The sequence below is a fragment of the Mustela nigripes genome, chromosome 2 (assembly GCF_022355385.1).
Source record: "Mustela nigripes isolate SB6536 chromosome 2, MUSNIG.SB6536, whole genome shotgun sequence".
Taxonomy (NCBI): domain Eukaryota; kingdom Metazoa; phylum Chordata; class Mammalia; order Carnivora; family Mustelidae; genus Mustela; species Mustela nigripes.
The window spans coordinates 20,681,999-20,814,875 of NC_081558.1; the positions used below are offsets into that span (position 1 = coordinate 20,681,999).

Consider the following 132,877-nt stretch of genomic DNA (forward strand, 5'->3'; position numbering starts at 1 on the left):
CCTGCTCTCACTGTCTCTCTCTCTCTGTCACATAAATAAATAAAATCTTTTTTTAAAAAGAGTTTTTATAGCTTTAGGTTTTACATTTAGGTATTTGATCATTTTGAGTTAACTTTTTCGTATGGTGTAAGGTAAGGGTCCAATTTCCCTCTTGCATGTAGATATCCAGTTTTCCCAGCACCGTTTGTTGAAAAGACTCTCCTTTCCCCCACTAAATGGTTTTGGCATCCTTTTAGAAAATCATTTGACCATGTAATGTAAGGGTTTATTTCTGGATTCTATGCTATTCCATTGGTCTACATGCCTGTCTTTATGCCAGTACCATACTGTTTTGGTTCCTGTAGCTTTGCAGTAAGTCTTCAGGATGATCTTCAGCTTTGCTCTTTTTCAAGATTGTTTTGGCCCTTTGGGGTCCTGTGAGACTCCACATGAATTTTAGGATGGATTTTTCTATTTCTGCGAAAAACAAAAACAGAAACAAAACCATTGCAATTTGATAGGGATTGCATGAAATGTGTAGATTGCTTTAGGTGACATTCACATTTTAACATTATTAGGTCTTTAGTTCACAAACACGGAATGTCTCTCCATTTCTTTTCTTTTCTTTTCTTTTTTTAAGATTTTTTATTTATTTGACAGGCAGAGATCACAATTAGGCAGAGAGGAAGGGAAGCAGGCTCCCTGCTCAGCAGGGAGCCTGAGGCGGGGCTTGATCCCAGGACCCTGGGAACTGAAGGCAGAGGCTTTAACCCACTGAGACACTCAGGCGCCTCTCTCCATTTATTTGTATCTTCTTTAATTTTTTTTTTAAGATTTTATTTATTTATTTAATTGAGAGAGAGAGAGAGAGTGAGAGACAGCATGAGAGGGAAGAAGTTCAGAGAGAGAAGCAGACTCCCTGCAGAATAGGGAGCCCGATTTGGGATTCCATCCCAGGACTCCAGGATCATGACCCGAGCCTAAGGCAGTCACTTAACCAACTGAGCCACCCAGGCACCCCTTTTCTTTAATTTCATATACCAATGTTTTATAGTTTTCAGAGTGCAAATGTTTTGTCTTCAGTTTATTACTTAGTATTTTATTCTTTTTGATGCTAATGTAAATGGAATTGTGTTCTTAGTTTCCTTTCCAGGTTGTTCAGTGTTCATGTACAGAAATGTTACTGATTTTCATATGCTGGTTCTGTATCCTGCAACTTTGCTGAATATTTATTAAGTCCTTTTCTGGGGGTGTAGAATCTTTAGCATTTTCTACGTATAAGATCATAGCATGTGTGAATAGAGAATTTTACTTCTTCTTTTCTAATTTGGATTCCTTTTATTTCCATTTCTTGCCCACTTAGGGCCTGGTTAGGGCCGCCAGTACTGTGTTGAAAAGAAGTGGTGAGAGTGGACAGCCTTGTCTTGTTCCTGATCTTAGAAGGAAAGGTTTTAGTTTTTCCAACATTGACTATATGATGTTAGCTGTGGGCTTTCCAAATAAGGCCTTTACTATGTTGAGGTTTTGGTTTTTCGGTGTGTGTGTGTGTGTGGTTGTTTTTTTTGTTTTGTTTTGTTTTTAAATCATGAAAGGGCCAATTTGGATGCTTTTCATCTTTTTCTCTCCTAATTGCTCTGGTTAGAACTTCCTGTACAATAGCAGTGGTGAAAGAGACATCCTGATCTTGTTCCTGGTCTGGAGGAGAAAGCATTCAGAGTTTTCAGTACTTCACCTTTGAGTATGACATTAGCTGTAGTTTTTTGTTGTTGTTGTTGTTGTTTTTTTTTTTTTTTTTAAGATTTTACTTAGAGAGACACAGCTAGAGAGGGAACACAACAGGGGGAGTGGGAGTGGGAGAAGCAGGCTTCCCAATGAATGGTGGGGGAGGGTGGAGCTTGGGTCTCCATCCCAGGAGCCTGCCAAGGAGACCTGAGCAGAACGCAGATGCTTAAGGAATGCACCACCCAGGTGCCCCTAGCTGTGGTTTTCTTGTAAGTGCCCTTTCTCATGTTAAGGAAGTTCCTTTCTTTCCTAGTTTTCTGAGTGTTTTTATTGTGAAAAGGAACCCTGCCTCTGGGAGTATCCAGAGATAGTGAAGTTACTGAAGTCCAGAGTCCCTCACATTTTCCACTCAGTCCTGACCCAGGACAGTTTACATGGAACCTCAGCCACCAAGGCTTTGGCTCTAAAGTGATCTGGGAGTGGCCACTGACAGAACTATTGGGAGTTATACTGAGAGGCCAGGAAAGACCCATTGCAACCTATAGAGCAAACTCTGAAGTCCAGCTAGAATGACTTCTTTTATTTTTATTTTCTTAAAATCATTATTTATTTATTTTAGAGAGAGGGGGAGAGCGCAAGGGGGAGGGGCAGAGGGAGGGCGAGAGAGAAAACCTCAAGCAGATTCTCTGGTGACCCTTTAGCCTGATGCAGGGTTCAACCCCATGGCCCCGAGATCATGACCTGAGCCCAAATCAAGAGTCGGATACTCAACTGACTGACCCACACAGGCGCCCTTCTTAGTTTTACTTTTTAAAGTTTCTATTTTTTAAAAGATTTTATTTATTTATTTGACAGAAAGAGATCACAAGTAGGCAGAGAGGCAGGCAGAGAGAAAGAGGAGGAAGCAGGCTCCCTGCTGAGCAGAGAGCCCGATGCGGGGCTCGATTCCAGAACTCTGAGATCATGACCTGAGCCGAAGGCAGAGGCTTAACCTACTGAGCCACCCAGGCACTCCTAAAGTTTCTGTTTTAATCACCTGGTGCTAATCCTGATGAGTACACTCCTTAATCTCTACCACTGCTTTCACCCGTCCACCAACCAACCTCCCCTCTGGTACCCATCAGTTCGTTCTCTAGAGTTAACAAGGTAGGATGACTTCTTTCTTATCTTTCTATAGCTCTGATTTTCCCCACGCTATTCTGCTATCCAAGGCCTTACCCTTAAAGTTCTTCTTTGGCAAGTCTTCCATTGCATTACACCCCCACCTGGTGCAAGGGAGGTCTTTCCTTCCCCTTTATTTTCCTATGGCCCATAATATGGAGAAATGACCTTATTCTGTAGAGTATCATAATTCAGGTAAGCTCTACCCAGAAGTTCCAAGGGACCCTCCATCCCTCCCCTTTCATCTCCAGGGCCTCACAGACCTGCTTCAAGGATGGGTCCAACACATACTCGTATTTGGTAAGCATATTTATTGAGCTTTCCTGTACCTCTTCTAGGTCTTGGGGATCTTGGTAAGATTGACGAAGTTCCTCATTTCATGGACCTCACAGTCTAATTAGGGGAGAGAGATGATAAACCAATGAAGAAAAATATCTGCACTAAATTCTCTGCAGATTGAGGGGTGCCTGGGCGGCCCGGTGGGTTGAGCCTCTGCCTTTGGCTCAGGTCATGATCTCGTGGTCCTGGGATCAAGCCCCGCATCAGGCTCTCTGCTCGGCGGGGAGCCTGCTTCCCCCTCTCTCTCTGTCTGCCTCTCTGCCCACTTGTGATCTCTCTCTCTCTCTCTGTCAAATGGATAAATAAAATATTTTAAATAGATAAATAAATAAATAAGTAAATTCTCTGCAGATTGAGAAAATAGGGTGGTGTAATGGTGACAGGGCAACTACTTAGACTGGGTATGTAGTCGTGGAGGGCTTCTCTGAGGAAGCTGATGAAGACAATGGAACTGAATGGGATTCTTCTTTTTTTTTAAGATTTTATTTATTTATTTGACAGACAGAGATCACAAGTAGGCAGAGAGGCAGGGAGAGTTGTGGGGGGCCGACTTCCTGCTGAGCAGAGAGCCCGATGTGGGGCGCGATCCCAGGACCCTGGGATCATGACCTGAGCCAAAGGCAGAGGCTTAACCCACTGAACCACCCAGGTGCTCCAGGATTATTCTTTTTTAAAAGCAACTGTTCATGACAGCAAATGTACATGGTCGTTTGTCAGGTTCAGTAATCTGGGCAGCTTCCCTAGGACAGTTGATCAACAGCATCTTTCACGCCCTTTCCAGGGCCAGCCCTTAAAGTGATCCCTCAACACCATGCAATCTGGGAGCAGAGTTACAGGCCACTCTTCTACTCTCCAACCAACCAACCAACCTCCCCTCCAGAATCTGGAGTTCTCACTACACAGCATGCTGACCCTGAGTTCTGGTCCTTCTGCCTAGAATTCTCCTTCCCTGAACCTTCACATGCCTGTTGGCATTCAGGTGTCAGCTTACCTCATTAGGTTCTTATCCAATTCCTCCCCATTCCTGACTGCCTTTTTGATACAGGTGTCTCTTTTATGTTCTTTTCAGCACTCTTAGAATTTGAAATCCTCTTGTACTGCTTGTCTCTCCTGTTTAGAAGGTAAGCTACTTCAAGGTAGAGACGTGATTTCTCTTGTTCAGTACTGTGCTCCCCAGGGCCTAGATCAGCCTCTGAAATACAGTTTGGGGACAATAAATATCTGCTGAATGAACATCCACATGGAACAGTATTATATTAGTTAACACTTGACTAATGAGAACCCTCCAAGTTCAATTTTAAGCACAGTTCTTCATTCATTTTAGTGTGTGGTTCTAAGAGGGGACTCTGGACCTGGATGTTCTGTACTCAAAGCCACGCCTTCTTCTTACTTCTCAGTTTCAGTTTTTCCAACTTTGAAGGGATGCTAATTCTTGATATCTCACAATGTCAATATAAGGATTAAATGAGTTAATACCTGTAAAATGCTTACCGTTCTGCTTGGCATATCTTATTACTATTCCTCAGCACCCAGCACAGTGCCTTGTACTCAATAAAGAACTGCCAAACATGGAATTTTATAGTATAGCAATTTTGCCTGGCTTTCAGTAGCCACTGGGGTGGATTTCTTTAGATGGGGCAAGTTGGCTTCTATGGAATGTGGAGGTGGTGAAACAGTGGAAAGTAAGAGGGTGTGGCTCAGTCAGTTAAGTGTCTGCTTCCAGCTCAGGTCATGATCATGGGGGCCTAGGAATGAGCCCCTGCTTCTTCCTCTCCCTCTGCTCCTCTGCTCCTGTTCTCTTGCTGGTTCTCTATCTCAAATAAATAAAATCTTTTACAAAATAGAAAAAATTATAATCTAGTATGAAGGAAGAGATTATAATCTAGTATGAAGGAAGTGGTGTGTGAGTAGAAAGTTTAAAAAAAATCCCAAGAATAAGATGGCTACTGAAGAAAGAAATACAATTATCTGCCACTTTGGAACCTGGTTAAGAGTGATCATGGCTTCTGGGATCTTTGGCATCCAGAAGTGAGGATGGGATGGAAGTTTGGTTGGTGGAGGAAGGATTAAGTTGGCTTCTATGGAATGTGGAGGTGGTGAAACAGTGGAAAGTAAGAGGGTGTTTTTCCCAGGTGTGAGTCCAAGCGATGGAGAAGGCTTAGTTCTATCTTCTGATTAATTAGCAAGTTGCTGGTGAATTTTGTCTAATTCTAGGAAGATTCCAGATTTTTTTAAAAAAGATTTTATTTATTTATTTGACAGACAGAGATCACAAGTAGGCAGAGAGGCAGGCAGAGAGAGAGAGGAGGAAGCAGGCTCCCCGCTGAGCAGAGAGCCTGATGTGGGGCTCGATCCCAGGACCCTGAGATCATGACCTGAGCCGAAGGCAGAGGCTTTAACCCACTGAGCCACTCAGGCACCCCAAGGTTTCAGATTTTTAAACCTCACTTGAACGTAGGGCCATCAATAGGCAGGTATGCATGTAACTCACTCTAGGGACTCCATGTAACAGAACCCATTTTCCTACAGGTGAATTGAGGATAATTCTACAAAGGTGGTTGTGAGGGCATAGCTAGTCAGGGAAGCTCCTGGAAGGCAAGGAAACAGTGATGTCATAGAAGGGCAATGGCATCTTGGGAAGAGGGAATAGAAGGGGCTTCCATCACCAAGGGAGCAAGACCTGGCCCTTGTTGCTCCAACATCATTAACAAAGGAGGAAGGTAAGCATGGGTGTCTTTTTTTATTTTTTAACTGAAAGAATCTTTTTTTTTTTTTTTTAAGATTTTATTTATTTATTTGATAGATCACAAGTAGGCAAAGAGGCAGGCAAAGAGAGAAAGGAGGAAGCAGGCTGAGCAGAGAGCCCAATGCAGGGCTTGATCCCAGGACCCTGGGATCATGACCTGAACTGAAGGCAGAGGCTTTAACCCACTGAGCCACCCAGGCGCCCCAGCATGGGTGTTTTTGATGGTTGTGTTTTTGGTCCTTTAAGGGGAGATAAACAATGAAATTTCTTTTTCAAGCCTCTGCCCAACTTCACTGGTCTCTTTCTTCTTTCTCTGGTCATCTTTAGGGTTCTTAACTAAACCTGTTTCCATCCTTGAGACCAAATCTTCTTTTTTTATTATTAAGATTTTATTTATTTACTTGAGAGAGAGGTAGCTAGAGAGAGAGAGAGCCTGAGCAGAGAAAGAGGCAGCTATAGAGGGAAAGACAGACTTCCTGCTGAGCAGGAAGCTGGGTATGGGGCTTGATCCCAGGACACTGGTATCATGACCTGAGCCCAAGGCAGATGCTTAACCAATTGAGCCACCTAGTATGCCCCACCTTGAGGCCAAATATGCTTTATATGTCACAGTGGGAGTCCAAACTAAGAAGCCAATTGGGAAAACTTAAGACCCAGAGCAAGGTGACAGCAGAGTGTTGAATTGACCTCAGGATGCTGAGAGAAGTGAATGAACTTTTGAGGGATCCTTTGTTCTATACGAATATAGGATGGAGTCCTCTCACTTGAGAGAGCAGAGGCTTTGAGTGAGCTGCTTTCTCACCCACAGACCTGCTGTTTCCAGATGGTTATCAGAATGCCTTTTAGACAGGCAGAGCCCTTTTCCTTATTCCCAGAGGATAATCTAAAAGGAAATATATATGTATATGTGTGTGACACAATGACACAATGACAAAATTTCACTCAGGTGCAAGAGACTGATATCAGAGCCATCCTGAAAAGTCCCTTCAGACAAGAGAGAGGGGCATAGAGGCAAAGTTTCTTCAGTTTTAGTAGCCACAGGATGGGGCATTTGAGAAGATTTGAAAGCCATAATACTTTTTGGAGCACCTCTGCAGATCTAAATTGCCATCAATAGGTTGGAACACACACACTTGCATTTTTTTTTTTTTAAAGATTTTATTTATTTATTTGAGAGAGAGACAGTGAGAGAGAGCATGAGCGAGTCAGAGAGCGAAGCAGACTCCCCATGGAGCTGGGAGCCCGATGTGGGACTCGATCCCGGGACTCCGGGACCATGACCTGAGCAAAGGCAGTCGTCCAACCAACTGAGCCACCCAGGCGTCCCACACACTTGCATTTTTATAACCTAATTTGTTCCGTAAATAACTATGTCTGATATCTAGAGGTGTGAAGGCCCAGAAGAAAAGGGAAGTGGGGAAAAGATTTTTTTATCCTCTTGATTTTATGAAGAAAAGAAAACAAACCTTACAAAAAAAAATCCGTTTTTAGAATTTTTTTCATCATCTTGCCAATGTTCACTTCCTTGGAGGAGGAAGAGGAGGTGGAGGAGAACCTGTGGCTGGGGAGGTGGAAGTGGTGGTCCAGGAGGAGGAGAAGGAGGAGGAGGAAGGGGAGAGGGGAGGAGCGGAGATGGGGGGGCGGGGGAGAAGGGGAGGAGAACCTGTGGCTTGAGAGGTGGAGGTGGTGGAGGAAGAGGAGGAGGAGGAGATGGAAGGGGAGAAGGGGGGGAGGGGGCAAGGGGAGAAGGGAGGGGGAGGAGGAAAACCTGTCTGTAGTACAGAGAGCTGACACAAAACACTCTTCTCATCAACTAGAGCCCACGTGGTAGCAATTCCCAACTCGGGGGAGAAGAATCTGCCTCCTTAAGGCCCCACCCCCCGTGTCAGTGATTAAGAAAGCCCTTTCTCGTCCCTGCTTTTCTTTCAGGGAATTCTGAAGATTCAGTCAACAGGAAACGGGACAGGAGGTGGGGGTGGAGAGGGGAAGCCCGAGAGTTACGCGGTGCGCATCGATTTCAAGGGTCCTTGAGGGCTGTGCACACCATCTCTGTATGAGACGGTAGTAATAGCAGCAATCATCGATGATCGGCCCCCAATATTGAACCCGATATCTCCGTGCCAGGCACTTGCATCATCTCATTCAATCCTAACAAGCCTCCCCTAAGTGAGGAATGAGGAGGGACCCAGGTTCAGTTGAAGCACTTAGGGGCCAGCATGCGTCTCTGGTGGCGGGGTCCAAACCCATTCTGTCGAACCCACCCCGGAACCGTTCCCAGGTGGATCCAGGCCTGGGATTTTGGTGCCGCCTTCACTTCTGAGACGGTCATCCGTAGCATACATAGCAGGCTCTATGCATGGTACACCCGGCACTGGGGAAGGACGGCCTCCGGGTGGCTCTCAGCGGAACTTTACTGTCGGCGGCGCGTGTTCCCGTCCGGGCGGCCGGGCGCGCGGGCCGGGCGGGGGACGCATTCTGGCGCGGACCGCGAGCGGAGCCTGCGAGCGCCGCCGCCGGAGAAGACCGACGCTTGCCCGGAGCCAGCCCGCGGCGCCCGGGCCTGGCCGGCCGCTTCCCGCCTCAGCCGCCACCCCCGCCCCCGCCGCCGCAGACGCCGCCGAGGCAGGAGCCGCGGGACGCTCAGCCGCTTGGCCCTGCCCGGCCCCGCTTGGCCCTGAGCCGCGGCGCCGGAGGTGAGTGCCGGTGCCGGCCCCCGGCTCCCGACTCGGGCCGCCGGGACCCGCAACAATGGGGGCCGAATGGGGACGCGGCCCGGGCCCATGGCGCTCAGCGGCCTGGGGCAGCCAGCCTGTCCCAGCGGCCCGGGCCTTGGGGCGCTGGATCCCCATTGGGGAACTCCAGTGGCCGGAGCCTTGGAGAGGGTCTTGGCTTCGACCCTGGGCCTCGGTGGCTGATATTTTGTATCTTGGTATCCAGGAAAGGGAATCATAGGGGCACGGAGTCTTAACTCCTTTGGCGTGCGCTCTTGACGCTTGATGCGGTCGCCCTGGAGGCAGACCACAGTGGGGTGAATGTGTGGGGGGGTGCGTTTGGAATTCTAGGGGCCTCAGTGTGCCTGGTTCCTCAGGCGCATCGGGATGTGTCTTCTCCCTACCCCCAGTCTTCCGAGGTCTGTGAACTTGGCGGACTGGGGTCTAGCTGGGGAGAAGAGGCACGAGGAGTTTGGCTTCTTGGGGGAAACCAGTGATTAGTTCCTGGAAAGGCAGAAGCTCAGCTGGGCACAGAGGAGTTGAGCAAAGAGCTGGATTCTCCAGGGCCCAGATGCATCCTGGCGTTGAGGGGTTCTTGGGCAGGGAACTGAGTGTCACAAGAGTGCCACGGTGAGTAATGTGAGTAATGTTGGCTACCTTGGCGGTAGGGTGAGGCCGGAGTTGTGATTTGGGGAGTGTAGAGGAGTGTTGGTAGGCTGCCGAGTTTGGTAGGCTGCTGTATGTGGGCCATGGTGGTGGCAGCCTGGGAGATGAACAAGAGAACTTCGCAGAGTGGGCTTCCCGATAGAGAATGACCTCTTCCTGCGGGGGAGTGGGTGACTCAGATCTGTTAGAATTCCTGTGCTTGCTAGTGGATGTGACTGACTATATTAGTGCCTGGGCACCAAGGTAAATGGGGCTGGAAAGGGCTTTGGGGGATTGAAGGAATTCGTTCCTGAGTAGAAGATAGTGTGAAATCATTCCTTCTCACTCCGAGTCAGAATGGTAGCTGTCATTGACAATATTTTAGGCAAAGAATTTTGTTTGTGGTATTTGGATCCAAAGCTTTTCTTCTGTTCATTTTTTTTTTTTTCCTCCTGTTTTTGAGTTGTGACTCATACTTTCTTTTCAGCACTGTGGCTATTGTTTGTAATGCTAGACAAACTTAGATACTGTAATATATGTAAATTCTAGATGAGGGGCGCCTGGGTTGGCGGCGCCAATTCTTACAATTCTTACAAATCTAAATTAATTTAAGAGCCTGTTTTCACTAATTTGTGTGTTATTGTTAAATGTGTGCAACTCTAGAGGGGGATGTGAAGACCCTAACAGTTGATGTTGTTAAATACTCTTCATATCCCCAAATCCAAGAAACATCCATTTTCTCCTACTGCCATGAAGTCATTATGTTGAATCTTTTAAATCTTAGTGACTGCCATTTGAGCCCTCACAGGACATTTTCTTCACTGGAAGTGTTATCTACCTTCAGTGAGTTTGGTCTGTACACTGTGTCTCATCTGTATTATTATTATTTTTTAAAGATTTTATTTATTTATTTGATAGAGATCACAAGTAGGCAGAGAGGCAGGCAGAGAAAGAGGGGAAAGCAGGCTCCCCGCTGAGCAGAGAGCCCGATGTGGGGCTCAATCCCAGGACCCTGAGATCATGACCTGAGCCGAAGGCAGAGGCTTAACCCACTGGGCAACCCAGGCGCCCCTCATCTGTATTATTTAAAGGCAGGATGCAAACTCCAACTCTGAGGCCTGCAACTGTTCACCAGAGGTCTGTATGTAGCGTTCAGACAAAAGTTGAATGAGGTATTAAATTCTAGATGGAAAGAACAAAGTATCAGAATCGTTGCACCTTTTGAGTTTATTTAGAGTGTTAAGAGGCACTGGAGTCTACTATAAATTTTCATGTGAAATGTGAGGTAATTCTGTCTGTAGTTGTGCTAATAGTTATGGGGATTGGTTCCCCCCCCCCCCCGCCCCTTAGCCTTATAAAAAAAAATCATGTATTTCCCTTCAGTTCTTTCTCTTTCTTTTAAATTTTTCTATTTTAAAACCTTAATTCTTCCATAAGCTGGTTATGGCTCATACTTTCTTTTCAGCACTGTGGCTATTGTTTGTAATGCTAGACAAACTTATCTGTTTGATAAGTTATCAAACAGATTTGTTATCTGTTTGTATCTGTTGAATTATTCCAGATACTATGTTGGGCATTTCCACAGTGGTGATATTTTTGACATTTTGATAGTAGTTCTTAGTTCAGAAGTGGCTGTAGGTCTGTGAAGAAAGAAGTGATTCAGGTATATCAAGCTTTTAATCAGTAAAGCTGTTGAATGAAGTTTTTATACAGTATTAATTTTGGTGATAATTGATTATCTTAATATATTTCCATGAAAAAGTTTAGCTATAATGTGGTCACATTAGTGTGGGATTGTTTTAGCATCATTTTATTTAAATATACCTGTTAACTTTAAGTATTTCTGTAGACAAACCACAGGTAACATTTTGTTTCTGTGTGTGTCTGGATGAACAGTGATTTATAAATACTGTATATGTGCTTGGGTTCCCCAGGAAGCCGTCACACTTTCCTTTCCACTGTGGTTTGGGAGCATGAAGGCGTTGCTTACCCCCTTTGTCTGGTTCACTGTATGTAGGCTGGGAGTGTCTGCTGATCACTTGGAGTGCTGTCCCCTAGAACAGGAGGAATAAGATTGAGGTAAGGCTCAGTCTATTTGAAATTGCTTGCCTCTTGATAATCACTGCATAAAATATCATGTAAATTGTATTTGAATTTTTTTTAATTGTTAATCTCCATTCTGATCTAGTAGAATGAAATTCTGTCCTTTCCTCTCTTATCTATCGGTATTTATGTTTTTGGCTAAAAATAAATGAAATTTAAAATCAAGGCACTCACATAATAAATTCTTTGAAATACCTTTCATTTTCTATCTAAAATATGCACTTGATCAAGGAAAATAAAAACAGTTTACATATGTTGTTTTGAAAACAAAGTGATTGTTGAAAAATATTTTTGACTACCTGTTAGACAAATGGATAGAGTTCAGAAACTCTTGGAAAGAAGGCTTAGAGTTTTTGCTCTCTTTAGGAAAATTCTGAAGTGCCTATTACAATAGGAAGGGCATGTCTTTAGAGTCATCCCACTTCTACCTCTTGCTTGCTTTTTGACCTGGGCAAGCTGTTAACCTTTCTGAGCCTTGTTTTTTATTTTATTTATTTTTTTCATCTGTAAAATGGGGTTAATATAATCTCTGCAGATTGTATTGAGGACTGGAGAAGAGGCACAGTGCTTTGTGGGGGGCGGGTGGTTAGTGCTTGCTGTTAGTAGTAGTGTATTGATGTTAGTAGCTGTTAGTGTAGTTAGAAGTAGTAATGGGGACACTACTCTCAGTAGTATTAGTAGTAGGAATATAGCTGGGTGCTCTGAATAGATGAAGGGCTCAGTTTCTTTGGTGAAGAAAGTAGCCTGCTATCTCCACCTGCTTGCACTCTGGACAGGTGAGAATTGTCGAGATAGTCTTTATCTGGTAATGGTGGGCAGGAGTCCACACTATAAAGTCCAAGGTCATTTCTGGCACTGGTAGGTTTTTTCCTGGCAGTTTCTGTGGAGAAGCCAGGAGGTAACTGTTCGGCATGTCCTTGTTTTGAGAACGGTAAGTATTCCCATTGACAGAGTGCTAGGGTATGCCAGGCAGCATGATGTTCTTGTAGGCCATGGTCAGGATGTTTCCCTAGCTTTCGTCTTATCAGAGACCTGATTTTGTCTTTTTGCTAGGAAGACTCCAGATGCTGGAGAAATTTGTCATCTTTCTCTAATTTGGGCTATTTTGATAGAATATAGCACTCTGTTCAGAAATGTTTTTGATGAACAGAAGGTTCACAGCCTTTGTTACAGAATTGTTCAGTTTTATTTTTTCCCTATGAGAGGAAAAAAAGTCAAGAGAAAAATAAGTATGAGCCAGATAGAAGTGATTAGAAATAACTGGCCCTAAATCTCTTCCAGCTCTAGTCAGATCTCCTGTCCATTCCAGCAGGTCTCTAACTCCAGTTAAAAGTAAATAATATTCTTTTACCTTAAAATACAGTGAACATCTAGATTCTGGTATATCTCTATTTCAACATCTCACAAGGACCTTTATGACCCAGCCTCTTCTGTATCTGCCTTTCTAGTCCCTCCTCTGCAACAATTCCTTCAGCACTTGAGGCTCTAGTTATAGTGAACTCCTTGAGGGTCCCCAGCATGCTCAGGATATACTTCCTGCTAATTTTCCTCTCCATTCTAGTGATTTTCCTGACTCCTAGGCTTGCATTTATCAGAAATCAAGGCACTACCATCTCTTAAGAGACTCTTCAATTCTTTCTAGATTAAGCTGAATGCCTGTCTTTTGTGTGGCCATTGAAATTTGTCCAAGTATCTTTCATAATTACACTGTACTCCTAACTTTTGGTATATTTGTGTGTATTCCATGCTAGGTTGTGACCTACTTGAGAGCAGACCCTTGTCTTGTTTATCCTTATATTCTAATACCTAACCATCTCTAGCACAGAGTGGCTACTCAGTGAATGTTTGTTGAATGAATAAATGAATGACCTCTGATATGAAATGACAGGAAATCATTCCTTGTGGAGTTGGTGGTGATGAGAGTTCTGATTTTATGGCTGCATCTGGTCCTGGCTGAAACAGCGTTTCTGCCTTTGTACTTCCAGGTTGCTAAAAGCAGTATTCTGTTTGAAAATGTGTTGCTTAATTCCATACGTTCATGGTTTCAGGCTGGGGGGCTATTACTTGCTTTCTGTAGGTCTTGCAAAAGTTTGCTTTGGAAGAAATAAAAGTTTTTCATTGGTATTATCTAGCTCTTCCTTTGGCCATTTACTACTGTGAGCACTTTGTCTTCATGTGTGAAGAAGAATGGCTAGTCAGTTTGGGTCACAAGGTCTCCAGACAACTAGTGGGAGTGGGTAATGGATTTAACACCAGGTGTGTGACTTACTGGCTGATGGACTTTTGGGAGTTGAGCTTATATCACCATTTTCAGGATCCAAGATTATTTGCCCAAACTTTATTCAGGAATTTGAACTCAGTGACTATGAAATTATCTGTACTTGTTCTTTGCTCAGCCTAATACTGTACTAACACTGAAACTGATGAATTAATTCTTTGTTAGGAAGCTATGTGTTCTGAGTTACTAAACCAGTAATTTAGGAATTGTGCTGATTCATTAAGTCACCCTTTTGGTTCTTCATGGTAAAATAACTTGAGAGTGTACTATCTAAATTATTTGATTTAATTCTCATGATTGATCCGATCACATAGGAATCCCACTGAAGACCAGGTGTGAGGAACCTTACTAAAACCTGCATAATGCTGTTCTTCTTTCCTGCAGCTGACAAACATAGCAGACTGCAGAAAAGAAAAGCGTGAGAAGTAACTGTAGTTAGATTAAAGATAAAAACTGATATGAGAGGAGTGCCTGGGTGGCTCAGTGGATTAAAGCCTCTGCCTTCAGCTGAGGTCATGATCCCAGGGTCCAGGGATCTATCCCAGGGTCTTGGGTTCGAGCCCAGCATCAGGCTCTCTGCTTAGCAGGGAGCCTGCTTCCTCCTCTCTTTCTGCCTGCCTCTCTGCCTACTTGTGATCTGTCAAATAAACAAACAAAATATAAAAAAACAAAACAAAAAAACCTGATATGAGATAAGGAAAATTGAGACAAAGTATAAGACATTAAATATGGCAAGCAACTGTGAAATTGAAGATAGTTTGTGAGTAATGTTGAGATTTTGATCATAATGCAGGTTAGAAGCAGTAAAAACAAGGATCATTTCAGCCAACATAGATATATTGGCAGTACTAGTGCCCACTTACGGTCTTGTAACACCATTAATGAAAGTTGTATATAGGCAGAAATGAAAACGTTTGCTTTATGATAAGTATACCTTGCACACGTATCATACTATAGTTCATAAAACACTTTCGTGTACATTTCCTTTACTTTACCCTCCCAACAACCCTGTGATGCAGGTAGCTCCATTTTACAGATGAGGAAGAAAACACAAAGAGGTGAAGTGGCTTGCTTTCAAGTGCACAAAGCCAGTAAGAATAAGTTGGGACTTGATTCCAGGTTTTCTTTTTTTTTTTTTTTTAATTTTATTTATTTATTTGACAGAGAGAAATCACAAGTAGATGGAGAGGCAGGCAGAGAGAGAGAGAGAGAGAGAGAGGGAAGCAGCCTCCCTGCTAAGCAGAGAGCCCGATGCGGGACTCGATCCCAGGACCCTGAGATCATGACCTGAGCCGAAGGCAGCGGCTTAACCCACTGAGCCACCCAGGCGCCCCGATTGCAGGTTTTCTGATCCTGTTTAGGACCCCTTTTATGTCCTCATAGGATGCTATTAGGTCTTCAGTTTGGGCGGATGGTTACTCCTAATTCCAGGCTTCTGGCCAGTAAAAGGTACACCCGAAGAAGGTAGTGCTCTCTTAACAGTAACCCAGAAACTCTAAAGGGCTGGATAGGGAGGAGCCTAAAGGGAGCCCGCCCCCCTCTGCAATAGATCACTTAGTGCTCAAGACAAAAACCCAGAACCAGGTGATGTTTTTGCAATACTTGACACTAGCAGTCATCTTTCTCCTAATGTGATGATGTATAGAAATTGGATTAAGGGCGCCTGGGTGGCTCAGTGGGTTAAGCCCCTACCTTCAGCTCAGGTCATGATCCAAGGGTACTGGGATCGAGTCCTGCATCAGGCTTTCTGCTCAGCAGGGGGCCTGCATCCTTCTCTCTCTCTGTCTGCCTCTCTGCCTACTTGTGATCTCTCTCTCTCTGTCAAATAAATAAATAAAATCTAAAAAAAAAAAGTTTGGGAAGAATTATTTTAGGTGTGATTCTAACTTGAGCTCAGGCTCTTTGCCTTCATTGTGCTTTCTTTTTTTTTTTTTAATTTTTTTTAAAGATTTTTATTTATTTATTTGACAGACAGAGACCACAAGTAGACAGAGAGGCAGGCAGAGAGAGAGAGAGGAGGAAGCAGGCTCCCTGCTGAGCAGAGAGCCCGACATGGGGCTAGATCCCAGGACCCTGAGATCATGACCTGAGATGAAGGCAGAGGCTTTAACCCACTGAGCCACCCAGGCGCCCCTTCATTGTGCTTTCTAGTCCACTGTCTCCTCCACACCAGGTTTCACTATTTTACCCATCTGCACTGAGCTTGGATGCCAGTTTAGCACGGCCCATAGTTTCAGTGCTGCCTTTCCTGGGTCTGAGAACCCTTTACTTGTACTCTTGCCATCCCTAAACTTTGTCCTCTGGGTTCTTTTGCTAACCCTAGGCTGCTCAGTGTTTCTGGGAATCAGGAAAATCGGATGTCTTGTTGACAGCAGTTCCTGCTGCCCCACTTGAGTTGAGCTCTGAGTGCTACTCATGGTCCTCCTGTGCTGCCTTCTCAGGGTCCCATTTCCTTCAGCAACTGCTTGCATGTTTCCCAAGGCTAATTTAAAAAAATTTTTTTTCTTCTTTTTAAATTTTTAAAATTTTTTAAGTAATCTCTGTACCCAGCGTGGGGCTCGAACCCACAGTCCTGGGATCAAGAGTCTTAGTTCTACCAGCTGAGCCGGCCAGGCACCCCAAGGCTTAGTTTTTCCATAGGCCCTAGATCTGCCTTCTGTCTCCTGCATTCCTTTTTTTAAAGATTTTATTTATTTATTTGACAGAGAACACAAGTAGGCAGAAAGGTAAGCAGAGAGAGAGGGAGAAGCAGGCTCCCTGCTGAGCAGAGAACCCAGTGAGGGGCTTGATCCTAGGACCCTGAGATCATGACCTGAGCCGACGGCAGAGGCTCAACCCACTGAGCCACTCAGGTACCCCTATCTCCCTCATTCTTTTTTTCTTTTTTAAAGATTTTATTTGTTTATTTGACAGAGAGATCACAAGTAGGCAGAGCAGCAGGCACCTGAGCCACCCAGGTGCCCCTATCTCCCTCATTCTTGACCATGAGTTCACTTTAATTTAAGGCTCCTGCTCCCTGTTTTTTCCCCTTACCTTTCTGTCATGACATTTCCTTTTTTCTTTTTCTTTTTCTCTCTCTACTTTTAAAGATTTGTTTATTTATTTTAGAGAGAGAGAGCATGAGGAGGAAGAGCGGAGGGAGAGGGAATCCCAGGCAGACTCTGTGTTGAGTGTGGAGCCTGACACAGGACTTGATCCCACAACCCTGAGATCATGACCTGAGCTGAATGAAACCAAGAATCAGAGGTGTAACTGACTGTGCCACCTAGGCACCCCTCTCTCATGACAGTTTCATAGGTCAGAATCTCTTGCTTGTAGAAAGTCCTTGACTTTTTAACTTTTTCCCCCATGATTATATCAGTAATACCAGTAATATATTAGCACAGTAAAATTCAGACATTTTTTTTTTTTTTAAAGATTTTATTTATTTATTTGACAGAGAGAAATTACAAGTAAGCAGAGAGGCAGGCAGAGAGAGGAGGAAGCAGGCTCCCTGCTGAGCAGAGAGCCCGATGCGGGACTCGATCCCAGGACCCTGAGATCATGACCTGAGCCGAAGGCAGCGGCTTAACCCACTGAGCCACCCAGGCGCCCAAGACATTTTTAAATAAGGAAAGAAACCCATAATCCATGTCTCTGTGTTAATTACCATTGAGAATTCAGTCTGTTTCTGCTGGGGTTGTGATCTTGGGTGGTAAGATAGACCCCTGTGTAGGACAGAATCTGTTTGAGACTCCCTCTTCCACTCCCTCTGTCTGTCCCCTGAGTGGGTGTGCAAGTGTACTCTCTTTCTTTCAAATAAATAAATCTTAAAAAAAAAAAAAAAAGAATTTGGTCTGTATTCACATTTTCTTCTACTGGGTTTGCTAATGTGTATGAATGCATGTGTATGTGAGAGAAAGAGATAGGTAAAGTAATTCTTTTTTTTTTTAAAGATTTTATTTATTTATTTGACAGAGATCACAAGTAGGCAGAGAGGCAGGCAGAGAGAGAGGGGGATGCAGGCTCCCTGCTGAGCAGAGAGCCCGATGGGGGGCTTGATCCCAGGACCCTGGGATCATGACCTGAGCTGAAGCCAGAGGCTTCAACCCACTGAGCCACCCAGGTGCCCCAAAGTAATTCCTTTTTGCATAAATGGGATTGCAGTATATCTACTCTTCTATAACTTTTTCATTTAATGCTTTTATCTTGGGCATTTTTTCATGTTTAATACTCAGATCTATCATATATTATAATAGTTACATAGTGTTACATTGTATATTTGTATCAATTTTTCTAGTCCCCTGGTGATAGACATTGTTTCTGTCTTTGCAGCTACAAGCATCCTTGTATGTGTGTATCTTTGTATACTTCTTTGTATACATTGTATACATCTTTCTGTACTTTGTATACTTATTATAAAATCCTACAAGTGGATTTTCTGTGTCAGAGGATATGCATGTTTAAAATTTTTCTAGGTAATACCAAATAACTGAAAATATTGTATTTATAGTTCTCCTTTAACACTGAACATTATCAAATTCTTTTTAAAAGATTTTATTTTTCTATTTTTTTAAAAGATTTTATTTATTTATTTGACAGAGAGATCACAAGTAGACAGAGAGGCAGGCAGAGGAAGATGGGGAAACAGGCTCCCCACCAAGCAGAGAGCCCGGTGTGGGGCTCAATCCCAGGACCCCGAGACTGTGACGCAAGCCGAAGGCAGAGGCTCAACCCACGGAGCCACCCAGGTGCCCCTAAAATATTTTATTTATTTACTTGACAGAGATCACAAGTAGGCTGAGAGGCAGGCAGGGAGGGGGGGGGGGGGAAGCAGGCTCCCTGCTGAGCAGAGAGCCAGATGTGGGGCTCCCAGGACCCTGGGACCATGACCTGAGCCAAAGGCAGAGGCTTTAACCCACTGAGCCACCCAGGTGCCCCAATTATCAAATATATATATATATATATATATTTTAAAGATTTTATTTATTTATTTGAGAGAGAGACAGTGAGAGAGAGCATGAGAGGTGAGAAGGTCAGAGGGAGAAGCAGACTCCCCATGGAGCTGGGAGCCTGATGAGGGACTTGATCCCGGGACTCTGGGACCGTGACCTGAGCCGAAGGCAGTTGCTTAACCAACTGAGCCACCCAGGCGCCCCTCAAATATTTTTAATGTTTACCAGTTTGAAGCTAATTTTGAACACATTTTTTTTTTAAAGATTTATTTATTTATTTATTTGACACAGAGAGAGAGAGATCACAAGTAGGCAGAGAGGCAGGCAGAGAGAGAGGTGGGTAGGAGGCTCTCTGCTGAGCAGAGTGCCTGATGCGGGGCTTGATCCCAGGACCCTGAGATGATGACCTGAGCTGAAGGCAGAGGCTTAACCTACTGAGCCACCCAGGTGCCCCTATTTTATTTTTTTAAAAGATTTTATTTATTAGAGAGAGAAAGCACGGGGGTGGGGGTGGGGCAGAGAGAGGGAGAAACAGACTCTCTGCTGAGCCCAAAGCGGCCTCAGTCCCAGGGCTCCTGAGACTAACTCAGACATTTAACCATCTGAGCCACCCAGCTGCCCCAGGACTTGATTTTTTTTTTTTTTAAGATTTTATTTATTTGGGGCACCTGGGTGGCTCAGTGGGTTAAGCCTCTGCCTTCTGCTCAGGTCATGATCCCAGTGTCCTGGGATCGAGCCCCGAATCGGGCTGTCTGCTCAGTGGGGGGCCTGTTTCCTCCTCTCTCTCTGCCTGCCTCTCTGCCTACTTGTGATCTCTCTCTGTCAAATAAAATCTTAAAATAAAAAACAAAAAAACCAAAACTTTAAAGATTTTATTATTTGACAGACAGAGATCACAAGCAGGCAGAGAAAGGAGGAAGCAGGCTACCCACTGAGCAGAGAGCCCAATGCGGGGCTCCATCCCAGGACCCTGGGATCATGACCTTTGCCGAAGGCAGAGGCTTTAATCCACTGAGCCACCAAGGCGCCACAGGACTTGATTTTTTTTCCTTCCTTCCTTCCTCCCTTCCTTCCTCCTCTCAGTCCTTCCTTTTTTTCTTCCCAGGATTTGATTTTTAATCCTGGCTCTATGATACCTGCTGTTTAAGTTGGGTGGTTTGTGAGCTTGTTTTCTTCTCTTGAATGGTAGTGAGAATAATTATGATAATTCCATCTCATAGGATTGTTGTGAGATTGAGATTATCTCATACTTCCACATTAAGTGCTTAGCTGTGTGGGGCACAAACGTTTTTCGTCTCACCCTGTCTTTATTTATCCATTCATTGATTCAGCAGATTATTTTTTGAGCATGTATGTTTTAGCTGAAGAGGAAACTCTGACCTTGGCTTCTAGGATTCTACATTGTCTTGATGCTCTGCCTAGTTCTCAGATGTGCTTTTGTAAAAACCCTTCCTTTTGTCCCTCTAGATATGGATGTAACCCAGGTTTGTTGTTTTCCTCTTTGCCTGGCCCTCAGGGACCTAGCTCTTTCACTTCTATTGCTTCTGGGTGTCCAAGTGACTCAGTTCTATACCTGTGGTTTCTTTACAAAGCAGCAAACCCACATTTCCTCCTGACTTTTGGACATCTCTGTCTGACAAGGGGATGAGTATAAAGTGCACTGAATTGAGTCTGCAAACCAGGGCTGCAACTCCATCTCAGCCACTAACTTCATGGCTTGGGCAGTCAGAGTCACTTCTCTCTCTTGGTAAAAGGATGGAAGGGCTGAATTAAGAGTCCGAAACGAAGTTCTAGCCACCTTTAAAGGTCTATCAGCTAGGAAAAGGTGATTTTAGAAATGTCCTCAGCATAGGTGGAACCCTAGCCACCATTCTGCTCCCCAGACAAGTTTCGGGCTCCCCCCACCTGCCCACTCCAGGGAAATCCAGGCTTTACCCTGTGGCTTTTCCTTTTTATTTGTCCTTAACATAGGACTGGTTACCTCATGGCTACATCTTTAGGTGATTTTGATTCCTGGCTTTTCCTGGAACACACTGGTGGCTGCTTTCAGCTTTACATCTGTATTCACATTGTGTCCTTTGGTTATATTCATGTTTCCCCTGAACCTGTGTTATGGCCATTGAAATTATGACCATCTTTGTGAGCTTAGTTCAGATGACAGATTCATCCCCATTGGAAGTGAGTTCTCCCTCTTCTGACTCTTATGACTGGCAGTATATCAGTGACATTTCACCATATGCCTGGTTTCATATATTTGCACAAGTTTTAGTTTATTATTATTTTTCACCTTCTAGTTTGTAATCCCCTTTAGTACAGGTACCATATTTACATTGTGTGTAATTTTGCATCATTTGCTATCTAGCACAAGTCATTGTGCTGATAGTTTTGCAATAAATACTGATTGAATAAGTGAATTAAAGTGGACTTTGCTTCAAGGTAAGAACATTTACAGAATTTTTTTTAAAAGGTTTTATTTATTTATTTGACAGAGAGATCACAAGTAGGAAGAGAGAGAGGGGGAAGCAGAGTCCCTGCTGAGCAGAGAGCCTGATGTGGGGCTCGATCCCAGGACCCTGAGATCATGACCTTAGCCAAAGGCAGAGGCTTAACCCACTGAGTCACCCAGGTGCCCCCAGAAATGTTTTTAAACCTGGGTGTTCAAAGGATGTGGTAATTAGTGAAGAAGGCCCAGCCTGTGAAATGGTACCAATGGTATTAATTTAGGTACTAATTCCTTGATTCCAATTCGAAGAATCCTCCGCTTTCCTGTCCTCTCTCAGAGTTGCGAGGATTGTTCTCTTGGATAATATGACTTAGTTTCTTCAAAACATCTCCAGTAACATTGTTGTCATTATGGAGTAGCTAAAGGTAATCAACAATTATTGAAAGTTAACTTATTAGATACAAAGGAATGCACTAATTTTTTTTCACTTAATTTAAAAAATCTTATATGAAATATGCGCTTTTTAATTCTCATTTTATAAATGAAACCTAGGTTTAGAGAAATTAAGTAACTTCTTCAGTGTCATTTTAGATACAAAATGGCAATGCTGGGACTGTGACCTAGGCCATCTCATCTCAGAGTCTATATTTTGTATTTTATTTTTTCAAGAGCCCATATTCTTAATTGATTTACTGCTTTCCTCTCCAAAACACATTTATTGCCAGTTAGCTCTTTGATGTTTATTTTTCACTTCCCTTATCAAATACCTTGCATGAATTCCTTTATTTTTTCCTTTCTAATCCAGTTCTCCTGTTCTTCCTGATTTTGGTAAAGGGATGCCTTACCTCTGCTCCATTCTTCTGGTTTCTTTGCTTTTCCCTTAACCCAAGCCCTTCAGGTCTAGTCCTGGATTGTGACAGCTGCTTTTCCTTCCTCCATTCTCTCATCTTTGCAGTTCTGGAAGGACTCCCTTTTGCCCATCTTTCTCCACTTAAGAATCCTTCTGTGGTTCCTGAAGCTGGGATATCTAAAAGCCAGTTTTCAAGTAGTGTCATAATCAGCTGTGGGACTTCTTCAAAGTGTGTAAAGTCTTCAGAGTAAAACTATGAGATCAGTGCTATTACTTGCAGTTTAGAAATGACAAAATGGAGACTTAACCAGACTGAGTCACTTAGATAAGATCACTATTGGTGGGAACTGGGAAACTGTGTATTTTTAATAAGTTCTTCAGATTCTGATGCCCTGAGAAACACCAGGTTTAAAATGGAAACACCAGGCAGCCTTCAACTCCTTTTAGAATTCCTTCCCTAAATGTCTTTTTGGTTCCTGTGACCCCTCCATAAGTGAAATTTCTGTAGCATTTGACTCTTGATTAAGCCCGTCTTGCTAATGTCTTTCCTGAATAACATGCTCCCCTGGCTTGTTCTTCTCTGCTGTCCACTATTTTTTTTTTTTTAAGATTTTTTTTTTTTAAAGATTTTATTTATTTATTTGAGAGAGAGACAGTAAGAGACAGCATGAGCGAGGAGAAGGTCAGAGGGAGAAGCAGACTCCCCGTGGAGCTGGGAGCCTGATGCGGGACTCGATCCCAGGACTCCGGGATCATGACCTGAGCCGAAGGCAGTTGTCCAACCAACTGAGCCACCCAGGCGTCCCTGCCGTCTACTATTCTTTACTCCCTTGTGGTTTGGCTTTTTCTTGGCTACCCTTTCCCCTCTACACATATTCCCTGAGGCTCTTGCATATTTGAGGCTTCAGCTACCTAAGTTTGGCAGGAACACCTAAGTCTGTATCTATAATCCCAATTCATTTTCCAGCTGTTTCTGGCATTTTACTATTTAACAACACTTACCTACACCATTGTTTAAGCTGGAAACCCGGGCCACGGGTAAGAGTTTGGAGTTAGAAGTCTAAGTTGAAATCAAATTCTACTACTCTTCTAGCTGGGTATAATTGGGATGGGTCACTTAATGTCTCTAAACCTTAGATTTCCTCTTTGTGGAATGGGGATAACATTACTTAACACATGGTATTATTGTTACGATATAATGAGAGAATGTCAATAAAACATTTAACAATTTCGTTAATATTTATGGAGCCCTTCCTATGTACCAAGGACTGTGTTGGCTGCTGGGGAGATAGGATGACCAAGGCTCTCTTTTTGGGGCTCCTGTTGGCTACTGAAGCCTTACCAGTTTTGTCTTCTCAGTCTCTAATGTTTCTACTTTTCTCCTTTCTCACTGTCCCTTCTGTGGTTCAGAGTCTCCCCACCTTTTGCCCAGCGTTATAGCAGCTTTCTGCCTAATCTCCTTGCCTCCACGCAGCCACCAGAGTGTTCTTTTTATTTGTTTTGTTTTTTTTTAAAGATTTTATTTATTTATTTATAGACAGAGATCGCAAGTAGGCAGAGAGGCAGGCAGAGAGAGAGGAGGGAAGCAGGCTCCCCACTGAGCAGAGAGCCCGATATGGGGCTCGATCCCAGGACCCTGGATCATGACCTGAGCCGAAGGCAGAGGCTTTAACCCACTGAGCCACCCAGGCGCCCCTTTATTTGTATTTTTACTTATTTATTTTTTTTAGGGAGACAGAACAGGTGTGTGCAAGCATGGGGAGGGAGGCTAGTGGCAAAGAGAGAGAGAGAGAGAATGAATCTTAAGTAGGCTCTACGGGTAGCCTGACTTGGGGCTTGATCACATAACCCTGACATCATGACCTGATATGAAATCAAGAGTTGGACACCTAACTGAATGAACCGTCTGTCCAGGCGCCCCCACAGTGCTCTTTTTGGGAATTTAGTTGATGCCACTTATCCTTCAGTGGCTCTCTATAGGGGCATATAGACTATGGGGAGGACTGCATGGAGTTAGCTATTGAGTCCATTTCTGAGCTCAGCAGAGAAGCACTCAACAGTATAATGGTTATGTCTGCCAGAAATAGAGACAGGAAAGTGTTGCCAAGTGCCACATATTTGCCAGTCCTTGTATAGGAAAAAGTTCAGACTCCTTTGCAAGGTCTTCAGGACACTGTTGGGTCAGGATCTGGCCCGTCTACTTCTCATCTCTTTCAGTCTCTTTCTTTACTCCCAACCTGTGCACAAGCAGGGGGAGTGGAGGCAGAGGGAGAAGCAGACCCCACTGAGCAAGGACACTGAAGAGGGAGTTAATCCCAGGGCCCTGGGATCATGACCCAAGCCAAAGGCAGGCACTTAACTGCCTGGGCTGCCCAGACACTGTCCTTTAACATTCAAATCTGTTGCCTGCTCTGGAAAGCCTTGCCCAGTCTTTCCAGGTAAAATTATTTCCTTCTGTGTCCTATAGAGGCTTAGTTTGTCAGTCTGTCCTTCCTTCCTTCCTTCTCCTTCCCTTTTTTTTTTTTTTTTTTTTTTTGAGAAAGAGGGATAGAATATGTGTGCACAGTGTGGGGGGAAAGAGCACAGGGAAAGAGGAAGAGAGAGAATCTTAAGCAGGCTCCATATCCAGTGCAAAGCCTGATGAGGTGCTCGATCTCATGACCCTGAGGTCACGACCTGAGCTGAAAGAAACCAAGGGGCAGATGTTTAACTGACTGACCCATCCAGCCTTACCCCCCCACTTCGTTTTTAATTCACCTATCATAAATTTAACCATTAAAAAAAAAAGATTTTATTTATTTATTTATTTGATGGAGATCACAAGTTGGCAGAGAGAGAGGAAGGGAAGCAGGCTCCCCACTGAGCAGAGAGCCCAACTCGGGTCTTGATCCCAGGACCCTGAGATCATGACCTGAGCTGAAGGCAGAGGCTTTAACCCACTGAGCCACCCAGGCTCCCCTACCATTTTTTTAAAAAGATTTATTTATTTGACAGAGATCACAAGTAGGCAGAGAGGCAGGCAGAGAGAGAGGAGGAAGCAGGCTCCCCATTGAGCAGAGAGTGCAATATGGGGCTCGATCCCAGGACCATGAGATCATGACTTGAGCCGAAGGCAGAGGCTTTAACCCACCCAGGCGCCGCAATTTCACCATTTTTAAGTCTTTAATTCTGAGGCTTTTAGTACATTTACAAGGTTATACAACCATTAGCACTATCTAATTCCAGGGCATTTCATTGCTATGAAAAGGAACCCTTATTTATTAATTTATTAATTAAAGATTTTATTTATTTATTTGACAGACAGAGATCACAAGTAGGCAGAGAGGCAGGCAGAGAGGGGGGAAGCAGGCTCCCTGCTGGGCAGAGAGCCCGATGCGAGGCTTGATCCCAGGACCCTGTGATCATGACCTGAGCCAAAGGCAGAGGCTTTAACCCACTGAGCCACAGGCACCCCAGAAACCCTTACTTATTTATTTCTTTGTTTGTTTAAATATTTATTTATTTGACACAGGGAGACACAGCGAGATAGGGAACACAAACAAGAGGGTGTGGGAGAGGGAGAAGCAGGCTCCTCGCTGAGTAGGAGCCCGATTCAGGGCTTGATCCCAGGACCCTGAGATTATGACCTGAACTGAAGGCAGCTGCTTAATGACTGAGCCACCCAGGCACCAGAAACCCATATATATTAAGTTATCATTTTCTGTTCTCCCTTTCCCCTATCTCCTGGTGACCACTAATCTACTTTTTGTTCCTATGGATTTGCCTCTTCTGGGAATATCCGATAAATGAATCAGACAGTATGTGGCCGTATGTGACTGGCATGTTTAACTTAGCGTGATGTTTTCAAGGTTAATCCATGTCGTAGCGTGTGTCACTACTTTATTCTCTTTTATTGCTGAAAAATATTTCATTCTATGGATATGTTAATCTGTTCATCAGTGGAACCTTAGTTGTATGTTGTACTTGCCAGATTGCTCACAGTGTATGCTTACATATCTATGTCAGTTGATGGGATGATCCTGGAGGGTTCTAGTCATCACTCTGTGACGAGGATTCCCTCTGTGTGTCTTCAGTGCCTACCAGTACTGGTCAGTAGTACATGTTTAATCAGTATTCAGTGATGATTTGTTTTATCTTCCTTTCCAGAAAACCTGACACTTTCTGCCGTTTCAGCATTACTTAGATCCAACTGTGATTCCTGTGCAGAGAATGTCCTTTCCTTCCCTCCTCACTTGTCTAATTCTGCTGTGCTTCAGGGTTGTTTCAAGGTCTGCCTCCTCCAGAAAGCCTTCCAACAGCATTTAAACCTCAGATGTTGTTGCTTCCTTTTCTGAACTCTGGTGCATTTGGGGTCTCTATTATTCATTAGCTCTTAATAAATATAATCTCAACACTGTCCTTAACTAGATTGACAGTAGGCCCACCAACACTGAATCCTTTTTTGCACTCCAAGTAAAAAAGTACTCTAATTATGTAATGGAATTACAACTAACATTTTACCTTAAATCGAACTATTCTTTGCAAAAGGAAAAAAAAAAGAGCAAGAAATAATGACTTAAATAGTGAGGTAATTTCTTCTCACCATTTTACTCAGGGAATGAGTACCCACAGGCAGTGTATGCAGGTAGTGTCATTACAGTTAATATGACAAAATCTGTACATTTCAAGAATTTTTGACCATTGGCAGAAGAGAAATTTTTTAGGTGGTGTGGTGATGAGTTAAGTATTCTACCAAAAGAGAAGGAGAAGGAAGAGAAGGAGAAGGAAAGAAAAGGAGAAGAAGGAGAATAATAGTAATGGGGAGCCATAGAGAATTGTTGATGTAAAAAGATGTGTTGGAAATGATAAGCAAGAGGATGAATAGGGAAGGCCTGCAAGCTGGAATCTTCATAAAATTACTGGACTGGTCCAAGCAGCAAAACACATGAGGGTTTAATTTCTGAATACCACAACCTTTTGGAATTTGTTTCAGGGTATATGTCTACAGTAATATATACATGAAACTATAGTGTATTTACGTGGGCAGTTGAAAAGCCTTTTCAAGGGTGACTTTATTGATGATCTTTCGCTTTAGGCTTTCATGGGAGCCCTAGCTAAGATAAGGCACTTCAGTAGGTACCCAGAGAATTTTTGGAGGCAATATGAGAGCGTGGTCAGTCACTGGATGTGGATATGAATAGGGGCAATCAACAGCCTGAAGAATATGGTGCTACAAAGGATGGAGATGAGGCCAGGGAGGGTCTGTTTGCTGATTGCTTGGCTTTACAGAGAAAGAAAACACATATAAAGATGAAATGCTGATTTTACAGTTATAAAGTCATATCTATTATAAAACAAAAGAATAAAAAAGAAAAATTTTTTGGGAAAACTACCACCCAGAGATGAAAATGGTTAACCTTTTGGTGCATTTCCTTCATGTGTATATCTGTGTGTTTCCCGTGTTATATAAATACTTGCATGATTGTTATTTTTTTAAATGGGGGTTTAAATATTAATAAGGTTTTGTTTGTTTGTTTTTAGACAAAATTTATTGTAAAAATGGTCTTGAAATTCTTTCCCTGAAATTTGCTCTGTATGTTCTCAGAGAGACTCTTCCTCTAAAGGTTAGAAGCCTCTTTGACAGAACCATCTGTTTCATACATTGGTAGATTTATTTGCTCATGAACCTTACCAGGTCTGTCTTTGAGCTCTGGTTAGGGCAAGTTGAAATTTACCTGATTGACCCAACCAGTGTTCTTAGCCCAAATTCCTCCATTAGAGAGACCTGTGACCTGGTCTCATCTGTCAGATGGCCCCTGCTAGGCTTGTTTTTCATCTATTGACACCAGAGTGGATATTTCAGATTAAATGTTTTTTGAAACATTTTAGATGCTTAGAGGAAGACTTAATTTTTTTCTTAAATTAAAATTAAATCAGAATCATGTGCTAAGACAGCATCTTAAAGAACAATTCCACATCAAGGGCATTTGGGCTCATTTTTCTCCCTTGAAGACTCACTTCCCATACTGTTATTCCATAAGTGAAAGTGGCAAAGAGTGCCTTTGTGAGGTATAAAATCAGTGCATTACTTATGAGAAATCAAATCTGTGAAACAGTAGTAGCACCAATAAAACAGCCAATTGAAGTGGAAACTGTTACTCTTTCACATTTAATATTTTAAAATTTTGTATCCACTGATATTCTTCCTTTCCCAGGTTATGGCTCTCAAGCTATTTATCTTCTCATGAGGAATCTTGAATCTTCATGTAGGTAGAACATTTGGTTCTTACCGCTTACATAAATCTTATTTCTAGCTTAAAAGGAGAATGTCTCTGTCCTGGATATTTTTCATTTAGTAACTTCACTGTCTTACACTTGGCAACTTTTGCCTCACCTGATGGCTGCAGATCTGAACTGATATATTCCAGAGCCCATTTGGTTGCCTTCTTCTATGAGTGGGACATTTGGTGTGGGTTATTCTCACTGTCTGTGTGTTCTTCTTTCCCCTACTGTTTTATTCAGTCATTGTTTGTAGACTTGGTTTATCCAGTTTTATCTGGATGAAATGCCTATTTTCTGGGTTTGGGGCCAATTTTTTACTTAAATTTTGGGTAAAACTGTGCAGTATCCCAGCTGCTGTCTGAAGAGATGAGCTCTCCAACTGCAGTTTTATTTGTTTAGAAACCAGATAGCACATACTGTGGTGGAAGATGTTATACACTTAACAGAAAGAAAAACAGGCTCTCCCTAAGTGGAACATGGTTGTCTATATGAGAACCAACATACTGCTGTATATTGGACAGCCTCACCTCCTGGGGTTTTCAGATGGGCTGGAGCTGCAGTAAGACTTGTGTTTTTATGAGAGACACTGTAAAATAAGTTTCACATCTATGTAGGATTTGTTTGCATTGTGCTAGGTTATTAGGTAGTTACTGTGTTGCTGGGTCATATGCTGTATGAACCCTTATTGCACCTGATGTGTAGATGTCATTACCCCAGATGAGGAGAAGGTAAATAATTTGTTTAACTGATACCTTTAACCTGGGTCTCTCGACACTGCCCTGTGATATACCTACTGCCTCTTCAACATTGCTGATAATAAAAGCTGGGATATACATGACATCTGGTCTCTAGCCTGGGCTGGTGTCTAAGGAGGAGGTGACAGTAGCACCCTAGGCACTGGTTAGGGAAACCTAGAAGAGAAGCCTCCTGTGTCTTTTACTCTTTCTTTGAGACTTGAAGAACAGTACTTCATTAGCGGTTCATTTTACCTCCTGAATGGTTCTCAAGTCTGGCCTTTCTTTTTTAACTGGTTCTGTTTCCTGTCTTTTACTCCATCTTCACATTTCTTCCAGCACATTTTCTTTGCAGGCCATGTTTTGAACTGAGCTTAGTGGACCTCTACTGCTACACAGTGTTCTTTGTTACTAGTACCCCAGGAGGCTGTATCCTTAAGTAATGGCTTTGGTTTCTTAGGGTGTTTGAGCTTTCCAAGTACTGGTTCTCAGTCATGACTTCTGTTCATTCTCTGAAGGTTTATAGAACAGCCTCATCCAAGATCTGAGAGCTTCTTTATGTCAGGGTCCAGAAAATGTGCATTTTATTTTATTCTATTCTTTTTTTTTTTATTTTAAGATTTTATTTATTTGACAGACAGAGACCACAAGTAGGCAGAGAGGCAGGCAGAGAGAGAGGAGGAAGCAGGCTCCCCGCAGAGCAGAGAGCCCAATGTGGGGCTCGATCCCAGGACCCTGGGATCATGAACCGAGCCGAAGGCATAGGCCTTAACCCACTGAGCCACCCAGGTGCCCCTATTTTATTCTATTCTTATTTTTAAAAATATTTTATTTATTTGAGAGAGAGGGTACATGTGTGCGTGCATGCACATGCATATGTGGGAGGAGCAGAGGGTGAGGGAGGGACGAGTGCAGAGCCTGTGGGGAGGGTCTTGACCTCGTGACCCCAAGATCATGACCTGAACCAAAATCAGGGGTCAGATGTTTAACCTACTAAACCACCAGGCACCCCCAGAGAATGTGCATGTGCATTTTTGTGAAAAAGCAACAACAAAAAAACCCCAAAAACCTCTTGGCTTATAAAGTCACGGTCTTCACCGCACCACCCCGCCCTGGCTCGTGTGTTTATCAAAAACCACAAGGGTCAGCAGTTAGAATGTAGTAGTAGCGTCGTATTCACTTTATCATTTTGCTGAGAAGGGGTTATTCCTTTTTAACTCTTTTCTGTGTATAAGCATGTGGTAGTACATTTGGTGAGTTTTAACTGATTAAGTCTGCAGATAATGAAAGTATTGACTTTCCTTGGCACTGGAAAAGGCTCAGGTGTGGAAGGTTTAGTTACTAGGTGGTAGAGTATCGGCTTGTCCTCTACAGATCATAATCCCTTTCCTTTCTCTCCTGTTCCTCTCAGTTCCCTAAATATGCTGTGCTTATTTTCAAATCTTCCTTAAAAATTGATTACAGTAGCCCCTCTTTACCTGTGGGGTGTATGTTCCAAGAGCCCCAGTGGATGTCTGAAGCTGCAGATAGTATCAAACCCTATATGTACTGTGTTTTTCTTACACATACATATGTACGATGAAGTTTAAATTTATAAATTAGGCACAGTAAGAGATTAACAATAAAAATGATAGAACAATTATAACAGTATACTGTAATAAAAATTATGTGAATGTGGTCTCTTTCTCTCAAAATGTTTTATTGTATTGTGTGATGATGTGAGATGATAAAATGCCCATGTGATGAGATGCAGTGTGGTGAATGATGTAGGCATTGTGACGTATCGTTAGGCTACTACTGACCTGATGATATGTCAGAAGGAAGACCATGTGCAGATAAGGGGAGGATCACTGTACTTCCTGTCAAGTTTAGAGGCAGCCTAGAGGAGACATCTTTTGGAAAGCAAAATTAAATAATTGATTCATCTATTGATGTGTTTTTCAGGATTTCGAGTCAGCTGGCTCTAGAGTCTTTATCCTGGTGTTAATGTATTGTATAGATAGGTCTTTTGAAGTGTCTGAAGCTGCTGCCAGGCCTTGGTAAGGACTCAGAAAATCTACAGGCCAGGAGTATCTTTTCCAAAGCATTGAAGGAATTTGTCTCTGCCTTGTGCAGGAAAACAAATGCCTACTGTGGGCCACAGTTAGCAGATTACAGTAGACTTGGAGTCCTCCATAGATGTTACTGAAGATAAGAGATTTATTATCTAGGATGCCTAACCAAATGTAAACAGAGCAAGGAGTTAGAAATGGCCTCTATGCGGTATAAGAGGTGCTCTTGGAGTTTTCCTTTCCTGGTTCCCTGGCTGGCTCAGTGGGTAGAGCATGAGCATTTTGTTTTTAGATCTCAGGGTCTTGAGTTCAGGCCTCACATTGGGCATGGAGCCTACTTAAAATAAAAATAAATAAAAAGGGGCACTTGGGTGGCTCAGTTGGTTAAGCGTCTGTTCAGTTTAGGGTTATGATCCCTGTGTCCTGGGATGGAGTCCTGCATCTGGCCCCCTGCTCAGCAGAAATTCTCCCCACCATCCCCTTGTGTGCACACATGCGTGGGCTCTGTCTCTCTCCCTCTCAAATAAATAAACTCTTACAAATAAACACAGTGTCTTCCTTTCCTTTAACCCTCTAAAGTGGGTAATTAATATCTATGCTTAATACAGCATGGATATTGGCTTCTTGTCTAAACCAGAGACAGCCTGTTGGAGAAATTAGTCCAGATGTGATACTATAATAGGGGAAAGAGTTAAAATGGGGCAGTTACAGCTTTGCAGAAGCCTGTAGTGCCTGTTATTTATATATTTATAATAGGATGCTGTTAAGAAACCATTTTTCATTTGAGGATCATGTGTTTGATGCCTTTGTACAAATCCAAATGAGAGAAGCTTTATTTCTTCCCATTTTATTGATGATAGTGTAAGGTACGGAACCCCTGAGGCAGTGTGTAGAGGTGAGAACAGGGCGGCCTTTTCACTCCTTGTATGCTACTTGGTCTAATTGTCAGTCTCAGATGCTCTGGGAAGACAACATAAATTGCCAGGATTGAGCTTCAGGAACATGTATAAGTACTGAATTCCTCTGTCCTTCTGATTCTTTACTAATTGAGATTAAGGCCTTTTGTCTGTAGAGTTGCTTAACACCAGTACCCCCTGCGCACCAGTTGTCTTCTTTTTAAGGAGAGGAGGTTTTGAGGTAGTATCTTGGCAGGTGACTGTCCTTCCCCAAGAGTAGTGTGTGTCCACCCCCCCTCGCCAAATCTGACACCATCTAGCACAGGCAGAGCAGGGCCTGCTGTGCTGTTTTTTTTTTTTTAAGTTTTTATTTATTTATTTGACAGATCACAAGTAGGCAGAGAGACAGGCAGAGAGGGAGGGGAGGAAGCAGGCTCCCTGCGGGGCTTGATCCTAGGACCCTGGGATCATGACCTGAGTCATGACCCACTGAGCCACCCAGGTGTCCCCTGCTGTGCTGTTTTAACCCACTGAGCCACCCAGATGCCCCGGGCCTGCTGTTCTGTTTAATTGGCAAGTATGTTCTTCCTTCAGTGTGTTTATGTCCATCAAATATTAATTTTATTACTTAAAAAAATCATTACATATTAATCCAGTTAGATTTAATGTGAGAATTTTATTTTATTTTTTATTTTTTAAAGATTTTTTATGTATTTATTTGACAGAGAGAAATCACAAGTAGATGGAGAGGCAGGCAGAGAGAGAGGGAAGCAGGCTCCCCGCTGAGCAGAGAGCCTGATGCGGGACTCGATCCCAGGACCCTGAGATCATGACCTGAGCCGAAGGCAGCGGCTTAACCCACTGAGCCACCCAGGCACCCCAATGTGAGAATTTTAATAAGTGATACAGTTTCCGCAGCATAGCTGTGGAAGCTCAGCAGATCATTGCCACAAGCGTGTGTCCTTAGTAATTGATAAAGGTGATTTAGGGTTGGGTCACCAGCTGGAATGATGTGATGAACCTCCCTTTATAAGAGCTGGAACTGATTTTTTTTTTTTTTAAGATTTTATCTTTATTGTTTATTTTAGAGAGAAAGAACAGGGGAGGGGGAGGAACAGAGGGAGAGTTAGAAGCAGACTCCATGCTGAGCATGGAGCTTGATCCCATGGCTCTGAGATCATGACTTGAGCCAAAACCAAGAGTCAGATGCTCAACTGACTGAGCCAGTCAGGCGTCCCTGGAAATGATTTTTTTTTTTAAACTAATTTTTAATGCCAGAAAAATGACTTTTAGTGGTTGCTGCTTGTCAGAACTTTTATTTATTATTTTGGGTGGTTGTTGGTTATTGTTTATTTTGTTTATTTATTTCAAACATACAGGAGAGTATTCAGAATAGTATAACAAAAATGCTTATGACCCTCCAGCTTTAACATATCTCAATATATCATAATCCTGCTTCAGATATTCATACTTAAAAAAACAAACCAAAGTGAAGATATTTAACTTCTTAGTCCCATTTACTTTCTTTTCTTTCTTTTTTTTTTTTTTTTAAAGATTTTATTTATTTATTTGACAGAGAGAGATCACAGTAGACAGAGAGGCAGGCAGAGAGAGAGGGAAGCAGGCTCCCTGCCAGAGAGCCCGATGTGGGACTCGATCCCAGGACTCCGAGATCATGACCCGAGCCGAAGGCAGCGGCTTAACCCACTGAGCCACCCAGGCGCCCCAGTCCCATTTACTTTCTTACCCTAGCAGTAACACTCTTGTGAATTACATGTTATTCTCATGCATGTTTTCTTTCTTTTACTGAATATGTTTCCTTACAGCATTGAGTGTTGTTTTGTATATTTTAACACTTTATATAAGTGGTTATTATCTTGTATTTATCTTTCCATAACTTTTTCACTTAATATTATGTCATTGAAGTTTATCCATAGGGATTTATGTTGTGTTCTAGTTCATTTATTTCAAGTTGTATAATATTCAATTGGGTGAGAGGGCTATAATATATTTTTGCATTTTCTTTTTTTTGAAAGACATTATTTGACAGAGAGAGGATGAGCACAAGCAGGGGGAGCAGGAGAGGTAGAAGCAGGCACCCCACTGAACAGGAAGCCTGATGCGGGGCTCAATGCCAGAACCCGGGGATCATGACCTGGGCTGAAGGCAGATGCCTAACTGATTGAGCCACCCAGGTGCCCTGATTTGTGCATTTTCTTATTAATGAGTATTTAGATTGCTTTTTTTTCCCCCACCCATCCTTAAAATGATACAGCATAGTTTCAAAATTTATTTGTATACCTGTTCTAGAATTTTCCTAGGAGCAAAATTATGAATCATAGGGCTGGGTATTTTTAATCTTGCTAGATATTTCCAGTTATTTAAAGTATCAATTTATACTTCCACCAGTTGTCTGTAGGCCCTTACTTAGTAGCCTCTCCAGCACTTTGTACTGTCAGACTGTGGCAAAAACTTTATCTAATATGTGTGAAATGTCTTTTGATCATTTGAGTTTTCTCTTCTAAGAGTTACCTAGTCCTATTCTTTATCTTCTTGCTGGTTTTTAAGAGTTCCTCATGTATTGTGGATACTGATCCTTCCACTAGTTCTGTGCCTGCACATATCCCTTAGACTATGGATTATCTTTGCTTTGTTTATGATATTTTCTTGTGCAGATGTTTTCATTTTTGATGTAGTAAAATGTATTGATCTTTCCCTTTATAGTTTATGCATTTTGTGCCTTGGGATTTTGATTAGAAATGCATTGAGTTCATAGGGAAAATTGACATATGAGTCTTCATCTTGGAACATATCACATCTTTCTGATTATTTAGATTTCTTTAAGTGAGATTGTTACACTTTTTACCGCAAAAGTTTTAGATATGTTTCCCTAGATTTATTGCCAGATAACATGGTTATTATTGCTATTACAAGTAGTATTTTAAAAATTATACTTTCTGTCTAAGTGGGTGTTGAATGCATATAGAAATAGGATAGATTTGGGGTGCCTGGGTGGCTCAGTCACTTAAGTGCATACCTTTGTCTCGGGTCATGATCCTGGAGCCCTGGAATAGAGCCCTTTGTTGGGCTCCCTCCTTAGTATGGAGTCTGCTTGTCCCTCTCCCTTTCCCCCTTCCCCTGCTCATGCATGCCCCCTCTCTCAAATAAATAAAAGTAAAATCTTAAAAAAGAAGGTAGATTTTCCTATATTGTTCTTTCATCTAACTGCCTTACTAAGCTCTCCTGCATTTCTAATAGTAGTTTAACTATAGATTTTTTAATGTAGAATAAGTAGGATCCTTTATTGTTGACAATTTTCTTTCTTTGAACTTATCTTTATGCTTTGTGTATGCGTGTGTCTTGTCTGTTTGTTAGAAACTCTAACAACATGGGGGCTTTTAGGTGGCTCAGTTGGTTGAGTGTCCTGATCTCATGGGTGAAGGGATTGAGCCCTGTGTCAGGCTCTGCACTCAGTGTGAGTCTGCTTGGATATTCTCTCCCTCTGCCCCTTCCCCTGCTTGAGCTCATTCATTCTCTCTCTAAAGTAAATAAATAAATCTTAAAAAAAAAAAATTCTGACAACTTGATATTGATAAAAATACTGATAGCATGCATCCATATCTTGTACCTGAGTTTGTAGTGTATGGCTCCTAGCCATACTAAATGTGTTGTGGCTTTTGGTAGATTCCTTTTATCCATTGAAAGAAGTTTCATCTGGTTTGTGAAGAGTTTGTTTGCTTTTGTCATCATGAATTGGTTTTAAATTTTATGAAAGTTTTTTCTGCCTCTTTCCAGATAGTATATAGTTTATCTCCTTCAATCTGGTAGTTTTATTATCAGAAGTTTTTATTAGTAAACTAGTTTTAGTCTTATCCTGTTGACTCTTGCTTTTGTTTGGTTAGTTTCTCATGTGTTTGTCCTTTAGGATTGTGAGTTCATCTTCAATAAGGCTTTACCTGTGAGTCTTATGTGGTCCAGGTAGAGGTATGTCCTAGAGATGTTCTACATTTACTTCTAGGTGACTGGTGTATATCACTTGCCTGGGACCACTTTATTTTATTTTATTTTTTTTTAAGATTCATTTATTTATTTATTTGAGAGGGGGAGGGGTTGAAGGAGGAGAGAGAATCCCAAGCAGTGTCTGCACTCAGCAGAGCAGGGCTTGATCTTACAATCCTGAGATCACCACCTGAGCTGAAACCAAGAGTTGGATGCTTAACTGACTGTGCCACCCAGGTGCCTCTCCCATCCCCCACTTTTTTAGAGTAGGCTCTGTGCACAGTGTGGAGCCCAGTGAGGGGCTTGAACTCCTGCCCCTGGTGTCAAGACCTGAGATGAGATCAAGAGTTTAATGCGTAACTGACTGAGCCACCCAGGCACCCCTGGACCACTTTAGTTTTGATTAATTTCTTGGACCATGTAGATTGGATACTTTTCCCCTCCTCCAAACCAGGTTGACATAACCTTTTATGTTGTCTTGTGGGCATTTTTCCACACCATTCTTTACTGAGAGTATAACTCTTTAATTTCCTGTCTTTTTTTTTTTTTTTAAAGATTTTATTTATTTATTTGACAGAGAGAGAGATCACAAGTAGGCAGAGAAGCAGGCAGAGAGAGAGAGAGGAGGAAGCAGGCTTCCTGCTGAGCAGAGAGCCCGATGCAGGGCTCCATCCCAGGTCCCCAGGATCATGACCTGAGCCCAAGGCAAAGGCCTAACCCACTGAGCCACCCAGGCGCCCCCTCTTTTTTTTTTTTTTTAAAGATTTTATTTATTTATTTACAGACAGAGATCATAAGCAGAGAGGCAGGCAGAGAGAGAGGGGGAAGCAGGCTCCCTGCTGAGCAGAGAGCCCGATATAGGGCTTGATCCCAGGACCCTGAGATCCTGACCTGAGCCAAAGGCAGAGGCTTTAGCCCACTGAGCCACCCAGGCGCCCTAAGTTCCAGTCTTTATGTAGAGGTTGTAGACTTTACTTTTTAGCTTCTTTGAACCACAAGGCATTGTTTCTTTTTCTTTTTTTTTTTAAGCCATTGTTTCTTTTTTTTTTTTTTTTAAAGATTTTATTTATTTATTTATTTGACAGACAGAGATCACAAGTAGGCAGAGAGGCAGGCAGAGAGAGAGAGAGAGGAGGAAGCAGGCTCCCTGCTGAGCAGAGAGCCCTACGTGGGACTCGATCCCAGGACCCTGAGATCATGACCTGAGCCGAAGGCAGAGGCTTAACCCTCTGAGCCACCCAGGCGCCCCAAGCCATTGTTTCTTAATCTGACCTCCACCCACCCATAGGATTGGCACCCTCTTCTTCTAGGATTGACATAGTGTCAGCTTGCAAGAATATTTATATTTTCAGTTTGCCTTTCATTCTTATCCTTTGGTCTATTCTATTGTTTTTGTTGTTGTTATTGTTTTGTGAAAACAGCTGTGCTTTTAAAATAAGATAAGTGTTATATATAATTTTTTTCATATTTCTAGATGTTTTGCAGTGGGAGAATTTGCAGGATCTCCTGTCTGCCAGGGTGCCAAGCCGGGAGCCCTTGTCCAAATTGTTAGATGGACCTTGGTCATTGTGGTGCTGCCTTGTTGGTTTCTACTGGAAAGCTCTAGAACTGTTAACCTGGCATCATCTTCTGGTCCTGCCTACCTTCATGACTTTTGTATACCCAGTATTCAAGTACTCACTCTCAGTTAATAATTTCTTTTGCAGATTATTTTATAGGTTTTGGGGCAAAAGTGTAATCAGTAGGGATGCTATAAAATAGCACACTAAATCTTGGTTTTTGCTAATCTTGAAATTTGAATGGTATGTATTTCATAGTTCTTGATCAAGATAACCATAACACTATAATGCATTGTAAATTTCTTGGTGGGACAAAAATGTCTTTTTTTTTTTTAATAGCACATTTCTTTTTTTTTTTTTTAAGATTTTATTTATTTATTTGACAGAGAGAAATCACAAGTAGATGGAGAGGCAGGCAGAGAGAGAGAGAGAGGGAAGCAGGCTCCCTGCTGAGCAGAGAGCCCGATGAGGGACTCGATCCCAGGACCCTGAGATCATGACCTGAGCCAAAGGCAGCGGCTTAACCCACTGAGCCACCCAGGCGCCCACAAAAATGTCATTTTTAATTTTTTTTTTTAAAGATTTTATTTATTTATTTGTCAGAGAGAGAGCGAGCGAGAGCGAGCACAGGCAGACAGAGTGGAAGGCGGAGTCAGAGGGAGAAGCAGGTTCCCTGCGAAGCAAGGAGCCCGATGTGGGACTCGATCCCAGGACGCCGGGTTCATGACCTGAGCCGAAGGCAGCTGCCCAACCAACTGAGCCACCCAGGCGTCCCGTCATTTTTCATTTTTTTATTGTTTTGTATTCATTTTAAATTATGATTAGATTTGACTTGGTATTTGTTATTTATTCAAATGCTATAGACTTCTTTGGTGTCCCAAAATGACATTATTATTGACTCTTTCTCTTTTGGGGAGTCAGGTAGTCTTATGGCTTCTTGCTCTGTATCATTCTTTGAGGCATGTATTTGTATCACTCCCACAGTGCCTGGCATAGTGTCTTTATTATATCATAATATTGGACCATAATAATTTGAACTAATTAATTTCTAACCTTTCTGTCTTTTCCTTTGACCATTCTTTGTACAGAATAGCTATCAGCTACTTTTTTCTTTAAATTATTTCCTCAGACTTTTTGTTCATCTCAGTCTGTGCCCTTTGTCCCTTCTACCAAGAGAGTATTGTGGCCCTAAGATTCTTGTGTGTATTATTTTGGTCTCTGTACCGCCTGTATGGTGTAATGGATTTATGGCCTTGCCTCCACGGAATAAGCATCTTTATCTGAAGAGTGATGAGAGATAACTGGTTTGGTGTGTGCATCCACACAAGCCATGTTTCAGTCTTTGAGAGAGAGCTCTTCTTCCTAAGGGTCAACATCCATTATTTTCTGTTTACAGAGATGAGGTTTTCCTGTAGGTTTTCTTCTTACTAGCAAAATCTATAGCCTGAGTTTTGTCCAGACTTCATATCCTTTTCCCCAAAGAAGATATACAAGTATGAGTTTAAAAGAAGCAACTTTTTTTCTGCTTCAGTATATTGCTTTAGGTTAAGTCACACTCTTTTTCCCCACTTACTTTTGCTGATTTTCAGATGTCATTGTTTTCGTCAATATTCATGTCCAACGTTAGACCAGAGAGAGATGTAGCGCAAGTGTACTTAACTGAGTGGTTCAGTGGTGTGAATCTTAAGCTACTTCTTTCTGTAACGATGAAGTGCATGTGCACATGCTTATGTGTGCACATGCACGTGCGTGTGTGTGTGTGTGTGTGTGTGTGTGTGTAGGAGATTAAGCACTGGACACTGGTTGAATAACCTTGGCCATAAGTAACAGTGAAGCATGTAATCTAGATAGATTATGTAAGTCTCCTTAGAAGACTTCAGAACTGGGCCACGTCTATACAAAAAGGGAGGGTGAGATGGTGAGTCCAATTTCTACCTGCCTGTGGGGTGCTATTTTTTTTATGACATTGACTAGAGCTAGAGCCTTCCAGAGGGAACCCAGGTGAGACTTGCCTCAGAGATGGTTCCAGTTCCTGCTGGGCTCAGGGGAAGAGGGAGAGAGGCCTATCACCTACTTAGAGGACATCCTGTTTTCACATAGGGATGCTGGGAGGCTTAATTAGCCCTTTTAACCCTACATTTTTGTGTCTTAAAGGAAGTTTCATACTAATTTGTTACTAATTAATTATAGAGAATATGCAGCTAGGTAATCTTTCGAATCTGTACTTGGAAATATTTCGTACTTGTTAAGTGTTTAAATCTTCGGAAAACTAGGAATAGATGTTTTTATTCTCTTGTTAAAATGTCTTTTAGGAGGTTTTTTATATGTTTTTACCACTAAATACTTCATTGTGTATTTCCTAAAGACATTATTTTTTAAAGATTTATTTAGAGAGAGAGAGAGAGCAAGCACATACATGCACAGAGTAGGGTGAGGGGCAGAGGGAGAGAGGGGAAGCAGGCTCCCCTCTGCACGGGGAGCCTTGACACTGGGCTTGGTCTCAGGACCCTGAGCTCATGACCTGAGCGGGAATCAAGAGATTTAACGGACTGAGCCACCCAGGATGTCCTGAGGCTATCTGGGGACCCCACCCTAAGTGGCTTCATTGCCACAAATTTAAGTGTGATCAAAAGGGGGCTCAGTGTAAACAACAAAAGATATTCCTTCACTCAGAAAATTCCAAGGATTTGGGGAGCTCTGCCAGGAACCAGGGGAAAAGACTAAATACATTTTTGTTTTGTATCACAGTTACCATAGGGGTGTGTGTACCTGACTAGCATTACCATTTATTTTAGAGCCAGAAGAGTTTACCTGTGTCCAGGCACCTGGACTAGTTGGCTGGCTTAGTTGGTAGAGCATGCAACTCTTGATCTCAAGGTTGTGAGTTTGAGGTCTGTGTTGAGTGTGAAGCCTACTTAAAAAAAAAAAGATAGTAAGAAGAGTTTACCTATTTTTTTTTTAACCTGTGTTTTTAAGGAGCTGACCATACAGCGTGCCCAAGTCACTTGGCAAAGCCGAAGAGAAAAACTTGAATAACCATGTAAATACAATGATGTTAGTATATTAAATTTTTCCTGTAGACTGTTTTGAAAATATGAGTATATGTCACAAAATAGTAGTCATCCATTAAGACTTTTATTTGTGGGGCGCCTGGGTGGCTCAGTGGTTGAAGCCTCTGCCTTCAGCTCAGGTCATGATCCCAGGGTCCTGGGATCGAGCCCCGCATCGGGCTCTCTGCTCAGCAGGGAGCCTGCCTCCTCCTCTCTCTCTCTCTCTCTGCCTGCCTCTCTGCCTACTTGTGATCTGTCAAATAAATAAAAACCTTTAAAAAAAAAAAAAAAAGACTTTTATTTGTAGTTGATGCCAGTCTAGGAAAAACGATAGCATGCAATCTGTATACTGTATAGTTACAGCTGTTTTAAAATGAATGGCAGTTGAGAATCTAAAATGATCAATATCAACTCAGAAAATTGTGGTTATTATTTGTATTGTAGAAGGATTTATGTAGAGTTTCTGTTATAGTCTTATTTTTAAAAGCTAGGATGCCAGGGTTGCTTGGTTGGTTAAGCAGCTGCCTTTGGCTCAGGTCATGATCTCAGAGCCCTGGGATTGAGCCTCACATCAGGCTCCTGCTCAGTGGGGAGTCTGCTGCTCCCTTTCACTCTCCATCTTTCTCAAAAATAAATAAAATCTTTAAAAAAAAAAAAAGCTTTGATTTGTCAAAATGCTACTGGCACAGAACTTTTCAGGATTTGTGTCTAGTGGATAGGTTGACTAGATACAGAGAAGTCTTCACTAAAGGTTGTGTGAATGTTTGCAGGGCTGTGAAGAACAAACCATCCCCTCTCTGCTCAGCTTCTGTTTGTCTGGATTTGTAGGCATCCAGCATGAGCTCCATGGCTCAGTGATAGAACTCCTAGGAGAAGGGAGCGGCATCAAAGGGCTTGGGCTTTGGGAAGAGACTGATGAGAGGGGTGTGGGGTAGTTGTAGTGGAAATTGGAGGGACGGGACACCAGCCACGGTTTGGCTTCTCTCTGAGCCTCTTCTTAACCATCTAGTAGATAAACCCAATGTGTTCTTAGGCTGATCTGGACTTAGGGCTGGCTTGGGCCTCAGTAGGCCAGACATGTTCCTGCCTTGTAGACCCTTACCTCTCTCTTACCTCTACTTGAAGAATTGAGAGCTGGGTAGAAAGAGATACAGGGCTCACAAGTTAAATGGTAACACATTTAGCCAAAATTGCTTTTGCTCTTGCTTAATCCTCAGTATTCAGAGATCCTGGGACCTTACTTTCTTCTTCTTTTTTTTAATCACCCTCACATTATACTGATGGTTTAAAATGTTCATGTGGCTCATGCACACATGTGTGTCAATTGAGAGAGAGGAAGAGAATTTTTCAGAGCCCAGGTTCCTCTGGGCAGTAGTGGCTTTGTCACCTAGCCTTCTCACAGCCAAAGCACACCCCTGCTTTAGCTCCTGTCTTCCTCACGCAGTTGTCTGTCACCCTCCCTCCCCCCTTTTTTCCAGCTGACTCTATGGAGAATGAAGTGAGTCTTTAATTTACTTCCCTCAGCAGTGGCCCTCTGGAGTTTATTCCTACTTATCAAAATGCCTGGGACTGACCCTGCAGGGATATGCTGCTCAGTGACCTCTTGGGTGATAGACCCAAGTCGGGGAGCTTTGGGGGCAAACACAGGGAACCTCAACCCTTGGCCATTTTACAGGGCATGTGAATAGCAGAGATTCAGTAATAAAAGTAAAAATTTGACTTTGCAAATGTGATATTAATTTCAGTCACTGAGAAAGTTTGGCCTTGATGGTTAATTACATTTGTAAAATAACCTGTGTATATCATTAGTAGATTAAGCTTGTACTTTTTATTTGAATACAGTATTAAATTAAATATTTTATGTTTATGTAATGTGGTCCTATTTGTTACATTCTTTCTAAATACTAGTTTTTCTTTATGATACCTAAAAATAGGTACTCTAAGACAATAGGTCTCCAGCTTTTTGTCTTAAATCCTTTTATACTTTAAAAATTATTGAAGATCCCCAAAAGCTTTTGTTTATATGGCTTATAATGATCAATAGTCACTGTATTAGTAAAGTAAAAGTACCAATTTCTTTAAAGTATAATAGACTCATAATGTATTAACATAATTTTTAGTGAAAAATGACTATAGTCACCAAAATGAAAAAATTAGAAGAGTAGAATTGTTTTACACATTTGAAAATTTGAAAATGTCTGATTGAATAGAGACAGAGTCTCAAATCTGCTTCTGCATGTTGTGACTTATTGTTTTGTTGACTTACTGTGCTGTTAAAGTAGATGAAGAATGTAATTGGAAAAGGGAGGAGTGTTTTAGCAGCCTTTTCAGATAATTATGTGGGTATTCTTTGATACTGTAACCGAAACTCTGACAAGTGGTAGTTTCTTCAAGGTTAATTGTAATATGGAATTTGAAACTATATCAAGGAACTTTTTGTATTCTGTTATATTAAAATCCATTAGTCTATCTTGCACTTTGAATGGCTCTTTAACTCATGCATGATTTTGACTTTGTGGCTCCTTTGACCCTTCTTGAGGATCTCAGGGGTCGCTGGACCACTCTTTGGGAACTGCTGTCATAGAATCTGGAAGGGATCTTCAAGATGAATTCTGGTATTCTGGTCTCTCTCTTGCCCTCATCTAAGAGGGGTAAGGAAGCTGAGGGAGAACTGATTTGACCAAGGTCATGCAGCCAGTTTCCCATAGAGCTGTGGCTAGAATTTAGGTTTCTTTCTTTCTTTTTTTTTTTTTAAAGTAATTAAAAAAAAATTCTGATTCTTCTTTTTTTTTTTTTTTTAATATTTATTTATTTATTTGACAGACAGAAATCACAAGGAGGCAGAGAGGCAGGCAGAGAGAGAGGAGGAAGCAGGCTTCCCACTGAGCAGAGAGCCCAATATGGGGCTCAATCCCAGGACCCTGGGATCATGACCCGAGTCTAAGGCAGAGGCTTTAACCCACTGAGCCACTCAGGTGCCCCAGAATTTAGGTTTCTTGATGGATTCTGTAAACATGGCTCCAGTGCCTCTGTTGTGCTTGGTGCTGAGTCCCTGAACCGAGCTCCACTGCATTGCCTTTTAGAGAGAGTTGTCTCTTGTGGCCCTGCTCCTTGGAGCCCTGAATGTTTTGTTCACCTTCTCTTCCTTATTTTGTCTTAATTAAGCTCCATATTGCCAAAAGTCTCCTTAGATTTCTGAATAAAATATCTTGAGCTGTGTCATTTTCTAGCTCTATGGCTGCTTTGTGTATGTTAAATGTGTTTTTAAGTAACCAAAGGATAATCAAAAGGCGTTTGGGCTACGTGTATGCATCAGGTTTTTGTCTTGCCTAGGAAAGGTTTTTTTTTTTTAAGGAAAGGTGTTTTGAAATAACTTCAGAGATCCATAGTGGATCTCTCAGCAGGCTGGAAAAATCCAAAGTACCCTTTGAGTGCTAGAAGTGGACTGAACTCTTATTTTGTTCTTTAGTCTTTGAATTATATAAATTGCTTGACTAGTGCTGTTCTTTGAAGAAGTGTTGCCTAAAGTTTTTAGACTGAACGTTTTTTGTGCTCTTAAAGCTCCTCCCCCTGTAAATTAGCATAAGTGCATGGTTTTGTTTATACTCTTTCTTTTTTCTTAAGATTTTATTTACTTGACAGGCAGAGATCACAAATAGGCAGAGATGCAGGCAGAGACAGAGATGGGGGGGAGGCGAGGGTGGGGAAAGCAGGCTCCCGGCTGAGCAAAGAGCCCAATGTGGGACTTGATCCCAGGACTCTCAGATCATGACCTGAGCCAAAGGCAGAGGCTTAATAACCCACTGAGCCATCCAGGCGTCCCATTTTGTTTATACTCTTAATGGAAAAGGAAGTGTGCATGGCACTCACTGTGGAATTGCTTTGAGATAATTTGGGGAAATTTAATACAACTCAAGGTCACCAAAATTAATGAGGACATGTCAGTTTGGAATTATTTTTTTAATATCAAACATAGCATCAGGATGCTGCCCAGGACCAGAACGACATCTCTGAAATTGCATGGGCTGCTATGCTGTGGTGAGGAAGTGTGTGCCACAGTTTTATGATTTCCGTGTGGACTCTCCAAGCATTGTCTGCTTTGTGAACAAAGGCTTTGCTAGTACCTGTGTGTCTTTGTGTTTTTCTATTCTGTGTATTCTGCTCCCCAGGGGTGTGTCTTAGGGCTGTGCCCGCATGATTAATTTCACTGATTCTTGGCCAGGCACTGCTCTATAGACAGGTGTCAATGTTTTTGAACTTAGCAGGACAGAGGAAACTTTTCCTTCACTCTCAAGATTGCTGTAAAGGACTGGAGTGGGATTGGCTGTGGGTTTCTTCATAATTATAGCCTCCATTAGGAAACCCAGTGTATTAAACTGTAGACATTAACATATTACTTAGGGATTGAGTATTTACTTTTCAGAGTGGTTCTTTTTAGAGCTTCTTTAAATAGCTAGTTCTCCAGTTTCATTAAAATAGAATTTGATTCCCAGAATTTGCTTTGTAGGAATACCCATCCTCATTAAGGCACAGCACACCCATAATCTCTCCTACAGCTCCTCTTCCCTGGAGATTGAGACAGTTTCACATGGGTTGGGGAGCAAATGAGGGAGATGCATTTTTTCCTTAACAACTTTTTTCCTCTTGTCTGCCTTACAGTTCTGAGAGCTAATTTCTCAAGTCAGGGCTACCTTCCCTGTGTTTGAAAGGCTGTGCCCACTTGGAAGTGTTTGTGTGGGTGGAGCCCCATACAGACAAAATGTAATTGACTGCACTGCTGCCTGCTAAAATCAGCTTTTCCCCTGCCAGTTTCCTTTTGTTGCTTTTTTGAAGGAGATCAGTAACAGCAAAACCTGCCCTTTACCTAGGTGGTGTGATTCTGAAGAGTAGAGAAAAGAATTCATTGTGTCATCCCTGTAATGAAATTTAGTGGCTCATGAAGGGTAGAGCTAAATTGGTGGGACTTAAATCTGTCACTTTTCGGTTTATTCTCTGTTTGGGGTATCTGATACCTGGGTACTATTTTAAAGTTCTTTTTAAAGTGTTTTTTGAGTGGGGGCCTCGATCAATGTCTCATATTCTAATAATATGTGTGGTTGTTGATGTTTAATTGATGTTTGCTTCTATCTATCAGGAGCTTGGGGCTGTTTTGAAGATGTTCATTAACTGAGGGTTTACAGGAGGCTTCTCCTTGTTACTGTTTACCTCTTAAGTGATTGTCATTCTTCCACTACCACACAATTTCTTCTCTAAAATGACAGGCATTCAGATTACCTAGAGATACTTGCTAATTAAAAATTGTCCTCTAAAAGCTGCTCCATAATCAGCCAAACACACTGTAAGCAAAACACTTACCTCAAGCAGTCTAGGATGAACCAGAGGGGTTATGCTGATTACAGATACTGACTTCCACTTAGAGTAGCTGCTGTTGAATTATCATCATACTCATATTCAGAATAAATTTCACTTCCAAAGCTGATGACATCTAATTGATTTATTGCTTCCTTTCTAAAACCTAATGAACCTAAAGACATAGGATTGTTACTCCCTTAGAAATTTGGAATCTGCTTTGTCACTCAGTGAATGATAGTTCAGCATTAGTTATATTAATTTCTATTTGTGGAACACCTTTCTTCCTTGTGCCTTAACACCCTTTGTAGGTGTTTTGGAAGTGCATTACTAATGCAAAAATTTAAATTTTATTACTAAATCATTTTACAGCTGTTTTTTTGCTTTCATTGCCTTGAGCAGCTAAGTACATGACCCATAGGGATACACACTCATAATTCCTATGGTTGTTAAATAGACAGTCTTAAATTCTAAAGGATTCACTTACTTCATTTTGTTTCTGTTTCTTTTTAGGAGAACATAGAAGTTCTACTTCAAATTGTGTCTGGACCTTAATAAGAGATTTCAGTTCTGGAATAGTTTTTGTGTTGAATAATTAGAGACTTGTGTTTTGGTTTTTATTTTGGGAGATGGGAGGAATTTTAGGATAACCTGATTGTGGATGTGGTTGTGTGTAGCAGTTTGTCTTAGAAAAGATTATTTATTTTGTGCTCCTTCCCCACATTTTATTATGAAAAATTTGAAATATATAGAAAAGTTGAAAGAATTGGTTAGTGAATCTTTATGTTAACATTTTGCTAGTGCTTTTATCACAAAGCAGTCTGTCTAGCTTTCTCTTTGTCTTTTTTCCCCATCAAGAAGAAATGACCTTTATAGCTAATAGTAAAGTAGAACAGTCAAGAGAGAAAGAGACAGACAGACAGACAAGCGCAGTACCTGGCGTATATTAGACATAATAGAGCAAGTTGACAAATGAGGGAGTGAACGTGAATGAGTGAATGATCTGAATAGGACATGCTTCCAGGTCCAGGATATATACAATTCCCACCTAATTCCCTGCCCTTGGGGATTTACTGTCTGGACTGGAAGTGAGAATCCACAGAAGGCAAAGCACTTTGCTAGGTAGCTCATATGAAGGCTTCACTGAAGGTCAGCATGGTCAAGCATGGCTGCTACTGGAGTTCAGAAGAGGAAGTATGACCCCAGAACACTGGGGCAGTTGACTGAGACTTCTTGGAAGAAATGGAGCTGAAATTGGGCTAAGAGGTAAGGCAGGGCCTGAGAACAGAGAAGGACACAGGAACATTCTGAGTCATGGGGAGTGTGAGGCTCCCCACATACTGGGGAGGAGTGCTAGTGTGGTGCCTGCTGGAAGCCTTGCTTTCAGGTGATTGGAAAATATACGGTCTTCCAGATGGTGCTCGGAGGCAGCTCCAAGCAGGACCCACTCCCTCTTCCCTTGGCTCTCCTAGTTACTCTCATTCCAGGGCTCTGTCCATGCTGCTCATTATGCCTGGAACACTTCCCCTCCGAATGTATGTGTGGCTCCCTCTGCCCTCTGGCCTCTGCTCAGTGAGAACTCCCCCAGTCTCCTCCTGGCTGTGCCAACTCCCCAGCGTGATTTGTTGTGTTTCCTGATCTGTTCCCAAAGCCTAGTGGTAGTGTCTGTGACTGTATAACCTTAATGTGTATATGTATGCATATATAGAGATACAAAAAAAATTGAAGGAATGAACAAGTGGGAGTTCTGATGCATAGAGTGTGTTTGTTTGGTCACTTTAAGACATTTTCTTGTCTAAGCAGTGAAGAGAAGCTTGAGCTGGGCAGAGAGTCACCAAAACGTGTATCAGGGTCAGTGCACTTGTGAGGAAGGTTGAAATTTGGGTATGGTTAGTTTGCCCCTCAGGGCATTCATCCTTGGCATTTTCTCTTTGAAAGACTCGTGTTCCTAATTGAAGTGCTTGGTGATCCTGATGCCTCTTGTCCTCCTTCCAGGACCCCTGCAGCGGATCATGAGTTGGTAATGCCCACTGAGGACCTCTGGGAGCCATGTCAGACGAATCCGCCTCAGGGAGCGATCCAGACCTGGACCCGGACGTGGAGCTGGAGGATGCGGAAGAGGAGGAGGAGGAGGAGGAAGTGGCAGTGGAGGAGCACGGCAGGGATGACGCGGAAGACCTACTGGATGGTGAGTGGCTCTAGCGAGTGACATAGGTTGCCTTATTTTTTCTTCTCTTGGGTTTTTTGCTGGGAGAGCATGGTGTCTCCAATTGCATTTCTTAGGTCATCTGTTGTGAGAAGGTAGAGACTGGGAACACAGTAACAGTGAACTCATATGCTATTTCTCAAGAAATGGCTTGTTGTCCCTCTGCGTAGACCTCACTCCAGTCCTGGATGGACCTTTAGCATTTAACTCGTCTTTGACAGATGTGCAGATTCAGATTTGCAGATTTGAGAGTAGAGAATTCTTGCTCACTTCATGGATGAGTCAATGGCAGAGTCCTTGTGGAGAGACTTTGTGGTCTGGGGTCATGAATTCATGAGGTGACCACAGGTAGGCATGAGGGTAGCTGTGAGTTTCCTGAAATTATATTTTACAGTTCTGCTTGTATGGACATGAGAGAATTATGTGGGGAGAGATTTTCAGATGATAGGCTCACAACTCCAGAATGCTTATTGCATCTCCTGTAGTGCTGCTCTGCCTCCTAGCCACTTCCAGTGACTGTAAATTATTCCTGATGAGAGAGAACTGCACCTCTATAGCTGGTAGGCACCCCTCTGGATTCCTGTTTGGCTCACCCCTTCCTTTGCTCACAGCTTAATTGCAGTGGCATTGACTTTTTCTTTTCATCTTCAGTCTAATGTCAGGTCATCCGGGCAGCCACAGGGCTTCTCAGTTAATTCCAGGCTTTCATAGCATAGGATTTAGTTGTTTGTAAGATTCCTATTGACTGAGGAATAAAGTTTTCTCTCTTTATAACAAACCACCTTGGTAGGACGCAGCATTATATTAGGTTATCTTTGCTTGCATCTGAAGGAGCCTAGGAAGATGTGCTACTGCTTTTCTCCAGATTCAAGAAGGATGAACATGGATCCTCTTTCTTTGCTGAAGTACTATCTTCAGTTCTCATTCATGGTTATATGTTATATGGTTCGGGGATCAGTTTTCCCTCATTTAAACTATCTAGGAGTCTCTGCCCCATTTCTACTTCCCCCACCTCTGGCAAGGAAATTACCATTTTATTTTATTTTATTTTTTCTTGATATTGTTTGCTGTCCACTGCTTGTTTATTCAGTTGGAGTCTCCCCAGTTGGTTCTGCAGTTCCTTTCTATAAAGTAGAATAAGTAGAAGTAATAGAAGATAGTGCTGGAAGGGTATACCACCAGACTGCCTTGCTTGGCTCTCATGGTTCTTAAGATGGCATTAGAGTCCCCAGGTACTGCATCAGTTTTTGCTTTTTATCATTTGGGTTCTCAGAATTATATTTTAAGATACCCTCTAGAACTCTTATCAGGTTTAGATCGGATTTAGGATGCTACTGGTAGGTATGGTGGATATATACACATTGTCTTCCCTCTTAGCTTTTTGGAATTCTGCCTTCCTTGTTAGGTTCTTAATTATTAAAAGAAAAGCAGATGCTTCTCTGAACTTTACTATTATTTATTTAAAAGTGGTGAAAATTGTAATTTGTCTCAGAATAGTGTAGCTATGCAACTGGAGTGGTTTTTTTGTTTGTTTGTTTGTTTAGATTTTGTTTATTTATTTGAGAGAGAGAGATAGCAAGAGAAAGCATGAGTAGGGTGGTGGGGAGAGGGACAAGCAGGCTCCCCACTGAGCAGGGAGGCCAGTGTGGGGCTTGATCCCAGGACCCTGGGATCATGTCCTGAGCCAAAGGCAGACACTTAACCACCCAGATGCCCCTGTAACGGAGTTTTTAAAAAAGATTATTTATACCATTCTCAGATGAAATAATTTTTAAAAATTTGAAATGAGTTATTTTTATTACTTACGAAGTTCAGAGTGTTAGAAAAAAATGCTCTGTAGGTGCTCTCTTCTTCTCTTGCTCTGCTAGGGTATGTTCTTGGATTTTGATCAAGGATCCTTTTGATGTTTCACAGTAGTGTTAGAGCTCTACTCACCCAAGCACTCCCAAATGGAAGTGATGCTTCTGTTACTTGTGGCAACTCTGCCGCTGTTTTAGAGCTTAAAGTTTTCCTGGTTCTCTTATTTTGCACACTCTGCAATTTTGCTGAACCATCTGAGACCTGTCCATTTCTTCAGTCTTACCCTTCCTGCCTTGGCTTGCTGGTCATCCCACAGTCTTAATGGGTAGAGCAGCCAGCTATTCTAAAATTAGGAATAGCTATGAATAGTTTTAGCTGGTATGGTGTGATGTGGCCTTTTATTGTCTTAGAGCAGTGGTTCTCAATGTAGGATGATTTTGCCTCCCAGGGGACAATTGACAGTGTCTGAAAACACTGTCATGACTTCCATAAGGTGAGGGAGGAATGCTGCTGGCATCTTGTTGGCAGAGACCCGGGATTCTGCTAAATATCCTGCATTGCATAGGACAGCTCTGTCCTACACACAGTTATTGTCCCCAAGTATCAGTAGTGCAGAGGTTGAGAAACCCTTTCAGAAAGGAAACTGTTACTTGAAGTTTCATCTCTACTAGATGACAATAACTCACTTTTGTAGTGCTTCCTCATCATTTACACAAACATCTGAACTATCATACTCACCTTTTCAAAGAATTTTCTTTGGTGATTCCCTCTATTTGTGTTTGTTTTCTTTATAATTTCTGCTTTATAATATTCTTCCTCCTACTTCTTTTGGGTTTGTTTAGCAGTACTACCAAATTTCTTTTTCTTTTCTTTTTTTTAAAAGATTTTATTTATTGGGGCCCCTGGGTGGCTCAGTGGGTTAAAGCCTCTGCCTTCGGCTCAGGTCATGATCCCAGGGTCCTGGGATCGAGCCCCACATCGGGCTCTCTGCTCTGTGGGGAGCCTGCTTCCTCTTCTCTCTCTGCCTGCCTCTCTGCCTACTTGTGTTCTCTGTCAAATAAATAAAATAAAATCTTAAAAAAAAAAAAGATTTTATTTATTTATTTGACAGTGATCACAAGTAGGCAGAGAGGCAGGCAGAGAGAGAGGGGGAAGCAGGCTCCCTGCTGAGCAGAGAGCCCGATGTGGGGCTTCATTGCAGGACCCTGAGATCATGACCTGAGCCGAAGGCAAAGGCTTAACCCACTGAGGCACCCAGTTGCCCATTACTTCCAAACGTCTTAAGAATGTGCTTACCAGGGGGTGCCTGGGTGGCTCAGTAGGTTAAAACCTCTGCCTTTGGCTTGGGTTTCTGGGATAGAGTCCCGAGTAGGGCTCTCTGCTAGGCGGGGAGCCTGCTCCCCCCGCCCCGCCTTTCTACCTACTTGTGATCTCTGTCTGTCAAATAAATAAATAAAATATTAAAAAGAAAAAAAAAAATAAAGAATGTGCTTACCAGGGCGCCTGGGTGGCGCTAACAGACAACTAACTCTTGGTTTTGGCTCACGTCATGATCTTAGGGTCATAATATCAAACTCCACATCAGGCTTTGTGTTCAGCAGGTATTGAGATTTTCTCTGCCTTTCCCTCTGTTCCTCTCACTCGTGCTCTCCCTCTCTTTCTCTCTGTCTCAGATAAATAAATAAATCTTTTAAAAAAAGAATGTGCTTATATTTGTTCCCCTAATAAAAACAGTTAAAACTATTAATTGCCCTCTAAATACTGCTTTAGTTCATCCCCTCACAAGCATTTTGACACAGTTTATCTTACTTATCTTGATAATCCTAGGTGTTAGGTAGGGCAGATACACTTTAGAGATAAGGAAATTGAGGCTTAGAAAGGCAAGTGACCCACTCAGTATGACTTTGCAAGAAAGTGGCAAAGCTGGGCCTTTGGTTTCCAACGTGGTACTCCTTTTTCAAACCCATGCTGTTTGTGAGACCATAGGTTCATATCATTCCCTTGCCTGTAATGGGTTGCTTTCTCTCTTAGTTTGTGCTGTGAAGGAAGAAATTGATTAATACTATTGACAGAGATGAGAAGTAATAGCATGAGTAAAGGCATAGTAGAAAGGCAGGTATGACATATGCTAGAGAATGATAACCTACTTGCTATAGAACTGGACACATTAGGGGAATGACCAGAGTGAGACTGGAATGATAGCTTGGAATCAGTTTAGGGGGGAGTTTAGAATTTGTTTTTAAGGCAGCATGGGAATTGATGGAAGTTTTTACCAAGGAGCATTCATTAAACCTTTGATTTTTAAGAATGTTATTTAGCAGTATACAGAAGAGATGGCCTGTAGATAGTGAAGACCAAATAGGTCTGTGGTAAAACTTTATGGGAGGGATTAATGAGATTTTTGAACTGTTGGGATCAGTTGACCTGCATAGGAGGAGTAAATGGTCAGATTTGTTACAGTAAAATTTATAGGACTTGGTGACTTGTTGCATATGTGGGGCAGGTTGAAGACAGAATAGGTAAAGTCTGGGGGGATGATGAAATCTTTTTTTTTTTTTTTTAAATTTTATTTATTTACTTGACAGAGAGAAATCACAAGTAGACGGAGAGGCAGGCAGAGAGAGAGAGAGGGAAGCAGGCTCCCCGCTGAGCAGAGAGCCCGATACGGGACTCGATCCCAGGACCCTGAGATCATGACCTGAGCCCAAGGCAGCGGCTTAACCCACTGAGCCACCCAGGCGCCCGGGATGATGAAATCTTTACAAAGGCGGAAGAATGGGGTAGATAGGAAGTAGATGGGGGAGTTAGAGGTATTTTTAGCTTTGCTGCATTATATGGGGCATTGTCTCCCCCTTGATATTGACCTTTGAATGTTGACTTGTGGGATAGTAGTCTGACAGCATGGAGGCTTTGGCTCTTGGGGAGCACCATGATTTGGTTTTTAAAAAGGTGGGGAGAAGACAGTGCTTTCCAATTTCTAGCATACTGGGGGGCTCTTGGCGTGTTATAAGACATTTTGGGTTTTTTTTTTAAGATTTTATTTATTTGACAGAACAAAGCGAGAGATCACGAGCAGAGGGAGCAGCAGAGGGAGAGGGCAAAGCAGGCTCTCCGCTGAGCAGGGAGCCCTATGAGGGGCTTGATCTCCGGACTCTGGGATCATGACCTGAGCCGAAGGCAGACGCTTAACCATCTGAGCCACCCAGGCGCCCCTGGATTGCTTTTTCATTTCCCTGCTTTTCTTCTCTCCTAATGCATGTGTTATATTTTCTCTATTCTCTTGGAATGGTGGGAGAAGTTAGGTGTTAGCACCTTTGGGACCTATCATTATCAGAGGCAGAAGTTCAAAACCTGGTGCCTTTGGTGCCAGGGTGGCTCAGTCGGTTAAGCATCTGCCTTTTAGATCAAGTCATGATCCCGGAGTCCTGGCGTTGAACCCCTGATTGGGGGGGGGGGTGGTTCCTGCTCAGCGGGGAGTCTGCTTATACCTCTCCCTCTGCCCCATGTCCCCTGTGCTTGTGCTCTCTCTCTCTCGAATAAATAAATAAAATCTTTAAAAATAAAACAAAAAACCTGGTACCCCTGGAATTGGCTTTCCTTATGCAAAAGTAGTTTTTCTGGCCCAGTATTTTCTTCTAGCTCAGCTTCAGGTCCAATATCTTGCCCTAGATAAGGTATTTTGAAATATTTAGATGAAGAGAACTCCTACAATAATCTAGCTTTTACAAAAAAAAGTTTGTTTTCAGTTGCCATTTAATGTGTTTCAGTGAATGTGAAAGTGTGGCATGGCTGGTTCATGTCAGAGTCCTGTGTGTACTTGGCTTTGTAAAGAGATTTTCCTTTGCCTTGGTGTTTTGTTGGCACTTTTGTTTTTCTCATTATTACTGCGCTCTAATCCTACAGTGGATTCTTCATTTCATGGCTTTAGCAACCATAAGTGATAAAGTTTAGATCAAGAGATATTTCCAAGGGTTTTCCTGTCTATATACATGGCAAAAATCTTAACATCTGTTTCCCCAAGGTAGCTTCTTATACCCCTGCAGCAGGGAGACAGAAGAGAAAAGTAGCAAGAAACCTGGGCCTAAATATGCCCTTATAGGTTGCACTGGCAGAGGACATGCTTAAAATTAAAAAAAAATTTTTAAACAAGAACGTCATGTGTTTCTTATTAACATCTGGATTAATGGATCCAATTCCTGATTTCGCTCATTCTGCAGGTGTATGATGAATCTTAGTTAATAGTATGATTCCCCTTCCACTACCACTTGCATTTGTTGTAGGCTACTTTTATTCTTGTGAAATATTTGCAAGGAAAATCCAGATTCCCCATTCTTTCCTACGATACGGTATTTTTACTTCATTACTTGTGCGGGTTTTTTTGGTCTTAGCCTGGTTCTCCATCAGGGTTGTGGGGCCACCACTACTCTTTTCTTCTGAGAGCATTCTACTCACCCAAGCTGTTTGGCCCATGTTATGAATAGCCTTGTTAAGCTAAGACAAGAGTAGGGTTTTTCTAAAGGAATTTTACTGGAGAAAAGACCAACCCCTTAAAGAACTTACTGGTTGGGGCGCCTGGGTGGCTCAGTGGGTTGGGCTCACTGCCTTCGGCTCAGGTCATGATCCCGGGGTTCTGGGATCGAGTCCCGCATCGGGCTCTCTGCTCAGCGGTGAGCCTGCTTCCTCCTCTCTTTCTGCCTGCCTCTCTGCCTACTTGTGATCTCTGTCAAATAAATAAATAAATTCTTTAAAAAAAAAAAAAAAAAGAACTTACTGGTTATTCTAAGAATGATTGCTTGCCAGAGGGTTTTATTTCCAAACTTGCTTCCCCAGGTTGCAGTAGACATATTGGGAGTTTATGGAGCTTCAGGATGAACATGACAAACTTGTTAGAGTGCCAGTTTTATCAGGAGATCGGGGGAGTGGTGTTGGGGGTTGAGACTTTTGTACTTTAACTGGTAAGGAATTAAAAATATTTTTGTAATGAAAATTAAGCATAGAAACCACAATTCATATGCATTTTTAAGGTAAAATGGGATTTTTTTTTCAAATAAATTTTAGAGTATGAGTGCTTTTGTTTTTGTTTTTTAAACATTTTATTAATTTATTTGACACAGAGAGAGAGCAAGAGCACAGGCAGGGGGAGCAGCTGGCAGAGGGAGAGGGAGAAATAGGCCCCTGTGGAGCAGGGAACCCAATTTGGGGCTCAATCATAGGACCCTGGGATCATGACCTGAGCTGAAGGCAGATGCTTAACCAACTGAGCCACACAGGTACCCCAGTTTGAGTGCATTTTGAATGGTACCCTGGGAGTCCCAAAGGGATAAGCACATTTTCTGTGGGTATTTAGGACTCTTCAGTAGAAAAGTTTGAGAAGTCCTGGTTTAAGTTAGTCAAGATCTGGGCACAGACTGCCTTGATGGGTACATCCTTTTAGAAGGTGAAGGCTGCTTTTTTGTTTATTTTATTTTTGTCTGTTTTACTTGACAAATCAGGATACTGAGATACTGGAATTGAAACTAGATATGTGCCTTCTGGAACCTGCTTCATGCTATCTTGTTGACAGAAAGCCAGCCTCCCTGGATGTCAACTTTGGCCTTAGGCTGACCTCCTTCATTTTGGATCACTGGGTAGGGAAAGCCGATCATCTTCTTAATGCCTAGATCTCAGACTCTTCTGCAGGGGGTTTGCTTTTTGCTTTTTCTCTGACCCCATTCTATTTGTCTTCTTTGCTTACAATGCAAAGAATCGGGTAAAGTGTTCTAGGCAGAGGGCCAGGGCAAAGCCCTGGTGTGGGAACAGATTTGCTTGTTTAAGAATCAGGAATGTAGAGGCCATGGTGGCTGGAGCATAGAGAGGAAAGGCCAGAGTGGTCTGGGGTGAGATAGGAAGGGGCCTGAGTATATAGGGGCAGTGGTGGCAGTTTGAAATATACCTGGAATCCTGGGTTTATTTGAGTTCTGACTGTTGCACTTTCAGATTCTCACTGTGAGTTCTCAACATAATCAGTAAATAGTAGCAGTCTGCAGGAAAAGTTATGCTGTCTGAGCGGCTGCAAGTCAAAGAAGTGTGGGGAGCTTCTAGAAATTTGTACTAAGTCAGAATGGGTGGTTTTGTTTCATAAAGAATTGTACCTGGGAGTAGTGAGTTCAGGAGTCTAATGGGAATCCTACCCAATGTTCTCTTCCTCATATGGAAGAGGGCCTTCACAAGGCAGCATAAGTTATGGAGTTATAGTTTTCACCATTTATTATGGCATCTCTGTCACATAAGACATCCTTACTTTGAGCCTAGATTTATTTTCTAAGAATAGTTTTAAAGAAACTTTATGAAACCTGTGATTGCGTAATGTCCTAGATCTAGATCCTTCATTGGAGAGTGTGTTTGGAATTTGAATAATATTTCAAAATCTATAATGCCAAATGGCTTGTTGACTTTACTGTTTAATAACTTTGTGATTGTGAGTAACATATGCTTATTAAATAAATATTGGAAATACATAGTATTATAAAGGACACAAAAATCACATGTAATTCCATCAGCCAGTGATAGCAAGGTACTTTGTTGTAGTTTTCCCAGCCTTTTGCTATGCAGATGTGTATTTTTACAAAACTAGAGTCCTGTTGTGTATCCCTTTTTGCATGTGCCATTTAAAAGTCTTCATAATTATAGTGACTTTGTAATTCCATGGCATTTCACTTATTTTTACTCTTCTAAGCTTTTATTTATTTATTTTTTAGGCAGAGGCTTAACCCACTGAACCACCCAGGCGCCCCCTAGGTTTTTATTTTTAAAAAATAAAAAATAGGGGTAGCCTGGGTGGTTCAGTGGGTTAAGCCGCTGCCTTCGGCTCAGGTCATGATCTCAGGGTCCTGGGAAGGAGTCCCGCATCGGGCTGTCTTGCTCAGCGGGGAGCCTGCTTCCCTCTCTCACTCTCTGCCTGCCTCTCTGCCTACTTGTGATCTCTCGCTGTCAAATGAATAAAAAATATATATAAATAAAAAAAATAAAAAATAAAAAATAGGGAAGCGTATAACACCAAGAGTGAACCCTAATGTAAACTATAGGTTTTGGGTAATAATAATGTGGCAATGTAGGCTCATCCACTCTGTGTTACAGATGGACCACTTTGCTGGGTGATATTGATAATGGGGGAGGCTATGCATGTATTGGGGCGGGTGTATTTGATAAATCTCTGTACCTTCCTCTCAGTTTTTCTGTGAACCTAAAACTATGGGAATATCCTGTGCCTCCAGTCTTTTATCCAGTGTTTTCAGTTTCCATTGATGATTCCTGCTTGTATCACTTACTAATATGGTAGCTGCAAAATGGTGATTTTTGTGATTCTATATTCCTTTTACATTTATTTGTATTTTTTGGTAAAGATGAGCTCTCCCTCCCCACTTTTATTTTTCTTCATCCTCCTCCTCATTATTATTATTATTTATTTTTTAAAAATATCAATATGGTCTCAGATCCTCTTTTGAAAAATTCTGTGTGATAGAGGCACCTGGGTGGCTGGCTGAGTCACCCATGGTTAACCATCTGACTTCCACTCAGTTCATGATCTCAGGGGTCCTGGAATTGAGCCCTGCATGGGACTCCATGCTCAGTGGGGGGGTCTCCCTCTCCCTCTGACTGTCCCCCTGCTCGTGCTTCCTCTTTCAAATAAATAAAATCTTGAAAAATTCAGTGTGATAGAATCCATTCCTCTTGTTCATTTTGATGCTCAAATTGTCCCAGAGTTGGCTAGTGGGAGCACCTTACAGCTAATTTCACTGTTCCTTTGGACGCATTCCCTATAGTTTGTGTGCACTTCCTTTTCTTTCTGGCACAGCAGTGTTCCAGACCTTGCTTGTATTTTCTCTGTTCCAACCTGGGAACTGGCTTTTTCTCCAAAGATTGTTGGTTTCTTTTAGAGGGAAATGGTACTTAGAAGCTAAGATCTGGGCTATACATATGCTCATTACTACTGGAATATTATTGATTATAGGCTCTTTTGGTCTGTAGAGCCAGGAAATACATTTATTTAAAAAATTGTGTTCATAAATAGTGCTCTAAACTTTAAAACTTCTATTTCCTATTTGTATCTTCCTCCCACAGTGATAACTTGGTTTTCAGCATCAGTGTATTTATTAATTTGCTTAGTTTTACAGTAGGTTCAAATAATTTCAGATGTTTTCGCTACAAACAATAAATCTAAAGTTCAAGAGTTTTTTTTAAAGATTTTATTTATTTGCTGACAGAGATCACAAGTAGGCAGGAAGGCAAGCAGAGAGAGAGGAGGAAGCAGGCTCCCTGCTGAGCAGAGAGCTCGATGTGGGGCTCGATCCCAGCACCCTGGGATCATGACCTGAGCGGAAGGCAGAGGCTCCAACCCACTGAGCCACTGAGGCACCCCAGTTTTTTTGCAGTTTTTTTCTTTTAATATATCCCACTAAGCTATTTAGTTAGAGTATTGTATAGTTGGATTTTTGTTTTTTTTTCCCAGCCTTATTAAAGTTTAATTGTGCTATGTATATATCCCTAAAACTATCATCAAAATCAAGATAATGAGCATATGCCTTACTCCTGAAAGTTTCCTTATTCCCTTTTGAAGTCCTTCCCTCCTTTTCCTGCCCTGTGCCTAGTGAACCGCTGATCTGCTTTCTGTCTTTATTGATTATATTTTGGTATAAATGAAACCACATAGGGTATTCTCTTTGGGGGCATCTGGCTTCTTGCACTCAGCATAATTAAGATTCATCCATGTTGTATATATCATTTGTTCATTTCTTTTCATTTCTGAGTAGTATTGGATAGTATAGATATACCCCAATTTGTTTATCCATTCTATGTGGGTTCTTTCTTCCTCTCTTCTTCCCTTCCTCCTCCTTTCTTTCTTTCTGTGTTACTATAAAGGAAGCCACTATTGAACATTTATATATAAGCCTTTGTATGGATATGTGCTTTCATTTTACTTGGATAATGGATTTTGTCATCTTTATTAGCTATCCAGGTCACGGGGAATTGGATAGAACTGAGTGAGAATAGAACATAGTGACATTTTGCTAGAGACTTCCCTTTAGATTAACCATTAATGTTCAGTGAATAAGATTATTTATCTGCCTGTAGCTCCAGGTGACTGTTTTGTAGCCCACAGACCAACATCTATTTACAAGACTCTCAGAGTAGACTGTTAAATGCATTAGTTGAAGTGAAGTTGTTGTTGGTTGTTTTTTTTTTTAAGATTTTATTTATTTGAGAGAGAGAGAAGGAGAGGAGCAGAGGGAAACCCAGGCTGTTTGATGAACAAGGAGCCAGACATGGGGCTCAGTCCTAGGACCCTGGGATCATGACCCGAGCTGAAGGCAGACACTTAATTGATTGAGCCACCCAGGCACCCAGAATGAAGTTTTTATGAGAAAGGTACCTAATAGAGTCTTTTAGGAGCCAAATTGTGTAAAAAGCTGTGTAGTCCAGTGAGTCTCAGTGCCTAAAAGAGTGGTGGGTCCCAAAAAGAGAACAGAGGACATCAGGAGAGCAGTACAGTGTGTGAGTGGCAGAGGAAAGGAATGCATTCATTTAGTCATTCAGTAATATTTATTGAGCACTTTTTGCTAGGCAATGTCATGGGTGTTGGATATAGAGCAGGGAATAAAATTGCCTCTATACAGGGGATTTCTATTTATTAGGTAGAGACAGATGATAAATACATAAACAGGGTGTCAGGGGGACTAGGTAAAATATAAATGTGGTATGGTTCTATTTTATGTAGCATGGTCAAGAGAGACCTTACTTGATCAGGGGACTTTTGAGTGAGCCATGAAGGAAATTAGGGGGCTAGACTGGTGGTTGTCTAGGGAAAGAGCATTCAAGACAGGTAGGATAGCAGAAGCAAAGATCTAAAGGCAGGAGCTTTCTTAATGTGTGGAAGAAACAACAGGAAGCCATGGTAGCTGAAGCAGTGTATGCTGGGATGAGGGTGATCGAAGAGAGACCGTGGGATCAGACTGCATGGGCCTTATTATGTGATGTGGGAGCTGCTAGACCGTTTGAGCAGAGGAATGAGATCTGGTCTAGGTTTTAAAAGATCACTGTGGGGACGCCTGGGTGGCTCAGTTGGTTAAGCAGCTGCCTTCAGCTCAGGTCATGATCCCAGCGTCATGGGATCGAGTCCCACATCGGGCTCCTTGCTCGGCAGGGAGCCTGCTTCTCCCTCTGCCTCTGCCTGCCACTCTGCCTGCCTGTGCTTGCTCTCACTCGCTCTCTCTCTGACAAATAAATAAATAAAATCTTAAAAAATAAATAAATAAATAAATAAATAAATAAAAGATCACTGTGACTGATATGTCAGGAGCAGGCTAAGGGAGATAAGGTCAAAAGACTAATTAGGAAGATACTGCAAAATCCAGGCAAGAGGTGATGGTGGCTTGGTGGTTAGTAGTTGAATTCTGGATATGTTTTGAAGATAGAGCAATAGGATTTGTTGATGAAGTGGATGTAGATTGTGTGAAAGAGAGAAGATAAGGATGGGTTCCAAAGCTTTTGGATTGAACAACTTGAATGTGCCATTTTCTGAGCTTGGGAAGATTGGGAGAGGCATAGATTAGAGACAGATAAAACTTTAGTTTTGGAAACATGTTAAATTTGACATGGTTTATGTCTCCAAGTTGAGATGTCTAGAAGGCAGTTAGATTATGGAGTTGAAGTTCAGAGGAGAACTCTACATTGATGATAAAACGTGGGCTATATCAGTATGTAAATGTATGTCATGGGACAGGATGAGATCATCCCAGAAATAAGAGAAGTGGCCTGAGTGACTAAGAGCTGGACACTCAAAGGTGGGGAGGGGGATGAAGATGGTCTAGGAAAGAAGACTGAGAATAAATGGCCACTGAGGCAGTAGGAAAGAGAAAAATGCTATGGTAGCCCTCACCCTCCATTGTATTTCACAGCAGCTGTGATCAACCATGTTACTTAAAGATAAACAATAGCTAGGATAGTGTGAGGAGTAAGAATTGACTGTGGATGCAATATTTGCAAATCAATCAATGTGATACATCACATCAAATAAGAGAAAGGATAAAAACTATGTCATCATTTCAATAGATGCAGAAAAAGCATTTGACAGAGTACATTCATTCATGATAAAAACACTCAATAAAGTAGGTTTAGAGGGAACATACCTCAACATAATAAAAGCTCTATATAAAAAACCCACAGCTAATATCATCATCAGTGGGGAACAACTGGGAGCTTTTCCCTTAAGGTCAGGAGTAAGACAAGGATGTGCACTCTCACCATTTTTGTTCAGCATAGTACTGGAAGTCCTAGCCACAGCAGTCAGACAACAAAAAGAAGTAAAAGACATCCACTTCAGTAAGGAAAGAGTAAAATTTCCACTGTCTGCAGATGACATGTTACTATATATAGAAAACCCTACAGACTCCTCCAGAAAACTACAAGAACTAGTAAATGAGTTAAGTAAGATCACAGGATACAAAATCAACATACAGAAATCTGTTGCATTTCCATACGCTAATAAAGAAGCAGCGGAGGGAAAAATTAAGAAAAGAGTCCCATATACAATTGCACCAAAAATAGTAAAATACCTGGAAATAAACTTAATCAAACAAATGAAAGAAGTGTATTCTGAAAACTGTAAGATATTGATGAAAGAAATTGAAGACGACACAAAGAAATGGAAAGACATTCTTATACTCATGGATTAAAAAAAGAACAGATATTATTAAAATGTCTATACTACCCAAAGTTATCTACAGATTTAAGGAAGTCCCCATCAAACTACTAATAGCATTTTTATTGGACCAGAAAAAATAATCCTAAAATTTGTATGGAACCAAGAAAGACCCCAAATAACCAAAGCAATCTTGGGAAAAAAAATTTTTTTTGAAGGTATTACAATTCCAGACTTCAGGTTATATTACAGAGGTGTAATAATCAAACCAGTATGGTACTGGCACAAAAAATAGACACACAGATCAATGGAACAGAATAGAAAGCCCAGAAATAAACCCACAATTATATAGTCAATTAATCTTTGACAAAGGAGGAAAGAATATGCAATGGTAAAAGGTCTCTTCAACAAATGGTGTTAGGAAAACTGGACAGCTACATGCAGAAGAATGAAAGTGGACCACTTTCTTACACCATACACAAAAATAAACTCTAAGGACCTAAATATGAAGCCTGCAACCATAAAAATCTTAGAAGAGAGCACAGGCAGTAATTTCTCTGACATTGGTTATAGCAATATCTTTCTGGATAGGTCTTCTTGAAGGCAACGGAAACAAAAACAAAAATAGACTTCTGAGACTTCCTCAAAATAAAAAAGTTGCACAACAAAGGAAACAACCAACAAAATTGAAAGATAGCCTACAAAGGGGAGAAGATATTTGCAAATGACATATTTGATAAAGGGTTAGTATCCGAAGTATAAAAAGAATTCCTACAACTCAAAACTGAAAAAAAACCCCAAATAATCCAATTTAAAAATGGGCAGAAGAGATGAACAGACTTTTCTCCAAAGAACATATCCAGATGGCCAACAGACACATGAAAAGATGTTCCACATCATTCAACATCAGGGAAATGCAAATCAAAATAATAATGAGATATCACCTATACCTGTTAGAAATGCTAAAGTGAAAAACAAGTTTTGGCGAGGATGTGGAGAAAAAGGAACCCTCATGTACTGTTGGTGGGAGTGCAAACTGGTGTAGCCACAGTGGAAGACAGTATGGAGATTCCTCAAAAAATTAGAACTACCCTAGAGTCCAGGAATTGCAGTACTGGGTATTTACCCCAAAATTACAGAAACATGAATTCAAAGAGATACATGCACCACTATGTTTATTGAGGCATTATTTATGATGGTCAAATTATGGCAGCAGCCCAAGTATTCATCAGTAGATGAATGGATAAAGAAGATGTGTGAACACACACACACACACACACACACACACACACACACAGGAATATTATTCAGCCACAAAAAAAGAATGAAATCTTGCCATTTGCAACAACATGCATGGATCTAGAGAATATAGTGCTAAGTGAAATAAGCCAGTCAGAGAAAGACAAATACCATATGATTTCACTCATATGTGAAATTTAAAAAATGAACAAAGGAAAAAAAAAGTCACAAACCAAAAACCCAGACTCTTAACTATAGAGAACAAACTGATCCTTACCAAAGGGAAGGTAGGTGGAGGTATGGGTAAAATAGGTGAAGGGGATTAAGAATAGACTTACCTAATTTTTTAAAAGATTTTATTTATTTATTTATTTGATAGAGTGAGAGAGCACAAGAAGGTGGAGCAGCAGAGGGAGAGGGAGAAGCAGGCTCCCCATGAGCAGGGAGCCTGACACAGGGTTTGATCCCAGGACCCCGGTATCATCATGACCTGAGCTGAAGGCAGACGCTTAATCCGCTGAGCCATCCAGGTGCCCCAAGAATAGACTTATCTATTTTTTTTTTTAAGATTTTGTTTATTTGAGAGAGAGCGTGCATGAGCAAGGGGAGGGGCAAAGGGAGAGGGACAAGAGGATTCCCCACTGAGCATGAAGCCTGATGTGGGGCTTGATCCCAGGACCCTGAGATCATGACCTGAGCTGAAGGCAGCTGCGTAACTGAAAATGCCACCCAGGTGCTCCAAGACTAGACTTTTATTGATGAGCACTGAGTAACATATGAAACTATTGAATCACTGTAATGTACACCTGAAATTAATGTAACACTGTTAACTACACTAGAATTAAAATTAAAAAAGAATAATTAGCTGTTGGATTTAGCAGCATGGGAGTCCTTGGTGTCTTTGATGAGCAGTTTTAGTGCCCATGACAGGGGCTTAAACAAGAACAGGTGGAGAGAAATTGGAGACCCCAAGTATAAACAATATTTTGAGGAGTTTTGGTATAAAAGGAAATGAAAAAAGCTGTAAATGAAGGGGTATCTGAGATCAAGGAAAGGCTTTTTTAAAAGTTAAAAGATCTTATCCTTTGTTGACTTTTTGCCAGTGGGGCTTATTAGGTAGGGAGGGAGAAATGGATGATGCAGGAGAGTTGGGGGACAGTACCTACTGGCTCAAGCCACACCTGAGAAAAAGCCTTTGCTTCAGTCATAGTGTTTGATAGAGAGGAATGCCCCTCAGGGCAAGGTAATCATCTGCATCTAAATTTTTATGATCTTGGGCAAGACCTTGCTCAGTCTTTAGGTTCACTTCCACAAGATGAAATTCTGCCACTTGAATCTAGATCTGTTTTCTTATTCTGGATGAAGACAGAGAAGGATGTGCATGTTTTTAGGAACAAAGAAGAATCACCAAAGCAGAGAAAAGGGCTGCGAATCAGCATGGAAGGCCAGTTTAGCCATGTGACTGAATGTAATACAGATAGCATTTCAGCATGTTTTTCTCAACTTAGATGACCAGCACCATTCCTTAAATTACGGATTTAAGACATTGGTGCTTGGGTGGCTCAGTCAGTTAAGCATCCTACTCTTGGTTTTGGTTCAGGTCATGATACCAGGGTGCTGAGATCTAGTCCTGCATCAGCCTCAGGACTCAGTGTGGAGCCTGCTTGTCCCTTTCCCTCTGCTCCTCCCCCTGCTCACTCACTTGTGTGCGCTCTCTCTCTCAAATAAATAGATAAAATATTTTATAAAAATTACAGATTTAAGGGGAGCCTGGGTGGTTCAGTGGGTTAAGTCTCTGCCTTTAGGTCAGATCATGATCTCAGGGTCCTGGAATTGAGTCCCACATCAGGCTCTCTGCTCAGCAGGGAGCCTGCTTCCCCCCCCCACTGTCTCTCCATGCCTCTCTGCTTACTTCTGATCTCTGTCAAGTAAATAAATAAAATCTTTTAAAAAAATTACAGATATAAGATTAAAAAAAACTTTTTGTTTGAGTAGGCTTCATGCCCAGCGTAGAAGCCAGTGTAGGGCTTGAACTCACAACCCTGAGATCGAGAACTGAGCTGAGATCGAGAACTGAGCTGAGATCAAAAGTCATATGCCTAACTGGCTGAGCTACCCAGGTGCCCCAGGACAGATTTTTTTATTCTGTATTTGTTCTCTCCTCCTCCTCTCCAACCCCAGAAAGTTGTATCACCTTTTCCCGAGACAACTTGAATATTGTTAGACTGATTTTTCAGAATAACCTAAATCAAAGACTTTAGGTTGACTTTTTTTTTTTTTTAATTTAAATTTTACATAGCTAATACACAGTGCTGTATTGGTTTTTGGAGTAGAATTCAGTGAATCATCACTTACATATAGCACCCAGTGCTCATCACAACATGTGTCCTCCTTAAGAATGCAAACTGGTACATCCACTCTAGAGAAGAGTATGGAGATCCCTCAATAAGTTAAAAGTAGAACTACCCTACGATCCAGCAATTGCACTACTATATATTTACCCAGAGGATACAGAAATACACATTTGAAGGGGTACATGCACCTTGATGTTTATAGCAGCATTGTTAACAATAGCCAAACTATGGAGAGAGCCCAAATGTCCATCAGTTGATAATAAAGAAGGGGTGTGTGTGTGTGTGTGTGTGTGTGTTCATATGCGCACATGCACACACAATGGAATATTAGCCATCAAAAAGAATGAAACTTACCACTTAGAGTGATGTGGATGGAGCTAGAGTGTATTACGCTGAGTGAAATAAGTCAGTCAGAGAACGATAGGGTGATTTCTTCTTAGAAATGAAGTAGTGTCAATTTTGATTCAATTTCCTGTCCTCCTTTTCTGCATGCTAGGCTTAAAGACACAAAGGGGCAGAGTTTGGGTGTGCTGGGGGCAGAAGATTGTTTTGTAATCTGCATCAGGAAAGCATGTCAGATACTGACGCAGTTGTTCAGAGTGACTTTGAAGGACCTTTAGCCCTCCTTCCCAGTAATCCAGGGAGTGGGAGCTTCTGATTATAGGTTTAATTTGCATTTCTCTGATTACTTAAGTTCTTGGCCTTTTTCCATATGCTTATGACCGTTTTCACTTTTGTAAAGTGTCTGAACACATTTTTTGGAGCACTTTTCTTCCCTTTCATCTATTTCTTATTGATTTATAGAAATTCTTCGTATCTGGATATGAACCTTATTGGGTACACATAAATACCCATCTTTCCCTTCTGTATTGCTTGATTTTTTACCCTCTTGTGTTTTCTTTTTCGGGCAGTTTTTATGCTCCTTTTTAAAATTGTATTTTTGATGAGTAGATATTTTAATTATAATGAAATTGAATTTATTTTTCCCTTTATGTTTAGTGCTTTAGGGCTACCCCAAGGTCATAAAGATATTCTCCTATTTTCGAGAAGCTTTAAATGTTTTACCTTCACATTTAGGTCAGTGATCCATCATGAACTGATTTTTGTATGGTATGTGGTTGGGGTCAAGGTTCATCCCTCTCTTCCCCAAATATGATTATCTAATTGACCCGGCATGCTGCATTGCATTTTCTTGTACCTTTCATTGTAAACTGAGGCACAGTACATATGTAGCTCTGTCTCTAAACTCTGTTTTCCTTCCACATAATTTCCATGAAGGGAAATGGGAGTAGAGGAGAAATTATGCAGAGTGGTGGCCAAGAATGAGAGCTCTGGAGACAGATCAGCCACTTCAGTTCAAACCCTCTCTTTACTACTTAGACCTTTTTGAGCAAGTTTTCTTTCTGTAAAATGGGAATAATTGTAGCATTATCTACTTAAAAGGGCTGTTTTGAGGACTGAGTAAGTTAGTGGTATGTACATGTGTATGTATGTATGGAGACTCCATGCCTGGCACGGAGTCCATGCCAGGCCCAGACTCAACTGAGATCAAGATCTCAGCCGAGACTAAGAGTCTGACACTTAACTGACTGAGCCACCCAGTCACTGCCATGTTTCTTGTATTTGTGACATGAATAAATCTAACTGATAACAAGCCTTACTGGTCGAGTGAGCCCCAGTGCTCTGAGAGCAGGGCTGGTGACTTGGAGCAGTTATTGTATGCCCTCGGGCATGACTGGGTACAGTGTGTTGGGTCTATATCTCACAGGGCTCACCACAGACCTGGTGCTGGGCCCACAGCCATTCACCAACTGCTTTGTCTGTCCTGACTTCAGACTTCCCAGCAACCTTCCTGAAGGGAAGTTCTTTAAGTATTTCCTGAATTGTCTTCTGAAGTCTTAAAGTAGTCTTCGGTCCTGTTCAGAGTATAGAAGCAGGATATGCTAGTTTCACATAAAATTCCCCAAACAGCGTACCAAGAGAGAAAGCAGCAGTTATTAACCTTTTCTCCACAGGTAGTATTGACAGGCACTGAAGCCTAGCAGTGCTGGGCACACACTGAAGTAAAAATAAAAAGGAAGAAATCTAGGAACGCTTTCAAGAGGCTAACCTTTAGGCAGACACCTGAAAGAGAGTATCGGTTAGAAGTAAGTTAGAATCTAACATGTACTTGTTAGATAAGGAGATGGGGAAAGGAGGGACACAGCATCCTGCTTTGGAGACTAAAGAGCATGGAACGGAGGGTTGTGGGTGGAGGGAGGTACTTGGTGGTCAGAGAGAAGGCAGCAATCAGGAAAGGCCTGATGGATTTCAGATTTTATCTGAAGGGCACAGGGAACAATTTTAAAGTGTTTTTAGAAGATCCTGGTGGTTAGAGACTGACTGGAGCAGATTCAGAAAACTCACTCTTTTCTGCAGTGTGGGTTGAGGTTGGCAGGGAGCAGTCAGGAGGCAGGGAGACTCTGGAGGCTAGAGCAGGAACCCAACCAGGTAGTACAGTGGTGTGGAGAGAAGAGGAGAAGGATAGTTAGGTACCTTCTTCAGGCACAGAACTCATGACTACATTTGAGGAGAGAAGAGGAGAGAAGGAAGGATGAGCCTTTTTTCCCTTGAGAGTGACTGGGTATGGTGGAGCTCTAAAGAGTTGCTACTCTGTGGGGTGCAAGGTGCTGGGAGAGCCACTGTGGAATGTTCTTTCACTATAGAGACTTTGTACTTCCGTTCTTAGCCTTTCTTTTTATTTTTAATTGTCCCCTTCACCCATCAGGAAGCAAGACTGCAGTGTGCTTCTGGCTAAGTACACATTTTCTTTGCATTTTCTACAGCCCCACAGAAAACTTTTTTTTTTTTTTAACTTTTTTAAAAAAATTTATTTGACAGAGATCACAAATAGGCAGAGAGGCAGGCAGAGAGAGAGAGGAAGAAAAGCAGGCTTCCCACTGAGCAGATAGCCCGATGCGGGGCTCGATCCCAGGATCCTGGGATCATGACCTGAGCCGAAGGCAGAGGCTTCAACCTACTGAGCCACCCAGGCGCTCCTGTTGTTTTATTTTTTAAAATGATTGGTCAGAAAGGGTCTTACCTGTCTTTCTCTGACCAGAGTTACTCTCTAGCCTTTTGCATTCATGGAGTTAACATTTAAGGTTGCAACCAACAAGACTGTTCCGAAGGTCTGTGGTGTGCACTAGTTTACTGTTTTGCCAAGGTGTGACTTTCAGTGATGCTCTCTTGAGACTGGGCAGCGGGGACTGGTGATTGGCCCTGCCCTCCACAGCATCTGCTCCTCAACCTACCCTGTTCTCAGCTCTCAGATCAGAAATTCTGATCATTAAGAGTTTGAAGGGATCATTTAAATGTTTCAGTTACACGTGAATGCGTTTTGTAAGAAAATCATGTGCTGTAGCTGGGTTCCCATTTTATGAAGGTATCTTCTTTTTCCTCCTGTGCTTTCTCACCATGATGTCTGTTGTGAAGTCTGATGGACTCTGTGTTTGTGAAGCTCCAGTCTTTGTTCACAGCCTCTTCTCAACTAATGAATCCTTCTGGGAGTTTTGTGGTTTTGTTTTTTTTGTGGTTTGTAGCTTCAGTGCTTCAGCGTGTTCATCAGTAGAATGGAATAGTAAAAAGAGTTCTGTTGATTACCCCGCCTCCCCATACAGGTTACTAGCATGCTTTTGTTTGTCCATTGGACCAGTTTTACTGTCTTCTTCATTTTTGGTTAACAGGTGTAAGAACAGATTTTGGAGGATTATCACCTTAGTGGGTGTACCCAAGCCCTCTCAAAAGAAACGAAATGAGCTGTTGATATTTATTTCTCTTTGCTCATTCCCTCTTGAAAGAGGCAGCACTTGGGGCTACTGGGTGGCTCAGTTGGTTAAGCGACTGCCTTCGGCTCAGGTCATGATCCTGGAGTCCCGGGATTGAGTCCGGAATCAGGCTCCCTGCTCAGCAGGGAGTCTGCTTCCCCTCTGAGCCTCCCCCTTCTCATGCTCTCTCTCTCATTCTCTCTCTCATATAAATAAATAAAAATATTAAAAAAAAAAAAGAGGCAGCACTTATGCCATCCTAGTTTCCTCTTGCTTGTTGTGGACACCCTTAAGGGGGTTTGGCGGAGTTTGCATGTTACGGAAAGATTAATATGTTCTTCTGTGCTTCTGGCACCATTTAAAAGTGGATTTCCAGGTGGGGGAATGGGTGTGGGGCTTTACCAGCTGAGTTCCAGAGGGAGGAACTAGGCTTGTTCTCTTCATTCTTCTTTTAAAATCCCTACTTTGGGAAAGCAGAGATCCTGTTTGCCCCTCTAAATCTCAGCTCTCAGGCTCAATGGGAATGCCAGGAGATTGCTTTCTAGCCTCCTTGAGAAAGTCTTGCCAGTTGGGAGTCTCGATGAAGAGGAGGAAGCCCAGCATGGACTGACATGGCCCTTGAACCAGCTCCAGTTCTGACACCTCTTTCTGGTTATATAACATCAAGCAGCTGCAGCTTCCGGAACCACCTTATTCTTTGTAGTGCTGAATGGCAGGTGGAGGAAGCACTGACCCTTTAGTGATTCCGAAGTTACCAGGAATAATTTAAGCTTGAGTATTTAATTCTATTTTTATTTCTCCCTTGTTTGAATCACTCATACTTTGGGAAACAAGCAAGGAAACATTCCATTGCTTGTCTTCCCGTTAAGATCCCTAGCCTGTTCCTTTTTACTGGAGAGATGAAGAGACCTTTGGAAGTAAAATTTTGAGGAAAGAGTAGCCAGTCTATTATCACTTGAGGCCTTTAGCAGAGTCTGGAAGGAAGAACCCCTCTCCCCCAATCTCCCACCCCAGGCAGCTGGTCTTAGGTGGCTAGGTGCTTCAGTCACCAGGTGCCTTGGCTCAGCTTTTGCTCTTAGATGGGCTACAGCTGGTTTTAGATAGGCTTCAGCTCTTTCTACACCTTCACACCCTGGGCACTGGGGTTTCTTTTCCTTAATGTGTTCTGATGGCTAGGTGTGGGGTTGGTTCCAGAATTCTGGGGGATGGCAGGATGGTATAAATCAGGCTGAGTGTGTGATTGAGCATTTGTGTTTAGCTTGAAGACTTAAGGAGAGACAGAATTAGTGGATGTTTTCTCATGGCTGATGGAATAATAAAGTTGGAGAAAGTGGGGAAATACTTCAAGAACCAGCGTAAATTTCTGAAGTAATGATTTCAGTTTTGACTACTAGAGGTAATGAAATTTTTCAGAATTAAACTGTTCTTTGTTATATTCTGGATATATACTAAACCTTTGTTATTTATATTGTAAATAGCATCTAGCCTATGGTTTATCTCAACATCATTCATAGTGTTCTTTTTTTTTTTTTTTAAAGATTTTATTTATTTGACAGAGAGAGATCACAAGCAGGCAGAGAGGCAGGCAGAGAGAGATGAGGAAGCAGGCTCCCTGCTGAGCAGAGAGCCCGATGCGGGCATCGATCCCAGGACCCTAAGATCATGACCTGAGCGGAAGGCAGCGGCTTAACCCACTGAGCCACTCAGGCGCCCCATAGTGTTCTTTGTTGTAAAAAAAAAATCTGTAATTTTATTGTAGTTTAAGCTTTTCCATTTTTTTTTAAAGATTTTATTTATTTATTTGACAGAGACACAGCGAGAGAGAGAACATAAGCAGAGGGAGTAGAGGGGGGAGAAGCAGGCCTCCCGCAGAGCAGGGAGCCAGATGTGGGGCTCTATCCCAGGACCCTGGGATCATGACTTGAGCTGAAGGCAGATGCTTAACGACTGAGCCACCCAGGTGCCCCTCCATTGTTTGAGAGTCATTTCTTTCATGGGTGAAAAAGAAAGAGGACATAGGAGAGGCATATTTTAAAGATTGAAATGTGGTTTTCATCATCCTCTTTTGTTTTATTTGGATTTTTAAATTTTTATTTCATGAAATTATTTTAGATATTACCTTGTCTATAAGACTTTTTAGTAGAGCTAGGCATTTGCTTTACATTTTCTCATAACTCCTTAAATATTATTCACAAATTAGGCTAGACTCTTTCAAGGTAACAGCCTTAGTCTGTCTTCTTTTCCACCTTTTGCTCAGAGGTTCCTGCTTTCCTGTTTTGCTGAGAGCCCTGTAATTCTTACCTTTGGTTGCAGAGGTGGCCAGAAATCATCATGATGCTGAGTAGAATCAAAATTAAATTGGTCTGCAACACAGGGCTAGAATTTCAGATTGGTTGAAAATATGTGTAGTTGTGTTTACAAGTGAATGTTTCTTTATAGTTTTTGTCTTGATTGTGCTAAAAACAGTGGTTCTCATCAGGGATTGGTTTTGTTCCCAAGGGGACATTTGGCAATGTCTGGAGATATTCTTGGTGGTCACAGCTGGGAAGATGTGACAATGAACCTGGCTGGGGATGCTGCTGAAGGTCCCCACAATGCACAGGGCAGTCTTCTATAACAAAGCATTATCCAGTCTAAAATGTCGACAGTGCTGAGGTTGAGAAAGCTTGTGCAACCCTGGTGTCTGAAAATGTTTTGCATTCGTTCTCCTCCCCTGTGAGAGCCCAGTGGGAAGTCTGGCCATTTCTTTTCTTCATAAGTATTAGGTTGTTTCATGGTATTGGTTCCCTTGTTAAAAATGTGTTTAATTTAGGATCTGCTAATGCTCCTTAGTATTAATACTGTGAAGATTTATTCTTCCAAGGAACAAGTATGATGATAATTTTTTTTCACTCATTCTGACTTCCATGACTATTTTGAATGTGAATCGCATTTTGGCTTGCATGAGTTTTAAACTTTTTTAGGCCTGTTGGCAAATATATTGGCTTACCATGACATTTGTACAGTACAGTCAGAGAACTCTTGATCCCAGAGAACTATCAATGTGTGCCTACATATGATAAGTAAACATATTTAATAAGATCTGGTATACTCTTTTTTATTGCTGGTAGATTTTTTAATTCATACATATTTTTCTCTAGTAATTTTTTAAAGATTCATTTTTAAATTTATTTTAAAGAGAGAGATTGTGTGCATGCATGTGAATGGAGGGAGGGACAGAGGGAGAGGGAAAAGGTGGAAGCCGACCTCTCCCCACTGTGTGGAGCCTGCCATGGGACTTGATCCCTCGACCCTGAGGTAATGACCAGAGCCCAAATCAAGACTGGGTTGCCTGAGCCACCCAGGTGCCCCTCTAATAGCAACTTTTATAAAAAACAAGCTCATTAAAAAAAAATTCAAGACAATTTTTTGAGCCTCTCTTAGGTAGCAGGCATTTTAAGTTTGGCTTTAGAGATACAGTGGTGAATGAGATGGACAGAATCCTTGCCCTAAAGGGTCTACAGTCCAGAAGGAGAGACAGATATTAAGAGTTGAATCAAATTATTAAAATAACTTCAGATTTTGATAAGAACCATGTAGACCAAGGGAGGGAAAGAGCCCCAGGGATAGGGAGGAAGGGTCTACTTTAGCCTGGGTGGTGGAGTGGGGGTGGGGCTCTCTGAGGGTGTAGCATTATGCTTTTCTTTTCAAAGAATGAACTTTTGGTTTTGTTTTTCTCTTAAAGTAGTTTTTCTCTATTTCATCCATTTGCTCTTACCGTTTTTTGTTGTTGTTTTTGTTTTGTTTTGTTTTGTTTTTAAAGTCAGCTTCATACCCATTGTGGAGCCCAGTGTCGGGCTTGAACTCAGAACCCTGAGATCAAGACCTGTGCTGAGATCAAGGGTTGGATGCTTAATTGACTGAGCCGCCCAGGCACCCCATCTGATCTTATATTTATTGTTTTCTTCCTACTACTTTCTTTAGGTTTAATTTCCTCTTCTTTTTCTAATTTTTGAGAAGAAAATTTACAACATTGGTTTTTTTTTTTTTTTTAAAGATTTTATTTATTTATTTGACAGAGAGAAATCACAAGTAGATGGAGAGGCAGGCAGAGAGAGAGGGAAGCAAGCTCTCTGCTGAGCAGAGAGCCTGATGCGGGCCTCGATCCCAGGACCCTGAGATCATGACCAGAGCCGAAGGCAGTGGCTTAACCCAACTGAGCCACCCAGGCGCCCACAACATTGGTTTTCACTATTATTTTTTGACACTGATTTTAGGCTGTGGATTTACCTTTAAGTATAACTTTAGCAATATTGCAATTTTTTAAAAAGATTTTATTTATTTGACAGAGATACAAGTAGGCAGAGAGACAGGCAGAGAGAGAGGAGGAAGCAGACTCCCTGCTGAGAAGAGAGCCCCATGTGGGGCTCCATCCCAGGACCCTGGGATCATGACTTGAGCCAAAGACAGAGGCCTTAACCCACTGAGCCACCCAGGCACCCTCACAATTTTTTTTTAAAAGATTTTTATTTATTTATTTGACAGACAGAGATCACAAGTTGGCAGAGAGGCAGGCAGAGAGAGAGAGTGAGAGGGAAGCAGGCTCCCTGCTGAGCAGAGAGCCCGATGTGGGACCCTATCCCAGGACCCTGAGATCATGACCTGAGCAGAAGGCAGAGGCTTAACCCACTTAGCCACCCAGGCGTCCCAATCACAAATTTTTAAAAAATCAGTGTTAAGTGTGCCCGGGTGGCTCAGTTAAGTGTCTGCCTTCACCTCAGGTTGATCCCAGGACCCTGAGATCCAGCTGCACATAAGGCTCTCTACTGAGCACGGAGTTTGGTTCTCCATCTCCTGCTGCCCCTGCCCCACTCATGCTAGCTCGTGTGCGCATGTGCGCACGCTTTCTCTCCAATAAATAGATAAAATATTGTTAAAAAATCAGTTTTACTATACAGTTTATATATAGTAAAATTCATATCTTCTTTGTATAGATTGATGACTGTTGACAAATATGATTGCCCTGATCAAGATACAGAAAATACCCATTTTTCCAGAAAGTTCTCATGCCCTTTTGTAGTCAGTTTTCTGGGCAACCACTTTGAACTCATTTCTGTCATTATAGATTGGCTTTGCCTGTTATAGAATTTCATATACATGGATTATTCAGTACATATTCTTTTTGCTTAGCTTCTTGCTCAGCATGGTGTCTGTGAGATTCATCTCTTGTTGCACATGTGCCTAGTTTGTTCGTTTTTATTGTTGAGTAGTATTCCAACTGCAAAAAGTTGAATACAACTTGTTTATCCATTCACCTGTTGATAGACGTTTAATCTAATGAGTAAACCTGTTCTGAACAATTCTGTGAAGCTGACTTGGTTTCTAATAATTAGAGGTAAGTTTTCAGTTTCCCTTGGATAAAATACTAAGATATGAATTGCTGTGGCATGTATAACTTTATTAGAAAATGCCAGAATGTTTTTCCAAAGTGATTGCACCACTTCACACTCCTGCCAGTAGTATGTGAGAATTCCAGGTGCTTCATATCCTTGCAAGCATGTTGTATGGTCATGTAACCAAGGGTAGGGGTGCAAGAGCACCTGGCTCCGGGGTCCCAAACAGAGCAGGTTTGCCACTTGCTGCTGACAAAATCTAAAGGCAGAGAGACTAACTGTGGTGAAACAAGAAAGGACTTTATTTTAGTCATGCCAACATGGGGTAGATAGTAGACTAGCATCCCAAAGCGGTCTCCAAAGTGCTGAAAATACTTCCAGGTTTATATAAGGAAAATATGGGACAAAGGTTAGTGAGTATGTGCAGGTGGGCAGTGAAGGTCAAATCAGTCATTGTCTTGGGGTCAATCACTGCCAGAGCTCTTGCTGGCTCAGTATAATCTTTATTGCTTGAAGTGTGGTGGTTTTGGTTCCCATCATGGAGTGCATTTACCTGCAGGGTCTTTTGCCTTAGGTAAGAGATAAGCTGGAAAGAAGAACTTAATCAGTTAGAAATTTTGAGGTCAAAATGGAAGTAGTTGAAGTCCCCTTTCAGTCATTATTATTATATGTGCTGCCAAAGTAAGCATATCAGCCAGTATTATTACTTTTAGCCATTCTAGTGATTATCAAGTGGCATCTGATTGTAATTTAAATGTGCATTTCACCTCTTTTGTGGAATATCTGTTCTCTTTTGCTTTTCTTACTGGGTTGTTTGTCATCTTACTGAGTTGTAGAGTTTTTAAGGAATATTTTCTAGGGTGTCTGGGTGGCTTAGTTGATTAAGTATATGACTCTTGATTTCAGCTTGGGTCATGACTCAGGGTCGTAAGATCAAGCACTGTATTGGCCTCTGCTCAGTGCAGTCTGCTTGAGATGCTCTCTCTCCCTCTCCCTCTGCACCCTTCCCCTCCAGCCCCAACACACACAGGTACTCTCTCTAAAGATTTTTTTTTTTTTTTTTTTTAACTTGACAGACAGAGAGGGAATACAAGCAGGGGCAGTGGGAGAAGGAGAAGCAGGGTTTCTGCTGAGCAGGGACTCTGATGTGAGGCTTAATCCGAGGACCCTGGGATCATGACCTGAGCTGAAGGCAGTTGCTTAACAACTGAGCAATCCAGGCACCCTGAGAGAATATATTCTAGATACAAGTCTTTTATCAGGTATACACACACACAGAGTTAATGTTTTCTACGAGACTATAAGACTGTGACTTGTCATTTTTCTTTTAAGGATACGTTTTGAAGTTTTTAATTTGGATGAAGCACACTTTATCAGGTTTTTCCCTCGTGGTTCAAGCTTTTTGTGTCCTGCTTAAGAAATCTTTACTTGGAGCACCTGGGTGGCTTAGTGTGTTAAAGCCTCTGCCTTCAGCTCAGGTCATGGTCCCGGGGTTCTGGGATCTAGCTCCGCATCAGGCTCTCTGTTCGGCAGGGAGCCTGCTTCCCCCTCTCAATCTGCCTGCCTCTCTGCCTACTTGTGATCTCTGTCAAGTAAAGAAATAAACTCTTAAAAAAAAAAATCTTTATATAACCTAAAGTTGCATCTATTTTCTACTAGAAGTTTTATAGTTTAAGCTTTTATGTTTAGGCCTTGATCCATTTTGAATTGTTGTTTCTGTATGACATGGAATAGGGTAAGAATTGTATCCATTGCAGAAGGTGTGCTGGAAAAATTTTCTCCATTGGATTACTTTGGTACCTTTGTAAAGAATCAGTTGACTATAAATGTGCAGTCTAATTCTGGACTGTATTACATTAATAACTGTATTCTTACTCAAAATCATCATTATTGTCATTTGAATCAGGTAGTACAAGAATTCCAACTTCGTTGTTGCCTTTTTTTTTTATATATTTTTATTTATTTATTTGACAGAGAGAGATCACAAGTAGGCAGAGAGGCAGGCAGAGAGAGAGGAAGGGAAGCAGGCTCCCTTCTGAGCAGAGAGCCCGATGTGGGACTCGATCCCAGGACCCTGAGATCATGACCTGAGCCGAAGGCAGCGGCTTAACCCACTGAGCCAGCCACCCAGGCACCCCTGTCTTTTTTTTTTTTTTTTTTTTTTTAAGATTTTATTTATTTATTTGACAGAAATCCCAAGTAGGCAGATAGGCAGGCAGAGGGACAGAGGAGGAAGCAGGCTCCCTGCCGAGCAGACAGCCCAACGAGGGGCTTGATCCCAGGCCCCTGGGATCATGACCCGATCCGAAGGCAGAGCCCTTCTGAGCTTCATGGAGCCACCCAGGTGCCCCTCGTTGTTGTCTTAAAAAGTTATTTTGATTACTTTAGGATCTTTGCATTTTCATAAAAAATTTTTAGACTCCTCAATCTCAGTTGCAGCAGATAGTGGCCAGGGTTAAATAACAAACAGGGTGGAGGCTACATTGCCTTTTATGCTAGCCTTGGAAGTTACAGTGTCACTTCTGTGTTATTCTTTGGTTATAACTAAGTCTAAGTGCACCCAGATTCAGAAGAAAAAAATTAGAATCTGCTTCTCAATAGGAGATGGATCAAGGTCAGACTATAGGAAAGCATTGGAATAAAAGATACTGGTACATTCATATTTGGAAAACACTGTCTGCCACATTCTACCCTCTGGCCACAGTAATTCACATCATCCCACATGTAAAATACACTGCGCCCTTTCCTCAAGACCTCCAAAATTTCATCCCAGTCCAGCATCAGCTTATAGCCCAAGGTCTGGTCCTCTAACTCAGATCTATGTGTGAATGTGACTTTCAGTTGTAGTTTTCTTGAGTTCACTCCTTAAGTACAGTTTCTCTTATCTGAAGACTTTTATGAACTAAAGAGACCAGTTTTCTGTCTCCACCAATGTAAGATGTTATGGGGATAAGGTAGATACTCTTATTCAAAAGATGGGGCAGAGAAAGTAGGGGAGAGGGAAGGGAATGAGGCACACAGCAGTCACTGATCTATAGTAGTTCTAAAATTCCTAGGTGAGCACATTTTGCTAGTTCTTTGATTAGAACTCAGTATTTCTCCAGGGCTTTTGGTGTTATCCTCTAGAATCTTTGTTCTGTCTTCTGAATAATCCTTTCATTTTACAAAAAGTAACATATTATAATTGAACCCCAGCTTGCTGACTGCCTCTAGAAGTTTGAGGGTCCAAACTCTTTTTTTATTTTGTATTGCTTATATCTCCTCCATTTCAGGCTCATACATTTCCTTTATAAACTTGTGTATCAGTATAAAACCCACTTCATTAGACAAAAGCTATACTCACAAATCTCTTCAAGATAATTTCTTTTCTGGTTGGCCTTCCAAGGAGGCTGATATAAGGTAATACTCTAATATTGTTCTGAGTTGGTTTTTTTTTTAAGATTTTATTTTTTTAATTTATTTGACAGATAGAGATCACAAGTAGGCAGAGAGGCAAGCAGAGAAAGAGGGGGATGCGGGCTCCCCGCTGAGCAGAGAGCCTGATGTGGGGCTTGATCCCAGGACCCTGGGGTCATGACCTGAGCTGAAGGCAGAGGCCTAACCCACTGAGCCACCCAGGCGCCCCTAAGTTTTTTTTTTTTTTTTTTAAATTTTTATTTATTTATTTATTTATTTGACAGAGAGAGAGAGATCACAAGTAGGCAGAGACGCAGGCAGAGAGAGAGAGGAGGAAGCAGGCTCCCTGCTGAGCAGAGAGCCTGATGCGGGACTTGATCCCAGGACCCTGAGATCATGACCTGAGCCGAAGGCAGCAGCTTAACCCACCAACCCACCCAGGTGCCCTAAGTTTTGTTTTTTAACAAAGAAGATCTGCTAGGCATGTCTGCAAAATCTTTAGGAGGCCTTTTGTCTGAACAGGTCTATGAAACACTACTTTAAATATTTCTGAGATCATAACAAAGGATCTTAACAGATCCTTTGATTGAATTTTTCTTGACTATGGATATTTTTCCTTTGCATATCTTTTCTTTGCATATCTGGTGACTTTTGATTAAATAAAATGGTCTTTGCACACAATATATTGTAGAGGCTCTGCATTCTGTTATCTTCCTCTAAAAAGTGTTCATTTTAAGTTTAGCAGGCATTTCAGTTACTGATTGATTCCCTTGAACTTGTGAAGCCTTGGTTTTGTGCCATTTCAGTACCAGTCTGTGAAAAGCCCAAGGTGTTTACCAATCTAATTTGGTAGGACTCAATCTCTAAATTCTTGCAGACCATGTCAGGGCTTGGTTTTAGGCTTTGTTAAGGAGGATGTAATATAGGTCTCACTCTAGAGAGGTTCTTACTCCTAGGGACCGCCTTTCTTTTGTCTCAGCTGGATGGTAGAGGTGTTATGTAAGATGTTAATGAGAACTTTCAACTTTGGCAAGTCTAGCATTCTCCAGTTTCCCTGACATTGCTGTTTCCCTAGCATTGCTAGACTTCTAGTATCTTTGTTTTGCTCTCACTGTGGCCATATACATACTCTGAATGATTTCACATGAAATTTCATTTCATGAAATTTGTTGATGTTTGCTTTATGGTGCAGTAAAGGGCAGTTTTGATAAATGATGCCTACATAAGCTGTTGAAAAGAATGTGTGTTTTGTTATTGTCTAGTGAAGTGTTCTAAATATGTTTGTTAATTCAGGTTTGTTAATTGTTTCATTCAGTTCTTGTATGGCCTTATTGGTATTTTTGTCTGTTGTATTTTATTCTTGAAAGAGGCATGTTAGTCTCTCATGATTATAGATTTCTGTTTATCTTTCAGTTTTGATGTATTTTGAGACTAAGGTATTGTGTACATATAAATTTGATACTGCTATGTCTTTTTTGTATGTTGACCTTTTGTCATTATGAAACATCCCTTTTTATTTCTATTATGCTTCTTACCCTAATGTCTCTTTCACCTGATATTCGTATAGATATGTTAGCTTTTGGTTAGCATTTCTTAACATCTTTTTTCAACTTTTTTTTCTATTCTCTTTCCACTTTTTTCCTGTTATTTTTTTTTCATGATAGCACCGCTTAGTTGGGTTTTGCTTTTTTCAATCCAGTCTAACAGTTTTAGTCTTCTGATTGGAACCTTTAGTTGATTTGTATTTAATGTAATTATTGATATAGTTGTGTTAAAATTTATCATCTTTGTATGTATGTATGTATGTATTTATTTATTTTTAAAAAGTTTTTATTATTTACTTGACAGAGATCACAATCAGGCAGACAGTCAGGCAGAGAAAGAGAAAGGAGGAAGCAGGCTCCCTGCTGAGCAGAGAGCCCGATGTGGGGCTTGATCCCAGGACCCAGGGACCATGACCTGAGCCAAAGGTAGAGGCCCCACCCACTGAGCCACCCAGGGAGGGAGAGGGAGAGAGAATCTTAAGCAGACTCTGTGCTTAACCAGAATCTTAAGCAGACTCTGTGGAGCCTGTTTTGGGGCTCTGTCTCATCACCCTGAGATCACAACCTGAGCCAAAACCCAAGAGTCAGACAATGACCAACTGTGCCATGCAGATGCCCATCCTTAGAACATTTTAAATGTTTACCTCTTTCCTGCATTTTATGTTATATATCCTTATTTTAATTCTACATATTTTAAGTGCCACAACATGTTTTTCTCTAGTCAGTACTTATATTTTCCACACATAGATCTTTCGTTGTTCTTTTTAATTTTTAGGAGTTTATTTGACCAAACATCAAATCAAGCAGTGCCAGTTAGAAATGGTTAGGAGCACTTCCCTTTTTGTTGTTTTTCATTCCCTCCTTCCCTCTTTTGTCTGAGATAATTTTCTTTCTGTCTTTGGTATTTGTTTTTGGGTATGTTTCTTGGCAACAAATTTAATCTGTGTGTTGTTTGTCTGAAAGTTGCTTTATTTTGCCCTTGTTTTTGAGTGATGTTAGTTGGTACAAAATTCTAGGTTGCCAGTTATTTTTTTTAAAAAAGCTTAGAAACTTTCCATCATCTTCTAGTATCTTCAGGTCTCAAGAATCCATTGTTATTGTTGCTCCTTTGAAGGTATTGTGTTCTCTCCCACTCGTGACTGCTTATACAGTTTTTTTCTTTATTAGTTTTCAACACTTTTGCTATATAATCTCCCGAGGAATTCTTTTTTATTGTTTTTGTTTTTTTCTGTTTATCGTACCTATAATCCACAGAGCTTCTTGATTCCACTTACTATATATATTGTTTCTAGACTATGTCTTTGATTCTTTTTCCTTTTTTTAAAATTTATTTTTAAAATTTAAATTCAATTAATTAACATATATTATTGGTTTCAGAGGAAGAGGCCAGTGATTCATGATTCATCAGTTTTATATAATACCCAGTGCACAGTATATCATGTGCCCTCCTTAATACCTATCGCCCAGTAACCCCATCTTCCCACCCACCTCCCCTCCAGCAACCCTCAGTTTGTTTCCTGTGATTAAGAGTCTCTTATGATTTGCCTCCCTCTCTGGTTTCATCTTGTTCTATTTTTTCTGCTCTTGCCCTATGATCCTCTGTTTTTTTCCCTTAAATTTCACATATCAGTGAGAATTGATTAATATATATTCTGATTATCTGGTGACATTATCCTTTCATTTATTTTCTCCATTTCTTTTCTTTTCTTTCTTTCTTTCTTTTTTTTTTTTTTAACATGTTTTATCAGTTGTTTCTTATTTTGTAGTATCTAGATCACCAGTGATTCTGGTTCTGTTGCCTGTCCCTCTTAGTTTTGGATCATTTGATTTTGTCTCCTGGCATAGCTGGTAATTTTTCATTGAATGCTGGACAGTATATATAAAAACTTATAGAGACTATAGATAGTATCTTTAGAGAGGGTTTCTTTTTCCTCTCCTTAATCCATCAGGATAAAGCTGAATAAATGCTGATCATAGTTTAAGAGATTTTGTTTACTTCTTGTACACCCCTGTTTCTAGAGTGTGGCCATCCTGTAAGTTCCAACTGAGAGTCTGGATGTTCACTGGGCCCATCTGCTCTGATGGTTCCTAAATTCTAATCCTTATCTTCTCTGCACCTCAAGATTACAGAAACATCAGTTCTACTTTTCAGTGGTTTTATTCTTAGCTTTTCAACTTCCCATCTCACTCAGCTTTAGAATGAAGTAAATGACTTGAATGGAAATAAACTGAATTTTTGGCTCAGTTCTGCCTTTCCCATTTTACCAGGCTGATGGTCCCTCATGTCTTCAAGTTTTGTCATTTTAGTCCAATGAAATTGTCAAAAGTTCTTCTGGTTTCTTTGCTTCTTATTAACAGCCTTCTGTTTAGGTGACTCTCACCTTGTTCTGGCAACCAGACTTGGTGGAAGAGGGGAATGAATGGCAGTAGAATGCTGGCTCATCTCTTCTTGATTTCCCTTTCTTGGAATCTTGTCCCTTCTACTTCTGGTCCTTTCAGCATCTCTTCAGCCTTCAAAAGACTTTGTTGTGGTGGTGATTTTTTTTTTTTTTAAATATTTTATTTATTTATTTGACAGAGAAAGACAGAGCGAGACAGGGAACACAAGCAGAAGGAGTGGAGAGGGAGAAGCAGGCTTCCTGTAGAGCAGGGAGCCCGGTGTGGGACTAGATCCCAGGACTCTGGGATCATGACCTGAGCCGAAGGCAGATGCTTAACGACTGAGCCACCCAGGCGCCCCAATGTGGTGGTGATTTTTAAATTTGATAACATATTTCTAGCTGTTCATAGTGCAAGTATTGGTTTGCCTCAAGCTATTCCACCTTTGCTGGAAGGGGAAGCACCAAGCCAACATTTAAAAATATGTATATAGGGGCGCCTGGGTGGCTCAGTGGGTTAAAGCCCTGCTTTCGGCTCAGGTCATGATCCCAGGATTCTGGGATCGAGCCCCACATCGGGCTCTCTGCTCAGCAGGGAGCCTGCTTCCCCCTCTCTCTTTGCCTGCCTCTCTGCCCTCTGCCTACTTGTGATCTTTGTCTGTCAAATTAAAAAAAAAAAAAAGTATATATTTGTATAGAGGTATAAATCACCATTTTGAAGTGTATAATTCAATGATTTTTAATATATCAAGGTTGTTGAATCATCACCACTTTAATTTCAGAACATTTTTCATTACCCCAAAACCCCTTTATCCATAAGCAGTCACTCTTGTTATCCTCTCTCTCAGTCCCTGGCAATGACTAGACTACTTCTGTCTGTAGAGATTTACTTGTTCTGGACATTTCTATAAATGGAATTTATACATTATTTTACAATATGAGGCCTTTTGTGTCAGACTTCTTTAACTTAGCATAATGACTAAGCCAACTGTGCTAAAATATGTATAACATAAAATTTACCATTTTAGGGGCACCTGGGTGGCTTAGTGGGTTAAGCTGCTTCCTTCAGCTCAGGTCATGATCTCAGGGTCCTGGGATTGAGCCCTGCATTGGGCTCTCTGCTCAACGGGGATCCTGCTCTTCCCACCACCCTGCCCCGCTTGCCTCTCTGCCTACTTGTGATCTGTCAAATAAATAAATAAAAATATTTTTAAAAAATTTACCATTTTAGCCATTTTAATTTTGTATTTTTAAAGTAGGCTTTATGCCCAGCGTGGAGCCCAACACAGGGCTTGAACTCATGACCCGGAGATCAAGACCAGAGCTGAGATCAAGAGTAGGATGAACAACTGACTAAGCCACCTAGGCACCCTATTTTAGCCATATTAAGGTGTAGAATTTAGTGGCTTAAATAAATTTACATTGTTCTGCAACTGTCACCACTATCCATCACCAAAACTTTTTCATCATCCTATATTGAAACTCTGAACTCTTTGATCCATTTTTTAGTTAATTTTTGTATATGGTATAGAGTAAGGGTCCAATTTCATTCCTTTGCATGTGGGTATTTGACTTTCCCAGCACTGCCATACTGAGATGACTGTCCTTTTCCTGTGAATGGTATTGGTACTCTGGTTGAAAATCCTTTGACCATATATGTGAGGGTTTATTTCTGTGCTCTCTGTCCCATTTCAGTTGTCTATATGGCTGTCTTTATGCCTGTTCCACATTGTTTTGATTATAGTAGCTTCATAGTAAGTTTTGAAATCAGGAAGTGTGTGTCCTCCCTTGTTCTTTTTCAGAATTGTTTCTGCAAACAGAATTGTGCTGGAACACAGCTGTTCTTGTTCACTTATATGTTTATGTATGGCTGCTTTTGAGCTGCTCTGGTAAAGTTGAGTAGTTTTAACAGAGACCTGTGACCCACAAAACCTGAAGTATTTACTATCAGGGTTTTTATAGAAAAAGTTTACCAATATTGGAATATTTAAACTCTTTGCTCATTTTCCCAGCTGTAGTGGATTGTACCGCAAATAATTAAATTAAAGGGAAAAATAATTTGTAAAAGATGTTTATGCCACTATAGATAAAAATAAAAACTAAGAAATAGTCTGAATGACAAAGCATTCTGTGATACACTGATACCTTTCATTAAAATGATGAGTTATGTGGACTATGTCACTATGTCAAAGAAATATTTATATGTATGTAACATGTGGCCAAAACAGAACACAAAATGATGTGTATTCATTGGTTACTGGTGCAATATATGTGCATATTTATTAAGAAATGTGGAAAAGTTGGGATCTAAATAGTTTAGAGATTCGTGCTTATTATATTTTATCTTCTGTTAAGACTTCTAAAATTAAAACAGTCGTGAAGTTTTATTCTGGAAAATCTCAAAAGAAATAGAAAAAGAGTAGTAAAATGAACCCTGTATTCCCAGTATTCTCTTCAATAGTTGTAAATACAAGGCTAGTCTGGTTTCATTTGTTCCTCCCCGCCTTGGATTATTTGGAATTAGATCCTTAAAGTTGTAACCTTTTATCTGTAAACTTCAGAGTGTTTTCACTCTATCTTCTAGCATTAAAGTCCTAAAAGCAAAAACAAAAATAAACACAATACCATTATCACACCTCAGTATTTTGAATCAATAATTCCTTATATCATGAAATATGTGTGGATAATCCCTGATTATCTTTTAAAGATTATTTTTACTGTTATTTCATTAAAATCCCTATAAATCCCACATTTAGTTCATTTGTCTTTCAAATCTCTTTAATCTGAGTTTTTCCTACCTCTTTTTGGTGTTTTTTTTTTCCTGCAATTTATTTCAGAAGAAAAGAATTCACTTGTTACTCTGGTTTCATACATTTCTAGATTTTGCCGATTGCATCCTTGTGGTCTTGCTTAACAAATTTAACATAATTCTTTTGTTTTCTAAAAATCATGGATATTATCTTTATTACATTGTTAGCTGATTCAGATACATCAATACATTATCCTCTGGTTTTTTGCTTGGAAATCAGCCATCTGGATGTTCTAATACTGCTTTTACCACATCTTGGTGTCTCAGCTAAGAAGGCCTCAGTTTGCCTGGAAATCCACCATAGGTACTGGCTGCTGCTGAAATTGCTTTGGGTTCAGTTGACACTCTTGGCTTCCCAGGGGGGCTGTCCTTCTGTGTTTGACTTGGACTTCCACCTCTGGTACATGCCATCCTGTAGTCTATCACAGGTGTAAGCAGTCCCTGGCCTGCTCCATCACACTGCTGGTCGTTCCTCAGAACAGAGTGTCCGTCATCTCCAGACTTGCCACTCCAGTCTGTCTACATGGTCCTTCTTCCCTGTATTTTTGCAAACCAGTAGTGAGATCTCAAGGTGTGTTGAGATTCAAGTAATGTTTTGGCACACGCACATAATAGTTGTGGTGTATACATCCTTTTGCATCACATCAGGCACCATGTGGTAAGACTTGGAATTCACTGAGCTTTGTTTGTATAGTTGGGATTGGGTGGGAAGAAGAGAGAGGCCCCTGAAAGTGTACCTTATACCCCCAATGAGTGAAACATAGAGATTTTTCTTGGCATTGTTCCTCGTTGCCTAGTCATATTTGTCGTGATGATGTTCATAACTCATTCCTGAGAAGCTTATGTAAGTTTTTGTTGGTGTTTATATAACTCTGTGCACAACTGGCTCACGTGAAGGGGAAAGTTCAGAGGTATTTGCGACCAGATATGATTCTATGATCCTGAATTTGGGTGGTAATAATCATTTACTTTTAAGCCACATGTCTCTACCTCCTTTTTGATCCTTTTCTCTTTTTCTTAAGCGGCGTTTGGTGGATTATATTCTAGAATTTTGGGGAGGACTGTCTTTGAAAGTTAAATTAATGATTTTGATAATAGGTTGTAAATTCATATGGTTCATTTTTCAGAAGATAAAAAAGAGCATGCAATGGAAAGTCACATTTTGAATTGGGGAAGAATTAGTTATAGAAATTTTGAAGTAATAGTTTAAGAATAGTTTAAGATGTGGTCTATATTATAATGTTATGTAAAAACCAGAAAGTTCATAATAAGCATCATGAAGCAGCAATGAAGCACTTGTAAGACATTAACTTACATGACAACAAACTTGAAATATTAGTACATCTATAAACTAAAGCCCTTTAACAAGTAAACAGTAGTTGTTGAATCCAGAAGCTGAAGATTAATTAAAAGAATACTGGTTGGTAAGGAGCTGGTTTAGACCTAAAGCCTCTGTGTAAAGGGGAAACCTGTGTCTGAACTAAGTGTATGTAAGAATTGTATATACTATAATCATTTAAAAATTGCTACTGTACTGGGCCACATTCAACGCTGGGTCAGACAGGAATTCAAGGCTAGACTTTATAAGTTGGAATGTTTGATTGTGAATTTGTCTGTAATACTAAAAGGTTATCAGATTCTTTTCTTCCTCCTCCCAGAAACATCACACTCTCCAAGGCAGAAACCAGAAAAAGGAGGTAGAGCAGTTGGCAACAAATTCCCAGTACCCAGTAGATCAAGTTCAGACCCTTTATCTTCCCCTGTATACTCTGACTCTGTCCTCTCTGCCTACTTGCTAACCTTGCTTCCAACAGTTCCTCCAAGTGGTTACTCAATAAATATGCTTGTGAAATAGAAACAAAAGGCCTTCAGGCCAGGAGAACATCAAATTTCATTATCAGAACCAGGTCAGAGGACCTAGCAAAACACCAAGCTGAAGTGTGCCAACCCAGCCTCAAGTGTAATTGTGTAGGGCAAGCTGCAGTTTTGGTGGAAGTAGCCATTTAGCAAGAGATGACCCCTCTTAGGGACTCTGCTCTCCAGCCACATCTTCCTTTGGGAGGAAGAATGTGATAGCCTTCCCCTTTAGGAGCGAAGAATTGAGGGCTGTAAGTTAGGAGAGAGGTGCCAGTAATATTATGTGACAATGCCATGGAAATTTAGTTCTTTGGAGGCGTGGGGGCCGTGAAGCAGTGGTGGTAGTTCTTAAGGAAAACAGAGTTGCTGACCTTTCCTTTTACGGTGCTTCAGGTGGAAATAGGAGAGGACTGTTTGAGGGGAAGGTAGCCAGTCAGACTTGCAGCTCTCTTGGAGCTTCTCTTTCAGTTCTCATGTCTGGCTGGACACACAGGCAGTAAGCACCTTACGTTCTCAGTGGGTGGAAGATGTCCACAAGCCAAGGCTCATGTTGCATTCCCAGTGCTTCTTGTCACCCCAAATGCTTGGTGTCTTTGAGAGGCCTTTGTAAAAGGCCTGCTGTGGATCCTGTGGTGACGGAGAAGGGGCTGTGATGTTTTAATCTCTTGCTTCTGTTAGTGGTATTGCCTTGTCCCCTTACGAACATTTCTTGTTTGGTGCCTCTCTTAGCTAGTTCCCCTTTGCTCTTCGAAAAGCAGGTAGATTTAGGTTTTAGGTAGATACCTAAAAACTTCCAGTCGTCTCTCAGTGTGAGGGCCAAGGAAGCTACTTCCACTGCTGCTGCAGGAGAGTGAATCACCCCTGGTACTCAGATGTGAGTGCGTGTGCATTTGTGCACACATGTCCATACCCACTATCCCCCTCCAGCCCCACATTTTACATTGGCCACATTAGCTTCCTCTCCCTGCCCAAACAGTTGTCAATAGAATGTAGAAGGCTAGGAAGAAAGGGCCTTGGAAGTAGTCCTGGGACAGGGGTTGACATCTGTGCCAGCATCTAGGAAGGATCTTGAGTCTACACCTCAGTCTGCCTTGGTTGAGGGGCTCCTGGGGAGAGACAGGGAATGGTTGTTGGGTCAGAAGGCCCTTCTTGCTGCTGATTTGCCTAATTTTAGCCAGTATTGAACTGCCTGTATTTTCCCAACTATTCCTCCTTGTCTAAAGTATCCATTCCTTTTGCTTATGTTCCTATATCTGCCTAGAATGTTCTTTCTTTCCCTTTACTAGTTGGTACCTACTTATTTATTTTTTTTAAAGATTTTATTTATTTGCCAGAGATAGAGAGAGAGAGTACACACAAGCAGGCAGAGAGGCAGGCAGAGGCAGCGAGAGAGGCAGGCTCCCTGCCGAGCAAGGAGCCCAATGCGGGACTCGATCCCAGGACCTTGGAATCATGACCTGAGCCGAAGGCAGCTGCTTAACCAACTGAGCCACCCAGGCGTCCTGGTACCTACTTATTATACTAGATTAAACCCAGGTTTCATCTATTGCAAGGAAGCACCCTGCACCCCTTACCCAGCCCTTGGGCAAGACTGGATTGGGTATCCTTTCCCCAAGTGTTGTTGCTGTTAGGTGCTTACCTCACATGTTTCCCCATCTGGACCATTCCATTGTGCCTTGGTACAGGGCCTGGTAATTATTTTTTTTTAAAGATTTTATTTATTTATTTGAGAGAGAAACAGTGAGAGAAAGCATGAGCTAGGAGAAGGTCAGAGAGCGAAGCAGACTTCCCATGGAGCTGGGAGCCTGATGCGGGACTCCATCCCAGGACTCTGGGATCATGACCTGAGCCGAAGGCGGCAGTCCAACCAACTGAGCCACCCAGGCGTCCCTCAGGGCCTGGTAATTAAATGCTCCTATGTGTGTTGGGCTAAACTAAAAGGCAAGTGGCAGGAGAGGCAGCAGTGGCTAGTTTGTGGTAGTCTTATGTGGCGATTTAGAATGAAGATGTGGTCTACAGTTTCATGTGGCTGGGATTGTGTGTGTGTGTATATACATGTGTTCACACATGCAAATGTGTATTTGTAAGAAACACTCATTTTGTGAGAACAATGCTGGTTGTATCATTTCTGCATCTCCTTTTGCTTTCTTATTTCTGATCTTTTAGTAAGATATACAGTTAAGGCTTGAATTTTCCACAGAAGTAGATACTGCTCCCCAGCATGGCTGACTAAGCCCTGTTGCTTTGTTTGCTCCTGGACTGTTCAGTGTAGTCAGGAGTATGAAGTTCCACAGAGTGTGGCAGGACCTGGGTTTAAAGAAGAACATTTTCCCTAAAAGAGCTTTTGACATCCCCATTTTACAGATGTGGGGAACTGTGGCTCAGAAAAGTTGAATCCATGAGCAAAGAGCTAGTAAGTGACAGAGCCAGGATTCAACACTAGCCTGACATTGCCTGACCATGAAACTTATTCTGTTAACTCTCTGCTTCTGTTTTCCTGCTTGTTTCCTATATACCCACAGGCAAGCTATTTCTTTCTTTCTTTCTTTTTTTTAAACTTTTTAGGGCTTTGGTTTCTCAAATTTAGAATGAGGGGAGCAAAATTCACCTTGCCATTATCATAAGAAAGGAGATAAGAAACCAGATAAGAAACCAAACCCATTCCTTGTAGCTGGAATGGGAGTAGTCCTAGGAAAAGCAGCAGCTGTTTTATATGGTGTTTACTATGTGCCGAACATAGTTCCAGTACATCGTCTAGGCTCTCTCACATAACCACCTTCTCAACTATCAGGCTGAGGAATAGCATGACAGTTGTTACTCCCTTTTTATAATTGAGGAGCAGGTAAGAGACAGCAGGTGTTAACACCCCAGAAGACTGATTTCTGTGTCCATAATGAACTCTATGCTTAGTTATCTCTTAGGAAATGTTAGTTCCCAACTCCATGCTGTTATAGAACCTGACATCCACGTAAAAGAGACCATAAGGAACCCACAATGGCAATAGGGGCTATATGCCAAGCCACAGAAGATAAGCAGTGATGGAGTATCTGGAACACTTGCGATTTTTTTGTGGGGGGGGGGACACTTATGATTTTGTGACTTTGCCACTGGCTGATGATATGTTATTTTTTGGTGATTAGGTGCATACAATGATGACTCATGATATGTCTTGTCTTTTTGTTTGGGGACATTGGCTTACTGGTTCACTCACTGAAGTCTATGGCAACACTGTCTCCCTTTACCAAAGCCTACAGTGTTCAGTTTTTCTTACCCCATTGGCACCTGAGTCCATACTGATATAAATAAATATTTATATATTGATATAAATATTGATTTATTTATAAATAAATGTTGAATATATAAATGAGGGAGAAGGGACAGATCTTCCTTACAGAAGAATTCCAAATAATGAATGTTGACGTGTAGAGGGAAATAGAAAACCACTATTAGAACACCACAGTAATAATTTCTCAAGGTAAGATCCACTGATGGATTTAAAATGAGTGGGTAAATTTTAAGAAACTGGATATTTGCATTCTCAAAGCCTCACAGCCCTCTACCACCCCAAATATTTGCATGTATTTTGATGTATGTCCAGAAATACTCTGATGCCCCCTCTCAGGAAATAGTGCTTAATTCTCTTTCCCTTGAATGTGCCTGGGCTTAGTGATTTGCTTCTAAAATATGGAAAGGGGAAAATAGTGATTTTATAGTGGAAAAATCTGGCAGACACCACTTCAAACAAGTGATTAAGGTTAATAACACCAGTAATATGATACATGATAGCATGTATCCTGATAAGATGTGATAAGTATCCTTCTCATCTTCTTCTTTCCTTTCCTTTACTTCTACAGTATTCTTCCCCCACAAACCATAACTCCATTCTCATTATGAGAATACATCTGATGCTCAAATTAGGGGACAGTCTGCAAAACACCTGACCAGTACTTTTCAAAAAAACTGTCAAGGTTGTGAAAGACAAGAAGAGAAACTGCCACAGTTCAGAGAGACTGAGGCATGAGAGCTAGATACAATTATGATATCCTGGATGGAATCCTGTCGCAGAAAAAGGACATTAGTGGAAAACTGGTGAAACCCAAATAAAGTTTAAAGTTGAGTTAACAGCATAGGGTGCCTGGGTGGTGTGCTTGGGGGAGCATCCAGCTCTTGACTTCAGCTCAGGTCGTGATCTTGGGTCATAGGATCAAGCCCCACATCGGGCTTCGTGCTCAGAGTGGAGTCTGCTTGAAAGTCTCTCTCCCTCTGCCTCTGCGCCCTGACTCATGTTTTCTCTTTCTAAAATAAATAAGCACATCTTTAAAGTTTAGTTAAAAACAAACAAAAATTATCCCACCAAAAACCCAGACTTCCTGAGTCCTTCCTGCCTGAGATCCAAGTGGCATTGATCAGCGCATCTCAGTTATAGCATTTATGTTCTAGCTTTCAATTGCTCTTACCTTTGGGAAAGACTTTTTAGTTGTATACTTCTTGTATCTGGGAGCTCTGGTGGATTTGGAGACAAGCTTATGATCTATGTGATTGACAAAGGCTGCCCATCTTGTAAACAGAATGTTGCTCAGCAGACTGAGGAAGACAGGTATGCACATGGACTCTCCTACGCCAGCCCTAGTCGTTGTCAATGTTTCATGCCACAAATGACATTCCTCTGCCAGAAATTTCCTCCTTTTCTCCCCTCCCTCAAGGCGCAGTACCTTTTAGACATTCTCACTTTTCAAGGCTTCACGCATATTTCACTTCTCATGTAATTCCTTGTGTGATGACACCACAAAGTATTGTCTTTCATATTCCTGTGACCCTAAGGCAATTATTCTGCATTTAGCTAATTATCTCTGGCTCAAAAAATGATGTCTTATATTTTTAACTTCTTTAGATCAGTTAACCTGCCCTTCCTGTGGTGTTTAGCACACCTTGCTTTATTATGTCTAGAAAACAAACTCTTTGCAAGGAGGAAGTCATATAAACATTCCTTGAAGCATCTTGGACAGTGTTTGCCATGTTGTAAGCCCTCATTGACTGGCCAGTGAATTGAAGGAGTGAACACTTTAAGACATCAAAAGGAGGAATATTCCCTTTGTTGGCAGATGAGACACAAGTGAGTGTGAGCTGTACTTGGAACCTCTTGTCTCTTTCAGAGCATTCTGAGGCCATGAAGCTTCCTCACTCTGATCAGAGTGCTAAATTTAGCAAGAGTGATGGCTGTTATTTGTTGTGAGCCTGCCCTGGAGCAGGCTTGGTTCTAGACATGCACACATGCACATGCACATACATGAAGACATGATTTAGTCCTCATAGCAACTCTGAAATGTAGGCATCACTGTTCTCATTTTATAGATCAGTCCACTGAGATTCAAAGAGCCGTAAGTCACTTGCTTTAGCTTACCAGTTAATAAGTTGTTCAATTGAGATTTGAACCCAGGTGTGCCTGCGTCAAAACCCAATTTTCTCCCCGTAACGGTTAGTCCCTGTACCTCTGTCTCCTTGTCTTTTCAGACCCATCCCTGGAAGACATGTGTGGCACTGAATGTGCCCAGCTGGAGGAAGATGGGCAGCGGCCACCGCGGTGCACTTCAACTACCTCATCTCAGTCTGAGCCTTCAGAGCAGCTTAGGCGCCCCCAAGGCAAGAGCCTAGCCTCCGAGGACCCCAAAAAGAAGAGAGCTCAGAAGCCTTCCCATATGAGGAGAAACATACGGTGAGTTGTGCTCAGGGTGAGAGGCGAAGGGAAGGAGGAGAGGTATTATCTTCATTTGAAGGCTGTCACTAGCAGCACTGGTTTGAGCAGGAGGGTCCCCTTTCCAAAGAAGAAAAGTGTAAGCTGTGTGCCCCAATTAATAGTGGAGATGCATTTCAAGACCACCCCAGGCTGTCAGACATTGTGGGGCAAATGTGGCGGGCGCTCAGGCTATGCTGGGGAGTTTCCTACTCTTTGGAGACCCTGGGGGCAGCCCAAGTATGAGAGAGTGCTCTTGTTTTTTCCGTTATTTTCCCCTTACGTTCCCTTATGTTTCTAAACAGGAGGAGATCAAAGAAGTTGAATTCTCATTTTCTTAGAGCTCAACTTCAGTTGGCAGGAAACTCTCTGGTCCAAAGCAGGGTTTTTTCCTTGAGCTAAGTGAATGGAAGATGTGAGCTTCCTTAACTGTCTAAATCCCCCGCAGCCCTTCCTTCTGTCATAGCCCTTCCTTCTTTTCCCATTGAAAGGAGATCAATGAGATCTTTTTCTTCTCCTACCCTCATCTTTTTTTTGTTTTTGAATGTAATGATAGCTTAAAAATTTTACTCAGACTCTGGGAAATAAAGATGCAGAATCATCTATAATCCTACTTTCCCAGATAACAACTCTATTTTTTAATACTATTTTTCAGCTTGATAAATCACAGATTACTCTGTTTTATTCTTGATCTGTCGTGTGCAAAGATGAGTTTTCAGGGACTTGTCGTAGAAAGTTAAATAATATGAAAAAATGTTAGCCCAGAATCACCTGAGCCTGGAAGTCCCTCCCACTTTTTTTTTTTTTTTTTTTAACCTTACCTTTTGCATGGATGTGTGGGACTGATGGGGCTTCTTTTCCTCATGCCTCAGATCTGTGAGGTCAGCAGTGAACTCTTTAGCTTGACATTACGTTGCCTAAATCTCAAGCCAATCCAAGTGCTCACTCTTGTAATGTTTAGAAAGCTGCTCCGAGAGGATCAGTTGGAGCCAGTTACCAAAGCAGCACAACAGGAGGAGTTGGAAAGAAGGAAACGCTTGGAGCAACAGAGGAAGGATTACGCGGCCCCCATTCCTACAGTTCCCCTGGAGTTCCTTCCGGGTAAGCAGTGAAAGTGGCGGTAAGTGTAGGGAGAAGAGGCCTTGGGCACACACAGAAGTGTGGATCTGAAATGAGACTGTGGCCTGTCTAGAATATTTTTTAGTCATTTAGTTTCTTAGGAGCACATGATTAGAAACATCTAAAAGGTTAAGATGGGTAAAAATGTACCCCTCAGGGGTCCTGGCTGGCTTAGTGGGTAGAGCATGGGACTCTTAATCTCAGGGTTGTGAGTTCAGGCCCCACTTTGAGCATGGACTGTACTTTAAAAAAAAAAAAAAAAAGTGCATGTGTGTGTTTTTAATATACTCCTCAGATATGATTTAAATCTTTACTCTCATAACTTTGAATCTTAACATACCAAGGGATTAGGATCTTTTTTAGTGGTCAGGTGGGTGCTAGGAGAAAAGAACCAGTAAAGATAAGGGAAGTTTGAAAGGGGACTGAAATATTTGAGACACCCCTCTACTTTGCTCCTCAGGGGGTAGTTCTTTTGAGGGCAACAAAGGAAGAAGGCTGTTAAGTCATTTGGAAGCTAGGTCTGAGCTAAGTGTGGTTTTTGACATTCCCTTCCATCTTTTCTTCCCTAGAGGAAATTGTCTTAAGAGCAAGCGATGGTCCCCAACTGCCTCCTCGGGTCCTTGCCCAGGAAGTCATTTGTTTGGACAGCAGCAGTGGCAGTGAGGATGAAAAAAGCAGTCGAGATGGTAAGGTTGAGCCAGAGGTGCCTCCACTTCCTCCCGACTTAGTGCCCACCCTGAGCAATTGGCTGTACCTCTGAATAGAAATCAGTCCTTCCCCATTGGGTTTGGGGTCTGACTGTGACAAATGTCCCTGAGTCTCCTTGTAAATGCAGGGTTTTCCCTTGTCTTAACTTGAAGCTGGAAGAGGGAAATAATAAAACTCAAAACTTTACAAGTGATGACAAGTTGTAACTTTTTTGCCATGCTGTAATGCTTTAGTGATGAGCAGTAAATTATCTCCGCTCCCTGGGTTTTTGTTCTGTTTTGTTGGCTGTCTCAGAAGTTATTGAACTGAGCTCTGGAGAGGAGGACACTCTGCACATTGTGGACAGCAGTGAGTCTGTCAGTGAGGAGGATGAGGAAGAGGAGAAGGGTGGCACCCATGTGAATGACATCTTAAACCAGCGTGATGCTCTGGGGCGGGTCCTCGTCAACCTGAACCACCCTCCAGAGGAGGAGAATGTCTTCCTGGCCCCGCAGTTGGCACGGGCAGTGAAACCTCATCAGGTACCACAAATCTTGACGCTCCTCTTTGTTTCCTTTCAGCTTCCTTGCTGAGAGCATCACCTGCTGGTGGTTTTTAGCATCACAGCCTGTGAAGTACTTGTACGGTACCTAGAGCCTCGATTGGAAAATTGGAAAGGCCTGATCCTTCCTCCTAGAATTTGATGTTTCAAATTTCTCTTTTTCTTTTTTCTTCCTTTCTTTTAAAAAAATATTTTACTTGTTTATTTGACAGAGAGAAAGGGAACATAAGCAGGGAGAGTGGGAGAAGGAAAAGCGGGCTTCACACTGAGCAGAGAGCCCTATGCGGGGTTCAGTCCCAGGGCCCTGGGATCATGACCTGAGCCAAAGGCAGACACTTAACGAATGAATCACCCAGGCACCCCAGTTTCTGATGAATGGGAAGGCCAAGCCTTACGTTTGCCCTGTTGTGTAGAAGGTGCTACATCTCTTGGTTTAATGATCTTGAGCTTCCTCTGTGAGAGCTGCAAGACTGATTGAGATGCTGTCTGGAGGGAAGTGCTTTAATTAGGAATTGATTTGATTCTGGAAGTAGTTCCAGAAGAGATTTAAGAGTCAGAAGTCTGAGCAACTTTCTGATAGGAGGGAACAGAGTAGTTTGTGTTGACCCAGAGCCCTGAACCAAACCAGTGAGTGGAAGTTCCTTGAAGACAGAGGTTGACTCAACACAAGAACTCTTAATAAGAACTGCTCCTCATGGAATGGGCTAGGTAAGCAACCAGGGACTGAGTGAGAGACCCTGTCAAGAATTTGGTACTACTTGTCATTGTACAAGGTGAATGATTTTCTGTTTTCTCTAGGAAGACTGTCACCAGCCAATAGACTAGGCAGGGTACAGGGAAACTTCGTAGCCATCCACAACTGTCTGGTGTGGTGTCTGCTCATTTATTTAATTCTCACTAACTCCAGGATGAATGAAACTAAAACCATGGTCTTTTTTTTTTTTTTAAGATTCTATTTATTTATTTGAGAGAATGAAAGAGAGAGAGCATGAGAGGGGAGAGGGTCAGAGGGAGAAGCAGACTCCCCGCTGAGCAGGGAGCCAGATGTGGTACTCAGTCCCAGACTCCAGGATCATGACCTGAGTCAAAGGCAGTTGCTTAACCAACTGAGCCACTGAGGCATCTGTAAAGCTCTGGTCTTTGCCAGCTCCTTTAACTATTGCCTGTGTTTGTCCCTTGTCAGATTGGTGGGATCCGGTTCCTGTATGATAACCTGGTTGAATCCCTGGAGAGGTTTAAGACCAGTAGTGGCTTTGGTTGTATCCTGGCACACAGCATGGGTCTGGGGAAAACTTTGCAAGTGATATCCTTCATCGATGTCCTCTTCCGCCACACGCCAGCCAAAACTGTTCTTGCCATTGTGCCGGTAAGAATTGGGGAAGGCATTATATAGTCAGCCCTCTGAGGAACTCTGGGTTAATGCTTTGCTAGGTACTGAAAAGCTCAGTGAGCTCAGCTTTGAGCTTGTTTCTTAAAACTCTCTTCCTGGACTTGGCTTTTTACCAGGTTAATACTCTTCAGAATTGGCTGGCAGAGTTCAACATGTGGCTTCCAGCTCCTGAAGCCCTTCCAGCTGACAATAAGCCTGAAGAAGTCCAGCCTCGCTTCTTCAAAGTTCACATCTTGAATGATGAGCACAAGTAGGTGGCCTACCTTCTGCTCTTTGGTTTTAAATTGTTGTGGGGTTTTTTTTCCTTTTAAATTGTTGTTGGTTTTTTTTTTTCAATTTTTTAAAAGATTTTTTGTATTTATTTGACACAGAGATCACAAGTAGGCAGAGAGGCAAGGGCGGGGGGAAGCAGGTGCCCTGCTGAGGAGACAGCCCGATGTGGGGCTTGATCCCAGGACCCTGAGATCATGACCTGAGCCAAGGCAGAGGCTTAACCCACTGAGCCACTCAGGCGCCCCTGCCCTTGCCTTTTAGACTTTTTTCTGGGGTCTGGATATCAGTGCAGTCTATTTGCATATGAACCCTGTCTTCCCAGATTCTTTTTGGTTTCTTTATGTGCCCCTGCCCCTTGTTACTCATTTTTTTCTCTAACTGACTTTTTAGTAAAGTCAGATAGCCTGGGAAATTCCTTACATTCTGCTTAAAGATGCCTTTATATCCTTAAAAATGCATACATCATCCTATTTTTCCCATGTGGACAGTAATAAAATTCAACATGATAAAATGAAACTGTCCATCTTTTATATTTCTCTTTCTTAGAAGCCTAATCAGCAGAGTCTTTTCAGCACTGATCTACAGTTGAACTTTAATGGTACAACTTCCAAGCTTTGAAAAGTACAAACTTTTGTTTTAGATCAAAATAAAATTATTTATCTTTTCATTTCATAAATTCAACTTGATTTCCCAGATTCTAAAGCGATTTCTTGGCTCAACCCAACTATCCATGTTCTCTTCTCCCCACCCCTGCTGGCATGGATAATTGAGAAGATAGACTTTGTTTTCTACAGAGGCTGTCTTTTGTGATCTTTGTTCACACACATCTAAGTAAGGAGACTGAGTGGCCCCCTGGGTAGCTGATCACCTGCTCTTGTTTCTTGGATTTCAGGACTGTTAGTCCACATGCAGTTAATGAATTATAGCCTGGGTTTAGTTGTTTAGGAGTGAAGGGACTCACTGAATGCTGAATGTTGGCTCTGCTGCTCTTTCTCCTTTATGGTTTGTCCTTGGCTCTTTACTCACCAGGGCCCGGGCAGGTAAAATGAAGAATATTGTCCTTGCTTTTACTACCTTGTATTTATTATGGGAATAACTTGAAATTCTCTCTCAAATGTAGAATTGTAGCCATGCATGTATATCCAAGGGAGTTGTCACTTCTTCTTTTTTTTCTTTTTTTTTAACAAGACCAGGAAGGGGTGGGTGGGTGGGTGTGGAGGGAGAGGGAGAGAATGAATCTTAAGCAGGCTTCATGCCCAGCACGGAGCCCAACACGGGGTTTGCTCTCACAACCCTGAAACCATGACCTGAGCCAAAATCAAGTCAGACTCTTAATCGACTGAGCCACCCATGCATCCCAGGAGTTGTCGCTTTTGCTTGCCTTCTGCCATTGCATTTCTGTTTTTCTGCTGTCATTGGTGACCCAGTCTATCCTCAGTGACATGAACATCTCTGGGATACTAGAAAAGTCCTTGGGCAACTGGCTGACCATTGCGATGCTGCCATTGCATGTACATCAACATGGCTCTGATTATGAGCAGTTCTTCTGGGGAACAGTGGAAGCAGTAATTTTTTTCTCTGTTCACTCTTGCAGGACAATGGCAGCTCGTGCTAAAGTGATGGCTGATTGGGTGTCAGAGGGTGGGGTGCTGCTGATGGGGTACGAAATGTACAGACTCCTCACCCTGAAGAAATCCTTTGCCACAGGTAGATCGAAGAAAACCAAGAAACGTTCTCACCCGGTCATCATTGATCTGGATGAGGAAGACCGACAGCAGGAGTTTCGGAGAGGTGGGAACCTGTCCCTGGGGTGCGCTTAGTGCTTAGTGGGTAGCGTTTCAGGAAGAAGAAATAGTGTTTGTAATAGCACCAAGTCACATTTGAAGATTATCGATGAATTGTATTGTCATGAGCCAGAATTCCTGGTCCCTGAGATAGGTGGGGTGGCCTCCACTGGCTCTCAGAAGCTGCTGCTTCCCTTGCCTGCTGTGGAATTCTGGGTGGGCCATGCACAGGCTGGCTCAGGGAGACTCTCCTGCCCATTTGGCTCTGTTTCTCTGACAGAGTAGTTGGGAGAGTGCTGGTCCCCCTCGCCTCATCCTAAAGGTGTTCTGAGATAGCATCAAGAAAATATTTATACAGTATTTAAATCACTAGCATACAGAGTATTAATAATATTATGAATTTATAAAAGAATTTATCTCCATTTTTTTAGTGAAAGCCATTCTCATAGTTGTAGTTCTATTCTCTCTTCTAAGGGGTTTTTGCCCATTTGAGACAAAAAGGGTTTTTTTTAGGTTCAGAGGCTATTGCATTTTACAGGTCTCTTCATCTGTAGATTATGTTTGTTCTAGGTTTCCTTCTGTGGTAGAGCTGGTATGAATTTGCCATTTAGCAGTGACTGGCAGGTAACTCCAGGAAGATTCTTTTCTTTAGCTAACTCCCCACCAGCCAGCCTGGAGATGGTTTCACGACGCTGACAAGGGTGAGGGCTGACCGCAGTGTCTGGATGATTCCCATCAGTCTCACCTAGACTCATCTGTAATCCTAGTCTGGTACTCTGTAAAGTCACGCTCTCTGCCACTCAGTTGGCATAAGCCCTAGGAAGGCAAGGTGTTTTACCTTTAGCCTAACAGAAAAAAAGAAAAAAATAAGAAAAGGAAAGAGGGAAAAGAAGTATTTACGGCAAGAGTCATCAGTCCAGGTTAACAAGTCACACCAAATGTGCAGGAGCCTGGATGGTTGGCTCCCTTTCACTAATGGGGGCTGACTCTTGCTTTCCTGCTTCCTTCATTTCTTCTGTCTCCTCCAGGGTGCACCCTTACTTCTCATATTGTTGACTAAGAGCAGGCCCTCTCACCCTCTGACTCCGGATCCTCTTCCCTCCCTAGAGTTTGAGAAGGCCTTATGCCGCCCTGGCCCTGATGTGGTGATTTGTGACGAGGGGCACCGCATCAAAAACTGCCAGGCCAGCACCTCACAGGCCCTGAAGAACATTCGATCTCGCCGTCGGGTGGTGCTGACTGGGTACCCCCTGCAGAACAACCTCATTGAGTACTGGTGCATGGTGGACTTTGTGCGCCCAGACTTCCTCGGCACCCGGCAGGAGTTCAGCAACATGTTTGAGCGCCCCATCCTAAACGGACAGTGTATTGACAGCACGCCTCAGGATGTCCGCCTGATGCGCTACCGGAGCCATGTCTTGCACAGCCTTCTGGAGGGGTTCGTGCAGAGGTGAGCTGTCCCTAGGGCTCTGTCTTCTGAATCCTCCGAGAGATCATGTGTAATGGGAACATAGAGCTGTCCCAAAGGGGGACTATTACAGCAAGAGGGTCCCTTTCTAGTGGGTGATAGTAAAACTTTCCTTTTAGTGAATAGCTTTTCCTGAATAGCACATAAATGATGGATATCTGCTGTTTCAGTCCTCTGAAAGTTTGGCCTAGAAGTGCCTCACTCAGAAGTTAATCTTTGAAATTTCTAGAGATACCTGCCTCACTTGCTGAGAAGCAAAAGAGAGCTAGCCTTCTGCTGACTTGGCAGAAGCATAGAAGTGCTGCTTCTCAGCAGCATGGCCTCACCAGTTTCAGCATCTTGGTAGATATAGTTAGGGTAGTCTAAAGCAGTCTCCTTGTTTTTCCTTATTAATATGGCATTTGTGCAGAAAGCTGAGAGAAATAGCCCTGAATCCGGGTAGGAACCTGAAGTTCCCTGTCTTTGCCACCCAGTCCTCTTTGCTCTAATTCTTATCCTTAAAATGAGTTTCCTCTGATGGTCATTAAACCAATCCTCATTATTGCAAGGCTGCTGTGAATGTGAAGATCCCCAAGAGGAGGTGGGGCAGAAACGCAGAGTTCTCTTGTTTCCCTGCACTGACCCATCCTGGCCACAGAGGCTTGACAGGTCTGATCCCTGCCTTTGTAGGAGAGGCCACACTGTGCTGAAGATTCATCTCCCTGCCAAGGAAGAAAACGTGATCCTGGTGCGGCTCTCAAAGATACAGAGAGATTTGTACACACAGTTCATGGACCGTTTCCGAGACTGTGGTAGCAGTGGCTGGCTGGGACTGAACCCCCTTAAGGCTTTTTGTGTGTGCTGCAAGGTATGTTGAGACCTTAGAGAATGCTGACATACAGATGAAGGATGCACATGGTCCCAAGGGAGTTATTCCTGCTGGGAGTCCTTGATAAAGGAAGAATAAAGTGAGAGGTGCCATCCTTGGTTGTCTGCATGGGAGCATGGGGGAGCCCAAAGAGAGACTGGTGGTGTGTGCTGCTCGGTTCCTGGGGGGGGGGGGGCACCCATAGCCTAGGATGTAAATGGTGCTCCTTGCGGTTGGGCAATTCATTTGTACAAATTGTTTTACTGAATTTGAGAAATCCTTTCTCACTGATTTTTTTCCCCTTGGGAAAAAAGGGATAATGGAAGAACATTATAGGGCATTTTGACTGCTAACGTAATCAAGATTCAAGATACATATAGCTTAGACAAGTTTTTGGGGGTACCCTCTGTTTGATTCTGTGTTTAATGAGATTGAGATCTCTTTCATCCTAGTAATGCTTGAGATGGTTTGGGGACAGAAGGGCCCAGGTATCTTTAGCACAAAGCTCCATGAACAGGTGGATGAACCCTGACTTGTCTTTAGTATGTGCTCCCTGTTGCCTAATGAGGGACCTGTTTCTTTGACAGCTCTCAGCCGACCTGTTGGGTATTATTCCCGATTGACCACTGCTTTAATAAGTCAGCTGAAGGTGTGTGTCAGGGGACAGATGGGATTTCAAAATGGTTTTTTTTTTTTTTGTAGCCACAGTCCTAGACCAGGGCCAGGAAGCTACAGCAGACATGGTCTTTGAGGATACTACAGTGCCAACATGCCCTTCCTATTACCCACCCCCACCCCCACCCCTCCGGCCCCCTGCACCCCAGGAATTCTCAACTCCTGCCAGGAATAGTCCCTGAAATGACTTCTGGTTGGTCATCTGTAAGTCAGATACCTTTGTCCATAGGGAGAGATTAGTCTTGTTTCGTATAGTAGTTGGCTGTAGCTGTGCAAAACAGGAACATTATTCTTATTTAAAAAGGAAAGCAAGGCTTTTGACACAACCTTTCTGATTGTGTACCAAATATATGGGCATGTCCATTGGTAGGAACTCTTGCACTCGTGTTAAATGGCAATCACGGTTGGTTAGTTAAAATGAATGTGTAGGCTCTTTGGCTATGAGGGGGTTGGAGATACTTTGATTTTTGGTGTGACAGTGTATGCTGTGGGAGGTGTGTATTTGAGCGAGTGTGCATTTCCAGACTCTTGGAATACCCTTAGATTGTTCTCTGCCCTGTGCCACTTCTCCTTTAACTTGAACCTCAGATCTGGAATCACCCGGATGTGCTGTATGAAGCCCTTCAGAAGGAGAGTCTGGCCAATGAGCAGGACCTAGATGTGGAAGAGCTTGGCTCAGCGGGAACTAGTGCTCGCTGCTCATCACAGGGAACAAAAGGCAAGGGGGAGGATAGCACCTTGGCCTCCTCAGTGGGAGAGGCAACGAACAGCAAGTTCCTACAGGGGGTTGGCTTCAACCCTTTCCAGGAGCGAGGCAACAACATTGTCACGTATGAATGGGTGAGTCAAGCAGATCCGTCTGCTCATAAACCACTGCTGAGAAGGGATGGTATGAATCCTCTGTGGGGAAAGGGTGGGGGTTGCTCAATGTACTGTTCTGCCAAGGTCTCTGAAGGGAATTATAAAGGTTGTCCACACACTTCTTCTTTGGGAGGAATGAATTTTATTTCTAATGTTCTGGCATGGATGTGCTCTAAGCTGCCTCATTTCTCTCTTGCAGGCCAAGGACCTTTTGACTAATTACCAGACTGGGGTCTTAGAGAACTCTCCCAAGATGGTACTGCTTTTCCACCTGATTGAGGAAAGTGTGAAGCTTGGGGACAAGATTCTTGTGTTCAGGTAGGAAGAGAAATTCTTCTATGACATCATATATCTATAGTAGAGTGATATAATCCCTACAGAGTGAGACCATCACCACAGCTCCTCTTCACCTTTTTTGTCTTCCTGCTTCTACAGCCCAGTGCTGCTTATGAGGACCTTCTTGAATTTCATCTCTTTCTTGGAGTTTATTTTGTCTAATTTGATTTCTCTGCAGAGAACAATTTAAAACACTAGGCTGACATTGGAGGTCAAATTATGTCCCAGGTCAGATCTGGCCTTTGGCCTGCCTGAGAGCTAGTTTTTACTTTTTTTTTTTTATTTTTTAAGATTTTATTTATTTATTTTAGATAGATAGTGTGTGTAAGCAAGCTGGGTGGGAGTGGGGGCAGCCAGAGGGGGAGGGAGAGGGACAGACAGCCTCCCCACTGAGCATGGAGCCCAATGTGGGGCTCAATCTCATGACCCTGAGATAATGACCTGAGCCAAAATCAAGAGTCAGACATTAAACCAACTGAGCACCCCTAGTTTTTACATTTTTAAAGTGTTTTTAAAAAGAAGAAGAAGAAGATTTGACAGACTCTCTGTGGTCTGAGAAGCCTAAAAATATTTACTCTCTGGCCCTTTATAGAAAACATTGATTTCTTGTCTAATCTGCTTTGGTCTTTCCCCAGCCTTGATTTATTTTTTTTAATTAAAAATTTTTGTGGAGGCACCTGGCTGACTCAGTCAGTAGAGCATGTAGTTCTTACTTTCAGGATCATGAGTTTAAGCTCCACATTTGGCATGTAGCTTACTTTAAAAAAAAAAAAAATTACTTATTTACTTGTTTATGTATGTATATATGTATTTTTATGCTTTGTGTATAAGGTCAGATAAGTAAAATGATCTGTTCCAGAGTCATATTCTCAGTCTGGCCAGAACTTTGATGTCTGTCAAGGCGTGCCTCCTCAGGGAAACAGAAATCAAGTCGATTGTTTGTTGTTGTTCTGATTAGATTATACTCCAATGAGAGCTGAATGGCAGCAGCCTGGCTTGGCAGCCTCGCAGAGTGAGGGTTTCCATGGGTGACACACTTTGAGAGGATAGCAGTGATTCTACGTGGGGGGAGAGTCTAGTGTTTCACTGGTTTCAAGTATCACTTCTGAGGAGACTGCCTCTCTATATAATGTGAAAGCAGCCAAGTGATTTCTGTTTCCTTAGTAAGACTGGTAATATTGATTGTGGCTTATAATTAGATCTAATGTATATTCATGCTATGTTAGTTTTTAATGTTGATGTTATTTGTTACTATGCACTGAGGTAAACCCCAGAATTTTCCAACTGAGGAAGTAACAGAGTAGCAGATTTAGTGGGCTGGTGACAATAAGTGTGTAGATGACTCTGCTCCCATTCTGAGATAGGGAGAATACCCTTGGTGGTTCTTTGTGGGGTTGCCTCTCATGGGGTGCAGATTCTGGGAACTCCCACTGTCTGAAGGCTGCAGATGATTTTAAGCCTATTGGGGAACAAGACTCCGTTGGGTCTGGGAGCCTTCTGAACCAAATGTTGTCCCTTCCAGCCAGAGCCTTTCCACCTTGGCTCTCATTGAAGAGTTCCTAGGGAAACGAGAAGTGCCCTGTCTACCTGGTGCTGATGGGCAAGGAGTACAGAAGTGGGTACGAAACGTCAGCTACTTCCGTGAGTTCATTGCTGCTTTGTTGCTGGAATCTTGGCAGGGTCTGCTTAAGGTTTCTCTTTAATTCTCCACCTTTTTATTTTCTCTTCTGTTCTCCATCAAATGCATAGGAGTAGCTGAAGTAGCCAAGGAGCAGGGAGATATTGAGAGCAAGCTGCTGTGTGTGAGGCACTGTACTAGGGGCTGCAGAGCTTGGGCAAGATAGGGGGAGAGCTGAGAAGTAGAAGGCATAAACCTTGTCTTCATCTGACAGTTCCAGGACAAATACAAAGTAGCACTGGTTGAGAGCTAAAAGGTTCTAAGGAGAAGGGAATCATTGTGGAGAAGATGGTTGGAGAAGGCTTCCTGGAGGAGGTGAAACTTGCAGTAGACTTGCAGAGATGGGGAGAATCTGAGTTAGTGTAGCCCAAAGGTCATTCTAGGAAGAAGGAGCAGAGTGAGTATAAGTTAGCTCAGATCACACATTCTCTATAGTGGAGATGGTGCCCCTAAAGAGATGAAAATTAGTTCTGAGGGAACAAAATTTTTTTTTTAACTTTCCAAAGTATAGAGCACAAATAGGCATGCAGTAAATATATAGAGTGTATCTGTGGTATTTAAAATTTCGTAAGGGACACGTTCATTGGGGAAAGAATGTATAAAAAGGCTCTTTAAGGGGACAATAATGAAAAACAAAAGTTGAGAAATACTAACCTCAGGTACTTACTGTCCAGATATTGACATTTGGGCCAGATAATTCCTTTTTGTCAGGGGGCTGTCCTGTGCACTCACTGTAGGATGTTTAGCAGCGTCCCTGGTCTCTACTCATTAGGTGGCAGTTGCTTCTAGTGATAACACCTAGTGATACCAACCAAAGACCTCTCTTCACATTGCCAGATCTCCCCTGTGGGGTGGGAGGGCAAGGAAATCACCCTTGTTGGGAAGCACTGGCCTAATGGTAGTATTTAGAGAACAGAGGGGCAGGGGTTGGTAGGAAGACCCCCCCAGCACAGGGTCTAACCCACAACCTTGTGATGACTGTAGGCTTGCTTAGTGAGTTGATATGCTGAGCAGTGCTCGGAAATTTTGGGAACTCGGGTTGGGAAGGTAGGTTAGGTGCCATTTGAAGAGCTTCTAGTACCAAGCAATTAAACTAAGACTTCCTAAACAGTAGCAGCCCAGTTCTCCATGTTCCATCTCCTTAGCTTCGCCCATTTCTCTCTTTTCCCTGACAAGTGTAGCCTCCTCCTCTCTTATTCATGCTGCTTCTTAACTGAAGGTTACTTTTTCTTCTTTCTTTGAGCTTCCGTCTTTTCAACCATATACCCCATCCCACTGCTCCAGATCTATTCCTTTTAATGTCTCCTTAGAGCAAGTTCTTAATGTTAAGAGCTTGTAACAATGCAAATTCCTGATGGAGGGATAGCATCCATATCAAAACAGAACTCTTGGTCCTTCGGCACTCACCAGGATTTATAGGACTGAGGCAGAGAGGTCACCCTGAGCCAGTGTTTACCAAGCTTCCCTATTTAGGGTGATTCTTATGCACCCTGAAGTCTATGAACCTTGGCCTTAGAATTGACCTAAGATACTAAAGGGAACAACATAGTTTATAATCCTGTTGCACATGGGCATATTTTTAAATTTTAAGAATCTGGGTCTCATGGTAGACCCATAGAATGTCCAAGGGAGTGGAATCTGAGTATTGAGTCTATTTCTTTCTTTTGTTTTTAAAACACATTTGCCCAATGATTTTGCTATGTACCCCTGCCCTCATCTGTCCATTTTTTGTGGTTTTCCTTCTCTCCTAGGGCTAGATGGTAGCACCCCTGCCTTTGAGAGGGAGCGGCTCATTAATCAGTTCAATGATCCCAGCAACCTCACCACCTGGTTGTTCCTTCTGTCTACAAGGTGAGTGGATCCTAAGAGGGGAGATCAGAGGATTGTGTTCAGGGTAGTTGGCCACATAGGCAGATACCCAAAGGTTCATCCAAGTTCTGTCAGAAGAGATCTGCTAAGGTATGTGACTTGTTTTTGAGGTCAGGGAGGAGACCCAAAAGGAAGTTGTGTTAGTAGGGTAATTATGATAGTGTCATGAAGTTCTTTGAGACCTTCACTAACAATGGTCATAATTAGCTTTTCTTTCAGGAGTGTTCTGAGTCTTGGATGATGTGATTAATGTGAAAGTGCTTTAAAAAGTGGAAAGTGTGAAAAAAAGGGGGGAGGCAGTGTAATGTAACTGTAAAAGACTGATGGCGTTCTTTTTCTCATGCCAAGCAGCTTGAAGGTTGTGCTGTATTCTGCCATCACAATGCCCTTGATGGGTATGAACTGTCACTTTTCAAGGCTGGTAGACTAAACATACCAGAAACATCTGCTTGTAGGCGTCTCCCTTCAGGTGACATTATTCTGGGGCCAGGATGCAGAAGCCTCAACCATTACAGAGTAGTGGAGAGTGGGTTTTCTTTCTGAACTGGTAGACACTTCTTTGTTGGATTTTTCAGGGCGTATTGTTCAGTGCTTAAAGAATGTACTATTCATCAGCAGGACAGTAGAATCTTCCATTATGTTGTGCTTAGGACAAAGGAGATAATATTGGGGCAGGAATCACAGAGTGAAACCAATTTAAAAACTGTCTTTAAAACTAAAAGTTCTGTGATTGTTGGCTTGTGTTTTAAAGGGCCGGGTGCTTAGGTGTGAATCTGATCGGTGCCAACCGAGTGGTGGTATTTGATGCTTCCTGGAACCCTTGCCATGATGCCCAGGCAGTATGTCGGGTATACCGTTATGGCCAGAAAAAGCCCTGTCACATTTATCGCCTTGTGGCTGATTTCACCCTTGAAAAGAAGATCTATGACCGTCAGATTTCCAAGCAGGGCATGTCAGGTGGGGCATCTTTTAGGCTCAATACTATCCTTATTTTTTAAATTATTTTTTAAAAGATTTTATTTATTTATCAGAGAGAGAGAAGGAGAGAGCATAAGCAGGGAGAGTGGCAGGCAGAGGGAGAAGCAGTCTCCCTACTGAGCAAGGAACCTAATGTGGAACTTGATCCCAGGACCCTGGGATCATGACCTGAGTTGAAGACAGACACTTAACCAACTGAGCCGCCCAGGAGTTCTGATACTATCCTGTTGTATCAGTGGTGGGAGGAGAGGGGCAGGTTGTGGGAACACAGGTAGTTTTTGAATCACAGAAAGTCAGTGGTTCCTCCCATCCCATTGCAGTTTAAATAATTGCTTTAAGAGTGGACTGACCTCAACTTGTTGAGGGCAGGTGTAATTAAAAGAACTGAGCTAGGTGTGTAGGTTTCTTACGGATATTTCCATTTGACCAGGGTCTAAGACCTGGGCTTTGACTTTTCAAATATGGGATGGCCTGAGATGGTTTAGTATCTAGTGACAATTAAGCCAGCCACAACCTCTCTTCTCTCCCAGTATTTGTAGCTGTGCTTTTAGGGTCTTCTCCGCCATGTAGTAACTTTCTCCGTGTCTTCTCCCTTCCAGATCGAGTGGTAGATGATCTTAATCCAATGCTGAACTTTACCCGGAAGGAGGTGGAGAACCTGCTGCACTTTGTTGAGAAGGAGCCAGCTCCCCAAGCATCCTTGAACATAAAGGGGATCAAGGAACCAGTCCTGCAACTTGCCTGTCTGAAGTACCCTCACCTCATCACCAAGGTAAGAACCCGGAGGGAGTCTTATCTGGCAGACCTGTTTCCTTCATCTGAGGTTTTTTTTTTTTTTTCATGCAGAGGACTTGAACTCAGCTGATTCTTCTCCTTACCCCATGTAGTCCCCCAGCCACCTATTCCCACCCCAGTCTTGTCCTTGGAGTGCTCAGCTCAGCCATGTGGAGTAATTTGGCCAGTGTGAGTTTTTCCTAGCAGAAAGAAGGGGTGAAATTCTAGAAATGTATTCTGTTAATTCTCTGAACTCTCCCATCCTTTTGATACAGAAGGCAGACTTGGGTTTTGTAAAGGTGTGGCTGGGTTAGAGTTGTGAATTACACTCTTGACAAAGAGACAGTAAACCTGCCTGTGTGTCTGTGAGCAGGCTGTTGGCAATTGCTAGAGATAGCCCTTTGTTGTTGTCAGAGGAAGCTTCATTATATATCAGTCATGTTGGCACAAAGACTGGTAATTAAATCAACATCCTCCTGTGTCCCTAGGAGCCTTTTGAGCATGAGTCATTGCTCCTTAACCGAAAGGATCACAAGCTGACCAAGGCTGAGAAAAAAGCAGCAAAGAAAAGCTATGAGGAAGACAAGCGCACATCCGTCCCCTACACCCGCCCGTCATATGCTCAGTATTACCCCGCCAGTGACCAGAGCCTGACCAGCATCCCTGCTTTCAGTCAGAGAAACTGGTGAGTCCCTGAAAGGGGAGGAAGGTCTGCTACTGGGCCAGACCCAAACCTTTTGGCTGGTTCTGTTTTTAAACAAAGGGAGAGCCTGCAACTCGCTCATTGGCTGTTGTGAACTGACAGGTTTTGCTCTTGGATGAGGTGCCAAAGCAGTTCGGCAGCCTTGGTGTTTTAAGTAGTGGCTCTGGCTGGAAGAGTGAGCCACTGGCCTTGTGACTCAGAAGAGTCTTTCTGGACTCCTGGAGAAGGTGCAGATTCCCAAGACACAGAGGCCCAACCCTCCCACACAGCTGCCTTCATATCCATACTGCTTTGGTCATAGATCTTGCTTAAGCAGTGAAGTTCAAGGGTGAAGGGCAGGTCTTTTGTGAGTCTTGGATTGCAGTCAAGAAATTATCCTGCTCTTAATGGGATTTCATTTTGTGGTTGTGCCTCGATCCTGAGGAAAAAAATCTTTTTCTTGAGTACAACTTTTAGAACTGTTGAGAGTATGAACACATTGGAAGTCAGTTGCTGAGTGAAGAGAGAAGCTCTTTGTAAGAAATTAAAAAACCACCATCTATGTTTAATTTTTTTTTTTTTTTTCATTTCAAGACAAAGTACCTCGTAAGCCTTACCAGATTAGCCACTTGATTGAGCGGTTTGTTTAAAAACTTTTTTATTATCTTGAATTAAAGATGATTATATTATTTGAGGGGAATAGATTTAAAACTGTTTTCTTTCTTTCTTTCTTTTTTAAAAGATTATTTATTTATTAGAGAGTGAGCAGAGTATGTTAAGAGCATGAATGGGGGCGAGGGGCAGGACCCTAGAATCATGACCTGAGCCAAAGGCAGATGCTCAACAGACTGAGCCACCCAGGTGCCCTCAAACTTTTATTCTTATGAAGATTCCATGTTTAAAAAAAAAAAAACTTGACAAATGAGATTCTTTTTTTTTTTTTTTAAGATTTTATTTATTTGACAGACAGAGATCACAAGTAGGCAGAGAGGCAGGCAGATAGAGAGTGAGAGAAGGAAGCAGGCTCCCTGCTGAGCAGAGAGCCCGACGTGGGACTCGATCCCAGGACCCTGAGATCATGACCTGAGCCGAAGGCAGCGGCTTAACCCACTGAGCCACCCAGGCGCCCCGACAAATGAGATTCTAAAGGAACTGAAACCATGTAAATTTTATGGAAGACTTCCAATATTTGATGAGTAAATTTGCTGCTGCTTATGTACAAGGTGCTCTCCAGAAAATGTTACTCTCTTTGAAAACCTTCCGACTTTATTTCTGTGTCATTTTCTAGGATACTGTTGCCTGGGAATGTTCTCCTTTCTTGTACTCCACCCCTTTTATTCTCTTTTCTGGCCTTTCCCATGTAACAGCAGGAATGGACAAAGCATGAACCCAGTGGGAGAAACGCCACGTTGCGGGAAGATGTGACAAATGGGCTGGTCTTTTGAGGCAATGTCAGCTCCTTTTCTGGCCCAGCTCTGGCCCTGTGGGAGGCACTAGCCTCTCACAGGGCTTGATGAGCCATACTATGATCCTGCTGATTCCTCATCCTGTCTGGGTGTATATGAGGAGGGTTTCCTTCCCAATTTTCCTTGCTTCAGCTCCTCCAGAGTAGGGGGCTTGGGCTAGGTTCCTGTTATCCTGACTTTCACCCTGATTTGACTTTGGATCCTGGAAAGAGTCCCACTGACATTGGACCAGAGCCCCTAGCTCCTGCAAAGCCACCCTGGGCACATTGAGGAATTGGGACCCAGATGTGGTAAACTTGCTGTGCTGTGTGGCCTGTCTGGGAATGTGGGAATTCAGACAGGGGCCATAGGTGCCTGTAGCAACTTCAGAGCAACATTCTTGAGTTAGGTAAGGAAGAAAATGCCAGTTCAAGGAGGTTCTCCCCCAAAACTAAAGACCAAAGGCACAAAACTTCAAAAAGCTTATAGACAGGGTCTTAATATCAAAAAAATCTTAAATCAGGAGTAGCTTTCTCAAGGTATCAACTTCCAGTTGAAAAGAAGGTGGAGAGTGAGGAGTGCGTCACTGGCCATGGGGTAGCATTTTGGCACGCTGGCATAAGACATGCACAGCCAGTGCTCAGGCTGGCCATGGCCGTGTACTATTCAGATGCCTGGATCTGTGAACAGCTTTTTGGTGGCCACTGCTTTTGTGGTAGTCATGACTTAGAGGGGCACTTTGGACACAGGAGCCCATGAAAGGAGAGAGAGAGAGAGAACTGTCTGCATTATTTATTGAAACTTGAGGTTCCAGAGAGTAAAGATGGTTGAAGTTGGGCAGATGCTCCCTCAAGATCACCTGAATGTGTGGCATCACGTGGCCCTTTCCCTTGGGAAAGTGGGAAAATTCCATGTCTTAGCTTGGCATACACTGTGCTTTGAAGAACTTTTCCTCCCTTATTGCATCTTTACCTCTTCCTAACTTCCCTCCAAGGACTAATTCCTAATGTATATAAACAGTCTAAATTCTAAAGGAGCAAATGTCACCTCACATCTCTAAAAAGGTATTATTCCACCAACATCTTTTTCTTATTAGATTCTGAGAGGCTTTATCCCTTGCTGCCATTTGGTCTTGGTCCTGCCCCTAGTCTCCTTTTGAATTGGCCATACTCTGCAGATTCTTTGATCCTTCTCAGGAGCGAGTGAGGCTACAGAATGGGGGTATCTGGAGAAGTTCTGCAGCCTTTGCAGAAAGGTAAGTAAGGGCCATTCTGCCAAATTCTCTTAGGTATGTGTGTTCTTTTCTCACAGGCAGCCAACACTGAAGAGTGATGAGAAGCCTGTGGCCAGTGTTCGCCCTGTGCAGTCCACCCCCATCCCCATGATGCCCCGGCATGTCCCACTGGGAGGCAGTGTAAGCTCTGCCTCCAGTACAAATCCAGCTATGAACTTCCCGATCAACTACCTGCAGCGTGCGGGGGTCCTTGTGCAGAAGGTGGTCACCACAACAGGTTGGGAACTCCTAGGTTCTCTTCCAGGGCTGTCTGTCCCTTTACTTTTTTCTTTCAGGAAGTGTTTAATAAACACCTTTTGTATTCTAGGCCTTACTACATTAGCACTGTGGGTAAAAACAGAGAAGATAGTCCTTGATCTTGAGGAATTTGCATTCTAATGGAATATCTTAAGAATTATAACACAGTACTGGGTTTTCTTAAATGTGATGTGTGGGATAGACTCTGAGCATGGCAGAGATTGTGGAAATGTCACTGGGACATAGGGTTAGTCTGAGAGAGGTGTGCGTGTGTTGAGTCCTGCCTGACTATAGGGTCAGCTGTGTATAAAGGATGACTGTCAACCTCCCTACTTAACTAGGAGACCTGAATGTCACTTGCTCCCTTGTTGGTGAGCTTGATATGGGTTGAGCATGGTGAGCCTGTGGTAGGAGACTGGCAGCCTGTCTATCTCTGCGATTGGTTCTGTGATTCAGGGTAATTGGGAAGGAAAGCATTTTCTGGAGCTGTTTCATCATATTATCTAGAAATATTCATGGTACATTAATTTTAATAAAAATATCTTGTTTTTTGAATATGAAAATAATGTGTGTCCATTGTAAAATCATTGTGAAATGGGAAAAAAACAAAAAGAGAGCCTCTTGAGAGACGACTTCTCTGCTGATTCTTGAACATACTTTTTACTCTTCAGTTAGGTGTGAAGCAATGCCAGCAACGACGAGAATGAGGCTACTTTGGGAGCCTAAAGTGATGTGGAGCAAAGGGATGCAGATAGCTTAGGGAGGAGGAAAATAAGCAAACGTAGAAATAACCATGTGAACTAGAACTTTCTCCACACTAAAACTATGTGAGTTTTTAATTAAATCAGAGGAAATTGATCAGAAAGATAATTGGATTTCTAAAGAGTTTCTTGTTTTCCGAGTATTCTTTGCCGTACAACTGTGAGAGACGCCTTGCTTGCCTCGTCCTCCTTGGTTCAGATCTCCGCTCCCCTGAGAGGCTTTAGGGAAGTCACTGAGGAACAGGCATGGATGTGGACTTTGCATCTTCTTTCCCTCTCAGTCAGGTCATCTAAATCTGAGGTCTTTGTCTTCACTAGATATTGTTATTCCTGGACTCAACAGTTCCACAGATGTACAGGCAAGAATTAATGCTGGTGAGAGCATCCATATCATCCGTGGGACAAAAGGTGAGAGCCTGACTAAGATGCCCATCCTCTACCTTTGGTTCAGTGTGGGGCCGGGAAGCAGAAGATACACATATGGCTTGAGCTGGAGGAAGGATAGGAGTTATCCTATAAAAGTGTCACATGTGGGAGAAGCATGAGAAGAAGACATTTCTAGGTGCTTAGCAGAGTTGGAGTGGGCCCAAAAGAGATTTGTCAGTGACTTAAAAGGAGAGAGTTGGGGTCCCTGTGTTCCCATATTTTACCATTGTTTTTATAGAGAATCTTTTTTTTTTTTTTTTTTTAAGATTTTATTTATTTGACAGAGATCACAAGTAGACAGAGAGGCAGGCAGAGAGAGAGAGAGGGAAGCAGGCTCCCCGCTGAGCAGAGAGCCCGATGCGGGCCTCGATCCCAGGACCCTGAGATCATGACCTGAGCCAAAGGCAGCGGCTTAACCCACTGAGCCACCCAGGCGCCCTTTATAGAGAATCTTGAGGTGGGTTTGGATAGATGCTATGTTTTATGTCACTCTCAGCCTGTTGATAGTGGTGCTATCAGCTAGAAGTCCCTCACCACTCACCTAGCAATTGTGGCAAGCCTCCACAGACATTTGCCAGAGCCACTGTCATAGCTGGACTGGCACATGTGGTTCTTACTATGATTGCAAGATGTTACCTCAATAGCAGCCATCAGTGAACTTTGAAAAAACAGGGTTAATATTACTCATCACAGATCCTAGAGGGTACACAGCACCCCAGGGCCACACAGTGAGGTCATGGGTAAAGAGAGATTGTGGGTGAGAAGACCTGGGTCTATGTTAGAGTCCAGAAGTTGGGGTGGTTAGAGGTATGTGGGTTTACTCTTTATTGGTGAATTTAAAACATAAGAGTGGGAATTAGGGCATGGGAAGGGAAAAGCAGGGTCACTCGAGGTTCAGTTTTCTGGATTATTCTGGCATTTCTGAAAGGGGAACTTCATGGATGGGGACATCCTGGTTCCTTATCTAGTTGTTCAGCTAGTAGCTGTGTCATACAGGTGGTTGGTTTATTCGAGATAGATTACCTTGACCATCAAAAGCTTAATTTCTAGCACTTGAACTACATACAGGGACACCAGAAGTGGAGGGAGGGAGCTGTGGAATGGATTATAAACTAATGTGTATGTTAGTGTGTCATCTTACCCACTTGCTCAGAGTGGGGTTGAGATCTCCCAACTAGGAAGTACATTGGGAAGATGAATTAGTACATGTGTGTTACAAGACATATTTTGAGTGTGGTAGTTTAAGATTTATTTATTTATTTTAGAGAGGGGTAGGGGAGGAGCAGAGGGATATGGGTAGAGTCCTAAGCAGACTGCCTGCTGACTGTGGAGCCCAGTGCAGGGCTCAATCCCATGACCCTGAGATCACGACCTGAGCCAAAACTAAGAGTTGGATGCTTAACCAACTGTACCAACCAGGTGGCCCTTGAGTGTAGTAATTTAAAAAGCCTGCTGCCTCTGGCCTCCTTACAGAGGGAGATGAGATTGCTGGAATGAGAATTATGGACCATCTGGTCCAGATGTAATTGTCATCTGTAATTGTCAGGATGTAATCTGAGCCTATCATTCATATCATCCTTTACTGTATGAGGCTCCCTGAGGTTCTTTATTCAGCAAGGAGCTTTCACCCTAGCCTCTTTTGGGTCAAAGGTACATTCAGGCTCTGGGAAAAGATGCCATGAAGCACATGACACACAGAGAAGATTATACCCAGCCCCCTTACTAGGCTCTTCCTAGCCTAGAGCATGGGTCAGCAAACTATGGCCCATGGTCCAAATCCTGCCTGCTTCCTGTTTCTCTACCTGTGAGCTAAGCATGGGTTATACATTTTTAATTGGTTAAAAATAATAATAATAATAATATTTTGTAGAACCTGAAAATTATATGAAATTAACATTTCAATGTCCATAAATAAAGATCTTTCGAGCACAGCTGCCCCCCCATTTTCATTATAGTAACAGAGTTGAGTGGTTGTAACACTTTGGCCCACAAGGCAAAAATATTTACTAATTGGCCTTTAAGAAAATGTTTGTTGACTTCTGACCTGAAGGCAGCCCTGACCTTCCAGGAGATTGATCAAAAGATGGAGAAGGTAGTTTAGTATCCTGTGGGAATAGAAGGCTTTTCTTGAGTTATTCCTACCAAGGGAGAAGAGGGTGTTGAGGCAATGAGGCTCTTTCCCCTCAGATCAAGAGGAAGACCCCTCAGATCAAGAGAGTACTTCGCCCAAAACCAAGGCAGCCAACTGCTGTCTGTGCTAGCTACCCCTTTATTTCCTCCATGTCATTAACCTTTCATGGTATTTTCTGGCATCATTTTCTGTCTGTCCCCTCCAGAGGCTGAGCTCCATGAGACAGGGCCCTTTTCTGTCTTGTGTTCTTCAGCGTCTAGGACAATGCCTCATACATGGTAGTTGTGCCGTGTTTGTGGAATGAATGAATAATATTGGGGCCACAGCTCAGCCACTCCACTTATCATTTCAGGGTTCTTGAGAGAGGGTGTGAGACCTAATTTTATAGCTTTTTCCCAGCCCATGGTGCCTAGCTCTGGACTTTCCCAGAGTTGGTTGATTGCATGTTGGCTCCTAGCAGTCTTCCTCCTATTTCTTCTAGGGACGTACATCCGCACCAGTGATGGGCGGATCTTTGCTGTCCGGGCAACAGGCAAACCGAAGGTCCCGGAAGATGGTCGGATGGCTGCCTCAGGTACAGTGGCTTCTACTTTCTGTTGACCTGCACAGCACTTTTTGTTTGGTTTGGTTTGGTTTGGTTTGTAATTACTTTATTTTTGTTTGTAATTACTTTATTTTTATGTTTTTTAAGATTTTATTTATATATTTGACAGACTGAGATCACAAGTGGGCAGAGAGTCAGGCAGAGAGAGTGGGGGAAGCAGGCTCCCCAATGAGCAGAGAGCCCAATGTGGGGCTCGATTCCAGGACCCTGAGAACATGACCAGAGCTGAAGGCAGAGGCTTTAATCCACTGAGCCACCCATCTGCCCCTGTAATTACTTTATTTTTTGAATAATGTGTACATGGTTCACAATTCAAAAGGCATAAGAGGAGTAAAGTGAAAGGCATGTTATCTCTCTGCCTCCAAAACCCCCAGTCATCTAGTGCTCCTTTCTGGCAGTGCTGCTCTCATTTGCTTTTTTTCAGAGATACATCACACACATAGAGGAATGTGTGTGCACACCTGTGTGTATCTGAGTCTCTGTGTTAAATATATATACATAACTTTTCTCTATATATATATTTTTAGATTTATTTATTTACTTAAGAGAGAGGGAGCAGGTCAAAGAGTGTGTGTGTGGCACATTAACAACGTAAGGAGGTCCAACCAGGTTCCCTTCTACAGGAGTGGCTCTCATCTATCCTGTCATATGAGCACTACCCTGCTCTTGTTTCTGACTTTTATTACAGCAATTTCCACACCTACAGACAAGTTGAAAGAGCAGCACCTATGTACCCCACATCTAGATCCAGTGATTGTCACTGTTCTCATAAACTTTCTTCTGTCTCTCCCTTCCTCTTACTGGAACTATTTGGAAGTTGAAGATGTCATGTCATTTTACCTTTAAGTACTTCAGCACACATCTCCTAAGAGTAAGGACATTCTCTTCCTAGCCAAAATATCATTATCACACTAAAACAAAAGTTTACACCATTATCACACTAAAAGTACTACCTAGTATCTAGGCCATATCGCAGCTTGTCCCAGTCGTCTTCCAGGGCTGTGGATTTGGTTTTGTTTTTAAACTAGGGTGGACTGCTGTTTAAACTTAATTTTCCTTTTGTCTCCCATCCTGGTCACTGGTTGTCTCTGTCCCTTCTCAGAAGGAGTCCAGCTCATTATAAGAATGACCTATTAGCATTTGATATTCGTTATCTCCTAGGATTCACCTTGGTTGAGTTTCACAGATTGGGTAACTGGGGTGCAGAGTTACACATCTTATTTCCTAGATCAAAGGATTTCTTTCTTTGTGACTGGGAAAAGTTGACTGGAGGATGTTGTTTGGACATCAGATTCTTTGAATTTGGGGAATCACAGGACAAGATTTTTTGTTTGTTTTGATTTTTTTTTTTTTAATGGAATCTTTCCTATACCCTCCTTATCTCCCTGGCCATTCTGATTCTCAGTTACCTACATTTTACTCCCCAGGTTCCCAGGGGCCTTCTCTCGAATCCACAAGCAATGGCAGACACAGTGCCTCATCACCCAAAGCCCCCGACCCTGAGGGGCTGGCCAGGCCCGTCTCTCCAGACAGCCCAGAGATCATCAGTGAGCTCCAGCAGTATGCAGATGTGGCTGCCGCGAGGGAATCCCAACAGAGCTCCCCAAGCTCCAATGCTGCCCTGCCTGGCCCCCCGGCCCAACTTGTGGACAGCAGTGCTGTTCCTGGGACAGCTCTCGGGACTGAGCCTCGACATGGGGGTCATTGCCTCAATAGTTCCCTCTTAGTGACCGGCCAGCCCTGTGGTGACAGGAACCCGGTGTTGGACTTACGGGGCCATAAGCGGAAGTTGGCCACACCACCTGCTGCCCAGGAGTCAGCCCGCCGGCGGTCCAGGAAGGGCCACCTGCCAGCCCCCGTGCAGCCGTATGAACACGGGTATCCAGTTTCTGGCGGGTTTGCCATGCCACCCGTCTCCTTAAATCATAACCTCACCGCTCCCTTCACCTCCCAGGCTGGGGAGAACTCCTTGTTTATGGGCAGTACCCCCTCCTACTACCAGCTGTCCAACTTGCTGGCAGATGCCCGCCTGGTGTTTCCAGTGACTACTGACCCTCTGGTGCCAGCAGGCCCTGTCAGTTCCTCTTCCACGGCTACCTCAGTCACTGCCAGCAACCCCACCTTCATGCTCAACCCCTCTGTTCCAGGGATACTACCCAGCTACTCACTCCCATTCTCACAGCCACTCCTGTCCGAGCCGAGGATGTTCGCGCCTTTTCCTTCCCCTGTCTTACCCAGCAACCTTTCACGGGGCATGTCTGTCTACCCAGGCTACATGTCCCCACATGCAGGCTACCCAGCTGGCGGCCTCCTCCGGTCCCAGGTGCCTCCATTTGACTCTCACGAGGTTGCTGAGGTGGGGTTCAGCTCCAATGATGATGAGGATAAGGACGATGATGTGATAGAGGTCACTGGGAAATAGCTGGGGAGCCCCTCTCCACCTCACTTGGGGTCCCCGGCAGGTTGCCCACCAAGCTGAAAGGCAGCAATCTGGGCTTTCTGAGAATAGGGCACTTGGCAGGAGGGAAAAGGAAGAGGACAAAGAAAGGTGGTTGACCACAATGGCAGGGCTCTGTTGCTATTTAACAAAAGAGGAGAAGAAAAAAAAAAAGCCAACAGAGCAGCAATAGCAGGAAATCAGGGACCCAAAACAGGAATGGAGGGGCAGGGCAGCCTGCCTCTCTTCCTACCTGCCTTGCTTATGCTGTGTGCTTGCTTGCTTGCCTGCCATCTGAGTGTAGAAGCTCACATCCCATTTCTGTCTTTGGGAACATTCTCTCCCAAGAGAGCTGCCTTACTGGGTGACTTAGCTTGGCCTAGAGAGGGGAGGGGAGGGAAGAAGGATTAAGTGAAGGAGGGTGGGCAGGGAGAGCAGATTGAGATTTCATGTGAAATGGAGTCCTTTTAGGGACAGGAAAGAAGCAAACCAGGTATGTATGTTTGTGTGCGTGTGTGTGTATGTGTTTATGTCTATATGTGTATGTAACAGAGCAGGGGTGGCGGTGGGAGGGGAGGGTGGGAGAGACGAAGGGGGAAACTAAAAAATGAATTTATCATTTTTTAAATGGAAATTGGTGTGTGGTGGTTCATGGCAACTATTAGTATGAACATCGTGTTGAGCCCAGGAGAAGAGCCATGGAACGCTTAAGTTTCCTTCTAGTTGGGTGAGGAGAAGGCCCAGCTAATCCAAGTCCCTGGTCTTTATAGCCACATCTATTTTGGAATTTGGGGGAAATTAGGAGAGAAAATGGGCATTACCAATCTCTGTGTCTTTCCCCAGTGGTTGTCTCTGAGCAGATCTCCCTTCACAGGGTGTGAGATTTGTGTGCAGAGGCTGGGATGGGCATACTGCGGTGTGTGAGCAAGAAGCCATGGAGTGTGACCAGAATAGACCTTCACAAGGATGGAACTGAGCCCCCACCTGCCTGTCCTTGTGGCCTTGCCTTTCCTTTGCTTCCCTGCTAGAAAGCTCCATGTTAATTTATTTTTTATGGGCAATTATTTATTATTTGGACTTTCCATGTGTCTTGTTTTTGGGGGGGGTGGATTTGGGCACGGTAGGAGCTAGGAAGGGCAGTGTTAAGATCCCCCAGACCCCATAGGGGTAAGTAAATCCCAGGTAGATGGTGAATTGACCAAGGAAAGAGAGTTAGGCTTGACCAAAGTTTACACTAAATGACTATGTTTTCGGGAAACGGCCTCTCAGGAAGATCAGAGAATCTTGTGACTGGATAGTTAGTGGGGGGTGAGACTCATTCCACAGAGATTGAAACTTGGGATCATGGAGTTTGCTACTGGGAAGTCAGTGACCCCAGATTTGGCGCTGTGTCCTCCTGGGATGACCTTAGAGGCAGGCCCTCTGTACTGAATAGTGAAGCTGTGCATACGTAGGTGACTGCTGGGTTGGAAGAATAGACTATTGATTTCTTGCTGGGAAATGTTTTGGCCTCCCCAGCCTATCAGATGATCATTATGGGATGGGTGTCTGTTATCTCTGTCCTCTTTGAAGGAACACGGGGCAGCCCTTCCTCTGTAGGAGCCTTAAGTCTGACTTTTGTCTGAAAAAATACATCAGTCGTTCTGGGTCTCCTCTTTCTTGTTGCCAGTGGCAGGGGAGGGGGCATCTAGTCTTTAAGCATAAACACTGGCTGTCTTCCTATTGACTCTTTTTTCCCTCCTGTCACCAAGACTTTGCTAGGCAGTTCTTTATGATGAACAAACCTGTCTGGCTTTAGAGTTTTGCCACCTATTCATGGGTCCTTCCTCACTGAGCAGCTGCTGCACCTGCCTCTTACCAACCTCGGGGGCAACTTAGCCAGGTCCCTCATAGTAGCTGCTTCTGCAACCCTTCTGACCAGCCCGTTTCCATTGTTGGAGGGCTTTAGCACATTCTGAGGTATTGTCCTCAGAGAAGAGACAAAGAGATGGCTGATGGGGCTGCATGCGTGTGTTTGTGTGTGTGTGTGTGTGTGTGTGTGTGTGTGTGTGCACGCGCGTGCGCACGCGCGCGTTTGTGTGCTGTCTGCTTGCACCAAAAGTGGAACTTATGGAGCTTTCACTCTCTGTTTTCATAGGTACCCTATCAGACACTTAACTCTCCTACTCATAGAAGCCTTAGATCTACAATTTAGCTATGCAAATTATTTTAATAATTTTAAAATAGCAGTTCCAACCAGTGCTTTTTCTTCCCGATGCATCCCAAGAATGGATGCTGAAGGGACTCAGTTGGAGTGAGCTCTCAGGTTTGAGACTGGTGCAGTAGGAGAGAGCTAGCCTGGATCTCTGATTTGCAGAGCACACTCACAACCTGGGCTACAAATGATAGCCTCTAAGGCCCTGGTATACTAGGATCCCAGAGACTGTGTGTGTGTGTGTGTGTGTGTGTGTGTGTGTGTGTGTGGTAGGGATGGAGGAGTATGTCTGTGTTCACCTCTAAAGAAGTCCTAGCAGTAGGCGCTGAGAATCTGGAAACTGTCAGCAAGGGATTGAAACCAGTTACTGGAAGGATGGGCCTTTGAAAGTACCAGGAAGTGAATGGGTATTCTGAGAGGCAGTATATACGTGTTCTCTACTCACTGATTCCAGGGGCTGGGTCTTGCTTCAGGTCAGAAGAGGCAATAGTTTTGGGAGGCTGAGTTGGCTAGAGAAGGCTTTCTTTAATATGTGCAGCTTATATTGTATAGGGGGTATGGGGTGGGATCATGGGAACTTGAAATGCTACTAGTTTCATGCTGTAGGTTTTTGTTTTTTAATCTGCTATCTCTCTATGTTTGGTGGTAGGCAAGTGTGCATGCACACTAAATATGTGTGTGAGGGAAGCAGGAAATGTCTCAGAGCCTTAGGACCATGTTTTACAGCCTCTTTGAGCAGAAACACTTGATGGTGGCTTCCACCTACCATCCAGGCCTGAGTGAGGGAAGGGTGGTATATGGGGGGGGAGGGGTAAGAGGAGGGGTCAGCAGATTAGGCCCCTCAGCATTTTCCCTCACCATTGTCTTCCATAGGATGTTTTCAAGGGGCTCTCAAGCCCCACCCATCTGGTTTAGCCTAAATCCTCATGCTAGGGAATATAGTACTGCATAATGATTCAGGATTACCATTTGTAATGATACTCGGTTTCTTTTTCTTAGTATTGTTGTGGGTAAAAATTGAGCCAGAGACAAAGTAGCCATTTCAGTAAGAAAGTAAGTGAACCATGTTGGATCAGATCATTGGATATCTACCAAATCCTCACCCCCTTCAAGTTGTGCTTCTTGAGCATCTCTTTTTGGTCCTTGGAACTCTCTTCCCTAGGAATTAGTGTGTGGTATCTCTCTGTATACTTGTGATTCACAACTAAATATGAAATTCCCTTCTCCAGTGTGTTAAGCAAATTGCTGGGGTAAAAGTTTTGCTGATAGGTTGAAACACTCAACCATACTTTAGCAGTCTGGGTGAGACTGTCGCTCCCAAAGCTGTCAACAGAGCAAGGCCCTCTGTCTCAGTCGGTTCAATACTGGCATTGCTTTGGATCTGAGTCCTCATCCCATGGGGAATGTCTGGTGGGGGGAGGGGGGTTTACATTCCTTATTCCTAGTGTTCCTGGCCATGACCCCCTTTCTCCCACTTCCCAATTTCCTGTGATTCCTCAGAAAACTGGTCTCCCTTCTGAGCCATGGCCTGTGCACCCAGCTAAGTCATTTTCCCCACAGTAAGCCGCCTCTGAAAGAAGAGCTCTGCCCCTCAACGGACCCCCCCCCCCCAGCAGACTTTCTGACCCTCCTCTGACTTCTACCCAGGAAATCTGCACCTCGAGACCTGAGAATGCTGCGCTGTCAGTCACCTGCAGACTCTGTCCCCTTCTATTGACTCTTCTGCCCTTTGTGTTCTGATGTGACCCCTTCATGTCTCTTTTGTGCCACTAGCTTGGCCCTAGGCCTTTTATGAATACCCAAGTCTTAACGATGAACTTCCCAAGCAGGCAGTGTTCAACTTCTTCATTTTTCAGGGACCTGAGTCTGCCCCTTTCCTCTCACAGGTTGGTTGGATATAGTCATCTATTGCATTGGGAAGAGGTAGCCAGGTAGGCTGCAGAGTCTAGTGCAGAGGGCTGGAGGAGATTTGGGTACTCTGTTACCACTACTGGGATGATATTCAGAAGAGGGGACCTCATACTGTGACCTGACCCAGGACCCTCCTCTGGAAGAGAGCTCAGCCCAGGTGTGTGTGCACTTGTGTGTGTGTGTGCATGTGTGTGTGTGCGTCTGCACATGCAAGATAGAGTGTGCACTCATGCACACGGGTGTAAACTGTTATCTGGTTGTGTTACTCAGGGTGGGCTGGGGACTCACGGGAAAAAATCCCCTCAGCCTGCCCAAGACTGATTTTTTTTCCTGTACCCTCTCCAGAAGGGTCAGGGGAAGAGGGTCCAGGTGGGTTGAGGGGGTCGCAATGGATAACCACTAAAGGCCACACTGCTGCCGGGAGGAGTGGGGGGATATGAAATGGCCCCAGGGACCTGGCACCTGGCTTTGGTTTTCCGTCTTCTTTCCTCAGGACGCCCCCTGAGGCCCGGGACCTGCTGCGCCTGGCTTTGAGGAGCATCTGTGGCTGGGTGCTCCAGCTGCTGGTGTGATCATGGGCTTCCCTCCTCTCTCAACAGGGCAGGTGCTCCTGCCCCAGAGACTGGGCAACTGGCTGTTTCTATGACGTATTTATTTTTACTTGTGTTTCATGTCACTTTTTTAAAAAAGCAAACAGAACAATTGTAAGTCAGTATAACTGCCTACCAGTTTTCTTTATTTCTCTTTTTGTAAAATAAAATTTAAACTCAAGAAGGCAGTGTTTTTTGATCAAGGAATTGTCTGAACAACTGTTCAGCTGGGTGGTGAAAAGGGTATAACTTAGAGTATAGTGGGCATTGAGATGACACAGGGTGGGTAGGGTGGGTAGGGTGGGGTTAGGGAGGGAGGAATAGAGGGTAAACTGCTGACAGGCTTTGTTGCGGTGGTGTTCGCTAGGCTTTTTCTGCCTTTGCTCACCTGAAGAAGACCGCATTTCCAGGCTCTAGAGGAAACAGTGAAACAGACTCAGAGTGGCCTGAGGCTAGATGGTCCATAATCATGGCAAGTTCTGCTGGGGCACCCCTAACCAGACTGGGGATTGGGTGCAGCATCAGTGCCTTTCAGCAGGTGGGAGATGGCTGGTAGCAGGATCTGCAGACCATCTTACAATGCATAGTCCTCCACCCTTTGTCATCTGAATTAGTGGGTCTAACCACAGCCTCACAGAGAACTATCCAGGCTTTGGAATATGAGGAGGAAGGGAAGGTGGGGGTAGTCTACACTTTGTCTTTCCGAGTTTGGTCCCTGTAAGGCAAGGAGCCCTAGGGAATCAGTCTCTGGAAGTTTACTGAGCGAGAATTAAAGAGGCTCTGGGGGTTTCTTGGACAGAAAAAAGGAGGAGACTAAGGCCAAGTCTGGGCTCATAAGAGAATATATGCTCTTGGGGGCTGGGAGTGCACTGCGTGTTGGGCAGATGGCAGAACAGGTCTTACTAAATTCAAGAGGGATGAGGAACGCCTCTTTTGGCACCTTGTTTTGGCTGCTGCCTCCTGGTGGCTAGCAGAGGTCTTGCAGAGGTCTTGCAGAGATCCCTGCCAAGGGTTGGGAAGGGTGGCTTATGGCCAGCCGCCTCAGTCATAGGCAGACTCTCCACAGCAGAGGTGGTGAAGCTACTAAGGCACCCCCTGAATTCTGATGCAGGCCTCTGGAATTCCCAACCAGCCTGAAGGAAGTGGTTTCCTGGGAGAAACCCCTCAGATTCTGAGAAACAGGAAAAAGGACCAGCCAAACACTGTGGGCAGAAGCTGTCTGGTCTCTGAACCACGAACTGGCCCTTATCTTATAGGAAATGTTTCCAAGTATATATATAGCCCACTTGCCTGGAGCACCTGAAGGGTCTGATCATGTATTTGATATTCATAAGCAGAAGAACTGCCACGACCCTGCCAACCCAGCCCTGAGTTCCTGTGAGTTTCTGCCAGTGTTTGCCCAGAGAGCTGAGGACAGGCTTGGCCCAATGGATGAGGGTCATCATTTCCTGCCTGTGGAAGGAACTGTGTGAAGTAGTGGGAAAGGAAGCCAGGATTACGAGCGCCTCTGTGTGCCCCATCTGCACTTTGCTAATGCAGTAGTGGAGTCCACGCTAAGACGATTCCCCTTCTAAATACATGTCCTCTCTGTCAGGAGCACCAAGGTAGCTCTTGGCCTAGCTGGTCTTGCAGCCAAACTCAGGAGCACAGCTGTCCCCGGGGCCTCTCAGGAGGGCAAAGTTAGATCCTTAGGGCTCTGGAAGAGTACTTTGTAGGTCCTCAGAAATATGAGCTGAAGATTCAACCTATGTTCAAGGGGCTTACACTTGACGGGAAAGTTTCCTAATATACCTTAAGCTAGATGGGCAGTCCAGTCTCACCCATGAGCCTGGAGGGGGGCGATTCTTGGTGAGCTCCAAGAGGACGAGGCTTTGGTTTTGTTTACTCAGTATCCCCAGCCTCTAGAACTATCCTTGCAGGGATTAGTAAATGTTGGGTGGATGAATGACCACTCCTCCTGTGCTCTGGTTGGGGGTGGGGTGGAGTGTTGGAGACGTGACCGGCATTTGCGCTGTTCCAAAGGTTGGATCCATCCATTCGCTTCTTCCCTGAGTCCAAGTTGGGCGTCGGTTTTCTCAGTTGTAAAAGGGGGACAAGTGGCCCTGCCTTGCTGAGTTCCCAGGTCTCTGGGGAAGAAGCTTCAGTGAGAGAAAGTGGCAAGACGAAGGGTGGTACAGATACATGCCAGGGGCTGATACTGCTGCGCTGAACTTCCCAAGCCTCTTCAAACGCTCCACTCCGGCGAGGGCTTCCTTGGAACCCAGCCTGGCTTTCCGCTGTGGGCGACCAAGTTGACTTGCCTCCGCCTCCCACTGCTGGGACCGGGTAAGTTTGTGAGAGGCAGGAAGGTGCTCAGTGGGCTCCGCCCCTGACGGCTGGGGGTGTGCGTGTGGCTGGGAGTCACTTGGGCGCCGCTCGTTGCCATGGAGACCGGGCGGGGCAGTCCTCCGCCCTCCGGGTCCCGCGCGCACGCGCCCACGGCCACGGCCACGTCCCGCCGCGAGAGGGGGCGGAGCGAACGTGCGCGGCGGGCGCGCGCAGGCTCCGCGACCTAGCCTGGAGCCGCCTTCGCGGATCAGCGTCCGCGGCGGGCGGCCGCTGAGGTGAGGGCCCGGCCGGAGGAGAGGCGTCCCGACGGGGCGGCCCCACGCTCGGTGAGGGCCTGGAACCTCCGTCCGCCTGGGCGCGACCTCAGGGGCCCCGGCGTCCCCTCCATGACCCCCGCGGCCCAGGCCGCTCTTTGCATCTTGTTTCGCCCGCAGCTGGCCCCGACCGGTCCAGGGGCCCGAACGCGACCTTGGACAAGTCTGCCATCCCGGGTCGCCCCTGCTTCGGCCTCCGGTGCAGGGCACGTCCCGAGGCAGTGAAGCCCGAGCGGGGGGGTGGGGAACTGAGGCAAGAACCGTACTTTAACTCCTCCCCTGCCCGTGGAGGCCGCCCTCGCAGCGGTGGCTACAAACTTTAGCGTCTCATAAGTTACGGAGGTGTGTAAGGCCCGGTGAGGTTGTGACTGAAAAGAAAGAGGCTGGGTAAATAACCGAGGTGCGGGTAAGCTGGGCTGGAAGCCCAGAGTGGGAGGCGGCGCACCTCGTTCCCGCGCAGGCCCCTCGAAACCCCGGTCTTTCGCTCCCCTCTGGCACCGAAGTTTAAGGGCTCGGCCCGCTTCCGCGGTGCAAGTGAGCAGCTCCAGGAAGTCGGCGCGGGACAGAGGACCCAACCCCTCGCCGGAACCCGGCCAGAGGCGACCACTCCCCTGACCCGAGGAGAAACAGAGGCCAGAAGGGAACAGCCTCCCCGATGTCAGCGGCAGGGGCTGTTTCAGAGCCCGGCGCGGTGGCTGGAATCCTCCAGGAAGAGGGCGCTCCAAGAACAGGGGCCTGGCCCCAGTAAGAGTTCACGTTATGAGGCCTGGTTTGGCTTCTGATTTCCGTAAGGGGTGTGAGGACGAGGGAGAGGAGCAGCCTTGTGAAGACAGTTATTGTAGAGGCTCTAGTTCCCTGAAAAGGAACAGTCAAGGCAGGGTGCCCAGCTCAGTGGTGATTTTCTCTCTGCCCCCAGCACAGGAGCGCTTGGAGCACTTGGTCCCTGCGGCGCTGGATGCCATGAGTTGCTAAAAGTGAGCCTGTCTTTTCAGGTGAGCTTCCCCAGCCCTTCTGCCCTTTCTCTTGAGTATGGGGAAATTCACTTTGCCCCGCCTCCCTCCTGTGCAGACCTAAGCTCTGGGGTTCATTTTCCCTGTCTTCTGGGTAGTGTAGGAGGTGAGAGGAAGAGGGAGGTGGGAACTAAGTTGCCTTGAGGAGAATGGGGAGTGACCTACCTGAGAGGGTAGGTCAGAGAGAGGTGGTCACTCTTGAGGCAATGGGGAGACCTATCAGCTGAGTGACAGCTTCCAGCTGAGAGCCGTGGGTTCAGAGATATCCCAGCATGGATTAGATGCTTGAACTTCTCTAAAAACCTTGTCACCAGGAAGGAAGAGATAGAAATAGGGTCTGGAGTCAGACTACTTGGGTTCCTATTGCCTGCATTTTGGTCTAGGGCTCTATTTAGTACCTGTGTCATCTTGAGCAAGTCACTTAACCTCCTGATTCATACCTACCTTGTCTTGAGAATTAATAAAGTAGCTGTGTTTCAACATTTAGATAGTGCCTGGCCTATAGTAAGTACTCGGTAAAAGATTTATCATCATCGTCACCAAAGAAAACAGGAATGAAACTAATTGGAGGCAAGATGAGTAGGACAGCGAATGCATCAAAAAACAAAACAAAACAAAACAAAAAACCCACAGCTGTGAGGCAGTTGGGTAAGAAGACTAGTGTGATATATCTCAATTTTATGATATCAGAGATGTAGGAGTTTAGTTCCCTCTTTGTGAGGCTAACACTGTGTGTACATTGACTCCAAAGACAATTTTTCAGTAAAAATTTTGATACCCAAAACCCATAGGGAACAAATTATTCCATAGAGCTAAGTTTTCCATAGGGCTGAAATGTTGACCTTCAGTTTTCAAATCTTTTAAATTTTACATGTTAATTTTAAGATTATTTATTTATTTGACAGAGATGACAAGTAGGTGGGGGGGGAGGGGAGCAGGCTTCCTGTTGAGCAGAGAGTCAGATGCAGGGCTCCATCCCGGGATTCTGGGATCATGACCTGAGCCAAAAGCAGAGGCTTTAACCACTGAGCCACCCAGGTGCCCCTACATGTTAATTTTAAATACTTGGGGTGAGACTGTCCCTCCAATGGGTCACATGTTTCCCTTCCTCTTTAAACAGTCTTCTCTGTGTGGATTCCCCCCACTCCCTCCCCAACCCCCGGTGGCTCAGGTCAAGCCCTCTGTATAAGAAGGTTAGGCTTGTGGCCCCATGCCTCATGGAGGGCTGAATAGTCTGCCTTGAGTGGCTCACACACCAGCTCTGTTGTGTTTCTGGGTCTCTCTTAGATAGCTTCTCTGCCTTTTTTTTTTTTTTTCTTCCTTGAAATGAGTGTCTTTAGTGCTTATACCATACAGAAAGGAGGAGTGAGGAAAGGCCAGTGGGGAGGAGGGACAATTGTCAGATAAATGACATGAACACAAAAAGGAAAATAAAAAGACCCCCTCACGCCACCCCAGGATGCCTTTCTGTGAACTACCTAGTAGAGGAGGGGGGGTGGCAGGATCAAAACCACAAGGAATAATTCTGAACACCTGGAGATGCTGGTGGAGAGAAGGAACAGTGCAGCAAGTGGACCCAGCTGTGACTCCCCACCAGGCCAGCACCCCCTTCCCCATGGGATGAACTGCTTGGGCCAGGGAGTAATTGTTTTTCTTGATGTGTTTCCATTTCTAGCAAGCTTTTCTTCTTCCTCGTTTCTAACCTATGGGCTGGTAAAGTGGGATGTAGCTTGTTAGCACCAATGGTTCAAGTCTGAGAAGCGCAGTGCTGGACTTTGTTCTGGCTGCTCAGGCTGATTTGATCTGATCTTTCCTTGGTTCTAGTTGGGTGAGGTTGCTGGATAGCAAGATTCCGAGGGCCAGATGTGCTTAGCAAAGGAAAGCTTCATGTGAGAATTTCTTCCTGTGGCACATTTTCCCCCTGGGTTTTTTTTTTTTTCCCTCATGTATTCCCTATTCGTTAATAAGTGATCGTACCCTGGCACTTGCCCATGGCAGTGGTCCATGAGGCTTGGGGAGGCCAAGAAGGCAGTGTGGCAGTGTGTGGGAAGGAAGAGGTAATGTAGGGAAAAGGCAGGCTGGCTGATGTCTTACCCATCTTGGGAGAGGTTGGTCAGGGCTGGGAGTATGTCCCTGGCTGACTCACTCCTGTGCTTCTCTATGACTCAGTTTCCCCAGGTGTGACCAAGGCTGCCAGCTGACAGGCAGAGCTGTTCTGAGAGCCTCAACAATTGTGATTAAGAAATAAAGAGGCTTGTGGCTACAGTCATCCTTGGTAGCTCTCTTCTAGGTCACTCTGTGTGTAAACACCCTGGCCCCTCCCCCACCCGGGGTCAGAGCACCCAACACACAGCTGAGATTGGGCCAGAAGTAGCTGGCGGGCAAGTGGGCACATTGGTCAGAGCAGGCTACCAGCCTTCTCTCCCTCCTGTCTCCTTTGCAGCTCTCTTGGGGCACAGTGTCGGGGGCACAGAGCCATGTCTGACCTGCTCCTCCTGGGCCTGATTGGGGGCCTGACTCTGCTGCTGCTGCTGACACTGCTGGCCTTTGCTGGGTACTCAGGGCTGCTGGCCAGGGTGGCGGTGAGTGCCGGCTCACCTCCCATCCGCAATGTCACTGTGGCCTACAAGTTCCACATGGGGCCCTACAGCGAGACTGGGCGGCTTTTCACCGAGAGCTGCAGTGTCTCCCCCAAGCTCCGCTCCATCGCCGTCTACTACGACAACCCCTACATGGTAAGGAGCCTCCCATGCCCTGGCTGGGGTTCTGCCCCATGGATGGACATGGGGCAGGGGTGTTGTAGCTTCCAGGGAAGGGGTGGGAAAATATGTGAGCTGGTCCTACACACCACCTCCTCTCTGAGCTTGAAGCTCCTTCCAGATTTAACCTGGACTCCTGCTCCAGACATCCTTTTTCCTTGTCCAGGTCTGGTTCTCAGCTCATGGCTACCCATGGACTTCTGACTGCATGGGGCCATACTACTGCATGTCTCTAGTTTGTGCCGGGGCTTTGGTCCCCTGCCTCTTCTTGCTGTGCCTCCCTCTTTTATCCCCATTTGAGACCAGTGCTGTAAGGCCAGGCTGCTCAGATTCTACCCTTTCTTTGGAGCCATACCTTACTGTTTCTGTGCCTTCCCTCTTTCAGCTTTCCTGCTGTGGCTACAACTCCTCAAGGGTTGAGACAGCAGACCCTGGGCATGGAGCTTAGAATCTTACCTCTTCAGTCATTCTGGTGGCCCCTGCCTCAGTGATATGGCATTTCTTTGGATGTTAAGCTGCCTAGTTTGGAGAGAGATGGCCCCTCCCCCTTAGGCTTAAGTGGAAGTCAAGAGCACTGGAGCCTAAGTGGGGTGGGAGGGCAAGTGGAGCCACGTGAGCTGCCCTGAATGTCTAGGATGCTGGGGTCAGAGATGAGCCCAGCATCACTGGCACCCTGTGGGCGTCTGGCTGTACTTACAGACTGTAGTGAGTCAGGGCTCACCAATGTGGCCTCTTGCCATGCATGGGGTGGTACTGTCTGCAGCTGCATGGGCTGGCAGCTCTACCAGGAGTCCAGCCTTCAGCTCTGAGCCTTGGAATCCCCAGCTCTGGATTCCTTGCCTGTAGAGCTCAAGTAGGCAAGGCCTACAGCCTACCCACTGTCTGCTACCAAGCCTCATTAGAAACAAGGGTGGGTTGACTCTCTGTGCTGGGTTCTGCTTGACAACTACACTCCAAAGATGAGCACACCTGGCCCTGCCCTTGAAGAAGTTCATGTGATTGGCAAGTCAGCACCATACATATGGGTCTGTCATAGGCACTGTACTTGATGCCTGCAGAGCTTTGAGCTTTGGGTTTGGGAAAGATACACCAAGTTTGCCTGAGAGGTTCACAGAGGAGGTGGACGGTAGCTGGGCCTTCTCCCATGAGTAGAACTTTGCTCCGCCGGGAGGGGCCTCCTGACTTAGGGAAGTACTACAGTAAAGGCTTGCAGACATAGGATAACAGGGGAAGTGTGGCCAGCAGACATGTGGTAGGCAAAGAAAGTGGTAGAAAGGTTTGCTGGGCCAGGCATTGTGAGGAAGAGCAGTCTGGGAGGCAAGAGGCAGCACAGTTTGCCCCCTCTGTTTTAGGAATCTAACTGGATGGCAGGTGAAGGAGGGGAGGCGATGAGGCAGGGAGGCCATTGAGGAGATTGAGCTAGGTCCAGGTGAGAGGTGACATTGACCTGGTTGAGGGATGAGTAGACAGTGAGGATTTGAGGTCACACGGTTGGGAGACGGCGCTAAGTGGGAGTCAAGAGCGCTGGAGCCTAGGTGACACGGAGCAGGAGCTGGGCTTTGGGAAGCTCCTCCACCAGATGTTAGACTGCCTCCTGCAGAACTCTATTCTGTAAGTCCCTGCCCCTCCTTCCACACCTGGCCCAGTTCAAGCCCTCTGTAAGGCCTCAGTGGGAAGGAGAATAGCCCTTGCAGTTGCCTCATTCCTCAACAGCATGTCCTGTTCCTAAAGCAACACATTGGCTCTTGGGTTGGAAATGCTAATTCCAAGGTAGGAAAGAGCCAAGGTAGCAGTGTACCTTGGGATCAGCGCTGGTGGCTGACCCAGGAACAGTCAGATAGAAGAATCTTGGCATGGTGTGCTCTCCCCATGGCCTCCTGGCCCAGCCACTGCTCTGGGCAGCGCACCATATAGCCGTCTTTGGCAGGGTGAGGGCGAGGGGCGGTGGGCTTGGGTGTCCAGGGTTGGTTGGGTGCAGCCTGACTTGGGTGTCAGTCTGGGCGTGGGGGATGCACAGCCTGAGAATACAGCCTCAAGGTTGGCAGTCCTGGGTTCTGATTCTGTTTTGTTACTGTCATGCTGTGTGATCTTGAGCATATCACATAATCTCTCTGAGCCTCTCTTTCTTCATCTATAGAGCTCTGTTAAGATATCTGCTTCATATGTTGTCTGGCAAGAATTAAATTAGGTGATATAGGTGAGGCATTCATCCTACCACCTGGCCTCCAGTAGCTGTTCAACAACAAAAACAAAAAAAGGGTGGACAAGATGTTCATGCTAATTTGGTGCACTGAGGCATTAGGCTGAGCATTATGACCCAGGGCTAGACCCTTGGCCTGGTTGTGGACACTGGCTGGCTCAGAGGATGAGTGTACAGCTGAGTGGTCCCTCTGGTCCTATCCCTCTCGGTCCTGGGTCACTCCAGAAGATAGCTGTGTCCCCATTCAGAGCTAGGTCATACCCTAACACCTGGGATAGCTCAGGATGCTTAGACTCCACCTGCTGTGGGAGGTGGACAGTATATTCTCTGCCTAGCAGGGATCCTCACAGAGGGTTCAGGGAACCATGGACCCCAGACTTCAGGTGCTCATGGCTATCCCAGACTCTCTGGTCTATAAGGACCTGGGGCCCCAGGGTCCACACTGCTGATGTGATAGAAGAGGACACTGAGGATCAGACAGCAAGAGCTGAGGTATTGATCTCACATAGTTCACTCACACTTTTTGCTGTTATTTAATGAACATTTGAGCACCTAATCTGTGCCGCACTGCTGGGCACTGGGGTACTGTGAAGACCAAAGGGCCCAGCCCTCGGGGCCTCTCAGTGTAGGGGGGTCAGGGGGGTCTGGCTGAGAGACCCCATCCAGTCCTAGGAAAGTGTAAGAACCCAAGCCTTCTCCCTAGGCTGCTTCCCTAAGCAGTGTCCAGCATGGGGCCCTGCATATTTTGGTTCACAGACAGGATGCAGGCTGAGCTGTTGTGTGGCCCATCCCCATACCTTCTCCCTCCCCAGTGAGCACAGTGGGAGCCAGAACCTGCTTCTGTGTGAGTGTAGGGAGCAGTGAGGCTATTTCAGGCTCTGTGAATGGAGCAGGGAGTGACCAGGTGAGAGACCAGCTATTAATGCTGCCCTCCCCCATGAAGTGTGGACTGACAGCTCTCTAGCCACTCCCTGTCCAGGCCTCAGCACCCGGCCTCATCTGGACAGGGAGAGGCTCGTTTCTGAGAAAGGCCTGGCCTCACATGGTCTGGCTGTGGACCCAGGAGTGACACAGGAAAGGGTGGGCACCACCAAGGCAAGGCCCTGGCAATCACTGTGGGCTCTTTCACGTCAGGTGCTGTTCAGACATACATACCTCATCAGCTCTGTGTCCTGGAACGTCAGCATATATGTGTCAGTCAACTTTAGATCCTGGAGTTCCTTATGGAAGAAGTTTCTGGAACTGGTTCTTGTTGGGCAAGCGAAAGGATTCCATTCTCCATCCCTGAGGGCCTTTGGAGAGGGAGGAGGAGGAATGAGGGAACATGTGACAGGAAGTGGACTGACCCTGGTAGTGGCTTATAGGTGTTCTCCTCTTGGGCCCAGGGTTCTTGGAGTGCAGCCATTTCCTCTAAATACCAAGGGAAGAGGGTGAGTTCGAGTCAGTCACCGATCTCTGCCTGCACCGCAACCCCCCCCAGTGTACATGTGTATATGTGCTGCTGAAGCGAGCACCCCAGTGTACATGTGAATACACGCGTGCGTGCACGTGTGCGCATACACATACACACACATCCAGTTCTTTTCTTGTAAAACTGGAAAAGAGTCAAAATTGTTCTGCCCTCAGCCCTGCTACTGATGCGGGGTGCGGGGTCTGTGGCCCCATCCCTCTGAGAGCCTGGGGTGTTGGAGGAGAGGGAAAGAGCTGGGAGGACCCGAGTGGCTAACTTGATCCTGGCCAGCTCTGGCCTGTGATAGCCCTTTCTGGGTCAGCTGCCCTCACTGTGCCCATGGAGCTGTCCTGTGTGCCATCCTGGCCCTCCACCTTCTTCTCCACCCCTGCTGCTTCCGCCTCCACTGCTGTTTGGGCCTTAAGCAACCTGTCTGCTGCCCTTGTGGGGAGCCTGGTTGAGGCAAGTGGGGTGTGGCAGCAAGTTCAGTTTACCTGATGGAGGCCTAGGAAGGGGTGTTTGCCCCAGGTATGGGGCAGATGGGGGAATTGGTGGTTCCTGGGTTCTGCCTTTAGTAAACTAGACTGTATTGAAGCTCCTTTTTTCTCCTAGTCCACTGAGAATCAGCCTGGGACCACCACATCTGCATGGGCTTAGGCTGGTAAGAGTGTTGATTTAGGCCTGTGCCACACTTCCTTTCCTTTTGTGTGTGTGTGTGTGTGTGTGTGTGTGTAGATGGGGGGGTCTCCCCTGCGATCCCTAGAGGTGTGTGTGTGTGTGTGTGTGTGTGTAGATGGGGGGGTCTCCCCTGCGATCCCTAGAGG

The 132,877-nt window shown here is 43.5% G+C and overlaps 2 protein-coding genes and 1 pseudogene across 11 annotated transcripts in view; 2 read left to right on the forward strand and 1 right to left on the reverse strand.

The window, feature by feature from the left end:
* Positions 1-8,553: 8,553 nt before the first annotated feature.
* RAD54L2 (RAD54 like 2) lies at positions 8,554-117,874 on the forward strand. Of its 5 annotated transcripts, none has more exons than XM_059389830.1 (23): positions 8,554-8,640; positions 11,238-11,382; positions 47,806-47,998; positions 91,760-91,961; positions 92,941-93,080; positions 93,668-93,784; positions 94,101-94,327; positions 95,531-95,713; positions 95,854-95,987; positions 97,605-97,801; positions 98,902-99,244; positions 99,932-100,109; positions 101,373-101,624; positions 101,845-101,963; positions 103,504-103,622; positions 105,411-105,510; positions 106,280-106,485; positions 107,106-107,278; positions 107,769-107,965; positions 110,719-110,918; positions 112,018-112,107; positions 114,738-114,830; positions 116,288-117,874. In XM_059389830.1, exons 3-23 carry the CDS (start codon positions 47,860-47,862, stop codon positions 117,280-117,282), a joined length of 4,404 nt encoding a protein of 1,467 aa, XP_059245813.1. In that variant the 5' UTR covers positions 8,554-8,640; positions 11,238-11,382; positions 47,806-47,859; the 3' UTR covers positions 117,283-117,874. The 5 variants fall into 5 exon arrangements, with proteins under 5 accessions (XP_059245813.1, XP_059245818.1, XP_059245814.1 ...); XM_059389835.1 differs by having other exon boundaries at positions 94,104-94,327; XM_059389831.1 differs by having other exon boundaries at positions 11,321-11,382.
* LOC132012509 (SNRPN upstream reading frame protein-like) lies at positions 84,169-84,846 on the reverse strand (annotated as a pseudogene).
* A 6,646-nt stretch (positions 117,875-124,520) lies between the features above and the next one.
* TEX264 (testis expressed 264, ER-phagy receptor) overlaps positions 124,521-132,877 on the forward strand; it is a 30,243-nt gene continuing 21,886 nt past the window's right edge. The window contains exons 1-3 of one of the 6 annotated variants that reach the window (XM_059389839.1): positions 124,521-124,595; positions 125,556-125,626; positions 128,088-128,379. In XM_059389839.1, coding sequence (XP_059245822.1) covers positions 128,122-128,379 — 258 coding nt within the window. In that variant the 5' untranslated portion in view covers positions 124,521-124,595; positions 125,556-125,626; positions 128,088-128,121. Of the gene's footprint in view, positions 124,647-124,896; positions 124,977-125,208; positions 125,379-125,550; positions 125,627-128,087; positions 128,380-132,877 lie in introns of those variants that run through there. The other 5 variants (XM_059389836.1, XM_059389837.1, XM_059389838.1 and 2 more) reach the window with 5 other exon arrangements.

Bases quoted from the DNA above. Each gene is read 5' to 3' on its own strand.
- RAD54L2 (XM_059389830.1), top strand. From the start codon at position 47,860: ATGTCAGACGAATCCGCCTCAGGGAGCGATCCAGACCTGGACCCGGAC. The intron at 105,511-106,279 runs GTGAGTGGATCC...TGTGTTTTAAAG, and splicing joins TTGTTCCTTCTGTCTACAAG to GGCCGGGTGCTTAGGTGTGA. The intron at 110,919-112,017 runs GTTGGGAACTCC...TGTCTTCACTAG, and splicing joins GAAGGTGGTCACCACAACAG to ATATTGTTATTCCTGGACTC.